This window comes from Dendropsophus ebraccatus, chromosome 13, assembly GCF_027789765.1.
Source record: "Dendropsophus ebraccatus isolate aDenEbr1 chromosome 13, aDenEbr1.pat, whole genome shotgun sequence".
Lineage (NCBI taxonomy): Eukaryota > Metazoa > Chordata > Amphibia > Anura > Hylidae > Dendropsophus > Dendropsophus ebraccatus.
Window position 1 is genome coordinate 13,293 of NC_091466.1, and position 144,179 is coordinate 157,471.

The 144,179-nt window shown below is 48.6% G+C and overlaps 2 protein-coding genes across 4 annotated transcripts; one reads left to right on the forward strand and one right to left on the reverse strand.

The window, feature by feature from the left end:
- The first annotated feature begins 23,926 nt into the window (after positions 1–23,926).
- LOC138771032 (C-X-C chemokine receptor type 6-like) lies at positions 23,927–63,233 on the forward strand. Its single transcript, XM_069950450.1, has 2 exons — positions 23,927–23,979; positions 61,926–63,233. The coding sequence occupies exon 2, from the start codon at positions 61,926–61,928 to the stop codon at positions 62,922–62,924; it is 999 nt and encodes a 332-aa protein (XP_069806551.1). The 5' UTR covers positions 23,927–23,979; the 3' UTR covers positions 62,925–63,233.
- Positions 63,234–65,631: 2,398 nt separating this feature from the next.
- On the reverse strand, positions 65,632–116,871 carry LOC138770395 (gametocyte-specific factor 1-like). 3 transcript variants are annotated; one of them, XM_069949497.1, is made up of 10 exons: positions 116,815–116,871; positions 110,051–110,136; positions 109,589–109,712; positions 109,280–109,377; positions 108,959–109,085; positions 88,008–88,088; positions 87,823–87,880; positions 69,497–69,585; positions 69,254–69,278; positions 65,632–66,047 (listed from the first exon to the last, which is right to left on the reverse strand). In XM_069949497.1, the coding sequence occupies exons 2-9, from the start codon at positions 110,126–110,128 to the stop codon at positions 69,265–69,267; spliced, it is 669 nt and encodes a 222-aa protein (XP_069805598.1). In that variant the 5' UTR covers positions 110,129–110,136; positions 116,815–116,871; the 3' UTR covers positions 65,632–66,047; positions 69,254–69,264. The 3 variants fall into 3 exon arrangements, with proteins under 3 accessions (XP_069805598.1, XP_069805597.1, XP_069805596.1); XM_069949496.1 differs by lacking the exon at positions 116,815–116,871 and adding an exon at positions 116,720–116,805; XM_069949495.1 differs by lacking the exon at positions 116,815–116,871 and adding an exon at positions 116,566–116,631.
- Between the last annotated feature and the right edge of the window lie 27,308 nt (positions 116,872–144,179).

Genomic DNA, 144,179 nt, shown 5'->3' on the forward strand with positions numbered 1-144,179 from the left:
AGACGTCTAATTCTGGGGTGCCAAACCTCACCGTTGCTTGAAGAAATATCTTCTGCGACAGCTCCCACTCGCCCGGGTGGAGAGAATGCCTGCCTAGTAGGTCTGCCGTGGAGTTGAGGGTACCTCTAATATGAACCGCTGATAATCCTGAAAGATGAAGTTCTGCCCAGGAGAATATGGCTCGAGTTTCTTCTAGAAGAAGGAGACTCCTGGTGGCCCCCTGTTTGTTCAGATAGAACACTGCGGACAGGTTGTCGGTCTGAACTAGGACATTGCGGTTGTGAAGAAGACGGCTGAAATGAAATAACGCTAGTTCCTTCAGTATGGTGGAGTCCTCAGCTGGAAATAAGGACTTTTTCGCCAGCTTGATAACAGCTTGATCCACCTTAGGGGGTGCGTCCCATGAGGACGTATGGGCTTCATCCAGTCTATACATGGACTTGAATCGGGACCCCACATCCAAGCGTTTCTCCGGCTTATTCCAGTCTTTTTTGTGCCATTCATCTAGAAGAGGGTGGGAAGGAAACACTCTACCCTCCGATGGAGGGAAATAGTACAGAGCATCACGTGGTGCTTTATCCTTGATGGATTTATCCGATTCAAGTGTACCTTTAACAGATTTTATCAATCTGGACACATCGTCGTTGTGGAAAAGATAATAGTCTTTAGATTCCTCATCCGAGTCTGAAGAGGAGTCATCATTTTTATTAGAGTGTGTAGGGGAGGCAGCAGCCCTCACAGACTTTATTTTCAGACAATGAAGGATTAGGTGCAACAGGGTCAGGTGTAGCAGCCGCGCATAGTATGCAGATGTCAGTGAGTGCATCATCAGGTAATAGATCATTACATTTATTGCACACTCTATGTCTACTTTTAGTAGAACACTTCCTTACAGGCGAGGACATGCTGAAGACAATCTGAAACAAACAGATGCAAATGACCCTGAAGCCTTTATTATGCATAACAGTAAAGAAAAAAAGGGCTCTGAGAGCCATTACTTACTCAGTACTCTGGGGGAGACGGCTGCCTGGCACAGGGCCGCTTTAACCAGAGGGCACATGGTGCACGTGCACCGGGCCCACTGGTTAAAGTCACATGACAGGGGCCCCCCTGAGCAGGACCCTATTTGCCACTTATCTCATCCGCTGCCTGCCGCTTATGGCCGCATCAGTGGATGAGTGAGTGAGTGTGTGTGTGTGTGTGGGGGAGGGGAGTCTTACTGTGGCGCTGCATCTGTCTGTTATGTGGCGCTGCATCTGTCTGTTATGGGGCGCTGCATCTGTCTGTTATGGGGCGCTGCATCTGTCTGTCATGTGGCGCTGCATCTGTCTGTCATGTGGCGCTGCATCTGTCTGTTATGGGGCGCTGCATCTGTCTGTTATGGGGCGCTGCATCTGTCTGTCATGTGGCGCTGCATCTGTCTGTTATGTGGCGCTGCATCTGTCTGTTATGGGGCGCTGCATCTGTCTGTTATGGGGCGCTGCATCTGTCTGTCATGGGGCGCTGCATCTGTCTGTTATGGGGCGCTGCATCTGTCTGTCATGGGGCGCTGCATCTGTCTGTCATGGGGCGCTGCATCTGTCTGTTATGGGGCGCTGCATCTGTCTGTCATGGGGCGCTGCATCTGTCTGTTATGGGGCGCTGCTCTCCCTATTCGGATCACTTAATTCGGTGTGGTAACTCGGAGGCGGCACAGACAAACCGCAGCCTCCTTCTTCCCATTAGTGAAGCAGCAGAGCTCAAGCTGCTTTCCTACTCCACCAATGAGGGAAGGAGCTGTGAGTCAGGACCGCCCACAATTCGGCCAGAGAAGAGATGTCCCCTCCTCCTGCGTCACAGCCCAGCATAGGTGAGAAGACCTGTGGGGAAGGGGGTTGATTTGCCAAAACTCTAAGTACTTTTACCAGGGGGCATCCGCCTCTCCCCCTCTCCCCCTCTCCCTGTGCCATACAGCTGCAGCCACAGGCCCCGGTGTGCTGTGCTCTTCTTGCTGATTGATACCCATTGCCGCCATCTGCTTACCTGCTTGTTGTCTCCCCCCACCTCCCAGCAAGTGCTGCTGTGGTACAAGCTCCAGGTCAGAAGAACATTAGCACTAATACGGCTGGATTCTCTTTCTGCCACCTCTGGGCACTTGGTAACAGGCTGCTATGTGATTGGATGGATCACTTTCGCTTTGCCCATGTGCTTTGCCAGCTAGCCCCAGCACCCCTCTCCTGTTATCATCCAGCTTTCCCTGATCACAGATAAGCTAAGTGATACCATGTCTGCTTCACCTTCCCCCTATCTTTACATGGGTATACCATTCAGGAGCCTGGAAAAGATTTTAAAGTTTTAATGTCAATGGCTTTAGCTACCTGTCAGCTGGCAGCCTGTATCACTCAGCTTTCCCAGGTGCCTGAGTGACCAATCTGGGGCAGCCACCACTGCTCCTTTATTACTGATAATCCAGTCCTGTCAGGTCCTCATTTGTGTGACTGGACATGAAATTTACCACTCCTCTGTATAACTTATAGATAAATATGGTTACCATTTCAGCCCCAGCTTTCTCAGGCTTCTGATCAGAACCAGGAGAGTTTAACTAAGCATTATGAGGGATAAGGTGATGAAGTGGGACCCATGCTTTTATAGTTCGTTACCATTGCACCTTCTCATCCTTTATAGGTTATCATCTTCCTTGTCCTCCCCCCCCCCTCCCCCCCATGCCAGTAGAGGTGATCAGCTATAAAGCATGGGTAAAAGGGATGCTGGTCACAGCTTTTATGTGTGCTGTGTATACACTGCTGGTATATATGTATGTGTGCTGTGTATACACTGCTGGTATATATGTATGTGTGCTGTGTATACACTGCTGGTATATATGTATGTACGCTGTGTATACACTGCTGGTATATATGTATGTGGGCTGTGTATACACTGCTGGTATATATGTATGTGTGCTGTGTATACACTGCTGGTATATATGTATGTGGGCTGTGTATACACTGCTGGTATATATGTATGTGTGATGTGTATACACTGCTGGTATATATGTATGTGTGCTGTGTATACACTGCTGGTATATATGTATGTGTGCTGTGTATACACTGCTGGTATATATGTATGTGTGCTGTGTATACACTGCTGGTATATATGTATGTGTGCTGTGTATACACTGCTGGTATATATGTATGTGGGCTGTGTATACACTGCTGGTATATATGTATGTGTGCTGTGTATACACTGCTGGTATATATGTATGTGGGCTGTGTATACACTGCTGGTATATATGTATGTGTGCTGTGTATACACTGCTGGTATATATGTATGTGGGCTGTGTATACACTGCTGGTATATATGTATGTGGGCTGTGTATACACTGCTGGTATATATGTATGTGTGCTGTGTATACACTGCTGGTATATATGTATGTGTGCTGTGTATACACTGCTGGTATATATGTATGTACACTGTGTATGCCCTCCCTGGATCCCAACCACTCACTCTTTAAAGATTGTAGATGCAGTGCAGATAAACCACAGGTTAACTTAACCACTTAAATACTTTACTGAACAGTTCTTAAAGAGACAGTAAAGAGCACCCATAAAGTGCAGAAACATCTAGGTTACATCTAGGCACTTTGAATGCACTTATGTTAAACAAAAAAATTGCAATGTAGAAACATAGCGTAACACTCACCCCTCCATGCTTCTGGGGTTCTGGGGACTTCAGCATTCAAAGTGCCTAGATGTAACTGCACTCTGTTATAGGGTTGTAGTGATAGGGGTCATGATGTGGCGGTATTATGTAATGGTATCATTGCTGAAATCTTTCTGTTTTGTTGAGGCAGTTTTGGGGCAATAAGTAATCACTGTATGGTGAAAATAGTGTTATAAGAGAACTACCGTATGTACTCGGGCTCTTAATACAGTGTGGGGGCACTTTCTGGATAATATACTGTTTGTGGAGCACCGATTCTGAAAACTATGGGTTCGGGGGTGGGGTGAGCGGTGTGGAGTGCCAAAAGGAGGGGGGCCCACTGTTAAGGCCTTTGCACCGGGCCCACCAGTGTATTAAAACGGCCCTGGCCTGGCAGTGTGCAACCTGATCAGGCAAACACTTCCTTAAAAAGGAAAAACTCCTCCCCCGTATGAGGATTGACACCTCATCCGGATTGGCCTGGAAAGGCAAGCCTCTGATATGCCAGGAATAAATATAAACATTATCCCGGCCAATCCTTACAACCTCTATATATATTGCAAAACAGTATAGCAGATGGTTGAAAGGGAATTGAGAGTACTTATCTGTGTATGAGCGGTTGCAGTCCCTGACTTCCGGGACGCCGCTCCACGTGTCTTGACAGTGGGAGTCTACTTCAGCGCGGCAGGAAGCTCCCGGCGAGCTGGAACGCAGGGTGGACCGCAAATGGTGCTGAACCTCCGGCCGCCGACGTCCTCGTACATCAGCGGCGGGAAGCACCGCAGCGACTTTTGGCGTCAAGACTATGAAATAACCAATGAAAAAAACAGCAAGGCGTAGACCTGCCTCCCATTTCGGCAGTACCGAAATCATAATAACACCTTAGAGTGCATTCATATGATTAAGACAACGGGCCATACATTATCATAGCATGATAACCCGTAGTACGTATGTCCTGTTCCGAAAATCTAAGAATGGAGTAGGTAGACAGGAAACATACATCAGGATCGCAAAAGAGGTGGGAGAACCATAACACTATAGCCCTGGGTCCAACTCAAGATCCCATCCAGGGCATGACAGATCAAGGCAAACTGCAGCATTGCAGCCTGGTCTCCAAGTCTGAAACATGCGTTGTGCCAGCAATACACGTTGGTGTGATTAATCCAGCCTCTTATAGCATGTGACCTTTTTTGATTGGTTACTGCTGAGCATGTCTCTTCTGCCTTGCACTCGGGATCCAGACTTAACCCACTGTGTGCCGCCGTAGGAATAACTGGAACTCACCATTACAGGGTCTATGCAGGAAACTCACCATTACAGGGTCTATGCAGGAAACTCACCATTACAGGGTCTAAGCGGGAAACTCACCATTACAGGGTCTATGCAGGAAACTCACCATTACAGGGTCTATGCGGGAAACTCACCATTACAGGGTCTATGCGGGAAACTCACCATTACAGGGTCTATGCGGGAAACTCACCATTACAGGGTCTATGCGGGAAACTCACCATTACAGGGTCTTTGCGGGAAACTCACCATTACAGGGTCTATGCGGGAAACTCACCATTACAGGGTCTATGCGGGATAATCACCATTACAGGGTCTATGCGGGAAACTCACCATTACAGGGTCTATGCGGGAAACTCACCATTACAGGGTCTATGCGGGAAACTCACCATTACAGGGTCTACGCAGGAAATTCACCATTACAGGGTCTACGCAGGAAACTTACCATTACATGGTCTATGGGGGAAACTCACCATTACAGGGTCTATGGGGAAACTCACCATTACAGGGTCTATGCAGGAAACTCACCATTACAGGGTCTATGCAGGAAACTCACCATTACAGGGTCTATGCGGGAAACTCACCATTACAGGGTCTATGCGGGAAACTCACCATTACAGGGTCTATGCGGGATATTCACCATTACAGGGTCCATGCGGGAAACTCACCATTACAGGGTCTATGCGGGAAACTCACCATTACAGGGTCTATGCGGGAAACTCACCATTACAGGGTCTATGGGGGAAACTCACCATTACAGGGTCTATGCGGGAAACTCACCATTACAGGGTCTATGCAGGAAACTTACCATTACATGGTCTATGGGGGAAACTCACCATTACAGGGTCTATGGGGAAAACTCACCATTACAGGGTCTATGCGGGAAACTCACCATTACAGGGTCTATGCAGGAAACTCACCATTACAGGGTCTATGCAGGAAAAAAGTCAGAAATGCAGTGAAGGAGCAGCAGTAGTCATTGGAGGCCAGTGGAGGTCCAGCAATAGTCATTTGAGGCCCGTACAAGAGCAGCAGTAGTCAACATGGAGGCCAGGCAGGAGCAGCAGTAGCCAACATGGAGGACAGGCAGGATCAGCAGTAGCCAACATGGAGGACAGGCAGGATTAGCAGTAGCCAACATGGAGGACAGGCAGGATCAGCAGTAGCCAACATGGAGGCCAGGCAGGATCAACAGTAGCCAACATGGAGGCCAGGCAGGAGCAACAGTAGTCAACATGGAGGGAAGGCAGGATCAGCAATAGCCAACATGGAGGCCAGGCAGAATCAGCAGTAGCCAACGTGGAGGCCAGGCAGGATCAGCAGTAGCCAACATGGAGGACAGGCAGGAGCAACAGTGGTCAACATGGAGGGAAGGCAGGATCAGCAGTAGCCAACATGGAGGCCAGGCAGGATCAACAGTAGCCAACATGGAGGACAGGCAGGAGCAGCAGTAGCCAACATGAAGGACAGGCAGGAGCAGCAGTAGCCAACATGGAGGGCAGGCAGGATAAGCAGTAGCCAATATGGAGGCCAGGCAGGAGCAACAGTATTTAACATGGAGGGCAGGCAGGATCAGCAGTAGCCAACATGGAGGACAGGCAGGAGCAGCAGTAGCCAATATGGACGCCAGGCAGGAGCAACAGTAGTCAACATGGAGGGCAGGCAGGATTAGAAGTAGCCAACATGGAGGCCAGGACGGAGCAGCAGTAGCCAACAGGGAGGCCAGGCAGGAGCAACAGTAGCCAACATGGAGGCCAGGCAGGAGCAGCAGTAGCCAACATGGAGACCAGGCAGGAGCAGCAGTAGTCAACAAGGAGGCAAGGGCAGGCACACCAGTAGTCAACCTAGATGCCAGTCAAGGCCCAGCAGTAGCCAACATTAAGGCAAGGGTAAGCACACCAGTAGTCAACCTAGATGCCAGTCAAGGCCCAGCAGTAGCCAACATTAAGACAAGGGCAGGCACAGCAGTAGTCAACTTAGATGCCAGTCAAGGCCCAGCAGTAGCCAACATTGAGGCAAGGGCAGGCACAGCAGTAGTCAACCTAGATGCCAGTTAAGGCCCAGCAGTAGCTAACATTGAGGCAATGGCAGGCACAGCAGTAGTCAACCTAGATGCCAGTCAAGGCCCAGCAGTAGCCAACATTGAGGCAAGGGCAGGCACAGCAGTAGTCAACCTAGATGCCAGTCAAGGCCCAGCAGTAGCCAACATTGAGGCAAGGGCAGGCACAGCAGTAGTCAACCTAGATGCCAGTCAAGGCCCAGCAGTAGCCAACATTGAGGCAAGGGCAGGCACAGCAGTAGTCAACCTAGATGCCAGTCAAGGCCCAGCAGTAGCCAACATTGAGGCAAGGCTAGGCACAGCAGTAGTCAACCTAGATGCCAGTCAAGGCCCAGCATTAGCCAACATTGAGGCAAGGGCAGGCACAGCAGTAGTCAACCTAGATGCCAGTCAAGGCCCAGCAGTAGCCAACATTGAGGCAAGGGCAGGCACAGCAGTAGTCAACCTAGATGGCAGTTAAGGCCCAGCAGTAGCCAACATTGAGGCAAGGGCAGGCACAGCAGTAGTCAACCTAGATGCCAGTTAAGGCCCAGCAGTAGCCAACATTGAGGCAAGGGCAGGAACAGCAGTAGTCAACCTAGATGCCAGTTAAGGCCCAGCAGTAGCCAGCATTGAGGCAAGGGCAGGCACAGCAGTAGTCAACCTAGATACTAGTCAAGGCCCAGCAGTAGCCAACATGGAGCCAAGGGCAGGAGCAACAGTAGCCAACATGAAGGCCAGGCAGGAGCAGCAGTAGCCAACAAGGAGGCCAGTACAGGAGAAGCAGTAGCCAACATGGAGGCCAGGCAGGAGCAACAGTAGCCAACAGGGAGGCCAGGGCAGGAGCAGCAGTAGCCAACATGGAGGCCAGGCCGAAGCAACAGTAGCCAACAGGGAGGCCAGGGCAGGAGCAGAAGTAGCCAACATGGAGGCCAGGCAGGAGCAACAGTAGCCAACAGGAAGGCAGGAGCCAACATAGAGGCCAGGGCAGGAGCTGCAGTAGTCATCATGGAGGCCAGACAGGAGCAACAATAGCCAACATGGAGGAGCAACAGTAGCCAACAGTAGCAACAGTAGCCAACATGGAGGCCAGGCAGGAGCAGCAGTAACCAACAAGGAGGCCAGTACAGGAGCAGCAGTAGCCAACATGGAGGCCAGGCAGGAGCAACAGTAGCCAACAGGGAGGCCAGGGCAGGAGCAGCAGTAGCCAACATGGAGGCCAGGCCGAAGCAACAGTAGCCAACAGGGAGGCCAGGGCAGGAGCAGAAGTAGCCAACATGGAGGCCAGGCAGGAGCAACAGTAGCCAACAGGGAGGCAGGAGCGGCAGGAGCCAACATAGAGGCCAGGGCAGGAGCTGCAGTAGTCAATATGGAGGCCAGTGAAGGCCCAGCAGTAGCCTATATGGAGGCCAGGGCAGGAGCAGCAGTAGCCAACATGGAGGCCAGGCAGGAGCAACAATAGCCAACATGAAGGCCAGGCAGGAGCAACAGTAGCCAACAGGGAGGCCAGGGCAGGAGCGGCAGGAGCCAACATGTAGGCCAGGGCAGGAGCAGAAGTAGTCAACATGGAGGCCAGTGAAGGCTCAGCAGTAGCCTATATGGAGGCCAGGGTAGGAGCGGCAGTAGCCAACATGGAGGCCAGGGCAGGAGTAGCAGTTGTAATGGGGTGACATGAGCCGCGGAAGCAGAATAATGAGGTCAGGAAGGTATGGACAGGCGAGAGGTAGCAGGACGGCAGCTGCAGCAGCAGCAGCAGGAATGGTGGAATGACCAGTACGGTCTAGTTCACATATAGGCCATAATAGAAGCAGAAAAGGTCCTACATCTTGGTGACAACACGGCTAAATCCTACTCTGTGGTATCAGGAGCAGGTGTCACAAAGTCCTTATCTATCCATGTGGCGTTCATTTTGATGAAAGTCAGACGTTCCACACTATGACAGGACAATCTGGTTCTCCTGGGACTGACAATATGCTGGCCGGACAGGAGAGTATGTCCAAAGCAAATTCAGCGAGTTGTGGCCAGACATCTAATTTTCCCACCCAGTAGTCCAGGGGTTCGTGGACGTTAGGTGGCAACGTAGAGTCAAATAAAACACCTGGACTTGCTGTTTGAGGTGTGCCGCCATGTCCTGCTGCTGTGCGGGTGCCCCTGTTACCCCGGCCTGTGGCTGCATGAAAGCGTGTATCATGGACATCAGGCTCAGACTGGCGCCGCTGCTCATGCCACCCAAGCTGCTAGAGGAGGATATGGAGGAGGCAGCGCTTCTGGTGTGGCCCTGGTGGGAATGGTGTGAATGAGAGCGTCGTGTTCCAAAGGCTGCCACTAACTGTGCACCCAGCTCCTCTCTATAATAATTCATTTTTTCCTCCCGTTGGGAAGGATGAATAAATTCACACGGCTTGTTGCGATACTGTGGGTCCAGTAGTGTGGCCAGCCAGAACTCATCCCGTTGACGAATCCTTTGCAAGCGCAGGTCAGCCCGAAAGCATATCAAGATGCGCTTAGCCATTTCCACAAGGGAGTGGGAAGGAGTCCCCACCTCCGTCTCCACAGCATACTGCCAATGGGTACTGCCTCCATCCTCCTCATCCTCCTCATAGCCCTGCATATCCTTCTCTGGCCCCCCTCTGGTCTGGCAGGAAGGCTCATCTCCTTCTCCACCCGTCTCCCCTAAGAGTTCCTGTGCGTTCAGGTCCTCCTCCTCCTCCTCAACTTCCTCTCCCTCCTCTTCCGCCAAGCCTTCCTCCAGCGACCCAGGCTGTGACAGTGGCAAAACCTCTTCCCCCTCGCCACTGAGTCGCATCAGCATCAGCTCCAGTACATGAAGCATGGGTATGATGGCGCTCAGTCCTGTGTATTGCCCACTGACCAGAAAGGTGGCCTCCTCAAAGGGTCGTAGCAAGCGGCAGGTGTCATGCATGAGCTGCCACTGGCCGAGCTCCAGGTTACACAGGGGAGTCGCCGTGTCCGTCTGCATCAAGAGGAAATCAGTCAAGGCTTTCCTCTGCTCATAGATCCGGTCCAGCATGTGGAAGGTGGAGTTCCACCGTGTGGCTACATCGCAAATGACACGATGGTTGGGAAGACCATTCCTCCGCTGCAGGCTGAAATGGTTACACAGCTTTCGAGCCATTGACAGCACAGTCTGTAAATGGGATGAAGACTTTAGAAAGTGTGTAACGATTAGGTTTAAAACATGTGCCATAAACGGGGCGTGCCTCATACATTCTCGACACAGCACGGAGAGAATGTTGCTCCCATTGTCACTCACCACCGTCCCAACTTTAAGATGGCGTGGAGAGGATTTCTGTCTCGAGCAGGCGGTGCAGCTCTTCCCCTGTGTGTCTCCTTTCACCCAGGCAGGCTAGATGCAGCACAGCGTGACACCTCCGTGCTACACCCAAGCGGTACAAGGGAGGAACACTGGCGGTTGAGGAGGTTTTGGACCTACTGGAGGAGAACCGCGACACAGGAACCCTGCTGTGACAACGGGGTGGTGTCATCGCCCTTCCCTGGCCAAGTTGCTGGGGGTCCGCCGGCCATATTACATTTACCCACTGAGCAGTAGAGGACATATACTGCCCTTGCCCGTAATTACAACTCCAGATGTCTGTGGTTAAATGTACATGTCTGCTCACTGAATGGCTCAGCGAGTCAGCAACCTTTTCGCGAACATAGCTATACATTGCCGGGATAGCTGTGTTGGAAAAGTAGTGTCGACTCGGTACCTTCCACCGTGGCTCCGCACACAACATCAGTTCACGGAAAGGTGCCGAGTTGACAATTTTAAACAACAGAGCCTGGAGCACCAGCAACTTGGCCAGGTGGGCGTTCAGCTTGACTGCTGCGGGATTGCTGGGTACATATGTCTTCCTCCGGTATAGGGACTCCATGATGCCAGGCTGCCTACTGCTAGCAACACAGGGGCCACCAGCTGAAGAAGGGAGTGAAGCCACACTCCCTTCCACAGAGGAGGTCTGACTGTGTGAAAGGCCCCCTGACTACTGCTGCTTCCTGCTACTGTTGACCGCGGCTCTGCCTGGGCCTGCTGTGACCCACTATCACCCTGTTTCTCCCAGGCGGAAAGGTGGTGGCGCTTCATATGGGCAGCCATGGCGCTGGTGCCAGGATGGCAACTCTTGCCTCTTTTAATGCGCCTGTCGCACAGGCGACAGATGACCACATAGGTATCCTCCTGCACTTTTAAAAAAACTGCCACACAGGCGAGGTGTAGAGTCTCGTACCGACAGGCTGCGAGGATGGGCGGGCGCTGCCGATACTAGGACCTGCAGTGGAGGAGGTTTCCCTAGTGGTCATCTGCTTGTCCCGACTACGCTTCCGACTTGTTAGTTGACTACTGCTGCCTTTCTGTTTTTTAGTTGTGGCGGGCCTGCTGGCAGACGGATTCCCGGTTGACAAATTCTTCGAATAAGCCAAATCCTGCCGTGGATCCCATGTAACATCCGATGTAGCATCATTCTGTTCCAGAATCATGCTATCATCCTCATCAGGCTCCTGCCCAGCCCTCTCTCGTCTGCTGCCTACTGCTCTCCTGCCAGGCCTAACATGGGCCTGCTCTAATATCGCCTCCGACACAGCTATTCACCTTCACTTGATTGTCCCCTGTCTCTTCCCCCACGTGCTCATCCTCATCAAAGAGCAGTTGGCTGCTCATAAACGCCAACAGTTCCCTTGCAGGCGGCGGGTCAAAAGTTAGCGGGATGTTGCTGAGGATGTCCGATGGAGGACGTGGGGGAATTGCTGCGTGCCCGTGCCAAGTCAGGGTCGTGTCTGAGGTACTCACAGATACCTGGCTGGCTGTCTCACTACTCATCCTTTTGGACGTCGAAGCGTGAGCCAGCCACTCCAGGACTGTGGAATTAGATGTGTGGACACGACCCTGGTGTGACAAAGGAAGCTCAGGCCTGCCACTGGACCCTCTTCCTGCGCTACTTCCTCTTCTGCCCCTTGAGCCAGACTCTCTGCCCTGGATCGCTACCTCCGAGCCCTTCCTGCTGATCTGCAATGCTTGGTGGGACAAGGTGACCCTAAGAGTGCCGACAAACTTGTCAACCTTGTGGAGAGGTTCCAGGCGACTGAGGACTACCTCCGTGATGTTCCTGCAGCACCTTCACCTCCCCGGAGTGCCAGATCTGTGCCGTCAGCTGGTAAGAGACTTCCATCTATTGGGGGAGTGTGGAGGAGTGCTAATAGAGGGAAGAGCGCTTAGGGGCAAAAGACTGGTGATGGTCCCAGGTGGCTAAATGGCCCTAAAAAGAACTCCCTGCCAAGGAGACCAGGCCCTATCCAGTGCTGGAGATGCCATGAGGCGGGACATATCTCTGCCCATTGCCCTCTTACCAGTGAGCCCATGGAGTGTGATGCTAGCCAGCGTCAGTCGCTATTTGCGGAACCGTCCTGTGTTGCAGTCCCTGGACTAGAGACTGAACCGCAAGTCTGCAACATTACTGTCAATGACTTCCCTGTTAAGGCGTTGCTGGACTCAGGAAGCCTTGTCACCTTGGTGCATGCCAGCCTGGTGACTGGGGACTATGGGAAAACATATGAGTGTGGTGTGCATACATGGTGATACAAAAGTTTACGCTATAATACTGGCTAATGTCGGGACTGGACTAGGCGCTGTACAATATGAAGTGGGTGTGGTTAAAAACCTCATGCATAATGTGAAATTAGGGCGGGATTTTCCATTGTTCTGGGCTCTATCTGGAAAAAGAAAATCCCCTGAAAGGAGTGAGGAGACCCCTAGGTCTATAGCATTACCCACGGTCAATGATAAAAATGTACAGGATGAATATGATGCTTTTCCTTTGCAGGTCCTGGCTGGTGAGGAAGAGGCTCCTCCCACTGCGCAGAATGTTCCAGACTTAGAGGTGTCTAGGGATCATTTTCCTTTGCAGGTCCTGGCGGGTGAGGAAGAGGCTCCTCCCACTGCGCAGAATGTTCCAGACTTAGAGGTGTCTAGGGATCATTTTCCTTTGCAGGTCCTGGCGGGTGAGGAAGAGGCTCCTCCCACTGCGCAGAATGTTCCAGACTTAGAGGTGTCTAGGGATAATTTTGGTACTGCACAGGTGCAGGACCCCACTCTCAGAAATGCGAGAGAGCAGGTTGCGGTTATGAATGGGGTACCTCAGGTATCAGATGCTGAGAAAAGATTTTCACATTTTTCTGTGACTAACAATCTCTTCTATAGAGTCACTAAGATTAATGATGAGGTTGTGGAACAGCTTCTGGTACCTAAGCCGTACCGGCGTCAGGTACTGGACATGGCCCATAATCATGTTCTTGGGGGCTACTTGGGGACTGACAAAACGCAGGAGAGAGTCCTCCAGAGGTTTTATTGGCCTGCGATTTATGATGACATTAAAAAATACTGTGAGTCGTGCCCCACATGTCAGCTTAGCGCCCCAGTGTCGCATTTTCGCAGTCCTTTGGTCTCGCTCCCCATCATAGAGGTACCTTTTGACCGCATTGCAATGGACTTAGTGGGTCCCATTGTAAAGTCAGCTAGGGGACACCAGTACATTTTGGTTGTAGTAGAAACACTGCATCTAAAACAATTGCACGTGAATTGTTTTATATGTTTTCCAGGGTGGGGATCCCCAAAGAAATTATGACCGACCAAGGTACCCTGTTTATGTCAAAGGTAATGAAGGATCTATGCAAACTGTTTAAAATCTCACACATACGTACCTCTGTATATCATCCCCAAACAGATGGATTAGTGGAAAGGTTTATTAAAACCCTAAAACATATGTTAAAGAAAGTGGTGGAAAAAGATGGTCGTGATTGGGATCACTTACTACCTTACCTGATGTTTAGAGGTGAGCCTTCCAACAATAGGGTAGCAGGCAGGCCATTGAGTTGAGCCCTCCAAAAATTATATTTGAGGCCCTAGAGGTGTCTCCCCCCCCCCAAAAAAAATGTCCTTAGTAGAGCCTTCAATTGCTGCCTTTTCAAAATTAGATGGAGACTCTTAAGGCAATCCCCCGAAAAAAAATCGCTCTAGTAGGCCCTACAGGTGCAATAGTACAGTGGTTGAGGAGGAAGAGTAGGAGGTAATGTGACAGGGTCAGACACAAGGCACTTCCCTTCACTTTCGTCTGCTTTGCTCTGGTGGAGGAGAAGTTTGGAAGAGTGGGTCAGTCCAGTGGCTGTTCATTTTTATCAGCGTCAGGCGGTCATCACTCTCCATGGATAGGCGGCTGCACTTATCCGTTATAATTCCCCCGGCTGTGCTGAACACCCTCTCTGATAACACACTGGCGGGAGGGCAGGCCAGCATCTCCAAAGCATACAGAGAGAGCTAAAGCCAGCTTGGACACCCAATAAGTGTATGGCGCTGAGGGATCGGGGAGGACAGGGTTACAGTCTGCCATGTACTCTCGCAACATCCGCCAATACTTTTTCCTCCTGCTGGTAGTAGGCACCTCAGTGGTGGATGTTTAGGGCTTGGGTGCCATTAAATTGTCCCACACTTTGAACAGTGTTCCCTTTTTCTTCGTTGACCCCACGGATGGTGCGACATTCCCGCAGGAACTCTCCTCTCTTCCGCCAGCGATGGTGGGCGGGAAGATCTCCATTATCAACTGCAGGAGTTCCACCTTGTATTGTTTCATCCGCTGGGTCCTCTTCTCCGAGAGAATTAGAGAGGAAGGAAACCTGGTCTCTATACCGGGGGGTCCAGTAGTGCAAATATCCAGTATCGGCTACTGTCCATTATATGGACAACGCATTTATTCCTTACAAAGCAGCCCAACATGAAGTCTGCCATGTGTGCCAGACTCTGAACAAGCAACAATGGGCTGTCCCCACCAGAAGAATGACTATCCTATTCCTCCTCTTCCTCTTCAGCCTCCTCCTCTCCCCATCCATGCTTAACCGACGGTACACACCCAACGTGAGAGCTACCCTCAAAAGTATATGCACCCTCCTCCTCTTCCACATCCTCCTCCAAGTCGTTGTCCTTTTCTTCCTCCTGACATTGCCGATTAGAAGCTGACAACAGTGTGCTCTGTGTTCCACTCCAAAACATCTCCTGCTATACAGTCCTCCTCCCCACACAACTACCTCTGCTTTGTGGAGAGCAGGGATTGTTTAATGGCGCATAGGAGAGGGATGGTTACGCTCACTATAGCATCATGGCAGCTGACCCTCTGGGTGGATTCCTCATATATGCGCAAAACTTCAAATATCTCTGCCATCTATGCCCACTCATGGCTGGCAAAGTGAGGTAGCTGAGTGGTAGGTAGGCACGCAGGGATTTTGGAGCTGGTACTCCATCAGAGCTCTCTGTTGCTCATACACCCTGGACAACATGTAATAGTGGTGATGTTGCACATTAGCCATTGTGAAAGTGGGCACACAAGCGCCACACTTTCAACAGTAGCTGGGGAAGGTTGGGGTAACTTTTCAGGAAAGGTACCACCAAATAAAAAACGTGGTTCAGGCATGGAACGTGTTTGAGTTCGGCCATTATCGCACACAACCATACGTGGTACCAGCTGCAACGGCAAGAGCCAAATGTATGCCTGATGCAAGATGGCATCTCTTACCTCTGGGGCGCTGTGATTCTTATCGCCCAAGCTAATAAGCGTGAACACGGCCTGATGATGTCTCCCCACGCCAGTGCTGCAGCGCTTCCATCCAGCGGCTGAGGAAGATGTTAAGGCAGAAGAGGAGCAGATGGGGTTGAGAGAATTGCCGGCACGGCAATTTTGTGTGTGGGGGTGGAGGTAGTCACTCCCAGTTTGAGACCCGGTCGCAGGTTTTACCACATTGACCCAGTGTGTCACGAGGGAGATATAGCTCACTGAGTATCTGAGGGCCCACTCGATGTTACCAGACACGTGCTAGTGCAAGGCCGGGACCACACGCCGGAAAAATAGTGGCGGCTAGGGACCGAATATCGTGGCACGGCAGCCGCCTTCAGGTCGCGGAAGGACGGGGTCTCTACAAGCCTAAATGGCAACATCTCAAGGGCCAGCATTTTTGAAATGTGGCTGTTTAGGGCTCGGTCTTGTGGGTGGCTCGCTGTGTACTTTCGCTTGCGCTCTAAGACCTGCACGATACACAATTGTTGGGAGGAGGCAAACAAAAATGCAGGCAAAGGGGCAGACACAGGCAAAGGGGAAGCCGAGGTGGAAGGCCAAGACGTGACTGAATGTGCAGGTGTCCTGCCTGGTCATCCGGACTGCAGAGGCAGTAGACAAACGAGGGAAAGAGGCAGCAGCGAAGACGCCTGACGCAGCTTGTCCCGCGTTTACTCTCTCCAACGCAGCCCAGTGCTTGCCTTCCAAATGACGCCGCATTCCCGAGGTGGTGAAGTTGCTTTTTTTCAGAGCCCCGACTGATTTTTGAATGGCACAGTGAGCACACCGCGGTCCGTTTATCATTGGCGCATACATTAAAAAATATCCAAACCAAAGAAATTCGGCCCCTCGAGGTGGGAGCTTTGCGCAGGGGGCTGATGTGGGCCTCCCCTCTACTGCCTCTCGCCTGCCTTCTCTGTATTAAGTGTCCCCTGCCTCTGGACACCCCTCTTCCTCGGGATGCAGTTCGGGGGGCTGCTCGGGCCTCTGCAACTCCACTACTTTCGCCGCTGGACGACTCCCCAGGCCAGGTGGGGTCGGTCACAAAGTTGTAGGCTGCCTCCTCTTCAACTTCATCACTGTGATTTTAATCCTTCTCAATGGACAGACCCATAGTCTCCCTGATGGCAATTGTGTCTCGTCATCATCATCATCATCATCATTATCTCTGCTGATTTCACTACATCTCTACATATACAATCCTCAGGTTGCTCCTGGGATTCTTACAGTTCCGATGCTAGAAAAGGACCAGAATTCAGCTAATGGAAGTGGGCAAAGGTGAGATGCATGTCTTTGGAACGTTGGGCAGGTTGGGAGGAAAGAGGGTCACAGCAAGGTTTCTGCAATCCAGACTCTTGGCTGCCGTCGAGACTGGACTGTGTGGACGAATGGGTGGTGGTGGACATATGGGTGGAAGCATTATCGGCTATCCATTCGACCACCTGTTCCTGCTGATCTGGCCTTAACAGTGGTGTTCAGTCATGGTCAAAAGTTTTGAGAATGACACAAATCTTCTATTTTCCCATGATCCTCTGCCCTCTGGTTTTTCTGTGTGTTTGTCAGATGTTTTTATCACATACAGAAATATAATTGCAATCATATTCTGAGTAACAGAAGTTTATACTGACAGTTAGAATGAGTTAATGCAGCAAGTCAATATTTGAAGTGTTGACCCTTGTTCTTCAGGACCTCTGCAATTCTCCCCGGCTGCTCCCAATCAACTTCTGGACCAAATCCTGACTGATAGCCGTCCATTCTTGCACAATCAATGGGATTAAGATCTAGGGAGTTTCCAGGCCATGGACCCAAAATCTATGTTTTGTTCCCTGAGCCATTTAGTTATCACCTTTGCTTTATGGCAAGGTGCTCCATCATGTTGGAAAAGGCATTGTTGATGGCCAAACTGCTCTTAGACTGTTGGGAGAAGTTGCTCTTGGAGGACATTCTGGTCCCATTCTTTATTCATGGCCGTGTTTTTAGGCTGTGAGACTATGAGAGAGACGATTCCCTTGGCTGAGAAGCAACCTCACAAATGAATGGTTTCAGGATGCCGGTTACAGGTGGCATGAGACAAGACTGGTGGTAGCCCTCACCTTGTCTTCTCCGAATAAGCTGTTTTTCAGATGTCCCAAACAATCGGAAAGGGGATTCATCAGAGACAATGACTTTCCCCCAGTCCTCAGCAGTCCACTCCCTGGACCTTTCCCCCAGTCCTCAGCAGTCCGCTCCTTGGACCTTTCCCCCAGTCCTCAGCAGTCCGCTCCCTGGACCTTTCCCCCAGTCCTCAGCAGTCCCCTCCCTGCACCTTTTGCAGAATATCAGTCTGTCACTGATGTTTTTCTGGAGAGAAGTGGCTTCTTTGCTGCCCTCCTTGAGACCAGGCCTTGCTCCCAGAGTCTCCGCAGTCTCACAGTGCACAGTGCAGACGCCCTCACACCTGCCTGCTGCCATTCCTGAGCAAGCTCTGCACTGCTGGTAGCCCCATCCCGCAGCTGAAACAATTTTAAGAGACAGTCCTGGCGCTTGCTGGTCTTTCTTGGGCGCCCTGGAGCCTTTTTGGCAACAATGGAACCTCTCTCCTTGAAGTTCTTGATGATGCGATAGATTGGTGACTGAGGTGCAATCTTTCTAGCTGCGATACTCTTCCCTGTTTGGCCATTTTTGTGCAGTGCAATGATGACTGCACATGTTTCTTTAGAGATAACCATTGTAACAGAATAGAAATAATGATGCCAAGCACCAGCCTCCTTTAAAAGTGTCCAGTGGTGTCATTCTTACTTAATCATGACAGATTGATCTCCAGCCCTGTCCTCATCAACACCCACACCTGTGTTAATGGAGCAATCACTGAAACCATGTTAGCTGGTCCTTATAAGGCCGGGCTGCAATGATGTTGGAATGTGTTTTGGGGAATAAAGTTCATTTTCTAGGCAAATATTGACTTTGCAAGTAATTGCTGTTAAGCTGATTACTTTTTATAACAATCTGGAGTATATGCAAATTGCCATTTTAAAAACTGAAGCAGTAGACTTTGTAAAAATTAATATTTGTATAATTCTCAAAACTTTTGGCCATGACTGTACTCCGCCCTCCGCCTAGCTGGTTAAGGAACTGAGGGATGTTGTAAGAACGTAAACCTGCTTGCCCTATAGCAGCAGCCATTGATTGCCCGGGTGCTTGCACGCGGCTTGTGCCTACACACGGCCCCTTCCCTTTGCGCTACCCTTGTTCATAGTTTTTTCAGATGCCCATATGTGCCCTCAGTGGGCAATAGTAACACTATGAGTAACATTCCCGTATCACGACTCCAGTATATTATACATCCACGTATCACGACTCCAGTATATTATACATCCATGTATCACAAATCCAGTATATTACACATCCCCATATCACGACTCCAGTATATTATACATCCACGTATCACGTCTCCAGTATATTACACATCCCCATATCACTCCAGTATATTACACATCCCTGTATCACGACTCCAGTATATTACACATCCCTGTATCACGACTCCAGTATATTACACATCCCTGTATCACGACTCCAGTATATTACTGTCACAGCCGCGGCGGCGTCCCGCGTTCCGGGCCGCCGCCGCGACCGCTTCCTGCCCCATGCAGCAGCCGGTGTCCATAGTCGGGGACCCGGCGCTGCTATCACCTCGGCCCCGGGGGGCGCCTCACCTCTCCACGCTCCTGTCTCCCGCTGTGCCGGCCGGCGCGCGCGTCCCCGCCTCCTAGGGCGCGCGCGCGCCGGCTGTCTCAGATTTAAAGGGGCAGTGCGCTCCTAATTGGTAGTTGCACCTAATCACTCCCCTATAAATCCCAGCATGCCCTGTCCCCTGTGTTGGAGCCTCTACATGCTTCCCATAGCGTTTGGCCCAGCTCCCTGTTGTTCCTGTGTCCTGTCCGTTACCTGGTCCCAAGTCCCTGTTCCTGAGTCCTGTCCGTTACCTGGTCCCAAGTCCCTGTTCCTGAGTCCTGTCCGTTACCTGGTCCCAAGTCCCTGTTCCTGGTTCCTGTTCCCCTGTCACTCCACCTGTTCCCGTGTCCAGCCTGTCACGTGCTCTCTCATCTGCAGACTATTGCCTGTGCCATCTCCTGCCACGCCTCGCCTGCCGACACCAGCAACCAAGCCAGGGGTAGCGACCTGGGGGTCGCCTGCCGCAGCAAGTCCATCCCGCCTTGCGGCGGGCTCTGGTGAAAACCAGCGGCCCCTTAGACTCCGCTCCCTGGTGAGGTTTGTGCCATCGCTGGTGCCGGTCCAGTGGATCCACTACTCCAGGCGTTACAGTAGGCTCCAACCATGGATCCCGGCGAGGTGCCTGATCTCCGTGATGTCGCCAGAGTGGTCACTCAGCAGGCGCAACAAATCCAGAAGCAGTCACAGCAGATCCAGCAACTCACTGCCGCCTTACAGCAGCAGACTACTGCCCAGCGCACACCACCTCCTGACGCTTCTTCTTCACTCCGACTGGCCCTCCCAAGCAAGTACTCTGGGGACTCTAAGTTGTGCAGAGGATTCTTGACTCAGTGCACCATGCACATTGAACTTTTGAGTAGTCAGTTTTCCACCGAGCGCTCTAAAGTGGCTTTCATCATCAGCCTATTAGAAGGTAGAGCCCTGGCCTGGGCCACGCCACTGTGGGACCGTGATGATCCAGTTGCTGCCAATCTCCGGGCCTTCCTATTCGAGTTTCGCTCCGTCTTTGAGGAACCTGCCCGTGCTTCTTCAGCCGAGACTGCTCTCCTCAACCTCTCTCAAGGCAGCTCCTCTGTTGGTGACTACGCCATCCAGTTCCGCACCCTGGCAGCCGAATTGGACTGGAACGAGGCCGCCCTATTGGCCACCTTCAAGAAGGGCCTGTCTAGTCGTGTGAGAGACGTGCTCGCTGCCCGAGACCTGCCTACCTCCCTGAACGAACTCATTCTACTGGCCACCCGAGTTGATACTCGTTTTTCGGAGAGGGAGGAGGAGGTTCGGCATGAACATTTACTAACCCGTTCCCGTCGCCATCCCCAGCTGGCGCCGGTTTTCCAGAATCCTGACCTTTCGATGTCCCAACCCTCTCCTGAGATTCCTATGCAGGTGGAACGGGCTCACCTGACGCCTGATGAAAGAATCCGGCGCCTGGAGCAGAATCTCTGTCTCTATTGCGGTGGTTCCGATCACTTCCGGCTGGGATGTCCCCTACGTCCCCAAACATCCGGAAAATGCTCGCACCTAGGTCCGGTGGGACAGGTGTCCCTAGGTGTGAATGCCACCATTCCAAGTCTGTCTATGCCAGTTTCCATCCGGACTCTCTCAGGACGAAATCATCAGACTACTGCCTTCCTCGATTCTGGGTCAGCAGGCAGTTTTATTGCGGCAACATTGGTCCAAAGATGGCGGCTACCCGTGACCCGACTAGCCAGGCCCCTGACTATCTCCTCGGTCACAGGCGAAATTCTTACCGACCGTGTGTACTACCAGACCGCACCTTTAGTCCTCCAGGTGGGTCCTTTACATCAAGAAGAGATATCCTTCTACGTCCTGCCCCATTCTTCCCCCGCGGTCCTCCTGGGACTCCCGTGGCTGCAAGAACATGCCCCTCAACTGGACTGGAGAACCGGGGAGATTCTCAGTTGGGGTCAGGACTGTTCCAACCAGTGTCTCAGGTCACCTCAGACCAAGTGTACTATGTCGTTTCCTGTCCCAGCCAAGCCTCTATCCGACCTACCGGCAGAAGACCAAGACTCGGCGGATGCCTTCTCTGCCGAGGTGTACCCTCTCTCCGTACCCAAGACTAAGGTCGGGTCCTCTCACCACCGGGAGAACTTACAGAAGGTCCTCGTCCACAGACCCACAGTCCCTTGCCATGTTTTACCGCCTGATCGCCTAGCACCAGTCGTCACCTCCTCGCTTCGGAGAGTACCCCCCGGAAAGACTCATGTTCACCCTGCGCTTCGAAGAGGTATTTTGAAGTGGGGTCATTCCTCGTTGGAGGCCGGGCACCCTGGAGTCCGTAAGACCGGCCAACGGATCTCTCGCCACTACTGGTGGTCCAGTCTGTTCCAAGATGTCAAAGACTTTGTGGCTTCCTGTGCCATCTGCAGGCAAGAAAGAGGGGGAGGCCAAAGGGGGGGGGGTACTGTCACGGCCGCGGCGGCGTCCCGCGTTCCGGGCCGCCGCCGCGACCGCCTCCTGCCCCATGCAGCAGCCGGTGTCCATAGTCAGGGACCCGGCGCTGCTGTTACTTCGGCCCCGGGGGCGCCTCACCTCTCCACGTTCCTGTCTGTCGCTGTGCCGGCCGGCGCGCGCGTCCCCGCCTCCTAGGGCGCGCGCGCGCCGGCTGTCTCAGATTTATAGGGGCAGTGCGCTCCTAATTGGTTACTCGCACCAATCACTCCCCTATAAATCCCAGCATGCCCTGTCCCCTGTGTTGGAGCCTCTACATGCTTCCCATAGCGTTTGGCCCAGCTCCCTGTTGTTCCTGTGTCCTGTCCGTTACCTGGTCCCAAGTCCCTGTTCCTGAGTCCTGTCCGTTACCTGGTCCCAAGTCCCTGTTCCTGAGTCCTGTCCGTTACCTGGTCCCAAGTCCCTGTTCCTGGTTCCTGTTCCCCTGTCACTCCACCTGTTCCCGTGTCCAGCCTGTCACGTGCTCTCTCATCTGCAGACTATTGCCTGTGCCATCTCCTGCCACGCCTCGCCTGCCGACACCAGCAACCAAGCCAGGGGTAGCGACCTGGGGGTCGCCTGCCGCAGCAAGTCCATCCCGCCTTGCGGCGGGCTCTGGTGAAAACCAGCGGCCCCTTAGACTCCGCTCCCTGGTGAGGTTTGTGCCATCGCTGGTGCCGGTCCAGTGGATCCACTACTCCAGGCGTTACAATTACACATTCCCTTATCACGACTCCAATATATTACACATCCCCGTATCACGACTCCAGTATATTACACATCCACCTATCACTCCAGTATATTACACTCCCCGTATCACGACTCCAGTATATTGCACATCCCCGTATCATGACTCCAGTATATTACACTCCCCGTATCACGACTCCAGTATATTACACATCCCAGTATCACGACTCCAGTATATTACACATCTCCGTATCACGACTCCAGTATATTACACATCCCCGTATTACGACTCCAGTATATTACACATCCCCGTATTACGACTCCAGTATATTACACATCCCAGTATCACAACTCCAGTATATTACACATCCACTTATCACAACTCCAGTATATTACACATCCCAGTATCACAACTCCAGTATATTACACATCCCAGTACACCTGATAACAATAGTGCAACTCTTGACACAGAACGTTGGTGCTGACAGTGGGGTAGAACTAGTGCTTGTAGAAGTAGTAGGTGCTTTGCAGAGAGAGAAGAGGAGAGAAGTTGTCAGAGGAGCCCTGCCCAAAGTAGTGAATGTACATACTCTGCCGGAATAGCTATAGATACAGAGGAGTTAGAAGATACTGGTTTCCCAGTCAGCTTGCGCTGCGCAGTAGGATATGTAGACCTTTGCATGGTGGCTTTGTCCTGCTGGGGTCAGTTCCTCTTGCTTCATGTAACTGCCCTTCACTTTTTAGAGATGTTCCTGGTGTGGGCAAGCGTTTTCCTAGGTGGCTTCTCTCCTCTAAGTAGAACTTAGCACTGCATACTGATCTTAGCGACATTGAAAAAGACCCCGGCTAGTGTTGAAACATCCGTCAGTTGTACTTCACCAGTGAGGTGCTTAATTTTGCATATACCTGGCCTTGCCCTTTTGCACGGTTAATAAACTTTTGAACACTTTACATATGGACAAGAATGCTTCGAATTCTTCTGTTATATCCACCCAGAAATACATCAGACTGATGCAGCTTTTTTATGTTGATTATTTGGTAATAAGATGTGAAAGGAACCTGATGAATCTGCTACAATTCTTCCAAATCTGCCCCAAAAATCTTGAACAGCAATGGAAAAAGACTCATTGCAGGATATGGCAGGTGGACACATGTGTGAGGGGCACTACCAGTTATTAGGTGCGTGGGGCAATTACTTTCTCACATGGCTTACTATAGGCGAGGAATGGAATGATCATATAAAAGCTGCATAGTGAGGGGCATATACTTTCTCCCAGCAGTGTGGCAGCATTGTATGTGTTCAGTAGGTGTACTGTATGTGGTAGATACAGGTCTATGACACAGAACGTCATCTATGTAACGTGTCTGGTTATTTCTGTGTAGGAAGTGATTGCTCAGCAGGGGGTTTACATACATAGGCTCATAGAAGACTAAACACATATCCTGACTGCAAAGTGACAAAACCACAGTGCAAACTCCTGACAGCACAGAGCACAAACCTTCTGCAGCAAGGTAAGAGGCCGGTAACTCTGGGTCAGGTTTACAATTTAACACCTGTTGGAAGCGGAGCCCAGACTATGTGAGTGCAAGCTGCAGTCCTCACTCTTATGGTTCCCTCAGTCTATGTGCAGCAGAAGGGAACGACTCACCCCCAGAGACTATTGTCCAGACAATGACCATATAGCGGGGATAACATCGGTGAGTCTGGTCTCTGCCCTTTCATCTAGTGCCCTGCTTGGGTACCACACATGGAGGGTGAGAAGAAAACATCTTTATGGAGGGGTTCTCCTTTAGGCTGCCTTAGTGCACTGTTCCAGTGGTTGGCTCTTTCTTTTGACAATATGAATAAGTGTAGGCGACTGTGGTACAGGTATGGAATAGTAACAGCAACAAAAAATCCTCCACTACACAACTGGGTCCAACAGGCGCAGGTCCAGGTAAAAACAAAATGAAGTACTAAAAATTTATTTAAAAAAAAACAACACAGCACGTTTCAAGATCGCACCCATCCTTTTCTCTGGTTAAGACACTTGAAAAAGGAATTGGTGCAATCCTGAAACGGTTCATGTCGTTTTTTAATACATTTTTAGTACTTCATTTTGTCTTGCTTTTTTATCTGGACCTGCGTCCATTGGACCAAGTTGTGGAGTGGAGGATTCTGTTGCTGTTATTATCCCGTTGTGGTTGCCTGGGAGTGTCTGTGGTTCATAGACCTGCTGTGCTCGAGTGTTGTGCCTTGTACTTTCATAACACCATCAGGTGGAATCTCCATGTTCTCTTTCCTGATGGCCTTCTGCCTAATTTCTACACTATGGAGCACTATACTTTTTTGTATTGCTAGGTATGGTATAGGGCAGTGGTCTGGGGATGTATATATCGTATTGTACCTTAGTGGGGGTTGTGTATCTTGTAGTATTGTACTGTGTGTACATTACATCATGGTACTGTGTATATATGTTGTATAATATATGTTGTATTGCCAAGGAGCAGGAGAAGTATGTCTGTATGTTAAAAAGATGGGGTGAGCAAAAGGGGAGGAAGAGTATTACTGTATGTTATAAGGACAGGGTAAGCAGTAGTGGTGTAGCTACCATAGAGGCAGGGTAGGCAGTTACTATGGGGCCCGTGCAGGAGGGGGGCCTGGGGGAGAATGTAAGAGTGTGTGTCCTTCTGCTTAACCCCATATGTACTGCAGTGTGTAAATGTCCCAATGTTTACTTACATGCTGCAACACAAAAAAGGATTAACCCTTTGAGGACCAGGCCCAAAATGACCCAGTGGACCGCGCAAATTTTGATCTTAGTGTTTTCGTTTTCCCCTCCTCCCCTTCTAAGAGCTCCAGCACTCTCAGTTTTCTATCTACAAGCCATGTAAGTGCTTGTTTGTTACAGGAATAGTTGTACTGTGTAATGGCGTCATTCATTTTACCATAACATGTATGATGGAACCCCAAATATATCATGTATGATGGAACCCCAAATATATCATGTATGATGGAACCCCAAATATATTATTTATGAAGATATAAATAGGTGAAATCGTAAAATAGAATGCAATATGGTAACGTTTGGGGGGTTCCTGTGTCTACGTAATACACTATATGGTAACAGCGACATGATACTATTATTCTATAGGTCTGAACACAACCATATGCAGGTTACACAGATTCTCTAATGTTATATATTTTTTTTATGAAATCCTTTTTTTTGGCAATTAAATATTAATAAAATGGGCCTATTGTGACGCTTATAACGGTTTTATTTTTTCACCTACGGGGCTGTATGGGGTGTCATTTTTTCCGCCATGATCTCTAGTTTTTATTAATACCATATTTGTGAAGATCGGACATTTTGATCACTTTTTATTGATTTTTTAAAATATATAATGTAACATAAAATTGGTAATCTGCGCACTTTTCCCCCTCTTTTCGTGTACACCGTTCGCCGTTCGCAATGATGCTTGTTATATTTTAATAGATCGGACAATTACGCACGCTACGGTATATTATATGTTTATCTATTTATTTATTTTTATATGTTTTATTTATATAATGGGAAATGGGGGGTGATTTCAACTTTTATTGGGGGAGGAGTTTTGGGGTAGTGTGTTAGTGTTTTGAACTTTTTTTTTTTACACATTTGAAGTCCCTTTGGGAGACTTTTACATACAGTACTTGGATTTTTACACTGACCATTGCTATGCCATAGGCCTAGCATTGATCAGTGTTATCGGTGATCTGCTCATTGAGCCGGCCTGTGCAGGCTTAGTGCAGCAGATCAACGATCGGACCGCACGGAGGCAGGTAAGAGACCTCCGGCGGTCCGTTTCAACGATCGGGACCCCCGCAGTCACACTGCTGGGGTCCCGATCGGTAAGTGACAGGGGACTCCCCCTGTCACTTGCACTTAAACGCCGCGGTCGCGGTCACGCCGCGGCGTTTAAGGGGTTAATGACACGTGGCAGCGCGATCGCTACAGCGTGTCATTACCGGTGAGGTCCCGGCTGCTCACTGCAGCCGGCCCCCACCTCCTATGAAGCGCGCTCCGCTCCGGAGCGCGCTTCATAGCCGGAGACAGGGCCGCCGATAGGGCAGTACAAGTGGTACTGCTGTATGGGGCCTGGACCCTAAGAGACATGGGGGGGGGGGCCGCCCCCCCTCCGCTTCTCAGGATGCACAGATCGCTTTGATGTTCCGCCCGCACAGTGAGCACAGTGAGCGGGCGGAACATTAAAGCGATGAGAATACAGGAGCAGGACCTGTCAGCGTCCTCCTTCTGTATTCTCTCCCATAGGCTGCCGGCACTTCATACCAGCAGCCTATGGGAGGCCGGGACGTGACCTCTCCGGCAGGCGTGATCATGTGATGTCCTCACGCCTGCCGAAAGTCCCGTCCCTGCGGCTCGCAAGATGGAGCCCTAAGAGGAGGAAGAGCTGCTGCCTGCACAGCGCGGATTAGGTGAGTAGGATGTTTGTTTTTTTAGGGGCACCTCTGGGGGCATTATTAGTTCATGGGGGCACCTCTGGGGGCATTATTAGTTCATGGGGGGCACCTCTGGGGGTATTATTAGTATATGGGGGCACCTCTGGGGGCATTATTAGTGTATGGGGGCACCTCTGGGGGTATTATTAGTGTATGGGGGGCACCTCTGGGGGCATTATTAGTGTATGGGGGCACCTCTGGGGGCATTATTAGTGTATGGGGGCACCTCTGGGGGCATTATTAGTGTATGGGGGCACCTCTGGGGGCATTATTAGTTAATGGGGGGCACCTCTGGGGGCATTATTAGTATATTGGGGCACCTCTGGGGGCATTATTAACTCATGGGGGCATCTCTGGGGGCATTATTAGTGTATGGGGGCATTATTAGTGTATGGGGGCACCTCTGGGGGCATTATTAGTTCATGGGGGCACAGCGGGGGATCCTACATACAGGGGGCACAGCAGGGGATCCTACATACAGGGGGGCACAGCAGGGGATCCTACATACAGGGGGCACAGCAGGGGATCCTACATACAGGGGGCACAGCAGGGGATCCTACATACAGGGGGCACAGCAGGGGATCCTACATACAGGGGGCACAGCAGGGGATCCTACATACAGGGGGCACCCCACACAGCGCAGTTACTATGGGAGCCTACAGGGGGGAGAAAGGGAAGGAAGCTGCTAGAAATGTGCGGAGCCTAAATTGTTTGTCTCGCAGGTTCTGAAAAGATGAAACATATCTGGAAGGAATCATCCTGGAGGTCTGGGCCGGATGGAGAGGAAAAGGGAAAGTGACGCCTCAGATCAAAGAAGACGTCACCTGTCAGTCCCTGTATGACACTTTTCTTATTTTGTAGAACATCATTTAGTAGGGGCGCCCCGAGGTGACAGCTACTACATTATCTGTACTCAGAGATATCACTGTGTTATCTGTGCTGTTACATAGGACTGCAGGTGACTACTACATTATCTGTACTCAGAGATATCACTGTGTTATCTGTGGTGTTACATAGGACTGCAGGTGACAGCTACTACATTATCTGTATTTAGAGATATCACTGTGTTATCTGTGCTGTTACATAGGACTGCAGGTGACATCTACATTATCTGTACTCAGAGGGATATCACTGTGTTATCTGTGCTGTTACATAGGACTGCAGGTGACTACTACATTATCTGTACTCAGAGGGATATCACTGTGTTATCTGTGCTGTTACATAGGACTGCAGGTGACTACTACATTATCTGTACTCAGAGGGATATCACTGTGTTATCTGTGGTGTTACATAGGACTGCAGGTGACTACTACATTTTCTGTACTCAGAGATATCACTGTGTTATCTGTGCTGTTACATAGGACTGCAGGTGAAATCTACTACATTATCTGTACTCAGAGATATCACTGTGTTATCTGTGGTGTTACATAGGACTGCAGGTGACAGCTACTACATTATCTGTACTCAGAGATATCACTGTGTTATCTGTGGTGTTACATAGGACTGCAGGTGACATCTACATTATCTGTACTCAGAGGGATATCACTGTGTTATCTGTGCTGTTACATAGGACTGCAGGTGACTACTACATTATCTGTACTCAGAGGGATATCACTGTGTTATCTGTGCTGTTACATAGGACTGCAGGTGAAATCTACTACATTATCTGTACTCAGAGATACCACTGTGTTATGTGGTGTTACATAGGACTGCAGGTGATATCAGGTGATTTCTCCAGGTTGCAGAAGTTCAAACTTCATCGTGCCCTGGTGTGCTGGTGTCTGTATACATGTGTGCTGGTGTCTGTATACATGTGTGCTGGTGTCTGTGTGTGAGATCAATTCTAGAGAACTGGCTCATATTCCCCATTTTCCCCAGTGGCTTAAAATGTAACCTCTGTTATACAGTTATAGAATTGTAGAACCTAAATGTGAACAAGGTGCAATTCAAATAGACACTTACTTGTATAGCTGCCTCTTGTGCTCTGTATGCAGTGCGTTATATTCACCCTTGCAACGTACAATTTATAGCGCGTCTACAATCCCAGTGGGGCTCATTATGATGGAGACTAAAACTTATACAAGAGTGGGGTAGGGGTTCCCCTGTATTCAGAATGCTGTTGAGTACTAGGCAATGCCCCGTCTGGGGTTATTGAATTTCGAGGGTCTATGCAGAGCAGGATAAAGACACCTTTGCTGCACAAACAGGATCTCCTAGAAAGCGTTCTCACCGCCATGTATTCGCTATCAATGGCTATGGTGAGCTAAACTAGTCTGCCTGGGGGGGGGTGATTTGTATATGCTCACTAACATGGAACAGCCTCATTATATTAGCCTTATCAACATATTCTATGTTAGTGAGCATACCGGGGGGGGGGGGGGGGGGGGATATTGGTGAACATATACAAATCACACAGCCCCCCAGACCCTCGAAATTCAATAACCCCAAACGGGGCATTGCCTGGTACTCAACAGCATTCTGAATACAGGGGAACCCCTACCCCACTCTTGTATAAGTTTTAGTCTCCATCATAATGAGCCCCGCTGGGCTTGTAGACACGCTATAAATTGTACGTTGCAGGGGTGAATATAATGCACTGCATACAGAGCACAAGAGGCAGCTATACAAGTAAGTGTCTGTATGGGGACATTTACATTGCACCTTGTTCACACTTAGTTTCTACAATTTTATAACTGTATAACAGAGGTTACATTTTAAGCCACTGGGAAAAATGGGGAAGATGAGCCAGTTCTCTAGAATTGATCGGAACCAAATTATACCTCCCAGCAAGGCGTGGGTCGAACACACTATTTTTTTTTTTTTTTTTTATTAATGTGGGGGCCCAGACACTTTGGTTGTATGGGGCCCTGAAATTTCTGATGGCGGCCCTGGCCGGAGAAACACCCAGGACGTAGGGTTACGTCATGGGTCGTCTGGGGACAGACTTCCATGACGTAACCCTACGTCCAGGGTCGTCTAGGGGTTAAAAAGCAGAAGACAGAGATCTTTCCTTATAACAAAAAAAGTGTGATGAGGGCACTCACCGTTAAAATTCGTAAATCTTTATTAAATCCTCGTTAAAATGTCCATGCAATATGCAGCAGGAGTTTGGGACGCCAGGCTCTGTTGACTGTTAACACATGACAGCTGTTTCGCACGTATGGACGTGCTTCTATGGATGCATCCGTACGCATCCGTAGAAGCACGTCCATACGTGCGAAACAGCTGTCATGTGTTAACAGTCATCAGAGCCTGGCGTCCCAAACTCCTTCTGTATATTGCATGGACATTTTAACAAGGATTCAATAAAGATTTACGAATTTTAACGGTTAGTGCCCTCATCACACTTTTTTTTGTTATATTGTACATTCTTTTGTTTCACGGGTGAGCACCTCCGTACTGCTACAATGTTTCCATTGATCATAACTGGATAGAGCAAGACTGCTGTATCTCATTGAACTTAGTATTAGAGATCTCTCCTTCACTGCACTGATAACCTCTGACCTCTGTTCTCCAGCTGCCCAATCAAGTAGGAAAGGAAAATGTGCAGAGCTCCGTGCAGAGGTCAGGAGTAGTGATGAGCGAGTACTAAAATGCTCGGGTGCTCGTTACTCGAGACGAATATCTCCCGATACTCGAGTGCTCGTTTCGAGTAACGAACCCCATTGAAGTCAATGGGAGACTCGAGCATTTTTGCAGGAGACTCAAGTTCGGTAGAGAGAAGGTCATGTGAAAGCCTGTCAACCTCAGAAATTGATGGAAACATAATGGAAATGGACAGGAAACAGCAGGGGCAGCATGTATGGAGGCCTCTGAGGCTGCCTAATGGCACCATTATGCCTAATTAGGATATCATGAACCAGCCAAAAATTCAGCCTGACACAGCATGGCGGTGAGGACAGAGTGAAGAAGGTAGAAGCGGTAGCCAGTAAGCCTTCTAAAAATTATACCAGACCTAGCATGGCAGTGAGCACACAGAGAACAATTAAAAGTGAATGAGGAAGCAAGTGAGCCTCCCAAAAATTAGGCCAGACACAGCATGGCATTGAGCACAGAGAACTCCCGGGAGCAGCAGTAGCCAACATGGAGGCCAGGCAGGAGCAACAGTAACCAACATGGAGGCCAGGCAGGAGCAACAGTAAACAACATGGAGGCCAGGCAGGAGCAACAGTAAACAACATGGAGGCCAGGCAGGATAAGCAGTAGCCAACATGGAGGCAAGGGCAGGCACAGCAGTAGTCAACATGGATGCCAGTGAAGGCCCAGCAGTAGTCAACATTGATGCCAGTTAAGGCCTAGCAGTAGCCAACATGGAGGCAAGGGCAGGCACACCAGTAGTCAACATGGATGCCAGTGAAGGCACAGCAGTAGTCAACATGGATGCCAGTTAAGGCCCAGCAGTAGCCAACATGGAGGCAAGGGCAGGCACACCAGTAGTCAACATGGATGCCAGTTAAGGCCCAGCAGTAGCCAACATGAAGGCAAGGGCAGGCACAGCAGTAGTTAAAATGGATGCCAGTGAAGGCCCAGCAGTAGTTAACATGGATGCCAGTTAAGGCCCAGCAGTAGCCAACATGGAGGCAAGGACAGGCACAGCAGTAGTCAACATGGATGCCAGTTAAGGCCCGGCAGTAGTCAACATGGAGGCAAGGGCAGACACAGCAGTAGTCAACATGGATGCCAGTGAAGGCCCAGCAGTAGTCAACATGGATGCCAGTTAAGGCCCAGCAGTAGCCAACATGGAGGCAAGGGCAGGCACACCAGTAAAGGCCCAGCAGTAGCCAACATGGAGGCAAGGGCAGGCACACCAGTAGTCAACATGGATGCCAGTAAAGGCCCAGCAGTAGTCAACATGGATGCCAGTTAAGGCCCAGCAGTAGTCAACATGGAGGCAAGGGCAGGCACAGCTGTAGTCAATAATAAATGCCAGTGAAGCAATTAGACTTAGTGGTGTGGCTCTGGCATCCTGGTTTTAATTCCTTGAGGATCTGGCAATTGTCTCATGCAAAGGGTTCATCACTTGAGGTCCTGCCGTACTAAATTATGTGCTGCCCAACAACTAGAATTGTTATTTGTTTCTTTAGTTTGAGCAGGGTCTGATTTTTTTCCCTTTTTCCTCTTTTGTTTTGTTATCATTTTATGCCAGCAGACAGACACAGGTCTGTATACAGACACACAGGTCTGTATACAGACACACACAGGTCTGTATACAGACACACACTTAAGAACAGAATACTATTTAGCTATAGGAGCACAAGATTTGCACAAGGGTGAGAATTCTCCGGTTTTAAAATTTATTATGGAGCACAGTCACTGGAGATATGATAATGTTATGGTTGGAGTTTGGAGGAATCAAAATTTTAACACAGGTTAATAAATATTGTAATATTTGAAAGCACTTGAAAAAGATTTGTAACTGTACAGGAAATTTTGAATTTTCATCATTATGGGGTAATGTTGTATTTAGTGAATTTCTAAAAATTCCAGAATCGCCCTTCTCTCCCCCTCCTATTGCTACTCAGATCTCCAGCGATACGGCAGTAACCCTGGAGGAGCCGTTCGCGTTGCACGAACTCAATTGTGCTATTGCACAACTCCCGGGAGGGAAGAGCCCGGGCCCAGACGGCCTGACAGCCCAATTCTACAAAGTGCTTCAGGAATCCCTAGGCCCCACCATGCTCTCGGCCTTCAACTCCATATCCGACACCGTCCCCTTTCCGCAACACACTACTATGGCCCATGTCGCCCTTATTCCTAAACCGGGGAAGGACCCGCAGACCTGCGGGAGCTACAGGCCCATCTCCCTCCTCAATGTGGACCTGAAACTTTATGCCAAACTAATTGCCAACAGGCTGAACCCACACCTGCCGGATCTCATCCATGCGGACCAAGTGGGTTTTGTACCAAGGAGGGAGGCCCGCGATAATACTCTCAAGACATTAGACATAATTCATTACGCTCAATCTAACAATGTACCCCTGATGGTTCTCTCTTTAGACGCCGAGAAGGCTTTTGATAGAGTCTCGTGGTCCTCCCTGGTACAAACCCTACAACGTGTGGGCATAGGCCCGTCCTTCCTCTCGAAAATTCTAGCCCTTTATAACACTCCCTCCGCTCAGTTGAAAATCAATGGCACGTTGTCGGCACCCTTTTCTATTTCCAATGGAACGAGACAGGGGTGCCCCCTGTCCCCCCTCCTTTATGTCCTGATCATGGAAAATCTAATGTCCACCATCCGCTCTGACCCAGACATACAGGGGATCACCATTGGATCCCACGAGTATAAATGCTCCGCTTTCGCGGACGACCTCTTGCTCTATATCACAAACCCACTCTTGTCCCTCCCTTCCCTTATGTCTCGACTAGACCGGTTTGGTGTATGGTCAAATTTTAAAATTAACCTTGCTAAATCTGAAGCCCTCAATGTCTCCTTGGACAGCGCCACGGTGCGCTCTCTTCAGGAAAATTTTCCATTTGCTTGGCCCCCCGCAGGCATATCATACCTGGTCATACGCATCCCCCCCACATGGTCCCAACTCTTTGATGCTAATTTCCTGCCTCTGTTAGGCCGTTTCCGAACGGACCTGACAGCCTGGACCAAGAAAGATTTCTCTTGGTTTGGGAGAATTAATGTGCTGAAAATGACCCTTCTCCCTCGACTGCTCTATCTCTTGCAGACCATCCCAGTCCTTTTGGAAACAAGTGCAGCATTGCTTTTCTTCCTTCGTCTGGTCCCCTGGCCGTCCCAGAATCAGACGCGAGGTTCTTTCTCGTCCTAAGGATGCGGGGGGGGGGGGGGGGGGGCCTTGGGGGGGGGGGTTGGTCTGCCAGATTGTCGCCTTTATTATCTATCTTGTGTCCACGTGAGGATCTTGGACATGTTTCATCATTCTACTTCCAAGCTGTGGGTACGGTTGGCACAGGCCCAGTGCCCTCGGCCTTTGTCCACGCTCCCATGGACATGGTCCCCTACATTGGCAGACCGCACACCTCTGTCCTACACAACTCGCCATACTCTTGCATCTTTACCGGCCACCGGGTCTCCTTGTGCTCTGTTGGATAGTCGCGGTCCTATGACCCCCGTCACAGATAACCCTGACTTTCAACCAGGTATATCCCAGACCTTCTTAGGCACGCCCAGGGACACCCCTGTCCGCTTCTATCACGTGGTCAAACGGGGAGCACTGTTACCCTTATCCGACATTCTCCCCTCCGCACCCCCCTTGTCCAGACACCTGTTTGAGTATATTCAACTGCAGCATTTCTACACGACCACCTCACGTACTCACGCTCTCCATAATACGTTGTCGGACTTTGAAAAGTTGTGTGTGGCGCCTTCCTGTCCCCCACATGCCATCTCTCTCTCTTATCAACTGTTGCTCTCCTCTAGACTGGACCATCTGCCCTCCTTCTGCTCGGCATGGGAGACAGAATTGGGAAAAACTTTTACGCCTCAACAATGGTCAAAGGCTTTTTATCTATCTCACAAAGCTACTATGGCATGTAAGACACAGGAGACCAGTTATAAGATTTTGTCCCGTTGGTACCGGGTTCCAGCTGCCCTTCATCGCTGGTACCCCTTGGTCCCTGACATTTGTTGGCGTTGTGGGGGCGTGGGAGGCACCATGACACACATTTGGTGGGGATGCCCCAAATTGCGGTCATTTTGGCCCACGGTCTTGCGCCTCATTAAGGAAATTACCGGCATCACTATCCCTAATACCCCTGAAGCGACACTGCTTTTCATGTTCCCCACAGCCCAGTCGCGCTTCAAAAAATCTCTGGCACGCCATCTGCTCCAAGCTGCCAAGTCAGTCCTCCCTCGGAAATGGAAATCCGTCGACCCTCCGACTATTGACGAATGGTTTGCGGAAATAGCCCAGACACATCACATGGAGGACCTCATTGCTGTTACCCCGGCAGCAGTGAAGAGGTACACGGCCACTTGGGGCCAATGGCTCCTATTCCTAGATTCTGATTCTTATAGAACCGCCACGGCCTGAAACCGTCCTTCTGTCCCTAGTTGCCCGAAGGGTGCCCCCCCTTCTTTTGCCGCCAGGGACAGCCTCTCTTTTATGATCCTCTTGTTGTCTTGTCCCCTCCTGTCCGGTGTGTTTTGTTTGTCGTCTTCTTGCTTCTGTCTCCCCTATCTCTGCAGTACAGCTTGCATATGATAGTACATTGTTTTTGTAATGACTTATGCTGAGATCAACCGGAATACTGATCCCGTTTTTTTCTAGTCATGTTATGGATGTTGACATTCCTACTGTTCTTTGTTACAGTTCACGATTACGATTGCATTCTGTGCATTTACATCATTCCTTGTATTTACCCCTACCCCCCAGAGGGACTTGCCGTCCCGAGTTCCCATTTGTATTGTATACTTTCTTTTCTTGTCTTTGAAAATAAAAACTTTAAATAATAAAAATTCCAGAATCACAGTTTTGGATTAGTCGGGGAGTTAAGTGTGCGAGTCAATTGGTAGTGGGGCAAGATATAATTAGTTTTGATGAATGTAAAAGATTTTATAAGGTGGGAGATCCACAGTATTTTTGGTACTTACAACTTCTGGATGCTTTTAAAAGCTCAGGAGGCTTGCCTCAATGGCACGTCGAATCACACCCTTTTTTTGTTTATTTTGAAAAGCTGCCTAGGGGGAGGAAAGTTCTGTCTGGTATTTATAGGTTTCTGGTTCGGGAGAGGAGCAATCCGTATCTCTCAAAAATGAGGCAAAAATGGGCCCTCAGGATAGGAGATATAACTGATGTCCAGTTGGAGACAATGAAGGATAATTTAAAATCATTATCTTTTAGTGCCTCTCACCAGTTGATTTTGTTAAGGTTACAAACCCACTTGCCGGATCTGCAGCGAGTCTCCTTGCTGCGTTTTTGCAGGGAGACTCGCTGCAGATCCCGGCCCTATACTTTCAATAGCAGAGATTTTGTCTGCAGCCCGCCCCATTAACCCCCCGGCCGCCGGACATTATACATTACCCGGTCCCCGTTCCTGCTTGCTTCGGGGTTTCCGGTGTCTTCACGGCCCGCACCGGCCAATCATTGCGCTGCGGCGGGGCAGCGTGCGGCCGGGGGCTGCGGGCGATCGTGCGGCCGGGGGCTGCGGGGCTGGGGGCGATCGTGCGGCCGGGGGCTGCGGGGCTGGGGGCGATCGGGGCTGCAGGGGGGCGGGCAGGATATACATTACCTGATCCCGGCTCCTGCTTGCTTTAGCGGCTCCCGGCACGTTCCGCCCGGCCAATCAGTGCGCTGCCCCGCCGCAGCGCACTGATTGGCCGGGCGGGCCGTGAAGACACCGGGAGCCCCAAAGCAAGCAGGAACGGGGACCGGGTAATGTATAATGTCCGGCGGCCGGGGGGTTAATGGGGCGGGCTGCAGACAAAATAGCAGCAGGGATGTACATCCCTGCTGCGAGTTTCTCTGCTATTGAAAGTATAGGGCCGGGATCTGCAGCGAGTCTCCCTGCAAAAACGCAGCAAGGAGACTCGCTGCAGATCCGGCAAGTGGGTTTGTAACCTAAAGATTCTTTAAAGAGTATATTTGTCTCCTCAGAGATTGGCGCAGATTAATTGTAGGGATAACTCTCGGTGCCCAAAATGTCAGCAGGAGCAAGCTGATTTCTTTCATTTAATTTGGAGCTGCCCATCTGTCCGGTCTTTTTGGAGGAAAATAATAGACTATATAGTTATAACTCTTGGAATATCTGTGGCGGATGATACATTCCTGATATTGATGGGGGCATACCCCAATGATTCTGCGGACGGCAGAATAATAAACAAACTCACTGCGCTAGCCAAAGTAATTATCTCTCGGTACTGGATGGGAACTGTCCCGCCCTCATTTCAAGAGTGGGTATTCTTAGTAGAGCGGGTTTATAAATATGAAAGATCCTTTGCAAATAGACAATCGAGTAGAGCGTTAGTGCGTTTTTGCAGGACTTAGATTAAATGGGAAAGTAGGAAAATTTTGTAAGGCGGCCTGGTGTTTGGTACTTAAGTATATTTTCTACCATGTTCTGCCCCTTCACAGCCTGTATCTCCTTACAGTGCAAGGATCTGCAGGCCCCTGTGGCAGGGAATGGGCAGACAAAACCAATAATCCACTCTTAAGGAGAAAGAGATTGCCGCAACCTTTGGACAATTTTTAGAGTTGTGTATCACTGAGCTTCATCTTTCCAGAATGAGCAAAACCCTGTGCAGTCTTTGTTACGATTTTGTACTAAATTTGTAATAAATGTGCTCAGACTCAGGGAAGGGTCCAGAAAAGAGTTCCTGGGAGCATGGTGGTGGTGGTGGATCTGTATCCCTTCTTTCCCTGGAGGGGCCAGGCTGTGGGGAAGGAGGCTGAGCTAATGGAGCAAGGGTTCCACTCCCTTGGGTAGCGTAGGTGGACTTCTGGGTGGTGGATAAGTTACTGGACACATTATCCGCTATCCACATGATCACCTGTTCACACTGCTGCGGTTTCAATATCAGTCTACCATGAGACTCCGTGAGTCTGTGGGATACAATCCAGTAGTGGTTGCACCTATACACACTCCGTGACACCACCTTTACTCTGTGCAAGCAGTTGTGAACTTAGACAGGCCTTGCATATGAAATACAGAAATCAGGAAAAATACTTGTGGTCCCACTAGTTTTGGGGGACTGTGGGATACAATCCAGTAGTGGCTGCACCTATACACACTCTGTGATACCCCCTTACAATGAGCAGTGAAGTAGACCAGTGTACCACTGGGGGTGTTGCAGTTATATATACCCTTTGCAAAAGTCAGTACTTTTTGTATTCTTATTATGGTAAAAGTATTACTAAAAGTTAGACACTAGATGTCACTGTATTACGTATGTATATATGGAAGCTGCACAGCTGAAGGATCGCAAAGGGTTATTGTGTTTATGTGTCACCAGAATCTTTAGACCAGTAGGATTCCTTCTTTCTTCTTCCCAGTCATCTCCCTCCTTTTTTCTTCTATTGCACTCTTTCACCCAATCGCAGTGCACCATACACGCTGGGGAGGAAGTGAGTCATACAGGAGACAGAAAGAGCAGAGCAGTCTTAGTCAGTACCCCGCATGGGAAGGACGCAAGACACTACACTGCTACCAACTTCCTCACTAGTAACACTCCAAAGCACTATGCACTGTTAAACTCCTCTTAGTAGAGGAGTAGCCAGAGACAACCTCAACCCACGCCGGGGACAAGGAGAAGTCACAGTGCAGGGCAGTATCCATAACAGAGCCACAGAGCCAGCAAGGTGCCACAGAGCCGTGGGTGTCAGCAAGGGAACCCTTAGCACTCCGCTCATCACAGGTAACAAGGTCTGGGGCTTGTGTCACCCATTAGGAAGGTTCAGCCGAGTCTAGTGGGCATAAGGTGGTGTGAAGACTGAAGTCAAAGGTCAATACACGGGCACAGGTGTTCTTCTTCTTCTTCTCCTTTTTATTCTACAAGCATTCTACTTCATTTCCCAACATCCCGGCAGGGCACACTACTACATGGGTTGAGACTCTCGAGGCATCCTCCTCTCTGCTACTCTATTTCTTGTATCTCTCAGCACAACTCAGCCAACATGACTATATTCTACACTGCACTTATCCTACAGATCTGGTCGCTCTCTTATTAAGTGTTTATTGAAACTTTGTCAAGTGTATCTCAGAGTCTTTCTGTATTACCTGCTGCACATTTACAAGTAGTAAACCAACTCAACTTTATTCCAAGAGTCTGTGATTGTTCACCACCGACACCGCAACCTTAGGACATTCTCCCCTTTCTGTGGGTGGCGGGTCCTACTATCCAGGAGGGTCCCTATCCCACTCTGGCCATCCGTGACTACATCATCCGTGACTACATAACCACAAGGGACCCAGTAGCAACCAGGCAGGGGAACCACAGGGGAAAAGGGTACAGCCAACCTCCTAAAATAAAAGCAGGCATGCTAGCACACCTGTGTGCCCACCAGGCACTGGCGTCACTTGACAACATCTCCAGGTCTGGCTGTATCTCGGCCATCCACCATAGAAGTGGTGTCACACTACAACACCTAGCAAATGACCAGCCACTCCTCCGATATAACATCACACCACATTTGTATGTTAGAAGGACATGGTGAAAAGGAGAGGAGGAGCAGATGTCTGTATGTTAGAAGAATTAGGTAAACAGAAGGGGTGGAGGTCTTTTTTTTATATGTTGCAGCCTTGCAGTGCTGGAGTCCTGGGTTCAAATCCCACCAAGGGCAACATCTGCAAAGAGTTTGTATGTTCTCTCCGTGTTTGCGTGGGTTTCCCCCAGGTACTCTGGTTTCCTCCCAAACCCAAAAAAACATACAGATAGGTGAAGCGCTGCAGAATCTGTGTGCGCTGTACAAATAAAATAAAAAAATAAAATTTAAAAAAATATGTTAGAGGGACAGGGTGAGAATGAGGGGAGGAGGACTATTTTGTATGAAGAAGAACAGGGTGAGCAGGGAGGGAGGAAGAGTATGTGCATATGTTAGAAGGATGGGGTGAGCAGAAGGAGTATGACTGCATAGTAAGTAGGACAGGATGAGCAGGAAGGGACGAGGAGTATGTAAGAGGTATACAGATATGTAGAAGGGAAAGATAAGGGCACTCACCCAGTTGTGGTGTATAATCTTCAAGATTTATTTCCTATCTTAGTGCGATAAAACATCCGATCGCGCACTCAGTCGGAGCAGACGCCAAACCGAGGAATCCGAGGAAGTGCGCATGCGCGCGAAATGGCCATCATGACATAGCAGTGTTGGTTTGGCATCTGCTCCGACTGAGTGCGCGATCGGATGTTTTATCGCACTAAGATATGAAATAAAGCTTGAAGATTATACACCACAACTGGGTGAGTGCCCTTATCTTTCCCTTCTACATATCCATTATATTATGTGTATCTATGTGTATTATAAGGAGCACCCCCAGGTGTATCGGCCATAGCCTCCAGCCATCCAGGTTGATTTCCCGTGCAACCATATAGAAGTAGTGCCGGTGAACCTCTACACACGCCTAAGAGGTATACAGACATACTCCTCCTCCTCCCATCCTTCTAACATACAGACATACTCCTCTTCTCTTGCTCCTCCTGCCCCTTTGAAAAAAAATAAAGCCCTAAATATCGAGGCCCAGTCATGCGAGAAGTTTAACATATTCATTATCAATAATAGGATTTATTGAGTTATTGTGGGTGCAATCACTCTCACAACTGGTTTGTAAAACATGGATCTCCTTATCCATTGCCTTTACCCTTGCTATCTGTCTTCTGGTAATGCTGGACCAAATGTTTCCAACGTTATTTCCCAGCAGTATGTCAGCAGGCAGCTTGTCCATCACCCCCACTGCATGCTTCATGGATCCTTCCACCCCAGTCAGCTAGCTGTCTATCAACCTGCACGAGAGCCACATGGGGTTCTACAAGGGTGATGAAGGCCCTGGAGTCCATGAAGCCTTTAGCTGGCCATCTAAACACTTGTACTGTAACCACGATTTCTCCTTTTTTCAGCATCAGACTAATTAAAGGACAAATCCGGACAAATTTCTTAGCCATCTGGCAAACTACTTGTAGATGGCTTGGGGAACCACATCTATAGCAGTTTCGCAAACCAGGAGGCACCATTCTAGGTGACCTGAGAGGAAGCTATAGGAGTTGGGAAGACACTTCCTTTACCTGCTCTAGTGTTATACTGGTACATGCAGGGCTCCACTGAGCTATAGATCTGTTTTCCACATAGCGGCTTCTTCCAAAGCCTAGGGTTCTCGATATATCATGCACTCCTTAACTCCTTTAGGACATCTTTTCATAAACTTCTCTTTCAGGAAAAGCTGACAAAGTCCCTCAAAAGTCTACTTGTTGCTAAATTCCAAATAAGAGTGTTGTGTCCTAGCAGATTCTGGAAGTTCTGCCTATAATTCTCAGGTTAGAAGGTGTAATGGGATAACAAAGCCTGACAACTTCATCACAGTTCAGGCGCTGTTCTTCTGAAAAAGACTAAAATCTAAAATTCTTGGCAGTGGGGACGAATAAACAATAAAAACAAAATTTAAATTTGAAGGCAGATAATTTAATTTTAATTTGAAATTCAGACACTCCAGTTGTTCGGTGCAGACACATAACATCATCCGCTGCCTTTAAAATGTGTGGACATATTTATCTAAAATTGGAATTGATGTGGCAGTACTGTCAATTAGCAGACATATTAGTATACATGAAACGACACAAATAAGCAAAAATATGCAAACATAACAATTTAGCCAAGACTGTTCCAAGTTTGCAATCACTAGACACACAATGGTTACCAGCTGTATTATTTTATTTGTAATACACATGACAAGACATATGTCAGTGGCCCCCAACTGTTTTCCATTAGCCCCGCTGTGTAACAACGTCATGCAGCATAGCCTTTTTTTTTGTCAATACTCTTGAAAATATAAATTACTAACCGGTAATTTCTTTTCTTTGAGCCCATGACGGCACCCCTGGAGAGGTCCACCTCCTACTCCCATTAGACAGGAAACAGGACACAGGAAATCCCTAGATCTTTAAAAAAAGCAAACTCCCTCCTTTCACCAGAATTTAGCAAGGACCTAGGAGCGAAGCTCAAAAGACAAGAAGCAGAAAAAAAAACCAATTTTCGCCAGTTTTTTTTTTTGTGTGTGTTTTTGTATTTTTTTTATATTGTACACTATATACAAATATATATTGTCTATTTTAATCTATAATATATATATATATATATATATATATATATATATATATATATTTATATATAATTATTATCTTTCTTTTTTTGTACGATATAGGGTGGGATTTAGGCGGGGTGCCGTCATGGGCTCAAAGAAAAGAAATTACCGGTTAGTAATTAATATTTTCTCGCCCTATGACGGCACCCCTTGAGAGTAGACTAGGAATATCAGCGCCTAGGGAGGGACTACAGCTTGTAATACACTATGTCCAAAAGTCAAGTCTTCTGTAGAGGACAACTGAAGTCTGTAGTGTCAGAAAAAAAGTATGTGGGGTGCTCCATCTCGCTGCTCTACAGATCTGGTCAATAGGAACAGCTGCTCTTTCTGCCCAAGAGGTTGCTACTGCCCTAGTAGAGTGTGCCCCGAACCCTGCTGGTGCTGTCATGTCTCTTGCTTTATAGCATTCCCCAATAGCCTGCTTGACCCACCTGGCTATGGTCTGTGTAGAGGCCGTCTTACCCTTATTCTTTCCCTGAAAGGAGATTAATAGGTTATTGCTTAAACGCCACCTCTCCGTAACCTTTAAATATTTTAAGATAGCTCTTCTCACGTCAAGACTATGAAATGGCATCTCACGGTCATTGGAAGCATTATTGCAGAAGGATAGTAACACTACTACTTGAGACCAGTGAAAATCGGAGACTACCTTAGTTAAAAAGGCCGGGTCAGGTGATAAGACAATTCTATCGTCCAACACAGTCATGTATGGAGTCTGAATGGAGAAAGGCCTAATCTCACTTACTCTCCTGGCAGAAGTTATGGCGAGGAGGAAGGCTACCTTCCAAGAGAGAAACTTAATGTTACAGTCTTCAATGGGCTCAAAGGGGTTAGAGGTAAGACCATTTAGAACTAGATTGAGATCCCATGGAGGGACTTTAGATTTAATAGTGGGACATAATCTAGTGGCTGCTTTTACAAATCTCTTGATCCATTGGTGGTTGGCTAGTTTGTAATCATAGAGAGCACTCAGAGCAGAAATTTGAACTTTAATAGTACTTGGTCTGAGATGTTTGTCCAGCCCTGCCTGCAGAAATTGTAAAATTAAAGGAATGTCCGGAGGAGCCATGATGTTAACTGGTTTATTTACAAATCTGCAGAAAGCTTTCCAAGTTCTTAAATATATCAGGGAAGTAACTTTCTTCCTGCTGGCCAACAAAGTGGAGACTACTTCTGCTGCAATACCCCTGTCTATCAATAACTGCCTCTCAAATGCCATGCTGTCATGTGAAGGCCCTGCACTTGAGGATGGTAGACTGGGCCCTGGCTGAGGAGATCTACTCTGGTAGTATCCAAGGGTCTGAAAAAGACATCTTCCTGAGGAAAGTAAACCAGACCCTTCTTGGCCAAAAGGGGACTATGAGTATGATATGTGCTTTGTCCTGTCGGATCTTTCTGACCACTCTCGGTAGGAGTCTGATGGGAGGAAAAGCATAGAGAAGACCCTGGTTCCAAGGTTGGGCTAAGGCATACAGGGCTAGCGGATTGTCCTTGGGGCACAGTGAGTAGAACTTGTGAACTTTCCTGTTTGCACGAGAGGCAAAGAGATCTATAGTCGGTGTTCCCCACAATCTGCAAATCTGAAGAAAGACCTCCTGAGATAGTTCCGATTCCCTTTGATTCAGAGAGTGTCTGCTGAGGTAATCGGCTTTTACATTGTCCACTCCCTTCAGGTGGAGGGCTGATAGTGAAAGGCAATGAGGTTCCACTAATCTGAAGAGAAAATGGGCTATTCTCATGAGCGGCAGAGATCTCGTGCCCCCTTGATGGTTGATATATGCCACTGCTGCTCTGTTGTCTGTTAAGACTTTCACGTTTCTGCCTTTTATTAAGGGCAGAGCCCGGGATAAGGAGAAGACTATCGCTCTCATTTCCCTTACATTTTGGGGATCTCTGGCTTCCTCTGGAGTCCAAAGTCCTTGGAAGACCTGCGAAACTGTATGGGCTCCCCATCCTCGAGGGCTGGCGTCTGTTGTTATGGTTAAGACGTCCTCTGGACTCCAAGGAAGGCCTATGCAAAGATGATGGTCTTCTGTCCACCAAGATAGAAATCTGATTGTCTGTGGAGGCAGAGTAAAAGGAGAATCAAGTGACCCTGGAACACCATCCCAATCTCTAAGGATCTGAGCCTGTAAAACCCTGGAGTGGTATTGTGCCCAAGGAACAGCTGGAATACAGGATGAAAAGAGACCCAAAACTGACATAGCCTTCCTGAATGTGGATAGGGGGGTGTCTATGAGTTCCTGAGTTCTAACCCTGACCATAGTGATCTTATTATCAGGAAGAAAAGATCTCTTAACTCTAGAGTCTAGGCGGATCCCTAAAAACTGGCAGGACTGACTAGGGATTTTGTTAGACTTGTCTTCGTTGATCTCCCACCCAAGTTTAGATTTTTTAGATATTTTTTACTGTAGCGATCTGGCATTGGAGGGAGAGTGTAGAATTGCTGACAATAAGAAAGTCATCCAAGTAAGGGATGATGATGATGATGTCTTTCTCTCTAATGTGAGCCATCACCTCTGCCATCACTTTGGTGAATACTCTTGGTGCTTGTGAAATGCCAAAAAGGTAAAGCCTGGTACTGAAAGTGAAGAATGGAATTATCAATCTTGACAGCAACCCTCAATTGTCATTGTGTGGGTTTTTTGGTATTATCCGTGCCCTTATAGAGATACCCCTTCGATTTCTTAGGGGGCCTCCAATCTTTCTTCGCTGTAGTAGTAGTAGCCCCTCGCTGAGTATTCCTACCTTTCCCCTTGAAAGGCCGGGCGGTCTGCTGAGGGATTAGAGGGAACCCTTTCTTCCTATCTGAGGCCTTTTCAAGTACGGAGTCAAGGGCTGGACCAAAAACTAAATTGCCCTCGCAAGGAACACCACACAGTTTGGCTTTGGAGGTAACATCGCCCCTCCACTCCTTAAGCCACAACCACCTATGGGCCGAATTAGACAAGGCTGCTGAGCGAGCAGCGAGTCTAAGCGCATCTGCTGAGGCATCAGACACAAAAGAAACAGCATTTTGTAAAGTCCCAAAGGGTTTAAGGAGTTCATCAGTGGATGCGCCCTTGGAAATAAGGTCTTTAAGTTCAGTCATCCAAACCCCCAGTGATCTAGACACAGAAGTAGCCGCCACCAGAGGTTTAAACATAGCCGTGGAGGCTTCCCAGTCCTTCTTTTAATAGATATCTGCCCGTCTGTCCATAGGATCTTTGAGGGAAGCACAATCTTCAAATGGTAATGCATTGTGTTTAGATATCTTAGCCACCGATGGGTCTATCTTTGGAGCATAGCCCCAAGAAACAGTGTCCTCACTGTCAAAGGGGTACTTCCTTTTATACTGCAACAAAAACAAAATGTATGCATAAATACAGTTGGTCAGTAGGTTTCCCCTAAAAACAACTCACAGCTCAAAGAATTTTCGATCCGGATTGGACCATTCATTTTCTATCAGAGTCTTAATGTTTTGATGTATAGGGAAGACTAGAGGTTTCTTAGGTGCTAGACCCTCAAACATCATATCCTGTATGGACTTGGTCCCAGGTACCTCTTCAATTCCCATTGTCTCTCTGACCACCTTGACTAAAGAAATAATCACATAATCAGTTGTGGCTGTTTTAGCAGCCTCCCCTTCCGAGCAATCTGCACCAGACGGTACTAGTTCTCCTGGTTCCTCCAGACCCGAAATCTGACCATCCTCTTCATCCTCAGCAATAGATGAAGGTGGGAGAGAAAAAGGTCTACTAGGACCTGGCTCCTCCGCGATAATAACAGGGGCGACTGTAGGAGAGGGAGCCGGGGCTACAGCCTGAGTCTCAGCAGGAATCGGAGTAGGGGTTGGGTCAGGTGCGGATGATGTCATAGAAGGCAGAGAGGCCTAAAAAATTTTAAACATGAAAAATCTACTAAAAATGTGAACATAAGAATCAGTCTCAGAAAAATAAAAAAGAGGGTAAAGCAAAAGAACCATACCTTAATTTCCTTTTTTATCATGTTCCTCATGCCACGCATAAAAGATGGTCCCTGATCCTCCAGGACCCTATTCATACAACCACTGCATAGTAGCTTGTTATATGAACTACTAAATCTCTTTTTACAGACTGGACAGTCCCTACTTTTAGACCGTCCCTTCCTAGCAGAAGCCTCCTACAAAAGAACAGCAGAACAGGAACTAGTTAAAAAAAATGCAAACAGCAAAAATAGTTAAGTGGGGAGAACCCCTCTTACCCCCTCCGTACCACAGGAGCATGAGATTCAGCTGGAGTAACCTCCAGGGACTCAGCACTTTCGGTCTCCATTCCTTGAGATAGCTGTGGAGATCTCGATCTGCAGCAGCCAGAAGACGTAGTGAAATCCACTGGAAGGATCAACCTGAGCTCTTCAGACTGAGCACTCACCATTCTGAGGCATACAGCCTCCTTTTGAATCTGGCGAAAAAATCATGTGACCGTCTGGCCACACCCCCTCCGCCGCGCGCTGATCCGGCGTCACCCTCCCGGCGCTCCTCTGAGAAAGCCAAAGCCTCCGGAAGTTGCCAGACACGGCCAGCAGAGCCTCTCGCCCTCGGCACTCACTGGAACGCCCCCTCCTCGCACAGCACACGCGAACGCAGCGTCCGCATTATAGGGGTTCCGGCATGCCGGGGAGAGCCAGGGGAGCCGTCGGGGACCCATCTTCTGGAGGTGCAGGGGGCCCGACCAGACTAGGCAGCTGCTCCAAGAGTGGAGCCTGACGCCGCCCGGGAAGACGGTAAGTAACTATGACCGGTAACCCCCAGTCACCCTTCTTCTTGATCCAGGGAAGGAAGGAGGAAAAAAATAACCACCTTCCAGCTCCTGCTCCCATAGGGACAGGAAACAGAAACTGGTAAAAGGAGGGCATTTGCTTCTTTTAAAGATCCAGGGATTTCCTGTATCCTGTTTCCTGTCCAATGGGAGTAGGAGGTGGACCTCTCCAGGGGTGCCGTCATAGGGCGAGGAGAGAAAATACTTTGTCCTCCAACATTTCACAATAAGTGCATTTGTGGTTCAATGCAGAGAACCTAACTATGCCACTGGCCTCTGACAATTGTGGCTCAATTTAAAGAAGAACCCTTTCTTTGGCCTATACAGTGGACCCAAACAATCTCACCGGCTCCTGACTATTAACAATGAGCACAATTCAATGTAAACAACCTGTGGATGTCTTCACCTGCTCCTCCAGTCTCACTGACATTTTTACAGCTATCAGCTCCTCAGCACAGATGATCCCACTGTTTTACAACACTTGTTCAGGCCTTTCTATCCCTGCCTACTATCAGCAACCTTTCGCTAGCGTGAACAGAGGTCTGAGTCTGTGGACGTTTTCACTCCCTCCTGTCTCAATGACTTTCTTACAGCCACCAGCTCCTCAGCAGACGATCCCATTGTTGTGCCCTAAATATGGCAGTTACTAAAGTTTTTTGGCCTAACTAGCTCTCTTTGCCTGAAACACCAACCTCTCCCTACACTAACCAGCAGCAGAATGGCGGCAAGGCACGTGACCTGCATTGATATACACCAGGGTCACATATCCTAATAGGATTGCCAGGGCAATAGTGACACATACAAGCTCGCTAATTGGCTGGTGAGCTGTCAGTGCAAAACTTTACTGATCAGTGCAAAATCCAACAATCCTCTAGTCTCTTATATCACAGGTGGATACAGTTTATATGCCTGAGTGTAAGGGCCATATTACACCTTAACATTTGCTTACAGAGCCTATATGTATCTGTATATATGTCGTTAGCGATGTCCGTGCAGCCCTTGCTGTACATAAGAAGTAATAAAGTGTATTGTGGGCACCACCTGGTCCGGTCACTTGCTAGGTAGTGAGGTGTGACGCCACTCCGGTGGTGGTTGGCCGATACAGCCGGACCTTAGGATGTTACTTTGTGACGCCAGTGTTGGTTGGGCACACAGGTGTGATGGCATGTCTGCTTTTAGTTTATAAGGCCGGTTGTACCTTGTTCCCCTGTGGACAGTGTCCTGCCGGACTGCTACGGGGTCCCTTGGGTTAGTGTAGTCACAGATGGCCGGAGTGGTGTAGTGACCCTCCCGGACTATCGGATCTCCCACCCACAGAAAGGGGAAATGTCCCAAGGTTGCGGTGTGTACTGTGTTGGTGTGAGGCGAAGTCTCTTTTGTCATAAATAAGCCTGTTTTTACTGAAGAAGTACGTGTGTGCAGCAGGTTATAGAGTTGAATTTTCTCTTGAGAAAGCACTTGATAATACTTTTGGACGAACACTGGACAATGCAGCAACTAGATCTGTGATAGGAATGTAGTGAGAAGTACAGTCGTGCTGACTGAGTAGCGTGTTGAGAGATACAAAGGATCAGAGTAGCAGAGATGAGGATGTCAAGTCTCAACCCAATTAGTACTGTGCTCTGCCGGGATGTTGGAGGATGAGGTAGAAGAATACTTAGAAGAAGAGAATACTTGTGCCCGTGTATTGACCTTTGAGTCTTCACACCCCCTAATGCCCACCAGTGTCGGATGACCCGTCCTATGAGGGTGACACAAGGCCCCAGATCTTGTTACCTGAAATGAGCGGTATGCTGAGGACAACCGTGCTGCGAGATAGAGTTCCTAGGCCTTAGAAACTTTGCTCTATCTGGATCAGTTCCTAGCTTACTGCTGTCTTTGGATACTGTCCTGCTCTGTGACTCTCCTAGTGCATGGCGTGGGTTGAGGTTGTCTCTGATTTGTCCTCTCCTGTAGGAGCTTTAACAGGGCAGTTTCTAGGGCATCTTGGCAACAGGGCGAATGTTGATAAAAGTTCCCCCCCCCCAGGGGAAGGAAGGGGGGCTGTTATCATAATTCGGGTTACTAGGAAGAAGCAGTGTGAGTATTACGGCATAGAGCTGTCTTGCACCCCTACCAGATAATGCTCTACTGAATACAAAAACATCATTCAGTGACTCACAGGTGACGTCTTCTTTGATCTGAGGCATCACTTTTCTTTTCCTCTCCATCCGGCTCAGGCCTCCAAGACGGTTTCTTGCAGCTACAATTCATCTCTTCAGAACCTGCAAGACAAACATCTTATCCAGCATCTTCCTTCCCTTTTCCCACCTATAAGCTCCCAAACTGTAATAATTGTGCTGTTTGGTGCACTTAAGTCAGTAGGTGTGTAAATTGCCCCCTGTATGTAGGATCCCCTGCTGTACCACCATATAGTAATAATGCCCCCTGCTGTACCTCCATATAGTAATAATGCCCCCTGCTGTACCTCCATATAGTAGTAATGCCCCCTGCTGTACCTCCATATAGTAGTAATGCCCTCTGCTGTACCTCCATATAGTAATAATGCCCCCTGCTGTACTTCCTTATAGAAATAATGTACCCTGCTATGTCCTCATATACTTATAAAGTCCCCTTTCATTGCCCCACATGTAGTAACAAAGTCCCCCTGCATTGCCCCCATATATTTATAATGTCCCCTCCACTGTCCCCCATATACATATAATAATGTGCCTCCAGCACTGTTCCCCATATAGTAATAATAATGTCCCCTGCACTGTCCCCCATATAGTGATAATAATGTCCCCTGCATTGTCCCGATATATGTATAATAATGTCCCCTGCACTGTCCCCCATATAGTGATAATAATGTCCCCTGCATTGTCCCGATATATGTATAATAATGTCCCCTGCACTGTCCCAAATGTAGTTATAAAGTCCCTCTGCATTGCCCCCATATATTTATAATGTCCCCAGCATTGTCCCACATACAGTACAGCTCCCTTTGTACCCCCACATAGTATAACCCCCTCACACTGTATAGTCCCACATAGTATAACCCCCTTTGTAGCCCCCACACTGTATAGTCCCACATAGTATAACCCCCCTTTGTAGCCCCCACACTGTATAGTCCTACATAGTATAGCCCCCTTTGTAGCCCCCACACAGTATAACCCCCCCTTTGTAGCCCCCACACTGTATAGTCCCACATAGTATAACCCCCCTTTGTAGCCCCCACACTGTATAGTCCCACATAGTATAACCCCCTTTGTAGCCCCCACACTGTATAGTCCCACATAGTATAGCCCCCTTTGTAGCCCCCACACTGTATAGTCCCACATAGTATAACCCCCCTTTGTAGCCCCCACACTGTATAGTCCCACATAGTATAACCCCCTTTGTAGCCCCCACACTGTATAGTCCTACATAGTATAGCCCCCTTTGTAGCCCCCACACTGTATAGTCCCACATAGTATACCCCCCCTTTGTAGCCCCCACACTGTATAGTCCTACATAGTATAGCCCCCTTTGTAGCCCCCACACTGTATAGTCCCACATAGTATAACCCCCCTTTGTAGCCCCCACACTGTATAGTCCCACATAGTATAACCCCCCTTTGTAGCCCCCACACTGTATAGTCCCATATAGTATAACCCCCCTTTGTAGCCCCCACACTGTATAGTCCCACATAGTATAACCCCCTTTGTAGCCCCCACACTGTATAGTCCTACATAGTATAACCCCCTTTGTAGCCCCCACACTGTATAGTCCCACATAGTATAGCCCCCTTTGTAGCCCCCACACTGTATAGTCCCACATAGTATAACCCCCCTTTGTAGCCCCCACACTGTATAGTCCCACATAGTATAACCCCCCTTTGTAGCCCCCACACTGTATAGTCCTACATAGTATAGCCCCCTTTGTAGCCCCCACATTGTATAGTCCCACATAGTATAACCCCCCTTTGTAGCTCACACACTGTATAGTCCTACATAGTATAACCCCCCTTTGTAGCCCCCACACTGTATAGTCCCACATAGTATAATCCCCCTTTGTAGCCCCCACACTGTATAGTCCTACATAGTATAACCCCCCTTTGTAGCCCCCACACTGTATAGTCCCACATAGTATAATCCCCCTTTGTAGCCCCCACACTGTATAGTCCTACATAGTATAACCCCCTTTGTAGCCCCCACACTGTATAGCCCTACATAGTATAACCCCCCTTTGTAGCCCCCACACTGTATAGTCCCACATAGTATAATCCCCCTTTGTAGCCCCCACATTGTATAGTCCTACATAGTATAACCCCCTTTGTAGCCCCCACACTGTATAGTCCTACATAGTATAACCCCCCCTTTGTAGCCCCCACATTGTATAGCCCTACATAGTATAACCCCCCTTTGTAGCCCCCACATTGTATAGCCCTACATAGTATACCCTCCCCTCCCCCTGTGTAGTAGCTTCAATGTGAAAAAAACAAACAAACACAAAGCAAAGCAAACTCACCTATCACAACGCTCCCCCGCAATCTCTCATCCTGGTGCAGGCTTCCTGTCATCAGAAGTCCCCTGTTCCAGCCCCGTGGTGTCCGCACTCTTTCCTTGGCTCTGGACATGATGTCACATCTGAGCCAAGCAGGAGAGGAGTGAGGGCGCTGCGAGGCTGAGACAGTGAACCTCCGATGCAGGAAGCCTCTGTATTTACATCACCGAAGCTTCGGCGGCGCGGCCCGTCATTGTCGGGGGGCGGGTGCTGCAGGTGATAGGCGGAACAGCCAATCACTGACCGAGACGGGACAGTGTGGCAGTCAGTCATTGGCTGAGCGGCCTGTCACTTCAGAGATAGGTACAGAAGCTTCAGAGATGGTTCTGGTCAATGGGGAACAGGCAGTAGGATATTAGGGTGCAGTTATCAGTCATCGGCCATGCATCACTATTACATATATCAATGCAGGATCAGCCAGATTTTAAACACGTGGAAAGACAACGATCAGCTAAAGATTCGCTTCTCAGCTGATCGTTGTCTTTACTACATAGAGCAATATATGCCTGAATTGGCCTAATTTGGCAGATAATTGCTCTGTGTAATAGGCCCTAAAGGAGAAGTCCGGTGAATTTTTTTTATTTTTTATTTTAAAGTATTGTATTGCCCCCCAAAAGTTAAACAAATCACCAATATACACTTATTACGGGAAATGCTCATAAAGTGCTTTTTCCCTGCACATACTACTGCATCAAGGCTTCACTTCCTGGATAAAATGGTGATGTCATGACCCGACTCCCAGAGCTGTGCGGCTGTGGCTGCTGGAGAGGATGATGGCAGGGGGACACCGAGGGACACAGGGCCCTTGGGTTACACTGAGCATCCCTCTGCCATCATCCTCTCCAGCAGCCATAGCCCGCACAGCTCTGGGAGTAAGGTCGTGACATCACCATGTTATCCAGGAAGTGACATCACTATGTTATCCTTGATGCAGTAGTAAGTGCAGGGAAAAAGCACTTTATAAGCATTTCCTGCAATAAGTATATATTGGGGATTTGTATAACTTTTGTGGGGCAATACAATACTTTAAATAAAATTTTTTGTTGGACTTCTCCTTTAACAGTATCTGGTCACTGCCCCTTTAAGAGCATTGAGGATAGTAGGTTAACATAATTTGGTTGTTATGGGTTATGGATTTACTTACAGGGATCGCAGTCCAATTAGACTAGGGATAGGGAAACTTCGGCCCTCCAGCTGTTGCAAAACTACAATTCCCATCATGCCTGGACAGCCAAAGCTTTCACTTTGGCTGTCCAGGCATAATGAGAGTTGTAGTTTTGCAACAGCTGGAGGGCCAAAGGTTCCCAATCCCTGAATTAGACTAATCTCTACTGATGAGGAGTATACAAGATTTGTCACACCTTACCTGGAGGACTCTGCAGATCAGTCACACAGTACCCATGTTCACATTGTTCCTCTGTAATGAACAGGGCCGATGTCAGCACAGGGCTTACCAGGGCAAGTACTGGGGCCCACAGCACTTCTAGGAGCCCAGAGAGGGAGAGAGGTCCGGTGTTCTAATGTTCAGCCTGCTCACTGTTTTGCAGGGTGAGTGCTGAACATCAGAAGACACAGGAGATTGAGTAGGACCTGCACAGAGAGAAAAAGGGTGAAGGACCTGATCACAAGACCGTAAGGTCCTCAACCTTACAGTGTGGAGAGTAGCCCGACAGAAAGGAAGAGGGAGAAGACTGAGCTAAATCAGTCAGTCAGTGTCTGTGTCAGTCAGCCAATGTCTGTCAGCCAGTCAGTGTGTGTGTGTGTGTGTGTGTTAGCAGTGTCTCAAGTGATTGTGCACAGTGCTTGGATGATGGGTGCATAGTGGATGAATGAGGGGCCCACTAAGGCTCTGTCGTGCGAGGGACCACAAACACCTGGAGCTTTGCCTGATAATGTGTGTGTGGGTTAGGGTTTCTACAAAAAAATGTTTAAATGACAGTTATACTTTAAAGGAAAAGTCTGGTGATTTCTAAAATCCGGCAGGGGGAAAAATTGATTTCAAGTACGTCACAACTCGGCTGATAGAACGATAACTAACCCCCCTCCCCCGAATCTGGCATCTAGCCTGCTGATAGGTCCCTATAGCACACAGGGCACTGAGGATGATGATACTGATAGGTGATTCTGTCTTTTTCTTCAGTTAATGTGTTGCATTAGCATCAGTAGCACCCGTGTCTTTCATACTTATCTAACAAGCGTGGTGCCTTCCCATTTTGTTACACACCACTGTAGAGACGTTTTTGGTCAGTGGGTTCACCATAACCAGCGGGATGTCTCTTAGCTCTACACACAGTTTTTGCTTGTTACGACCATTATTTAGCTATGAAAATGGTTCCTGTCATGTGACAGCAGCAGAGGTGAAGTATAGCTGATCTGACGCTCATCACAGATCTTGGGTAGGCGGCTTTGTATCAAAGACAAGCGGCTTATATCATGTGGTTACTCCTCACAGTCAGCTCAGCACCAGCACATCCTTTATTCTTCAGACCACAATCACCTTCTAAGATAATAGGGTTTGTGGGTGGCAGGTTTTCATAGCTGAGGGTGCGTTCACACCTACAGGATCTGCAGCAGATCTGATGGTGCAGATTTGATGCTGTGTTCAGTTATTTAAATGAAATCTGCTGCAGATCTGCTGCTGATCCGCAGTAGAAAATCAGCTGCAGATCCTGTAGGTGTGAACGCACCATTAAGGTTGTGTTACATATATATATAGTACAGGAATTAAACCTGCAACCGCTTACTTACTAAATATACTCCCCCCATTGTATACACAATAGATATTTGAAATGTAAAATGTTTTTTTTGTTTTTTTTTTTAAATGTTCTTAGCAAACTGCAGCGGTGCCTTGGATTAGGAGCATAATTCGTCCTGGGACCGCTCTTGTAATCCAAATCCACTCTTACACTGACCAAATCACTGATCTGCACACAATTGGTCCCACACCCCAAATATAATGATTTATTCTGAACAACATGTAGAAAAGATGAAACAATGAGACGCAGCTGGATATGTGATATATAAGTTACTGTACAGTATAGCAGCATGTGGTATATAATGTATAGTAACTGTATAACCCTGATAACACAGCAGCTGGATATGTGATATATAAGTTACTGTACAGTATAGCAGCATGTGGTATATAATGTATAGTAACTGTATAACCCTGATAACACAGCAGCAGCTGGATATGTGATATATAAGTTACTGTACAGTATAGCAGTATGTGGTATATAATGTATAGTAACTGTATAACCCTGATAACACAGCAGCTGGATATGTGATATATAAGTTACTGTACAATATAGCAGCATGTGGTATATAATGTATAGTAACTGTATAACCCTGATAACACGGCAGCTGGATATGTGATATATAAGTTACTGTACAGTATAGCAGCATGTGGTATATAATGTATAGTAACTGTATAACCCTGATAACACAGCAGCAGCTGGATATGTGATATATAAGTTACTGTACAGTATAGCAGCATGTGGTATATAATGTATAGTAACTGTATAACCCTGATAACACAGCAGCTGGATATGTGATATATAAGTTACTGTACAATATAGCAGCATGTGGCGTATAATGTATAGTAACTGTATAACCCTGATAACACAGCATCAGCTGGATATGTGATATATAAGTTACTGTACAGTATAGCAGCATGTGGTATATAATGTATAGTAACCGTATAACCCTGATAACACAGCAGCAGCTGGATATGTGATATATAAGTTACTGTACAGTATAGCAATCAGCATGTGGTATATAATGTATAGTAACTGTATAACCCTGATAACACAGCAGCAGCTGGATATGTGATATATAAGTTACTGTACAGTATAGCAATCAGCATGTGGTATATAATGTATAGTAACTGTATAACCCTAATAACACATCAGCTGGATATGTGATATATGTTACTGTACAGTATAGCAGCATGTGGTGTATAATGTATAGTAACTGTATAACCCTGATAACACAGCAGCTGGATATGTGATATATAAGTTACTGTACAGTATAGCAGCATGTGGTGTATAATGTATAGTAACTGTAGAACCCTGATAACACAGCAGCTGGATATGTGATATATAAGTTACTGTACAGTATAGCAATCAGCATGTGGTATATAATGTATAGTAACTGTATAACCCTGATAACACAGCAGCAGCTGGATATGTGATATATAAGTTACTGTACAGTATAGCAGCATGTGGTATATAATGTATAGTAACTGTATAACCCTGATAACACATCAGCTGAATCTGTGATATATAAGATACTGTACAGTATAGCAATCAGCATGTATATAATGTATAGTAACTGTATAACCCTGATAACACAGCAGCTGGATATGTGATATATAAGTTACTGTACAGTATAGCAGCATGTGGTGTATAATGTATAGTAACTGTATAACCCTGATAACACAGCAGCTGAATATGTGATATATAAGTTACTGTACAGTATAGCAGCATGTGGTATATAATGTATAGTAACTGTATAACCCTGATAACACAGCAGCAGCTGGATATGTGATATATAAGTTACTGTACAGTATAGCAGCATGTGGTGTATAATGTATAGTAACTGTATAACCCTGATAACACTGCGGCAGTTTGTAGATAGAGGATGGAGCTGCAGATTCTCATAATGCAGTAGTGTAGTACAACAGGCTAGAATAGAGAGGCAGGGCTGCTGTCAGAGGTCTGTGTGGTCACATGACCGCAATGGGGAAGGGTGTGTCCAGCATGGATCAATCAGGAAGTGAGTATCACAGAGCTGTGCAGGAGGACAGTGACAGAAACTTTTCTACACAGCAACGTGAATGGCTGAATGTAAGTGCAAGCACAATATAGCAGCAGTGTGTATAGCTGAGTGTGAGTGCAGGCACATTATAGCAGCAGTGTGTATAGCCGAGTGTGAGTGCAGGCAGATTATAGCAGCAGTGTAAGTGCAGGTACATTAGAAGGAACGGAGAGAATGGGAAACACAAGGGCTGACAGAGACTGCAAAGAGCATGAAGGAATGAGCAGGGCAGATGTGGGCACATACATGCAGCATCTCTGTCCGGGGAGAGAGGGGTTACAGCTATGGAGAGATTACCTCCACAGTCCTGTCCCCTGATGCAAGCCCCAGCCTGAAGTGGATCTGCTATGATCTGTAAAGTGAGGGAGACTTCCTGGGTCAGGGCGGGTTCACACTACGGAATTCTCGCGGACAATGTCCGCGGAATTCCGTCAGCTGTCCGCCCGCACGGGCACGCGCTTTTCCGCCGGCTCCATAGACACCATTCTATGGGCTGGCGTATTCCGCGATCCGCTAAAAGAAGTGTCATGTCACTTCTTTCAGCGTATAGCAGAATACGCCGGCCCATAGAATGGTGTCTATGGGGCCGGCGGAAAGGCGCCCAGATGTGCGGGCGGACAGCTGACGGAATTCCGCGGACATTGTCCGCGAGAATTCCGTAGTGTGAACCCGCCCTCAGAGTATAGTGCTGTAGACTCCTCTATGCAGACCATGCCCCTTCCCCACTCGCCCTCCCACCCTCTACAGGGAGCTCTTACACCAAAGCAATGCTCTTACACCAAGTTACAATTTTGAAAAACTGTGAGCTCTTCTTGCAAAACGCTCTTAATCCAAGTTCTTCTTAAACCAAGTGATCAAATAGAGTGTACCACCTCATCACGTTAAACGAGAAGTGCGGCCAAAGGGGGAAAAAATCATTACTGGGAGGAGACAGGAGAAAAAAAAAAAAAAAAGGCGTATGGTTACCAGCCCATTTACCCGCGCTGCATCACCAGGCTCACGACTCGGCTGACATGTCAGATTTCAGAGAGGGTGGGATTTACTCTGCTCAGCCAATCAGTAACTGCAGCGGTGTTCCGCCCCAGTCACTAACTGGCTAAATGGGGCATCAGTGGAGTAATGAAATCTGCCAGCTAGGGTCCAGGAGCAGGATGTGGAGCTGTGCAGGCACCAGGACAGGTAAATATACTTTGCTTATTATGTTCCCCCACCCTCAGCCCAAATTTTTTTTGCCCCCGTCAGACTTCTCCTTTAAGGTGACCTAAGGGATAGACCTACATTGACACCTGCCTCTCTCTGGCCAGTACAGGTTGCTGTAGCACTTTTCTATTTTTTCTGTATTTTAGCCATGGCAGCGTGCACCTGAATAGTGTGAATAGTGCTATTGCTGTGCCGCCATTGTTTGGTTTTTTATTGGGATTGCACATATAGTACAAGGTTTACACATAGTACAGACATTACACACATATAATGCAGGGATTATATATTACAGGGGATTACATTGTGCATTATATATCTGTAACCTCTGTACTATGTGTTATCCCTCCACTGTATATGTAATCCTTGTATTATATATGTAATCTCCTGTACTATATATAAAGTCTGTGCATTATATGTGTAATCTCTGTACTGACTTTATATATAGTACAGGAGATTACATATATAATACAAGGATTACATATACAGTGGATAACACATAGTACAGAGATTACAAGGATTACATATATGATACAGGAATCAGACATAGTGCAGAGATTACATGTACAATACAAGGATTACACATATAGAGGAGAGATTACTCCATAGTATATAGTACAGGTAGGGATGGGCAATTAACATAGTTGACAACATTTAAATTTTTTTTCCAGGGACACTTTAGCGTTGACAAGGGGTGTGGCTTATTGTGGGTGTGGTTTGAGGGGTGTGGCCTGTCGCAGGTGTTTTTTTTTTCCCAGAATTTTCCATTTAGAACAACACAAAAGGAGCATGACACACCCCAGTGTCAGGTCCCCAGTATATTACACACCCCTCCTCAGAGCAGTTTTCAGGCTGTGACCCAGAGATAGCTTTCTACTGACTTAATATACTGGTAGTTCATGCCCAAATGATGCAGCTGCAGCTTCATTCTCCTGTCCCTCCATCATCATGCTACTACCCCCTTCATCATCATACTACTACCCCCATCATCCTCCTGCCCCTCCATCATCATGCTACTACCTGCTTCATCATCATACTACTACCCCCATCATCCTCCTGCCCCTCCATCATCATACTACTACCCCCATCATCATACTACTACCCCCTTCATCCTCCTGTCCCTCCATTATCATACTACTATTCCCTTTATCCTCCTGTCCCTTCATCATCATACTACTACCCCCATCATCCTCCTGTCCCTCCATCATCATACTACTGGCTGAGGCGAAAAGGGACATGATAGCGCCCCCCTGGAAATACACCCCACACATCTGTATACCGCACATACGACTATAGACCAGCAATATATATATCACACACAATTTCTACCTGCAGTGTATATACTGCATACTTCCCTATATACTGTACCAGCAGGATATATGCCACACATAGAACTATGTCCCAGCAGTGTATATATTCCACACATAACCATCCATGTCAGAAGAGTATATTATGTGCCCTCTAATTGTAATTTACCAATTCACACTGAACACAAGAAATGCTTTATTCAGCTTACAGGGGCTGTCTACAACTAGATTTTCACAGTAATAAGTCTTATAGTCTGCAGACGGTTAACGTGACTGTACCACCAGGCCCAGGCTGGAGGCGGGCCGACCCACCCTTACTGGGAGGCAACCCCAGCCCCTCTATGATAGGGTTCCATTGATTCTAATGGAGTCACGTCATAGAGGGGCTGGGGTTTCTTCCCACTAAGGGTGGGTCGGCCCGCCTCCAGCCTGGGCCTGGTGGTACAGTCACTTTAAACTTACTTCAACCTTATGGTTTCTGGGAAGGAACATGCTCTGTTTTATGGTGCACGTGGGGGGAGGATTCGCTCATTGCTCTGGTGACCTGTCTGACCTCCCTGTCATTATCTTCTATCCCTACAACTAATTAACACAGGAAACTTCAGAACTCACCAGAGTCAGAGCAGGAGACCGGCGATTCAGCATACTTACTGCTGGGGGCGGGGCTTAGAGTTCTGCTTTGGCAGCTCCAGCTAGGAAAGGGTCAGGGCGGCCACCCCACCAAACACCATGCTGCTACCACAGTACACACTGCACAGTCTGGGAGCAGATTACAGAAGACTCTGCCGCCGAGTACACTGTGAGCTATAAGCACTAATAAGTGTGTGGTGGGGGGGGGGGCTACAGGAGGTGCGGGGCTTGCCGCGGAGGGGGCGGGGACATACCCGGGACATGGTTTTGCCGGGACAGTCTGCTCAAATTCGGGACAGTCCTGGCAAAACAGTCACTGTTGGCACCTATATAATAATCAAATTAATTTGACTAATTCACCTCTCGGAGGCTGACAATTAAATTTTTTGCAAAAATCACAAATCTGATTTTTGCCTCCTGTGCATAACAGGATTTGGCAGGGGACGCAGTAGCCGGCAACCCTGCTCTTTAATTGTTTCTTTGCTGCAGCACGCAAAAGGTTAACAGCAAAAAAAATATTTGCTCCACTGGTCGAGCTACTGCTCTGATGATCCCCGACCACCACACCTACTCAGGAAAATAGAAAAAATGGGCAGGACTCTGGTGTGGAAGTCGGGGATCATCAGAGCAGGAGTCGGTGTGAGTCGGTTAACCTTTTGTGTGCTGCAGCAAGTGATTCAGCGCTTAATTACTGTGCATCAGTTACAGGTTGCAGCAAAGAGAGAGTTAAAGGGGGGGGGGGGCACTCAACTGCTGGGGGCTGTGTGTACCCATGCTTTTCACTCTAAGGGATCCCAATGAGCCCTTATAGTTGGAAACAGAGTGTCAGCAGAAAAAGACCACTTGGTCCATCTAGTCGGCCCCTTTAGTATTTCCCTTCTTATTGTACTAGGAGATTATAATAACATTATATATATATATATATATATATATATATATATATATATATATATATATATATACACACACACACACACACACGGCAGGTTACATTCACTTACTGTAGATCTACCAATCACATCTGCTGGAAGTTTCCTCCAAGCATCTACTACTCTTTTAGTAAAGTAATATTTTCTCATGTTGCTTCTGATCTTTCCCCCAGTAACCTCTGTGTGTCCTCTTGTTTTTGAGGTGAGTCTTTTCCGAAAAACACTTTCCACTTGAACCATTTTTTAGTCCTCTAACATATTTAGAGGTTTCCATTATGTCCCTCCCTCTCCCTTCTTTCCGCTACAGCAGGGATGGGGAACCTTCGGCCCTCCAGCTGTTGCAAAACTACAATTCTCATCATCCTTGGACAGCCGAAGCCAAAGCAGTTCTAGACTATACAGACTCAAATACAGTGCCCTGATGGAGAGAGAAGCTATTGGCTACTTACCCTGCCAGTCACATGCTACAGGCAGCATTCTGTCTCAGGCCACATGAGGCCGCTCCCACCAGTAGTTCTCTGGCTTGTAGAACTTAAGCCCCTGTTCCACGGGGCGACTATGAAGAGCAAACGAGCGCTATTAGCGTTTGTTTGCTCCTTGTCTCCCGCTCGCTGCCGCCGCTATAACACACGGCAGCAGCGAGCAGGTGAGTGCGGGAGGGGCCGCGGGGAGGCTGCCCGGGTGATTGCTAGATCATCCGATCAGCCCATAGAGGATAGTGGCGGTCTGCTGCCGCCACTCCTATTCCACGGAGCAACGGCAGCAGATCGCTGCTATAACAGTCGTTTGTTTTCCAACATGCTTAAAAAGACAAACGACGTAACGATCAGCCGACATGAACGATTTTGGCTGATCGTTGCCTTCTATTCCACGGGACGATTGTCAGGGAGGGGGGCTAACCACAGGGGAATTATGTACAGGGGGTATTAACTACAGAGATGGGGGCTTACCTACAGGGGGATTGACTACAGGGGTGCTTACTATAGGGACATTGTCTACAGGCTCAAAGGCCATGGGAGGCTGCCTGCAGTAGAAAAATGTCTTTATTTAGCCAAATAAATCTAAATGTTATTTTTTAGCCATATTTGTCTGCCCTAGGTACAGGGATTACACATATAGAACAGGGGGTTATACATATAGTGGAGTGGGCAAGCTAAAGGGATAGGACATGCACAGCTCTCAATAACAAAAGGGTGCACAGTGCCAGTACATAAAAAAGCTAGACATAAGAAATATAGGAGACATGTAATAGAATAGCAAAACTAACACACCAAGTATTGAAAATATAAAAGTACTTTATTTCATCAGGTACACAATACAAGTAGAAAAAGTCCCAATTAAAACCCTTAAAAATCCCAAAACTCCAGAGAAAGCATATGGTCTAATGCAATCCAAGACAAAGCAACCACATAAACAGTATGTAGTATCCTTGTCACATAAAAAGATATAAAGAGATATAAATGTGAATACAAAGCAGGCCACCAAATAAGCAAAAATACAGAAAATACAAAATGGCAAGATATGCAAATAAATAATAAGAAAACAGAAAAATAATATCTATGAAAGAAGATGACCAAGGCTGTATATCGCCAAATAAAGATGACAGGGATAAACCGGGGTGCCGTCCAGAGAGCCCCACACGGTCTGTCCGTACACTCGGACTTCCTCACCTGAGATTTTTAAGTGGTTTAATTGGGACTTTTTCTACTTGTATTGTGTACCTTATGTAATTAAGTACTTTTATATTTTCAATACTTGGTGTTCCAGTTTTGCCATTGTAGTAGATAATTCCTATACATATAGTGGAGGGCTTACATGTTTGTGGTATTATTTCCTGGTGCAGTGTCAGGAGGTATTCTAGGTTTACCCTGATTGGCTCTCAGCCTTCCGGTGTACATCAAGCAGGGAGACCCACCTCTCGGAACTCTTTGCAGGCATCCCCTAGTCATAGGATTGACCAAACTTTTTTTTCCAGAATATTACAGCTCATACTTTTATCATTAACAAAAGATTACTTTTCCTCTTTTCCATTATACTGTAGATGGGCACTGAAGATGACCTATATGACAACCTAGAGGAGGGAGAAAACAACACTGACACGCTCCTCCACCACTTTCTTCCGGTACCATACTCCATAACTTGTGTCCTTGGACTCATGGGAAACGTGCTGATTCTAGCTGTGTTTGTGAGATACGAGAAAATAAAGACCATGACGGATACCTTCTTGGTAAATCTGGCCATTGCAGATATCCTGTTCCTGCTCACCCTCCCATTCCTGGCATATGAGGCGGCACATAGCTGGGTCTTTGGTGAGATCATGTGCAAGATCATAAGGGGTGCCTATAGAATCAATCTCTATACATCCATGCTAATTCTCACCTCCATCACATTTGACAGATTTATATCTATTACAAATGCTACAAAGGCAAACAAATACCGGGTGACAAAACAGAAGTGGAGGTGCGGGGTGTGCATCTGCCTCTGGGCCCTGGCATTGCTCCTGGCCATTCCCCAGTTTCTATACAGCACAACCAAAGGAGAGAACAAATGTTTCGAGGTCTTTGAGCTTTCCATCATGCAGCTTGTGGTTGTTTCCCTCCAAATGATTGTGGGCTTTCTCCTGCCATTGGTCTCCATGATCTTCTGTTATAGTTTTATTTTAAGGACTTTGGTTAATGCCAGAGGTGTGCAAAAGAAAAAGTCCATGAAGATAATAGTGGCCATAGTGGTTATGTTCATAGCCACCCAGCTGCCCTATAACTCCCTTGTCCTGGCACTCGCCCTTAACAATGGATTACATCAAAAGAAGTCATTTTTTCAAATCTGCATTATAATGGAGGCCGTAGCTTACTTCCACGCTTGCCTCAACCCAGTCCTGTATTTCTTTGTTGGTACAAAATTTAGAAAGTATTTCTGGAAAATGCTCAACGCTTTAGGTCTAAAGAAGGTGGCAGAGGAAACCAGCGATAATCTGCGGGGGACTGACGGAGAATCCAAGAATATCTCAGCTACAACAAACCTAAACGTTACAAGTGTATAAAGGGTGTGCGGTGGGCTGTGTATAATATATATCTATACATAGGAAAGGCTTCTCTTAGATGAGCAGTAAATGCTGCAGCCACAATATCCTGTTAGTTACGCTTTAGGCAGCCATTGCTTCTTTATACTGAGAATGGTGCGGCTGATGGAGCCACCACATCAGACACCATACAAAAGACTGCCAGCAGAAAAAGACCACCTGTTTCATCTAGTCCGCCCTCAGACAAGGATCAGGACTACAGCGTGGGCACAACTGCACTAGAAGTGGGGGTCATTCTCTGGCTACATTCTACTATAATAGATGAGACTTATGCTTCAATAAATGTGAATACATATACAAGAGTCGCCATCTTCTTTTGCATCTGGTCCACGTGACCACAACAGCGTCCTACTACCACAACTACTACCACAACTCATCCTTCACTACGACATATCCCCAGCACGGGGGGGAAGACAGTCAGGAGCAGGACAGCAGCGTACAGGAGAGAGGGTGCACAGGGAGGCAGTCAGCAGCGTACAGGAGAGAGGGTGCACAGGGAGGCAGTCAGCAGCGTACAGGAGAGAGGGTGCACAGGGAGGCAGTCAGCAGCGTACAGGAGAGAGGGTGCACAGGGAGGCAGTCAGCAGCAGACAGGAGAGAGGGTGCACAGGGAGGCAGTCAGCAGCGTACAAGAGAGAGGGTGCACAGGGAGGCAGTCAGCAGCGTACAAGAGAGAGGGTGCACAGGGAGGCAGTCAGCAGCGTACAGGAGAGAGGGTGCACAGGGAGGCAGTCAGCAGCGTACAGGAGAGAGGGTGCACAGGGAGGCAGCAGCAGCAGACAGGAGAGAGGGTGCACAGGGAGGCAGTCAGCAGCAGACAGGAGAGAGGGTGCACAGGGAGGCAGTCAGCAGCAGACAGGAGAGAGGGTGCACAGGGAGGCAGTCAGCAGCGTACAAGAGAGAGGGTGCACAGGGAGGCAGTCAGCAGCGTACAGGAGAGAGGGTGCACAGGGAGGCAGTCAGCAGCGTACAGGAGAGAGGGTGCACAGGGAGGCAGCAGCAGCAGACAGGAGAGAGGGTGCACAGGGAGGCAGTCAGCAGCAGACAGGAGAGAGGGTGCACAGGGAGGCAGTCAGCAGCAGACAGGAGAGAGGGTGCACAGGGAGGCAGTCAGCAGCAGACAGGAGAGAGGGTGCACAGGGAGGCAGTCAGCAGACAGGAGAGAGGGTGCACAGGGAGGCAGTCAGCAGCGTACAGGAGAGAGGGTGCACAGGGAGGCAGTCAGCAGCGTACAGGAGAGAGGGTGCACAGGGAGGCAGTCAGCAGCGTACAGGAGAGAGGGTGCACAGGGAGGCAGCAGCAGCAGACAGGAGAGAGGGTGCACAGGGAGGCAGTCAGCAGCAGACAGGAGAGAGGGTGCACAGGGAGGCAGTCAGCAGCAGACAGGAGAGAGGGTGCACAGGGAGGCAGTCAGCAGCGTACAGGAGAGAGGGTGCACAGGGAGGCAGCAGCAGCAGACAGGAGAGAGGGTGCACAGGGAGGCAGTCAGCAGCAGACAGGAGAGAGGGTGCACAGGGAGGCAGTCAGCAGCAGACAGGAGAGAGGGTGCACAGGGAGGCAGTCAGCAGCAGACAGGAGAGAGGGTGCACAGGGAGGCAGTCAGCAGCGTACAAGAGAGGGTGCACAGGGAGGCAGTCAGCAGCGTACAGGAGAGAGGGTGCACAGGGAGGCAGTCAGCAGCGTACAGGAGAGAGGGTGCACAGGGAGGCAGTCAGCAGCAGACAGGAGAGAGGGTGCACAGGGAGGCAGTCAGCAGACAGGAGAGAGGGTGCACAGGGAGGCAGTCAGCAGACAGGAGAGAGGGTGCACAGGGAGGCAGTCAGCAGACAGGAGAGAGGGTGCACAGGGAGGCAGTCAGCAGCGTACAGGAGAGAGGGTGCACAGGGAGGCAGTCAGCAGCAGACAGGAGAGAGGGTGCACAGGGAGGCAGTCAGCAGCAGACAGGAGAGAGGGTGCACAGGGAGGCAGTCAGCAGCATACAGGAGAGAGGGTGCACAGGGAGGCAGCAGCAGACAGGAGAGAGGGTGCACAGGGAGGCAGTCAGCAGCAGACAGGAGAGAGGGTGCACAGGGAGGCAGTCAGCAGCAGACAGGAGAGAGGGTGCACAGGGAGGCAGCAGCAGACAGGAGAGAGGGTGCACAGGGAGGCAGCAGCAGACAGGAGAGAGGGTGCACAGGGAGGCAGTCAGCAGCAGACAGGAGAGAGGGTGCACAGGGAGGCAGTCAGCAGCAGACAGGAGAGAGGGTGCACAGGGAGGCAGTCAGCAGCATACAGGAGTAAACCCATAGAGGTATGCAGCAGGGCAGTGACCTAATGAAGTATGCAGATGTGCAGCGACTTATAGAAGTGCATGGCTGGGCAGTGAACCAATGGCACAGCTTCTGCTCGTCATGGATACCTGGTTGCATTTCTCAGACTGTAGGCCCCGCCACATCTAGTAGCTAGTTACACCATTGCTTCCTAGTTTTTACACTTACCCTGGAGTTCAGAGAGGAGTGGTGACTGTGAATGTGTTGGGGAAGTTGCTATATTGCTGTAGCATAACGCGTCACTGCCAGGTGTTATGTACTACCTGAAATTACATGTAAGACGGGGCGCTTCACATGCACTTAGATAAGAAGCAGCAAGATGGTTATACAGAGGAAAAAAACTTTTATTACAAACCAATTCACTGCGGCCATTTACCTGTTGGCCTTTAGCAGACAGAACTAAGGATAGGGCTACAAAATATCATGTCTGCCCCTCCCCGTCACATGACTATTACAGCTGCGACTTATCTGCCCCTCGCAGTCAGATGATGTTGCAGGTGACTGGCACTGCGATATATTGTATAAAGGATGGATATTTAGTGAATGTCACTTTTCACTAACTTTAGGTGTGACCGTGTAGCATGACCATAGCTGTCTCGTCACCCTGACGTATGATCACAACACCAGATCTGACACTCAAATCAGGCTGCTCCATTTGTACATCACTTGGATTCTCTCTAAACACAAAAACCGCAACAGATCTAGAAGAACTAATGTCAATATTACCACAAACTACGAGAAGATCAGGGATCGGTTTCCTTATGGATCCAAAGATCTGAAACAAAAAGAAAGTTCAGAGTAAATCTAGGCTGGAGATTAGTGATCTGATCAAGTAAGGGCCCTTTTACACAGGAAGATTATCTGACAGATTATCTGCCAAAGATTTGAAGCCAAAACCAGGAACAGACTATAAACAGAGATCAGGTCATACATGAAAGCCTGAGATTTCTTCTCTTTTCAAATCCAGTCCTGGCTTTGGCTTCAAATCTTTGGCAGATAATCTGTCAGATAATCTGTGTGTGTAAAAGGACCCTAACTGTGCAAACGGCTGTGCAGGTGAGCATTGTGCTCATTACTGGAATATGATAGCCACCTGGCTGTTTGTCCTGCCCCTCCAGTCACACCCACCTATCCCGAGCCCCTCCAGTCACACCCACCTATCCCGAGCCCCTCCAGTCACACCCACCTATCCCGAGCCCCTCCAGTCACACCCACCTATCCCGAGCCCCTCCAGTCACACCCACCTATCCCGAGCCCCTCCAGTCACACCCACCTATCCCGAGCCCCTCCAGTCACACCCACCTATCCCGAGCCCCTCCAGTCACACCCACCTATCCCGAGCCCCTCCAGTCACACCCACCTATCCCGAGCCCCTCCAGTCACACCCACCTATCCCGAGCCCCTCCAGTCACACCCACCTATCCCGAGCCCCTCCAGTCACACCCACCTATCCCGAGCCCCTCCAGTCACACCCACCTATCCCGAGCCCCTCCAGTCACACCCACCTATCCCGAGCCCCTCCAGTCACACCCACCTATCCCGAGCCCCTCCAGTCACACCCACCTATCCCGAGCCCCTCCAGTCACACCCACCTATCCCGAGCCCCTCCAGTCACACCCACCTATCCCGAGCCCCTCCAGTCACACCCACCTATCCCGAGCTCCTCCAGTCACACCCACCTATCCCGAGCTCCTCCAGTCACACCCACCTATCCCGAGCCCCTCCAGTCACACCCACCTATCCCGAGCTCCTCCAGTCACACCCACCTATCCCGAGCTCCTCCAGTCACACCCACCTATCCCGAGCCCCTGCAGTCACACCCACCTATCCCGAGCTCCTCCAGTCACACCCACCTATCCCGAGCTCCTCCAGTAACACCCACCTATCCCGAGCTCCTCCAGTCACACCCACCTATCCCGAACTCCTCCAGTCACACAGTGATTCCTCCAAACACCAGTAATTCCGCCCCCAGATACCAGTCCTAACCACCAGTCATTCCTCCCCTGCCAGATACCAATCCTAACCAGCAGACATTCCTGCCCCCAGATATCTGATCATAGCGATCGCTTGTGTCGGCTATTTTACAGTGTACCACTTTGTCACAACTGATAGGGGCATTTAACCACTCCTGAGCCACTCCATATGCAGCCGGGCAGCTAGAGAAAAAAGACAGCGCTCCATGTGCAGGACCAGATGCAATGGGATGTATAGAATTTCAGTACTGGAGTGAAACCGGCTCCCCTCTCCCCTGGCTAAGTTGTGCAAAATCGAGGCCCAACTCTCCATGCGTATACTCAAGAAGGGAACCAGTAAGCAGCCTTATTGCAAACCCACGCCAGGGCCGTAATAAGATGCAGACCTCCTATCCCACATACAGCAGGTATAACAGGCGCAGCTACTCATAACAAATAAAGTATAAAACTACTTTATTAAAATAATAAAAACATGTATAAAAGGCTCAGCATTACGCGTTTCTATACCGGACTGGTCTCTTCATCAGATGCTTGGTTAGTACAGTGGGAAGTAGCCATATTTAAATCCATCAAGAGGAAGTGACATCACAAGTAGGAGGATACAGAGTGTATATAAAACATGTATCCTCCTATTTGTGGTGTCACTTCCTCTTGTTGGATTTAAATATGGCTACTTCCCACTGTACTAACCAAGCATCTGATGAAGAGACCAGTCCGGTATAGAAACGCGTAATGCTGAGCCTTTTATACATGTTTTTATTATTTTAATAAAGTAGTTTTATACTTCATCTGTTAGGAGTAGCTGCGCCTGTTATACCTGCAGGAATTTGGAGAGGAGGTCTGCATCTCACATGCAGCAGGGGACTGCTGCATATGGAGTCGCCGCCACTGCTAATGACTGCGGCTCACGATCCCGTGGGCGGCAGTCATTTAACAATTCCCAATCCCCCCCGAGGACCCACCATTGCAGCGGGGTCCCCCGCACCAGCCAGTTCCCCACCCTCTGGGACCCGCCAGTGCACCCTCCAGATCCCCCACCTCCAGGACCTATCTGTGCAGTGAGGTCCCTCGCACAAGCCAATGTCCGGAATCCTGTTGCGTCCCATCCCCGGTGTACCGCTGTCGTGTACCAGCCCACCGGTACAGTGGCAAAACAACTTCCAGCATACCTTCTTGTGGGGAGTTGTTGAGCACAATGAGGTATGCTGGCCTCCTGACACAGCAACTCCCTGCATGCCTCCGTGTCCACTACAACTCCCAGCATACCTTCTTGTGCACTACAACTCGCAGCAGCATACCTCCTTGAGAACTACAACCCCCAGCATACCTCTTTGTGCACAAGAAGGTATGCTGCTGGGTGTTGTTGTGTCATAAGGCTGCTGCACAACTGCAACTCCCAGCATACCTCCTTGTGCATTACAACTCCCAGCATACCTTCTTGTAGGGAGTTGTAGTGCACAGGAAATTATGCTGGGAGTTATAGTGCACAGGGAGGTAAGCTGCGAGGTAGAGGGGAATTAAAAAGTGTAAAAAAAAAAAAAAAAAAAGGTTCTAATAATCCCCCCTTTTCTCCTTTTTTTTTAAAAAAAGGAACACATGTATTTGGCATCCATTGCACGCGTAATTGTCCGAACTATAAAATGTAACAAAGTGATAAAGTCACAAATAAAAATGCTGGGTGGGGGGAAATTGTATTTGTATATGTTTTTTTCTTCTTCAAACTTTATTTAGTATCGAATTGGTATTGAGTATCGGAATAAGAAAGAAAGGTATCCAACTCAAAATTCTGGTATTGTGACATCCCTACTCTAAATCAGGCCAATATCACCCCCCATGTAATAGGGCCAGTGATCAGCTGATGAATGAGCAGCAGGGGGGGGGGGGGCAATATAGAGCCGTTCGGAACAGATGTGACAGATTTTAGCACTTTACACTATGTGATGTTGTGGACACTAATCAGGAGCTCTGAAGTTATGGAGGTACACACTGTATGAAAGAAAATACTTACCCCACACTAAATCAAGCCTGGTTATCTGTAAAAAGGAGCATAAGGCAATATTAGAGGGCAAAACTATCCTGGACTGTGTCTACAAAGATTGCTATGAGAAGTGTCATAAAAGTCAAGCGATGTCACAGGACAGAAGAGTCACATGAAGGTTCACGTAAGTGGCTATGGATGGGCAGCTGTAGGGTAGGGAATGGGCACTATGGTGGCAGACGTGTAAAGCTTCATATCAATGTGGCTGCTTACTCAGTTTCCATGGCAGAACATAGGGCATAGACTTAGGAGCACGGAGATGAGAACCAAGACTACTGGCAAAGTCCATCAGAGAAACAGGGCTGCAAAAGAAAAAAAATATTGTGATTATACATGGAGACATAGGTTACAGCTCATCTACACAATAACACGGCAAGGTATATACACAGACAAGTCTACAGTGATTAGGTACACAAACTGGTGTCATCTCATAAAACATAAAAGCAAATGTTTACTATATATGTGCAAATCATAGAATATTTACACACACACACACACACACACATTATATATATATATATATATATTATATATATATATATATATATATATATATATATATATATATATATATATATATACACACATACATATATATATACACACACACACACACACACATATACTCGCCGGCCACTTTATTAGGTACACCATGCTAGTAAAGGGTTGGACCCCCTTTTGCCTTCAGAACTGCCTCTATTCTTGGTGGCATAGATACAACAAGGTGCTGGAAGCTTCCTCAGAGATTTTGGTCCATAGTGACATGATGACATCACACAGTTGCCGCAGATTTGTCGGCTGCACATCCATGATGCCAATCTCCCGTTCCACCACATCCCAAAGATGCTCTATTGGATTGAGATCTGGTGACTGTGGAGGCCATTGGAGTACAGTGACCTCATTGTCATGTTCAAGAAACCAGTCTGAGATGATTCTAGCTGTATGACATGGCGCATTATCCTGCTGAAAGTCGCCATCAGATGTTGGGTCCATTGTGGTCATAAAGGGATGGACATGGTCAGCAACAATACTCAGGTAGGCTGTGGCGTTGCAACCATGCTCAATTGGTACCAAGGGGCCCAAAGAGTGCCAAGAAAATATTCCCCACACCATGACTCCACCACCACCAGCCTGAACCGTTGATACAAGGCAGGATGGATCCATGCTTTCATGTTGTTGACGCCAAATTCTGACCCTACCATCCGAATGTCGCAGCAGAAATCGAGACTCATCAGACCAGGCAACGTTTTTATAATCTTCTACTGTCCAATTTTGATGAGCTTGTGCAAATTGTAGCCTCAGTTTCCTGTTCTTAGCTGAGCGGAGTGGCCCCCGGTGTGGTCTTCTGCTGCTGTAGCCCATCTGCCTCAGAGTTGGCCGTACTGTGCGTTCAGAGATGCTCTTCGGCCTACCTTGGGTGTAACGGTTGGCTATTGGAGTCACTGTTGCCTTTCTATCAGCTGGAACCAGTCTGCCCATTCTCCTCTGACCTCTGGCATCAACAAGGCATTTCCGCCCACAGAACGGCCGCTCACTGGATGGGTTTTCTTTTTCGGACCATTCTCTGTAAACCCTAGAGATGGTTGTGCGTGAAAATCCCAGTAGATCAGCAGTTTCTGAAATACTCAGACCAGCCCTTCTGGCACCAAAAACCATGCCACGTTCAAAGACACTCACATCACCTTTCTTCCCCATACTGATGCTCGGTTTGAACTGCAGGAGATTGTCTTGACCATGTCTACATGCCTAAATGCACTGAGTTGCCGCCATGTGATTGGCTGATTAGAAATGAAGTGGTAACGTGCAGTTGGACAGGTGTACCTAATAAAGTGGCCAGTGAGTGTATTATATATATATATATATATATATATATATATATATATATATATATATATATATAAATATATATATATATATACACACACACACACACACACACACACACACACAATATAAAACAGTAGTATATTAGTAGTATTTCCCAGGGGATATAATTATACTCCGTGCATCAGGTATCACAGGCGGTCTTTGTATGGGATATCCCGAAACATGGCCTGTCTGTGGGCCATAACGACTGGAATTGAGAAGTACGGATATAAAACATTTGCTTTTATCGGTGGTATCAAATGTCTGAGCAATAATCGTGAAGGCAACTCCAAGGCCTTTCATAAGTCTTACACCCACAACTGCATGAAATTGTAGCTGTACAGCAATCGTCTTTTCTTAGGGCCCTATTCCACCGGACAATTATCGTTCAGATTATCGTTAAATCGTTTGAATCTAAACGATAATCGTTCGGTTGAAATGCAGTTAACGATTAACGACCGAACGAGAAATTGTTGATCGCTTATAAGACCTGGACCTACTGATTGATGATGGACGGCAGACCCCGCAGGTACCCCTAACATTCACCTGCTGTAGTGCAGTGCCGGCCCATGTAACTGGCGACCAGCACTGAGCACCCAAAACCCCTGATAATTTACAGCAGCCTGAGGGGACCCCCACTCTGGAGCGTGGTGGGGATGCAGAGCACTCAACCCTGATTGGCTACACGCTACCAAGCCAGTCAGGGTTCAGTGCTCTGCTGCTAATGAGAAAGAGAGCGGACGCTGGCCGGGTATAGTGACGTCACCGGACCGGAAGGAGAAGAGGATCCGCTGCAAGCTGGAAGATCACGTGACCGGACCAGAGATCTCCTTGGGGGGGGGGTCAATAAAGGACAGGTAAGTATATTAGGAAAGGTTAACCCTTTCGTTTGCTAAATTATTGATTTTCCCTGGAATACCCCTTTAAGATGAATAATACAAAGAGTACCAGTTTACATGGGACAAATATTACCACCTCTCACTGATTAACCCCTTAGTGACCGCCATGCTGCCTTTTTTTTTTACGGCGGATGCATCCTGCGGTGCCAGAGCGGGGCATCAGCTGTCAGTGAGACAGCTGACACCCTCTTCCCCCCTGAAAATACCCGGAGCGGAGGTAGTTTAATCCGTTAAATGCTGCTGTTAAATCAAGACAGCGGCATCTAAAGGGTTCCGGTGGGCGCCGTGGGTATACTCACATGATCGGCTGTCCCCTGATTGTCTCCATGGTAATCCTACCATGGAGATGCCATCTTGCCAACAGGCATGACTGTGGCGATTGCTTGTCAGCATGATGCATAATACGATACACTGCACTACAGTATTGGTGCAGTGTATTGTATCAGTGATCAAAGATCACTTTACAGTGTTACACTAGTGTAAAAAAAAAAAAAAAAAAGTGCACCAACACACAAAAAAACCCTCCCCCCAGCATAATAAAAATGCATTACATTCCCTACACACAATAATACATTACATAAAACAGATCAAAAACACAAATCCTTTACATATTTGGTATCGCCACATCTTTAACAAGCCAATCTATAAAACTATATCTATAATTATATCGCACGACGGGGGGGCGTGGCGAACCGCCGATGGAGATGGCAGCCTGAGTGAGGAGCTCCGGGCATACACAGCTACATAAGAGGCCATACACCCGTTCTGAGGCAGCTGACCGGTTCCTATACATGGAGCAGAGGTACCGGGGGACCCCGAGACCACCCTTCACCCACGCCAGACCTGCTACCCGCCTGCACCCGTCCGCCCCATACCTCACTCGCGGCGCGGCCGCATCAGAGTCCCGGCGGCCTGACACGAGGCGGACGCTCCTTCAGCTCCCCTGCAGCCCGCGGTCAGACCTGGCTGGAGCCAGGGACCGGATCCCTCCTAGCCCGCCGCGGAGTCCATCGGAGGTGAGGAGAGGGGATCCGCCTGGCCCGACAGCCGAGACGGAGGGTGAGCTCCCACGTGGCGCGCGGCCATCTTGTTTTCCGGCCGGCGGAGTGCGGCCTGTAGCTGGGCCCCTTCATCTCTCCCCTACTAGCTCTGACAACGAGCTGGGAGCTCTGGACACAGGCCTGGGAACTATAGAAGGGGATAGCTGTCATCAAGCCTCTCTATCCCCCATACAACAGGCCCGACAGCGCGCTGACCCCATCAGCTTAAAGGGGCAGCAGCGCATATCACAATATATGATGGCCGCCGTACAGAAAACACAGCGGGGGGAGAAGAATAAGAAGGGGGGCCAGACTCAGTCCACTAAGAATAATGGTGCCCCGTCCCGCTCTGATACCTCGCCTAGATCAGATTGGCGCACAGCAGACTCGGACTCTGAAACTTCTATCATAGGCACTATGTCCCAGCAAGGGGTCCAGGACCTGCTGTCTCAGCTCCCCACCAAACAGGACTTTAAGTCCCTGATTAATGAAGTGAAAGAGACTTTCAGGGTAGAGCTTGCAGAGGTGAGAAAGGACCTACACCATATTTCTCAGAGGGTTGACTCATTGGAAAACGACCATGATTCTACCAGAGTCTATATTGACAAATTGAGATCCACTGTTTGCACCCAGGCCCATACTCTGGATGATATGCAACGCCACATTGAAGACCTGGATAATAGAGGGCGGCGCAATAACATACGAATAAGAGGCCTCCCCGAAGCGACGCATGATGATGACCTTGTCAGTACACTAGAAGGACTCTTTAATTCCATTCTGGGTGAACCACCCACCAACAAGATTAAGTTCGACAGGGCACACAGGGCTCTCAGGCCCAAACCGACATCGGGTGCGCCCCGAGATGTTATCTGTTGCCTACATGACTATACGGTTAAAGAGGCCATCATGACTAAAGCTCGCTCTCTCCGGGACCTGGATTTCTACGGTGCATCCCTTCAACTCTTTCCTGATTTATCCTGGATAACTCTGCAGAAACGCCGCTTTCTGCGCCCTTTGCTTGCAATTCTGCGGGACTGCGACGCCTCATACAGATGGAACTTTCCTTTTGCACTCTCTGCTCGCAGGAATGGGCGTTCCGCTGTCCTGCGAACCCTGTCAGACCTCCCCAAGTTCTGTGACACCCTGGACATCCCGATTCCCAAAATATCGGAATGGACTATCGCTCCCCCTCCTCCATCACCGCCACCAGTGTGGCAAACCCAGCGACAGAAGAGAAAGCGCTCAGGATCCACTGAACCGACTCCCACTCCTGTGCAGGACATAGATCTCCCTCATGAGTAGAGACGTGGCTGTGAGCCTCGTGTCCTCCCTACCTCACAACAGTCTAGCCCCTTATGGGCTATTGTAACATGGCCTACTTTTACGATAATTGATATTACCATAGCTGTGTTGCTCAGTTCTTTGTATGTTCTTTGCTTGGTCTGCTGTTGACCCACTTGGTGCTTCCTACCTCCCCCCCGATAGGGGCATAATGTTTCAACCTTTGGGTTGTTTATTTCTATATGTTATACTCTTATGGTTAATCTATTTACCCCTTTGTCCTGATATGAAGTGTCAGGATGGTGAGCCATGGGCTCCTACAAATGTCCGTCTATGGTGTCTTTGTCTTGTCTGTCTGCGTTTTCTCTCCCCTCCCTTCCTTTCCCCTTCTCTCCCTATCTCCAGGGGTCCTTCGGCTATTAACCTACATCCACATAATGGTGAGGGGAGCCCGTCCCTGTCCGCGAGCTGTCTGAACTGGGTGAGTTGTTATTTAGCTGGTCCGTGTTCACTACTCCCTCCCAATGGCTAGAATAGTGACTCTAAATGTAAAGGGCCTTAACTCCAATGTCAAACGCCGTTTGACCTTAAGGGAATTACGCAATCTAAAAGCAGACGTGGCTTTCCTACAGGAAACGCATTTTGATAACACCGCGACCTTCTCTTTTTCCCACCACTCCTATCCCATAGCTATCACTGCCTCCAGGGGCACTAAAACTGCAGGGGTAGCTATCCTTTTCTCTCGCTCCTTCCCCTTCCAGGTTTCTTCTTCATTCTCAGACCCGGGCGGGCGGTATGTCATAGTGGAAGGCACGCTGCATGGTAAACCTCTAATTTTTTGTAATATCTATGCCCCAAATAGGACCCAGATTCCCTTCCTCCGTAGGGTGTTCAATAAGTTGGCAAAATACCCCCCGGCTCCCAGAGTTATAGGGGGAGACTTTAATTTAACTTTCTCAGATCTGCTAGACAGACACTCTGTAGATAACCGAGCTGTCCCTGCAGACCAGACCAGACTTTCCACTGAATTCCGCAAACTTATCCGAAAACATAACCTATACGACCTCTGGAGGCTAGACCATCCTACGGAGAGGGAATATACGTTTTACTCCCATCCACATCGCCTACATTCTAGAATTGATTATTTCTTTGGTAATATTCCCACTGTCAGGCTCCTACAAAAGGCACATATAGACCCTATCTCCTGGTCGGATCACGGGCCAGTGGTGATCTGTCTAAAAAGCTTAATGACACCAACACGCCATTGTCATTGGCGCCTAAATGAAACCCTGCTGAAGTACCCGTTGTCCCGTGATTCGATCAAGGCCAGTATTACCTCTTACTTCCTGGACAATGGGGGCTCTGTAAACTCTGAAGCCATCCTGTGGGAGGCCCATAAGGCAGTAGTCAGAGGGCATTGTATCGCTCTGAGCTCTCGTCATAAACGAGACTCCCAGATGGCCTTTCTGGCAGCTAAGCGGGAAATTCAGGCTTTGGAGCGCTCCCTAGCTGACCGCCCATCTCTGGTGAGGCTGCGGCGACTGGTGGCTGCGAGATCACGTCTGAAAGAGCTATCATTAATGAAGGTAGAGATGCTGCTCCTCTATTCCAAGCAGCGCTTTTATGAAAAAGGCAATAAAGCCCATACTCTCCTAGCTCGCAAACTAAATGACCAAACAGCCTCCCAGTCCCCCCAGGTCCTCAGGGATTCCTCGGGCGCTCTGCGATATCATCCTGCGGATATCTCTTCCCTATTCCTCCAATTCTACTCTAAGCTATACTCGCTACCGTCTACCCTTCCCTCCGACCCTGAGGCCCGTTCCTGCCGGATTAATGAATTTCTGTCAGAATGTCAGCTCCCCTCTTTGCCAAACAATGCTATAGATGAGTTAAACGCACCTATTAGCATGGAAGAGCTGTCAGAAACACTTAAATCTCTTCCGTCGGGCCGGGCACCGGGACCGGATGGTTTTACCTATCTCTATTATAAAACCTTCTCTGCAGACCTGTCCCCCAGACTGTTATCACTTTTTAACTCTTTTCTTCAAGGGGAAGCTATACCTTCCTCCTTGTCCCACTCATTTGTCACCCTCATCCCTAAGCCAGGTAAGGACCACACAGATTGTGCCAACTACAGGCCGATCTCCCTCTTGAACTCAGACTTTAAAATCTTCACCAAAATATTGGCCACTAGACTAGGTTATTGGCTACCCTCCCTCGTGAATGCAGATCAGGTTGGGTTTGTGTCCGGCAGACAGGGTGTGGACAATACCAGACGGGCCATTGACATTATCGATGCAGTCAACCAGCAGTCAGAGAGGGCAGTGCTTCTTAGTCTGGATGCAGAAAAGGCCTTTGATCGCCTTGGCTGGCCGTTTATGTTTGAGACCCTAAAACGCTTTGGTCTTAGGGGACCCTTTCTGACTGCAATTGAGGCATTATATTCGACCCCTACTGCAGCTATTAAATTCCCCCATATGTTGTCTAGAACCTTTCCAATTCTGAATGGCACCCGACAGGGCTGCCCGCTGTCGCCCTTATTATTTGTTCTATGCATCGAGCCCCTGGCGGCGGCGGTTCGCAATTGCCCCGATATACGTGGGGTGTCGGTTAGAGGTAAGGAATTCAAAATTATGCTTTTTGCCGATGATGTCCTCCTCACCCTGTCTGACCCCGTCACGACCCTCCCTGTCTTACGCGACCTCCTCACTAGATTTGGAGTCCTATCAGGCTATAAAGTTAACACCACTAAATCAGAAGCCATGCCCTTAAATCTGCCTGCCCACCAGGTCACACATCTGCGCTCTGTATTTAAATTTAAATGGACTACATCTTCCCTTAAATATTTAGGCATTCAACTGACACCCTCGTACACTACCCTGTACTCGGCTAACTTCCCCGCTCTATTTAGGGACATCAGAACTCTCCTCTCTAAATGGACCTCCCACTTTATATCTCTCCTGGGTAGGGTCGCCTCGGTGAAAATGACCATATTGCCCAAATTGCTTTACTACTTTGAAACTCTTCCTGTAAGAGTACCTCTCTCAGAACTCAAGGCCCTTCAGAGGGATATTTTTAAATTTATCTGGTCATCAAAACGGCACCGCATACCTAAGTCGGTAATGATGAGTAGTAAGACGCAAGGCGGGCTGGCAGTTCCGAACATACTCCATTATTACTGGGCGACCCACCTGCGACAGATTCTTGCCTGGTCAAAGTACTTGGCCTACAAGAGATGGGTGGAAATTGAGAAGATCTGGCTGGCCCCATTTCACCCCAACTCATTTTTGTGGCACTCCTCCCCCCCCCCTCCGCACATCTCAACCTACTGGGGCCTATCCGCTTTACCCTGCATATCTGGTCTTCCTGCTATTCTAAATTTGGGCTCATCTCTAAAGCCTCTCCTCTGCACTCCTTTCTTCTTTTCCCTAACTTTCAGCCGAGTTTACAGTCCCATCCTGTTAAACTGTGGGGTTCGAAAAAACTTTTCCAATTCGCTGACATCGTAGACCCACTCACTCGCACTCTCCTTCCATTTGACAGGCTCGTGGACAGGGCGGAGCTACCGTCTTCAGAGGGGTTTATGTATTTGCAGATACGACATTTTATGGTGTCCCGCCTGGGAACCCTCACGGTGACCAAACCCTCAGCGTTTGAACAACTGGTGAGGTGTAATACCTCCACTGCTGGATTAATTTCAGATATTTATAGTATCCTCAATTCCCCTGTGGGTGATTCCCAGGTTGGTCATGCGTATATGTCCCGTTGGGAGACGTGGTTGGGCAGGCAGCTTCCACCAGAATGCTGGAATGTGATTTGGGAAAGGGCAGCAAAATCCTCTATATGTACCACCTATAAAGAATCGCAATATAAACTGATGATGTTCTGGTACCACACGCCAGAACTGCTCAATAGGCTGAATGCTTCTATCTCCCCGACGTGCTGGAGATGCCTTGGTGCAATTGGTTCACTTTTCCATATTTTCTGGGAATGTCCTCTTATTGGGCAGTTCTGGAGGGATGTCTGTGGTATGGCCACTACAATCTTCCACACAGAGATCCCCAGAGACCCTGCTATATGTTTGCTCAATCTCTTCCCCAAAACTTTACGGAAGAAACAATCCAAATTATTACTAACCATTTTGACTGCTGCTAAATCGCTGATTGCGAGGGGATGGAAACAGGTCTCGCCCCCCTCTATGAACTGTTTTATTGCTAGAATGCAGGAACTGCGCTCCCTAGAAAAACTGACTGCCTCTCTAAACAATAAGATGGAAATGTTTGACTCAGTATGGACCATGTGGGACTCTTACCTCACCTCTCTTACGACCGCCGATGGAATACCCTAACAGTCTACTTCACCCCTTTTCCCCTCCTTCCTATGTATCTCCTGTCTTGTGATTTGTTGTTATGTGTTATCAGTGTACCTTATTTTCGAGCGGATAACCTTGTTGGATCCGCCCGTTCTTGGCTAATACTGTTTTGTAATCCTCCAGCCGTGTTTCGGCCCTGGTATTTTTACGATGGTTGCAGAAACTACATATATTCCAACTGTTACAGCCTATTGTTGCAATTGCTCTATGTCTGCATTACCTCTCTGGGCTGAGGTAAAAGCCTTACCATGTGTGTGCTTTTGTGTTTCATGGAAAAATGTCAAAATCTTTAATAAAAATTACAGTTTAAAAAAAAAAAATTATATCGCACGACACACACTTTAGAAAATATGTTATGAAAGAGATCAAAAAGTCATATACAGTGGTACCTTGGTTTAAGAGTAACTTGGTTTAAGAGCGTTTTGGTTTAAGAGCTCACATTTTTTCAAAATTGTGACTTGGTTTAAGAGCATTGCTTTGGTTTAAGAGCTCCCTGTACTGGGTGGGAGGGCAAGTGGGGGAGGGGCATGGTCTGCATAGCGGGGTCTACAGCACTGTTCTCTGACCCAGGAAGTCTCCTTCACCTTCCAAATCATAGCAGATCCACTTCAGGCTGGGGCTTACATCAGGGGACAGGACTGTGGGGGTAATAACTCCATAGCTGTAACCCCTCTCTCCCCGGACAGAGAGCGCTGCATGTATGTGCCCACATCTGCCCTGCTCATTCCTTCATGCTCCCTGCAGTCTCTGTCAGTCCTGATTGGTCCTTGCTGAACACACACCCCTTCCCCATTGCTGTCATGTGACCACACAGACCTCTGACAGCAGCCCTGCTTCTCTGTTCTAGCCTATTGTACTACGCTACTGCATTATACGGATCTGCAGTTTCATCCTGTATCTACAAACTGCGGCTGTTTTTTCAGGTTTATGCACTTACTATACATTATACACCACATGCTGATTGCTATACTGTACAGTAACTTATAATATCACAGATTCAGCTGTTTCTCGTTGTTTGTTTCATTTGTTTTACATATTATTTAGAATATAAAATCATTACTTTTGGGTTGTGGAAACAATTGTCTGCATTTCAATGATTTCCTATGGGAAAATTTGCTTTGGTTTTAAGAGTGGATTTGGATTACAAGCATGGTCTCGAAACAAATTATGCTCGTAATCCAAGGCACCATTGTATATGTAAAACTTGGTACCAATAGAAACAGCAGATCTTCCCGGAGGCAGCTGAGGGGTTGGGGCAGAGTGTGGGGTCTATTCCGGCCAGTCCCCTCACTGGCGATTGCCGTTATTAACAGTATAACAGCGGCCACCAGTAACGGGCATTGATGGTGCAGCTGAACACTTTCATCTCTTCTCACCGTTGGACAGGAAACCTGTGAAGATAAAAGCTTGACACACCTCTCCACACCTCAGTTCTGAACAAGTATTCCAGCGGAAATAATAACTAAAGTCAGTAAAATAAAATTAATTTGCCAATTATAAAGGTAACTTTAGGGAGGGTATACATGAGGGGTGCTGTCATGGGCTTATGAAAACAAGATTACCGGTTAGTAATCCTGCTTTTACCCTGACGCCCAATGACAGCACCCCTGGAGGATTAAGCTAGTAATTCTAATTAGGGGGGGGCTACAGCCGACAACACTTTGCGGCCGAAAGACAAGTCTGAGATAGGATTTAACTGGAGTCTATAATGTCTCAAAAAGGTATGAACCGAGGACCAAGTTGCAGCTTTACATATTTGGTCTAAGGTGGCATCTGCTCTTTCTGCCCAAGATGTGGCGACTGCTCTGGTAGAATGGGCTGTAAAATAGGCAGGAGGACTTACTTTCTGAGCTTCATATGCCATAATGATAGCCTGTCTTATCCATCTACTAACAGTGGGTTTAGAAGCTGCTTTACCTTTGTTAGCGCCCAGAAACTGTACTAAAAGGTTCTCGGCCTGACGGAAGCTACTAGTAACTTCCAGGTACTTGAGGAGGCATCGCCTTACGTCTAAGGTATGAAAAGACTGTTCCCTGCTATTTGTGGCGTTAGTACCAAAGGAAGGAAGCACTATCTCCTGATTTTTGTGAAAATCTGAGACTACCTTGGGAAGAAAAGATGGAAGTGTCTTCATGATGACTGTCATCTAGTACCTGGGTATAGGGAGGAAAGGCTGATAGGGCTTGTAACTCTCCTACTCTGCGGGCCGTGGTGATCGCTAAAAGAAAGGAGAGTTTGAGAGACAGGAACTTAATGGGCAGATCATCTAAGGGTTCAAAAGGTGGGCCTGTCAGAGCATCTAGTACTAGATTAAGATCCCAAGGGGGTACCGTAACCCTCTTTGTAGGATTCAGCCTAACTGCACCTGTGACAAATCTTTTGATCAGTGAGTTTTCGGCAAGTCTACAGTTTAGAAAGGAGCTGAGAGCTGATATTTGAACTTTCAGGGTGCTTGGTTTGAGATTTTTTTCTAACCCTGCTTGTAAGAAACTTAAAATAATGGGGATATTTGGAACTCCTAGGGGATCTTGTCTACCGTCTGCAAACCTAAGGAAAGCTCTCCACACTCTATGATAGATAGTAGAAGTAACATCCTTCCTACTGGCCAATAAGGTATTGATAACATCATCTGATCAGCCCCTACCTCGCAGTATTATCCTTTCAGCATCCAGGCTGTTAAGTGTAGGTGAGGTGAGCCTGGATGATGGACTGGGCCCTGGAGGAGAAGATCTTCCCTGTCTGGGAGGATCCAGGGAGGACACTGGGATAGCTGTCTCAGTCTGGTGAACCAGGGTCTCCTGGGCCAAAACGGAGCAAGTAGAATTATATTCGCCTTGTCTTCCATCACCTTCTTTAAGACTTTTGGAATGAGATTGAGTGGGGGAAAGGCGTAACCTTTGATGTGTTTCCAACTCTGGGCAAAGGCATCTACTGCTGTTGGAGAGTCCTTGGGATTTAGGGAGAAGAATCTGCGGAGTTTTCTGTTCTCCCTGGTTGCAAATAGATCCACAGTCGGCGAACCGAACCTTTCTACTATCATGTTGAAGGTTTCTATGTTGAGCCCCCACTCTGACTGGCTGAGATGGACTCTGCTGTTTGATTCTGGGTCCCTTTCAGGTGGACTGCAGATAGGGAGGAAAGGTTCTTTTCTGCAAAGCTGAAAATTTGAGTTGACAGATGAAGTAGAGCTTGACATCTGGTGCCCCCCTGCTTGTTGATATACGCTACCGCAGTTGTATTGTCCGAGTATATCAAGACATCTTTTGATGATATCACATGGGCCAGGTTCTCCAGGGCAAACTGGACTGCCCGAAGTTCCTTGTAATTCGAGGACATGTGGGTTATATTTTGAGGCCAGGAACCCTGGAGTAGCTGATGACCTGAGTGAGCCCCCCACCCCCAGGGGCTGGCGTCTGTTGTAATTCTTATAACTTCTACTGGGGTCCATCTCACCCCTTTTGAAAGGTTTACAGAGTCCGTCCACCAAAGTAGGCTGATTCTCGCTCCGGAATTCAGATGGAAGGATAGGTTTAGGGAAGACTGCTGCTTGTCCCAGAGTTGAAGTATATTGTTTTGTAGAGCTCTGGAATGAAATTGTGCCGACTGGACTGAGGGAATACATGATGTCATTAGTCCTAGGATGGACATTGCCAGTCTGAATGAGGGACTGTGTTCCAAGAACAGGTCTCGGACTCGACCTATTAAGGCTTCTTGTTTTTGGATAGGAAGAAAGGAAGTTTGTAGCTTTGAGTCCAGGAGGACTCCGAGGAAGATGCATTTTTGAGATGGTATGAGGTTGGATTTCAGATGATTTATATTCCATCCCAGGGAAGTGATTAGTGAGGATGCCTCTTGAATCTGTTGCAGAAGTAGAGGGGATGACTCTGAGACTAGTAAAAAGTCGTCTAAATAAGGAATTAAAAGGATGTCCTTCGTTCTGATGTAAGCTGCCATTTCCGAGACGATCTTGGTAAAGACTCTTGGAGCCTGAGAGATCCCGAAAGGGAGTGCTCTGTATTGAAGATGAGTCCATTTGCCCTGTAAGCATACCGCTACCCTGAGGTACTTCTGATGACTGGGATGTATGGGGACCTGGTAGTAGGCGTCCTCTAAATCGATTGACGCCATGTAACAATCTGGGAAGAGGAGGTTCACTGTTGATTTTAGAGTCTCCATACGGAATCTCTTGTACATTAAGTGTTTGTTCAGATCCTTCAAATTGATAAATGACTCTGAAGGACCCATTTGGTTTTTTCACCAAAAAAAGAGGGGAGTAGATTCCCTGCGTTATCTCTGAAGGAGGGACTGGGACTAGTACCTTTTTCTTTAGCAGCAACTGAACCTCTGACTCTATCACCAACTGTTTCAAGGGGTCTGAAAGGATCCGGGTGGGAAGATATCTGACTCCGGGACAACTCCTGAATTCCAGGAGCAATCCCCAGGATATTGTGCTCAGGACCCACGGGCTGGAGGAAATGCTTCTCCAGACGTGAGCAAAGAGAGTCAGACGTCCCCCCACCGGGACCCCGTCATTGGGGAGGGGGTTTGGGTTTGTTATCCTTATTGGTATTAAAGAATCCTTTTCCCTTTGTGGGGACACGAAACTTCCTACTGTCTTGATATGAGGTGCAAAAGGGTCTCTTAGACTGCCTACCCCCCCTAGAGGAGGAGGAGTCCTGTCTGAACTGTGAAGGGAATTTCTTTTTTCCGTCAGCCGCCTTTTCTAGTAAGGAATCTAGGATCGGACCAAATAAAAATTTTCCGTCACAAGGGATGGAACAAAGTTTACTTTTCGCAGCCATTTCACCCTTCCATGGTTTAATCCACAAAGCTCTTCTAGCCGAATTTGATAAAGCAGCTGCTCTAGCAGACATCTTAATAGAGTCTAAGGAGGCGTCTGCTTAGAAATCCACTGCTTTTGAAAGAATTGGGAAGTCTTCTACCAATTTTTCGCATGAGGGATCCTTGGATAAGGCAGATTTAAGATCCGATAACCAAACTCTAAGGGAGCGGGCCACACAAGTGCTGGCTATACTGGTTCTTAGGGAACCTGTTGCTGCCTCCCAAGTCTTTTTATTATAAAAGTCAGCTCTTTTATCCATGGGGTCGGGTAGTGTCCCTAGATCTTCAAAGGGTAAGGTATTGCGCTTAGCTATCTTGGCTACTGCAGCGTCAACGGCCGGGGGTCTATCCCAGGAACTGCACTCTCCTTCCTCGAAAGGATACTTCCTTTTAAAATATCTGGGAGTGAAAAACTTCCTGTCTGGATTCTCCCATTCTTTGTTAATGATGGATTTAATACTACTATGTAGTGAGAATGTACGAGATTTCTTAGGAGCCAATCCTTCATATAAGGCGTCCTCAGGTGACGGAGTGATTTTGGCATCCTCCATATTCATAGAGGCTCTAATAGCCTTAATAAGCTGGTCAGTATCCTCAACTGGAAACAGGGATTTAGTTTTAGTTCCGGAGTCGGAATCATCCTCACCTGAGGAATCAGGTTAATCTCGCCCTCCTCTAATAAGACTTCTCTATGAGGAGGGGAAGGTTCACCAGACAAATCTGATGCCAAAGGCATAACCGAGGGTAAGAGTGCTGAAGAGGAGGAAGCTGAAGGCAATGAAGTAGTCATGCTCCTCATTGAGAGTTGAATTTCATTTCTCACGATTTTTTTAATGCTCTCTGCTAGAGCTGATGACTCCTGGGCAACCAGATTATTAATACATGAGGGGCACAGGGTTCTGACATAATCATCCCTCAGGGGAGTTTTACATTCTGCACATTCTTTATGATGTGCTTTGGATGTGGCTTTCCCAGTAGATCTAGTACTTGATCTGGAGCCCTATAATAAACCATACGAATCTAGCATTAACATCATATAAAAGGATTCGGTCTCACCAAGCAGAAGGACGAGTCTCATAAGTACCGGAGTAGAGTCTCTGGATGATCTGCGATCATGGTGGTCACGGCGTCCATTTTCTCCTTTTTCTGACGAATCCGACATCATAGCAGAAGGAGATTGTCAGCAATGGAGATAAACGGCTGACTGGCTGGCTGGTGAGCGGTCTCAGAATGCCTCCTGGACGCTAGAGGCTTGTGGACACTGTTCCCTCCTTCCCCCTCTGGCTTTGAATGATCCCGGGCCGAAACCCGGAAGTGACGTCAGCGCGTCACGCACGCGTACGTGCGTCACGCCCCGCACCCCGTACGTCGGCGCGCCTGCGCATGTGCAGACGCGCGCCGAAGCCGGAGAGGAAGAGACATGGCTCCCCTGCTCCACCACTTCCCCAGCACACTGCGCCACACCACTTACCCAGAGAGCCCGGTATACCGCGGAGTCTCCGGGGGTGGCGGGCGAGGAACGTGCCGGAGCTGCAGCAGAGGGGAAATGAAGGGGGCCCGACATCACCAGACTTAGGGAGGCTGTCCTGAGACAGGCTTATTCCCTCAGGGAGCCCCACTAGGCAAAGGCCGTCCGGGGGACCTGCAGCCGGCACGGAGAGGTATGAAAAAGAATCTTCATCCCGGATGGGACGCTTCACAGGCCTCCTATCCGCAGGACAGGAAACCTGAACTGAGATGTGGAGAGGTGTGTCAAGCTTTTATCTTCACAGGTTTCCTGTCCTGCGGTGGGAGGTCCTCTCCAGGGGTGCTGTCATTGGGCGTCAGGGTAAAAATGTAATAAAAAGTGATAAAAAAAGTCACATATACGCAAACAAGGTACTGAAAGAAAGAACAGATTGTGGTGCAAAAAATGACACCTCACACAGACCAAACAATAAAATCGTTATAAGGATGGGAATAGAGCAATTTTAACCCCTTACGGTCAAAGCCAATTTTCGTTTTTGTGCTTTTGCTTTTTCAACTTTATGTTTAAAAGGCCATAGCAGTTGCATTTTTTCCCCTAGAGACCAATATGAGCCCTTATTTTTTGCGACATCAATTGTACTTTGCAATGACAGACTTTGTTTTCCCATAAAATATGCTGCGAAAGCGGAAAAAAATCATTTGCGCTGTCAAATTGAAATAAAAAGGATTTTGATTTTCATGTTTACGCCGTTCGCCCTGGGGTAAAACTGATTATATATGTTCCTCAAGTCGTTACGATTACAACGATATGTAACATGTATAACTTTTATTTTATTTGATGGCTTTTAAAAAATTCAAACAATTGTTAAATATATGTTCCTTAAAATCGCTCTATTCCCAGGCTTATGGCGCTTTTATCCTTTCGTCTATGGGGCTGTGTGAGGTGTAATTTTTTGCGCCATGATGTGTTCTTTCTATCGGTACCTTTATTGCGCATATGCGACTTTTTGAACGTTTTTTATTAAATTTTTTCTGGATTTGATGCAACCAAAAATGCACAATTTTGCACTTTGGAATTTTTTTGCGCTTACACAGTTCACCATGCGAGATCAGGAATGTGATTAATTAATAGTTCGGGCGATTACGCAAGCGGCGATAGCAAATATGTTTATTTATAAAATGGGAAAAGGGGGATGATTTGGACTTTTATTAGGGAAGGGTTTTTTTTTTAATTAATAAAAAAACAATTTTTACTTTTTCTTTTTTTTTTTTACTGTAACTGGAAGTCCCCCTGAGGGACTTGTATATACACAGCACTGATCACCCTGAGGGACTTGTATATACACAGCACTGATCTCTCATAGAGATCAATGCTGTGTATATACACAGCAATGATCAGTGAGATCGGTGATAGATTGCTTTGGCCTGCTGCAGGCCAGTGCAATGTATTGCCGAGCCGGGATCAGCGTCATTGCGACACTGAGTCCCGACCCGGCCAGAAGCACGGATCTCCTGCCCCCCCCCCCCCCCCGGCGATCGCATTGCGTGGGGGCGATCCGTCCCACTAGACACCAGGTACACCAGGAGCAGAGCATCTTAATGCAGCTGTCAGGTTTGACAGCTGCATTTAGATGCTTAATTAGCCGGCGCAGCACCGGGACCCATGCCGGCTAATAGAGGCAGTCCCCGACTGTACATATCAGCCGGGAGCGGCGCCGTTCAGAGCGGGGTCCTGGCGGGACCCCTCTCTGAACTCCCCCCGCGTCACCATGATGTTATTAGATACGTCATGGGACGCTAAGAGGTTAAATACGTTGTTTTTTTTAAAGGTTTTAATTTTTTAAAAGCAACCAAATAAAATGAAAGTCACGCAAGTTACATATTGTAATCGTACTGACTTAAGGAACATAGAGAACATGTCAATTTTACCATAGGGCGAACAGCGTAAACACGAAACTCCTCAAAATAAAAGGAGTTGCACCTTTTTTTCCAAGTTCACTGCACATATATTTTTATAAAAAGAAGAAAAATTAAGTCTTTATTTGCAAAGTATAATTGGTTTCGCAAAAAATAAGGGCTCATGTGGGGAAAATATGCAAACGCAGTGGCCTTTTAAACACGAGGAGGGAAAAAAGAAAGCACAAAAATGAAAACTGTCTCAGTCCTTAAAGGGTTAAAGCAACATTGCAATATTGCTAGAGCGTTTTCCGTCACCCAGAGCCACCAACGCCTGCTGGGTGACGTCACGGATACCCAGCGTACCCGACAACAGGGGGGGGGGGGGGCTGCAGCTGTCTGAGGTAAGTAGGCAGGAACAGTGGGAGGGGCCAATTTCAAGGTTTACTGTCTGTGTCCTCCCCGTCCCGTCCCTGACCATACTCTACCTGCAGTATTGTAACAGTACAGCTATGTATAGGAAAGCTTATTCAGCAAATTAATATATGTAAATAGCCATGTGTAAGGGCTATGCACATACATTAGATCATTCTTAAAGTGAAAACATTTTTTGAAGAGCGCTGCGGTAACCTAATTGAATATACTGTGGACACCAGAGGTTGTAGGTGTGATAGCTGGCACCAAATTCTACCTCATCTGGAGTGCTGCATGAACATTTGAACACACACACACACAAACTATGATGTAACATGACTGGAGATAGAACTTTATAACTTTTCCATAAACTTCATCTGCAAGCCATAAAAATTACACACACACTCTCTCTCTCTCTCTCTCTCTCAGATGGATACCCATTCCCATTGCTTTACTACTTACCAGGATCCATGACTGAATGCTGCACCCCCAACACTAGACATCTTTTCTTGCTCCATCTCTACAAGTAAGAAAATAATCAAATACATGAACAATGAAATCAAGAACAGATGATCTGTATACTGTACTACATGCACAAGTGCTATACTACAGGGGAGGAGGACCCCTGCCCATATATTGTGTTATACCTTTATCCCAGTCCTCCTCACAGGGGGGGGCACTGCATCTACTAAGATCCAGACTCTTCTGATACATAGGCTTTTCGTTACCTGGAAATAAAAGGAGGAGAATATATTTGAGACATGTAATCTAGTCTCTATAACATCAACGCTAAATACAGTATATAAAGCATGTGAACACCACTACTATGAGGTCTGTAAGAGAGACTAATCAGCCAATCACATGGCAGCAACTCAGTGCATTTAGGCATGTAGACATGGTCAAGACAATCTCCTGCAGTTCAAACCGAGCATCAGTATGGGGAAGAAAGGTGATTTGAGGCCTTTGAACGTGGCATGGTTGTTGGTGCCAGAAGGGCTGGTCTGAGTATTTCATAAACTGCTGATCTACTGGGATTTTCACGCACAACCATCTCTAGGGTTTACAGAGAATGGTCCGAAAAAGAAAAAACATCCAGTGAGCGGCAGTTCTGTGGGCGGAAATGCCTTGTTGATGCCAGAGGTCAGAGGAGAATGGGCAAACTGGTTCCAGCTGATAGAAAGGCAACAGTGACTCAAATAGCCAACCGTTACAGCCAAGGTAGGCAGAAGAGCATCTCTGAGCGCACAGTACGGCCAACTCTGAGGCAGATGGGCTACAGCAGCAGAAGACCACACCGGGGGCCACTCCGCTCAGCTAAGAACAGGAAACTGAGGCTACAATTTGCACAAGCTCATCGAAATTGGACAGTAGAAGATTGGAAAAACATTGCCTGGTCTGATGAGTCTCGATTTCTGCTGCGACATTCGGATGGTAGGGTCAGAATTTGGCATCAACAACATGAAAGCATGGATCCATCCTGCCTTGTATCAACAGTTCAGGCTGGTGGTGGTGGTGTCATGGTGTGGGGAATATTTTCTTGGCACTCTTTGGGCCCCTTGGTACCAATTGATGGTTGCAACGCCACAGCCTACCTGAGTATTGTTGCTGACCATGTCCATCCCGTTATGACCACAATGGACCCAACATCTGATGGCTACTTTCAGCAGGATAATGCGCCATGTCATAAAGCTAGAATCATCTCAGACTGGTTTCTTGAACATGACAATGAGGTCACTGTACTCCAATGGCCTCCACAGTCACCAGATCTCAATCCAATAGAGCATCTTTGGGATGTGGTGGAACGGGAGATTGGCATCATGGATGTGCAGCCGACAAATCTGCGGCAACTGTGTGATGCCATCATGTCAATATGGACCAAAATCTCTGAGGAATGCTTCCAGCACCTTGTTGTATCTATGCCACCAAGAATTGGGGCAGTTCTGAAGGCAAAAGGGGGTCCAACCCGTTACTAGCATGGTGTACCTAATAAAGTGGCCGGTGAGTGTATATATATTGTGGCAGCTACAGATTTCCTCCAACCATCTCATGTCCTCAACTTTTTCAACACACCTGGCTACAGAAGAAGGGTCCACAGATCTGGCATCACAGTACCACTATATGCAGGAGATAGAACCTTACCACACCGCCAGCAATACCATGGTCAAATAGGAAAGCAGTGGTTCTATACCAACTGGAGAACAATTTAAAGAAGGATTCCTGAATGCAAACACAAGGTGAGAAGCCATGAGAGAGGGTCATCAGAAATTTGGATTGTTCAGCTGTGAAGGAAATCTGTAGCTCCCGCGCCAAGAGGCATGGCGGTTTAGAGTCCTGTGAAGGGGTGATGATACCTGCTGCATGTATCCTAGATAGGCCTCGTAGGGTTTTTAGGGAATAGAGAAAGCATTTCTAACCAGTTAGTGTCTTGCAGCCGACCTGTTGATGGGGCGTAGGAATGGCAGAGGTTTAGGACTTGTTGGGATTGGAAGTGTCCTGAAGGAAGGAGACCCGCTATATCCAGGGGCTTGTGCTTATTAAGAGGACAATGAAACACCTAAAAAAATCTAGGACCACTTCTGATATATCACTCCTATCTGTCTCTACAATATCCAAAATTAATATGGCAATAATAAAATATAATCACAAATATCCAGTAAAGAAAGGAAAACCAGAGCACTCCTTCAAAGCAGCAATGTTAGTCCTTATTCAGCAACCGGCAGTACAACTGATGTGAAGACTGAACAGGGAACAGCCGTTTCACACGTTACAGCGTGCTTTCTCACAGCCCTAGCGTCAGTACGTATCCTTCCCCCTTATATCCAACTCACACATGTGAATACGTTTAGTTAAAAATATAATTAACAAATATACATTTGTCACAGAGTAGGAATATAATAAAACATTCTCACACAATGCAATATACAAAATTATTTTGTTACCAACAGGTACCATGTATTGAGGATCGATCATTTAGCCCTAACGGGCCTAGTGCATCTAATCTCAGAGTTAATTCTGTTTCTTTTTACAACTATTGTACTTGTCTGCCGCCGCCTGTTGGAGAACCTCTTAAGCGTACCAAGCCCATAAAACACATTTCTGAACTATCATTATGTATGGTGCGCATATGTTCCATTAATTTTGGCAACCTTTCCCAGTACGTAATGAACGCACATGCTCAGAAAACCTAATGTGCATAGGGCGCTCTTTTTTCCCGATATAATACATACCGCAGCTGCAAATAACTGCGTAGACTACAAATGTCGTCTTACATGTAATCAGATCATTAACTCTCCATCTTACACCTCCTAACTATTTTCCGAACATTTACTACAGCTTCCACATTTGAAATTGCCATGTAAATCAGTAGACTTACCCAACCATGTAGTGTTTCCTCTATTTTCACTTTGTAACCTTCTTCTGACTAGTTCATCACGTAGGTTCCTGCTGCGGCGAAAAGCTATGATAGGACGTGTCTCAGTTAGCTCTTTCAATGTAAGTCCCAATGTTTACAAATAGCAGACTTGATAATATTATCCATAGGACTGTGGCCAAATGTAAATACAAATCTTTTAGCTTTACTATTTGACTGCATTTTTTTACAATTACCCCCCATCAACTGTCTGCAACCTGCCGGATTTTGTACCCCGCCACAATGCCTTCCAGTTCGCTGACCAATGGTATTGTCAGCGGGCTGGAACGGCGATAGGAACCCCAGTAGCCCCAACTTTTGCAAATTTATTTTTGGCGGAGCTGGAGGATGATGTTATTTTTTTGGGGAAATAATTTTTTTTGCCCAAAATGATGCTATATCTTAGGTATATAGACGATATATTGATTGTCTGGTACGGCTCAGAAAACAAACTCCAGCAGTTTGTGACTTATATGAATTTCAACCACTAAAATATGAGATTTACATCACAGTTCTGTAAGGACAAATTAGATTTTCTTGATGTCCACTCGCAGGTGGTAAATGGTGAACTGCAAACGAGTGGGTATCGGAAGTCAACTGCAACTAACATGTTGCTTAATTATGCAAGCGATCACCCAGCCCATGTGAAACGTGCGGTACCGTACGGCCAGTTCGTGTGGTTAAAACACATTAATAGCAACAGTGATAAATTTGAGCACCTAGCAAAAGAGCCGAGTGATCGGTTGCATAGACGTGGCTACCCAGAAAACATAAATTACTAACCGGGTAATTTATTTTCTTTGACCCCATGGCGGCACCTAACCCTGGAGAGGACCACCTCCTACTCCCATTGGACAGGAAACAGGACCACTGGACCTTAAAAAAATCGCCTCCTTTTACCAGCACCAGTTTCTTAGCAAGGTTCCTAGGAGCAAAGGTTAATAAACACAACATAGAACAATACTGTGTGTGTGTGTGTGTGTGTGTGTGTATAAATTACAAAGTTTTTTTCTTTTTTAAACTTAATAGAATATCTCTTTCTTTTTAAATTAAAGAAAATATATCGTATCAGGGTGGGTATTAGGCGGGGTGCCGTCATGGGCTCAAAGAAAAGAAATTACCCGGTTAGTAATTTATGTTTTCTCTTACCGCCCTATGACGGCACCCCTGGAGAGTAGACTAGGAATCTTTTTCCCCGCCTGGGGGGGGGGGGGGGGGGGGGGGGGGGGGGGGACTACTGCCTGAAGAACCCTACGTCCAAATGTAAGAACTTCTGTAGAGGACAGTTGTAGTCTGTAGTGTTTGAAGAAAGTGTGTGGGGTGCTCCATGTAGCTGTTTTGCAAATCTGTTCTAAGGGGTCAGAAGCCCTCTCTGTCCATGAAGTGGTCACTGCCCTAGTTGAATGTGCCCCAAAGCCCACCGGAACCTCCTTTCCACTACACTTATAGCATTCTCCAAAGAGAAACTTCCCCTCGCAGGGGATGCCACATAACTTAGCTTTAGAAGTTGTATCCCCCTTCCAGTCCTTCAGCCACAAAGTACGTCTAGCGGAGTTGGAAAGGGCGGCTAAGCGGGCAGTTAGTTTTAATGCATCCGCAGATGCCTCAGCCATAAAAGATATGGCATTGTCCATTGTGGAGAAGGCCTAGGTGAAATCCTGACTAGGGTTAGTTTCTCTGACCTTGTCCTTTAATTCCGTCATCCACACCTTTAAGGACCTGGCAACAGAAGTTGTAGCAATTAGGGGTTTGAAAGCAGATGTTGTAGCTTCCCAATTCTTCCTCAGGTACACCTCTGCCCTCTTATCCAGCGGATCTTTTATAACAGCTGAATCTTCAAATAGAAGTGCATTCCTTTTGGTTATTTTGGCCACGGGTGGGTCAATCTTAGGTGCACCTTGCCATGTCTCACAGTCTTCTTGACTGAAGGGGTAATTCCTTTTATACTAGAAGAGAAAAAAGGAAAAGAACAACATAGATATAGAACATATATTAGTAATATGACCAGACAGGTAGAAATCTATCACCCACTTACAGCCTGAGAAATTAAAAATTTCCTGTCTGGATTCGACCATTCACGGCTGATCCGGGCTTTTATGTTTTGGTGAACTGGAAATTCCAGCCGTTTCTTAGGCGCCAGTTCCTCAAACATCATATCCTGTCTGGTTTTCGGTTGAGGAACATCATCTATCTCCATTTAAGCGGACTGCTTTTATTGAAGAGTCTATGTACTCCGCTGGAAAGGGGGGGAATCTTCCTCGAAAGCTTCCTCCGCCTCATAAGTCAGTTCACTTTGGTCTTCCTAAGACACAAGTTCCTGATCCTCAATTGGGGGAGGAAGAGCAACAGACTGGCTAGGCCCTGCGACTTCCAAAGGTTTGGTGTCAGCAAGGGGTGCTGGGGAGACCTCAGCAGTAGCTGTCGTATCAGAAGGAGGTGGGCGGGAAGGAAGGGAGGCCTGTAGAAAAAAACACCCCACTAGGACAGAGCTAGAGGTAAAGGAGAGGGAGGGATAGAACAATACATACCCTAATTTCATGCCTAACCATTTCCCTCATATTCCTCATAAAAGAGGGTCCCTGGTCTTCCAAAACACGGTTCATGCAGCCCCCACAAAGAACTTTATTATAGGAGCTGCTAAGTCTCTTTTTGCAGATAGGACATTCCTTAATTTTAGAACGTTCCTTCCTAGTGGATTCCTCCTAAAAACAAATAATGAACTAAAATGAGCAAATGTGATGAAAGTATGTATATGGGGAGATCCCCTCTTACCCCACCATACCGCTGGATTATCTGCAGAAGAGGCTTGGGTAGCATCAGCGCCTTGGGACTCCATCTGCCCAGGATAGTAGGTAGTATGGTCCCACCGCCGGTAATCACAGTAACAGAATGGCAGCAAAAAAGCAGCAACCAGAGACTGTCACAGAAGTGCAAGGCACTGTGAGTCTCCATTGCTGCTGGTTTAAATTTGGCGCCGAAAACACGCCTCAGGACTGGCTGGCTGCGCCCCCCCCCCCCGCCACTGATGCGGCACACCCTCCCGCAGTCAGACTCCTGACAGGCCTCCAGGCCTGGAGGCTGTCGATCAAGGCCCACAAGACCACCACTTCCGGCAACGCACGGAGGACGCCGCGTCATGACGTCATAGGTCCCGCCCGCCAGCGCGCGTGCCCAGCAGGCAGCACCTACCCAGGAGATGGCGGAGGGGCCAGGAGGACGCGCGGTGACCCGTTCCTCTGGAGGTGCCGGAGCTGGAGCCAGTCTTGGGCAGAGAAGCTGCCTGGGAGTCGGTGAGTCCCATCTGCACCAGTGATCCCCAGCCCTGTGAAGATCCGTCTCTCCTCCAGGACTCCTCCACATCCTGCTCCCACAGGACAGGAAGCAGTAACTGGTGCTGGTGAGAGAAGGCGATTCTTTTAAGGTCCAGTGGTCCTGTTTCCTGTCCAATGGGAGTAGGAGGTGGTCCTCTCCAGGGGTGCCGTCATAGTGCGATAAGAGAAAATGAGATCAAATGGGCCCTTGAAAAAGCTAGAAGATTAGATCGCAGTCAGTTGATGGGGGTATTTGTAAAAAAAATGCAGTCAGATAGTAAAGCTAAAAGATTTGTATTTACATTTAGCCACAGTCCTATGGATAATATTATTAAGTCTGCTATTTGTAAACATTGGGACTTGTTAAGAGGCGAACCTACATTGAAAGATCTAACTGAGACACGTCCGATCGAAGCGGCAGGAACCTACGTGATGAAGTGAAAATAGAGGAAACACTACATGGTTGGGTAAGTCTACTGATTTACATGGCAATTTCAAATGTGGAAGCTGTAGTAAATGTGGAAGCTGTAGTAAATGTTCGGAAAATAGTTAGGAGGTGTAAGATGGAGAGTTAATGATCTGATTACATGTAAGACGACATTTGTAGTCTACGCGGTTATTTGCAGCTGCGGTATGTATCATATCGGGAAAACAGAGCGCCCTATGCACATTAGGTTTTCTGAGCATGTGCGTTCATTACGTACTGGGAAAGGTTGCCAAAATTAATGGAACATATGCGCACCATACATAATGATAGTTCAGAAATGTGTTTTATGGGCTTGGTACGCTTAAGAGGTTCTCCAACAGGCGGCGACAGACAAGTGCAATAGTTGTAAAAAGAAACAGAATTAACTCTGAGATTAGATGCACTAGGCCCGTTAGGGCTAAATGATCGCTCCTTAACCCCTTGCCGCAAAATGACGTTTGGGGAACATCATGTAAAGTAGGTAGTTAATGCAACATGACGTTCCCCAAACGTCATGTTGTTCCTGCCTCCCCCCGCAGCCTGTAAGTGAGATCGGGCAGCGGGAGGAGGCAGTATCACACCACATCCTCCCGCTGCCTCTGCCCGGAGGGGAACTGCGCAGGGATAGAAATGAAAGAATGATCAAAGCCCCATGCTCTCCGCCACCGGAGGTAGCGGAGAGCATGGGGCAGTGATCGGGGACCCCCCCGTGTGGTCCCGGAGCAGGCGATCGGCGGTATATACTATATACCGCCGATCGCCTGTTCCCAGTGCTGCCGGCACTTTTTATCCCGTCACCATAAATCATTGGTGACAGGGGATAAAAAGTGTTAGTGTCGCCCCCACCCCCCCAATCACCCCCATCCCCAGTCACCACCCCCCTTCCCATTATACGTTACCTGATCCTGGAGCTCCTTCCTCTTCGGTGTCCTGGCTGCTTCTGATGTGCGCATGCGCGCCAGAACATCCAGCTCTGAAAATTTAAAGTGACAGAGACCAATTTGGTCTCTGTCACTAAACTATGATTACTGTGATAGGTCTCTGTCACAGAGGTCTCGGTCACTAAACTATGATTACTGTGATAGAAAATATCACAGTAATCATAGTATTACAGTGAAAATGAATGGATAAAGTACAAAAAGTGAAAAACAGACAAAAAAATAAAACACACACTTTTTTATTATAGTAATAATTGCAGTTTACTCCCAAATTACCCCTAACCCCCCCCCAGATTACCCGTAACCACCGCACGTTGCCCATAACCGCCCCAGGTTGGCCGAAATCACGCCAGATAGCACGTAACCACCGCACGTTGCCCGTAACCACCGCACGTTGCCGTAATCATGCCAGATTGCCCGTAACAACCACACGTTGCCCCTAACCACTCCAGGTTGCATGTAATCACAACAGATTACCCGTAACCACCCCAGGTTGCCCGTAATCACGCCAGATTACACTTAACCACCGCACGTTGGCCGTAACCACCGCACGTTGCCCGTAACCACCGCACGTTGCCCGTAACCACCGCACATTGCCCGTAATCACGCCAGATTGCACGTAACCAACGCACGTTGCCCCTAACCGCCCCAGGTTGCCTGTAATGACACCAGATTACACGTAACCCCCGCACGTTGCCACTGACGGCCGCACGTTGCCTCTAACCACCCCAGGTTGCATGTAATCACAACAGATTACCCGTAACCACCCCAGGTTGCCCGTAATCACGCCAGATTACACTTAACCGCCGCACGTTGCCCGTAACCGCCGCACGTTGCCCGTAACCGCCGCACGTTGCCCGTAATCACACCAGATTACCCGTAACCACTGCACGTTGCCACTGACGGCCGCACGTTGCCACTGACGGCCGCACGTTGCCACTGACCGCCGCACTGCTTCTAACCACCCCAAATTGCCAAAGACCCCCTCCAGATTGCCGTAACCAACCCAAATTACATATAAGCACTTCAGTTTATCCGTAACCAACCCAGATTGTCCGTAACCACCCCACGTTGGCCGTAACCACAGCAGGTTACCTGTAACCACCCCAGATTGTCTGTAACCACCGCAGATTACCCGTAACCACGCCATATTACCTGTAATCTAATTTTTTTATTGTATTTTAGTAACAGTGCTATTCTAATAACTGTTTCTAGCTGCGGTTTTGCTCCAGCAAATTGGCGCTCCCTTCATTTTCACCCTCCATTTTCTCTCCTGTTCCTCGTGAAATTGAGAAATTTCAAACTAAACAAACATTTTATTGGAAAAATTTGAGTTTTTCTTTTTTACTCTCTACTTTTAAATACTTTCCTCTAATACCTGTGGGGTCAAAATGGTCACCACACCCCAAGATGAATTCTTTGAGGGGTGTACTTTCCTAAATGGGGTGACTTTTGCTGGGGTTCTATTCTGCTGACACTACAGGGGCACTGCAAACGCACCTGTCGCTCAGAAACTTCTTAGGAAAAATCTGCACTGAAAATGCTAATTGGCGCTCCTTTCCTTCTGAGCCCCGCTGTGTGCCCATACAGTGGTTTATGCCCACATATAGGGTACCGTTCTACTCAGGAGAACCTGCGTTACAGATTTGGGCATGCAGCTTCTCCCCTGTTCCTAGTGAAATTGAGAAATTTCAAACTAAACGAACATATTATTGGAAAAATTCTAGTTTTTCAATTTTACCGTCTTATTTTGAATACTTTCCTCTAATACCTGTGGGGTCAAATGGTCACCACACCCCAAGATGAATTCTTTGAGGGGTGTACTTTCCAAAATGGGGTGACTTTTGGGGGGGGTTTCTCTTCTGCGGACACTACAGGGGCGCTGCAAACGCTCCTGGCGTTTAGAAACTTCTTCACCAAAATCTGCATTGAAAAAGCTAATTGGCGCTCCTTCCCTTCTGAGCCCTCCTGTGTGCCCATACAGTGGTTTACGCCCACATCTGGGGTACCGTTGTATTCAGGAGAACCTGCGTTACAAATTTTGGCATGCTTTTTTTCTCATGTTCCTTTTGAAAATGAGAAACTTTAATCTAAACGTTTATATTATTTGAAAATTTAAATTTTCGGTTTTTTTTACGGCCTAATTGTGAATACTTTCCTCCAGCCCCTGTAGGGTTAAAATGCTCATTATACCCCTAGATTAATTCTTTAAAGGACAACTCCCGCGGGACCCCCAAAAAAAAAAAAAAAACACAGACACACACAGACACCATACTCACCATCTCTCCGGTGACGATCGCCACTCTTTTCGCCCGCCGTCCGCCTCTCCGTCGCCGCCGTCCGCCATCCAGCGATGTCTCCAACTTCCGGGTCCAGGGGATGGAAAAGGCTGCCAGTGCGCTTGCGCACCGGCAGCCTTTTCATTGGCTGGAGCGCATCACATGGCTTCCAGCAAGCTCAGCCAATCAGGGCTGAGAAAGCTGGAAGCCATGTGATGCGCTCCAGCCAATGAAAAGGCTGCTGGTGCGCATGTGCACCAGCAGCCTCTTCATCCCCATTCACTTTGCATGAAGACGCCGAGGAGGAAGAAGACCCGGACCGCCCCTCGGCTCTGACGTCGTCGTCACCAGATGCCGCCCCGGAGAAGAGGACCGTGACGATCGTAATAGGTAATGTATACATTCCTTAACTTCCGGGGTGGGGGGGTCGGGGGTCCGAAAGTGGGGGAAGGGGGCCAGGCCGGGTATTTAACCACATTACAAAGTTATATAACTTTGTAATGTGTGTTAAATGAGCAAAAAAATTTTTTTGTGGGAGTTGTCCTTTAAGGTGTCTAGTTTCCAAAATGGGGTCACTTATGGGGGTTTCCAGTATACAAGCCTTCTAAATCCATTTAAAAAAAGAACTGGTCCCTAAAAAAAAATCTGTTTTGGAAATTTTCACAAAATGTGATAATTTGCTAATAAATTTCTAAGCCCCATAACACCCTAAAAAAGTAAAATATGTTTCCAAAATTATAGCAGAATAAAGAGGACATATTGGTAATGTGATTTAGCAACTAATTTATGTCCTATTACTTCCTTTTTTAGAAGCAGAGAATTTCAGAAGTTCATAAAATGCAAAATTTTCTAATTTTTCATGATATTTTGATGTTTTTCACAAAAAATACACAAAGTAGTGACCAAATTTTGCTACTAATATAAAGTGCCATATGTGACGAAAAAACAATCTCAGAATCGCTAGCATACGTTACAGCATCACTGAGCTATGAGCGCATAAAGTGAGACAGGTCAGATTTTGAAAAATGAGCCTGGTCATTAAGGCCAAAACAGGCTGCGGAGGCAAGGGGTTAATACATGGTACCTGTTGGTAACAAAATAATAATTTTTGTATATTGCATTGTGTGAGAATGTTTTATTATATTCCTACTCTGTGACAAATGTATATTTGTTAATTATGTTTTTAACTAAACGTATTCACATGTGTGAGTTGTATATAAGGGGGAAGGATACGTACTGACGCTAGGGCTGTGACGTGTGAAACGGCTGTTCCCTGTTCAGTCTTCACATCAGTTGTACTGCCGGTTGCTGAATAAAGACTAACATTGCTGCTTTGAAGGAGTGCTCTGGTTTTCCTTTCTTCACTGGATGTTTGTGATACTATTGCCTTTAGTGTCATTGAGCACCTTTTGTCAGCTGGGATCCTGAGTGGCAGCAGAAGGTTTACGCGGCGAGGAAGTGGTGCGGGGGACTCTTTTCCATTTGCAATAATAAAATGTAACACTCATAATTTATCAAAATTAATCAAGTTTATTTGAATTCATCACAGAAAAAACAACAACATTTTAAAACCAAGACCTGGGAGGTGGGGGACCACATAACTGGGACAAGATATCTTAAAGTGCTAGTGCATCCATATAAATAAATATGTAAACAATGTATTATAAGTCATACAGCATAAAGTGCATTAGTATAAACTCTCGATTTTGGTGTAGGTCTTATTAAAAGGACAACTCCGGCCAAAACATATTTAAAGGGAACCAATCACGTAAAAAATGGCTATTCGGCTAAGGAAGTGTGCTGATAAATCATTCAGCACACTTCCCGTACATGTCCCTATATCCCCCGTCCCTGCAAAGAAAAACTTATAAACTCACTTTTAAACATTGGCGTGCTGTATGTTAATCTGCCCTAAGTAGTCATCTGGGTGGTGGGCTGCGGGCAGGTAGTCACGGTCCTCGGGCGGTTCAGCGATGTAATCACGCCCCTCTGGGCGGGAGGGGCGCGATTCAAACTCCAGTGAACCTGTGACGTCCTCCAGGGGCGTGCTGTAGCGTCCGGCGGCGCGCTGACATTCTCATCACGCCGCCTACAGCAGAATGGGACTTTCTGTACTGCGCATGTGCCGCGTAATGACAACGTCGGTGCGCTGCCGGACGCTACAGCACGCCCTTGGAGGACGTCACAGGTTCACTGGAGTTTGAATCGTGCCCCTTCCGCCCAGAGGGGCGTGATTACATCGCTGAACCGCCCGAGGACCGTGACTACCTGCCCGCAGCCCACCACCCAGATGACTACTTAGGGCAGATTAACATACAGCACGCCAATGTTTAAAAGGGAGTTTATAAGTTTTTCTTTGCAGGGACGGGGGATATAGGGACATGTACGGGAAGTGTGCTGAATGATTTATCAGCACACTTCCTTAGCTGAATAGTCATTTTTTACGTGATTGGTTCCCTTTAATATGTTATTACACAAGGAAAGTTAGACAAATTCCTAATGTACACTAATTATGGGAAATGCACATATACTGCTATTTCCCTTAATTTAGTAGATCAAGCAGGGTTCAGATTGCCTAAAAAACTGTGACGTCACGAATCAGGTGTAATTCCTATGGGTGTCCAGCAGGGGGAGCACTATATGTAGAAGTCTATGTAACTGTATTGTATATGCAACTGTATGTAATGTATCACAGGGACACAGGGCATCTCCCTCTCTCCCTGTGCTGCCGATGACCAGGCTCACACCGGGAGAGAGTGAGACAGATGGCCCCAAGCAGGGAGGGAGAGAGGTGCCCGTACATCTAACTACCTCCCTTCCTGCTCACTGTGTGGGACACACACACACACACACACAGTACTACTCCCCCATCATCTGCTCATAGTATGAGCAGATGATGGGGGAGTAGTAGCAGAGCAATCCCCATCACCATAACCACCCCACATACATCCCTCCATCCCCCACCTGTTCCATTATAATTAATGTACATTAGGAATTTGTCTAACTTTCCATAACACATTAAAAAATACTTTTGGCTGGACTTCTTTAACCCCTTCAAGACCACGGGCGTACATTTACGCCCCAGCTGCCTGGGTCTTAAGGCAGGAGGACGTAAATGTAAGCCCTGCCGCAGTCCCTGGCTCACAAGCTAAGCTCGCTCCATAGCGGGTGAGGAACGGCTGCTATCGGCAGCCAGGCACTCACCCTCAATGCCTGACTGCAGGGGGTATACTTCTACCTCTGTGCTGTCCGATCTTCCGCCACAGGCCCCAGGAAGGCTCTATCAGAAGATCACAGATAACAATCATCCCTGCTATGCTATGGCATAGCAGTGATCAGTAAATGTAATCCAATGTATTAATGTTAAAGTCAGACTGAACTATAGAATAAAAAGAAAAAAGAAGTACATAACGTACTCACCCCATAAATGATATTTTGGGGGTTTCGTCATTCATTTTATGGCAGATTGAAAGATGCCATTACAAAGTACACCTGTTACGAGGAGGAGAAAACGAAAAACGCAAGAGTGACAATTGGCCCGGTCTTTAAAGTGACTCTGTACCCACAATCTGACCCCCCCAAACCACTTGTACTTTCAGATAGCTGCTTTTAATCCAAGATCTGTCCTGGGGTCCGTTCGGCAGGTGATGCAGTTATTGTCCTAAAAAACAACTTTTAAACTTGCAGCCCCGTGCCCTACGGGCGTGGCTTACTATGTGTATGCATTAGGCTGGCACCACCTCTCTGTCCCTCCTCCCCACCCTCTTCATCATTAGGAATGCCACTGGAACATTTTCTCCTGTCTGAACATTGCACAGCTGCCTTAACGATCCAGCCCATGTGCCGGGCTTACACAGCTGACGAATAGGAGGCAATCTGCCTGGAGCATTCCTAATGATGAAGGGGGCGGGGATGAGGGACAAAGAGGGTGTGCCAGCCTAATGCATACACAATGTAAGCCACAGCCATAGGGCACAGGGCTGCAAGTTTAAAAGTTGTTTTTTAGGACAATAACTGCATCACCTGCCGAAGGGACCCCAGGACAGATCTTGGATTAAAAGCAGCTATCTGAAGGTACAAGCGGTTTGGGGGGGGTCAGATTGTGGGTACAGAGTCGCTTTAAGGTCATTTCAGGCCCAGTCCTTAAGGGGGTTAAATAGACCTCTGAGGCGGCATCGTGATAGACGGCCCCACAGGGGCAGGGAGAGGGCAGGTAATAGGTGGAGAGGGGTGATGAGATGGAGAAGGCACCGTCCCGACTACAGATCTCTTTAAAAAAATTAAAGAGTGGCCAAGAAGAGAGGGCCATCTGGGTATGGAAGAGGCCCTTAGTAAAAGAGGATTAGCTTTAACCCCTTAACGACCAGGGCCATACATTTACACCCCCACTGCCTGTGCCTTAAATGTCATAAATGTACGCCCTGCCGGTGTCCCGGGCTATGGAGCGGGCTCACTAGCTGAGCTCGCTCCATAGCGGGTGAGGACCGGCTGCTATCTGCAGCCAGGCCCTCACCCTCAATGGTGGGCCGCTGTGACCGCCCACCATTAACCCCTTAAAAGAGTGTCTGCGGGGGTCCCAATCGCATGGCCTGACTGCCAGAGGTCTCTTACCTTCCTCCGGGCAGTCAGGTCTTCACTCTCCTGATAAAATTAATTAACATATAAATATACCATAGCGTGCGTAATCGTCCGATTAAAATAAAAACACTATTCCACTCGGTGAACAGCGTGAACAAAAAGCTATAAAAAAACGATTGCTTTTTTTAATGACATGTATAAAATTTTTTTTTATAAAAAACGATCAATACTTTTGATCTAGGAAAAATTGTTAATAAAAACTAGAGATCATGACAGGAACAATGACTCCCCATACGACCCTGTAGGTGAAAAAAAATAAAAATGCGCTATAGGAGTTACAGTAGGGTCATTTTAAATATGCCTATTTGCAAAAAAAGTTTTACTGCTAATAAAAAATGGTTAACGTTAGAAAACCTAGTAAACATGCATATCGCTGTGTTTAGACTGACCTATAGAAAGAAAAAATGCCAGTTTTACCGTAAATTGCACTACGTAAACATGGAAGCCCCCCAAAATTAGCGAAATCACATTTTTTGAGCCAAGTTCACCACATAAATGGTATTTGTGGGGTTACGTCATTCATTTTATGGCAGATTGAAACGCAAAAGTGACAACTGGCCCAGTCCTTAACCCCTAGACTACATAGGACATACCGGTACATCCTGTGTTACGAAGCGCGCTCTATAGCAGGTGGGGGCCGGCTGCAATCAGCAGCTGGGCCCTCACCGTTAATGGCAGGCTGCAGCGCGATCCCCTAAACGATGCGATTGCGGCGTTTAAGTGTAAGTGACAGGGACAGTCCCCTGTCACTTACCGATCGGGAAAACCGCAGTGTGACTGTGGGGGTCCCGATCGCTGTATCGTTCCGCCGGAGGTCATGTCCGGGGACAAAGTCCGCTTGTTCTGCTCCAATGAGCGATGCCAAAAAGGCAATCAGTCTGGTCGCCAAAATCTTGGCCCACCATTAACATCAGTTTTGAGGAGAGACATAGGGCGACACAGCTGACGTGTGACATAGCTGTGTGTGGCTGCCACACAGTTCGGGATTCGGGATAATCGTGATATGGGCCTCTAAGGCATGGCTGGGAAGTGGATTGCCTGACAAAAGGGAGTTACAGAGAGCCAAAAAATGTAGAATGATAACATCCTTTAATTTTTTATAATATAGGATGGGAAACCCATCTGGGCCTGGTGCTTTCCCAGAGGGGATCAAGTTGAGAACCTTCTCTACCTCCTCTGAGGCAATAGGGGCCATAAGGGAGATCTATGGGAGTGGGGAGAGCAAGGGAGCTTAGGAAAGAGTGTATCAGTGACAGGTGATCAGTTTGGTTGATATGTTATAAAGGGAGTGATAAAAGGCAGGGAACTCCTAGGCCATGTCCTCTGTTTGGGTGAGGAGAGAGCAGTTAGAAGAACGAATGCCGCCAATATGAGATTGAGTGGCTCTCTCATCAGAAAGGAGGTAAGACGTGAACACTTATCCCCATGCATATAGGAAGGCTATAGGAAGGCTCTGGCAGTTTGTGCGTTTAGCAAGTCCTTCAGCTGACTACGTAAACCAGTTAAATCATTCAGGGTTTGAGCTACTCTGGACTTTTTATGTAGGGATTCCAAAGCAGAGATTTGCATAAAGAGGGAATTCAGCAGTTTCGTTCTCGTTTTCTACTGAGCCGAAGCTAAGGCAATCACTTCTACCCTCATCACTACTATGAGTTTCCCACATTATAGGGGTGAAAATATCAGGGGAATCGTTTTCCTCAAAAAAATTATTTAAGGGTATATTCACACGAACGGGCTCGCAGCGAGATTCTCGCTGCGAGCCCGGCAGTTCCCATACACTACATACTTGCTGCGGTCTAAACAACCGCAGCGAGTATGTAATTCTGCCGCCCTTAACCCCTTCTGCTCCCGCCCGGCTCCCCCGCTGTAAGCATACATTACCTGTCCTTGCTGCACGGGTCCGGCGTCCTGCTCTCCCGTCCGGCCAATCAGTGGCTGCAGCTGGGCAACACACTAATTGGCCGGAGGGGAGAGCAGGACGTCGGACCCGTGCAGCGAGGACAGGTAAAGTATGCTTACAGCGGGGGAGCCGGCCGGGAGCAGAAGGGGTTAAGGGCGGCAGAATTACATACTCGCTGCGGTCGTTTAGACCGCAGCAAGTATGTAGTGTATGGGAACTGCCAGGACCTGCCGGGCTCGCAGTGAGAATCTCGGTGCGAGCCCGTTCGTGTGAATATACCCTAAACCTTAACTGAAAGGTCACACAGCTAGGTTTGGTTCAGCGACCACTACATGGGCCAATGTGGTGTAGGGAAAGGGACAGAGAGCGTGACACAGGGGCATGGTCATAAATTGTAATGTTACCTACCTCAGCAGATGTCACCTTCTGGCAGACCCTTTGAGACACAAGCAAATAATCAATCCTATGGTACGAGTCCCGGGGAATAGAATAAAAGCAAAAGTCCCTTCCAGTTGAAAACCTCTCTTGCGCAATAGTGCCTTTAAGAAAGAGGTATCTGCCTTCAGGGTCGATCTGCTGGGTTTCCTAAAGTAAAAGAATAGACGCCTGCTGAGCCTTCATAAGCCTAAGAACTTGTTAGCGCTTTTGCGGCACGTTTATACCTTTCACATTATAGGATATACAGTTAAGATTAGCCATTGATGTAGAGAACATGACATATAGTCCTAAGAGAAGAGAACACTGCTAAACCCCCGACAGGGACGGGACAGGTAGAGAAAAGACAAAAGGGGAAAGGGAGGTCGGGAAAGAGAAGGAAAACAGCAAACCTATTTACAAGGGGCAGGAAGGCCAGGTGGTAGAGGGCCAAAGAATACTGAGACATACAATAGAAAAGTAAGTCTCCAAGAGTGGAGGGAGAGATGACAAAACCATAAGCCTAGTACTACTGTAGACAACAGGGCATGTAAAAGCAAAGTAGAAAGACAGGTGTGAGGAACCGGAACCCGTAGAAGGCCCGGCCAACTATCATAAACTAAAGAGTAAAATGAGAAAACAGACACAGTAATAGGTAAGTATAGACATCAGGGTATACAGTAACAAGACCTACTGGTCCAGGTAAAGATTAACCGCAGAGCATCCCATAGGAGTTGATCCATCACTTCTGACATGGGGACTTGGGTTTGGCTTTAACTGACCATGACCCAGGGTCTGGCAAAGATGGCAGGCCAGTGATGGCACTGAGAGCCATGAGGGAACGGTGACAGGCTCCATGTCCATGTAATTTGTCCCAAATCACATCTAGGTACGCTTGAGTGCGAACCGTAAGCATCTTGCCATTTTTCATAATCCCCAGCCAAAATGGGTAAAGCCAGTGAAAGGGAATATTCTTGGACCGGAGAGCTTCCAGTAATGGTTTGACAAATATGCACTTGCCGGGTGTGGACGAGGCAAATGTCCTGAAAGATTTGGTAATCAAAGGCCTCCAGGGACAGGGGAGACTTTTCTCTAGCAGCCTTCAGGATAGCAGCAGCATCCGGGTGGGCAAGAAGGCAGTAAATAACAGTGAGTGGCTCACCTTGGGTGGCTTGGTACGTAGGGCTCTGTGGATACGCTTCACCCGGATTGAGTCGGCCCTTTCAGGGCCAAGCAGATAAGAGAAAATTGGAGGCGTCTAACTTCGGCAAAGCGTCATGGGCATACGTTTCAGGAATGCCACTTAAGCGAATGTTCCTTCTCCTGTTGCGATTGTTCTGGTCTTCAATGGCCAGGATGGCATCATTGAGGCGGGCACCATAAGCATCTAGGCATTTCACCACGGCGGAGCTGTGGCGTATGATATCAGACTGCTGGCTTTCCATCTGTTTTACTCGAAAAACAATATGCTGTACATGAGTACGTAAGTCCGACAGTTCTCTAATTATAGGGGCCACCAACCTTTTCATGAAGCCCCCCTTCCTCTTTTCTATAGATGCTCTTTTACAGTGTGAACAGGGTCACACATTGGAGGTACATTGGAACAGGCAGCAATGTTAGTGGTGGGATGGAGTCTTTTACAATTACATTCAGAATTTACATCATCCCTAATCATGTAATCTGGAGTAGGATTCTCCCTTTGTGAATACAGTAGAGAAGAATGCATTTAGTAGAGTAACCTTTTCCTCACAATGCACCCTCAGTCCCCTCATTTCACCGCCAGTCCTCCAAGGTCCATGATACCATGGTGGCAAACACCCACTGATTTGTAACCTCTGTAAAAGCTATCCCTTGACCCTACCTCCTTATCCAGCTACCGCCCCATCTCCTTTCTCCCCTTTGCCCCACAACTTCTGGAACAACATTTCTACCATGAACTATCCTCCCACGTTCATCCAACTCACTTTTTGACTCCCTGCAATCCGGCTTTCCGGCCCCACCACTCCACAGAAACTTCCTTAAAGGGGTAGTGCGGCGGTAAACATTTATTCACAAAACAACACACATTACAAGGTTATACAACTTTGTAATGTGTGTTATGTATGTGAATGGCCCCCTTCCCCATGTTCCCCCCACCCACACTAGACCCGGAAGTGTGGTGCATTATACTTACCGCATTCGTGCCGACCCCCGTCCGCCATCGTGACAATGACGCAGTCTTCGGTAGGCCGGCCAAACCGCTCCAGCCGTCCCTCATGCTGGCCCCCCTCTGCCGCGTCATCAGCTGCTCAGCCGCGATTGGCTGAGCATAACTGTGCAGCTGATGACGCGGCAGAGGGGGGCCGGCATGAGGGGCGGCTGGAGCGGTTTGGCCGGCCTCCCGAAGACTGCGTCATGTCACAAGGGGAAGGCGGCCATTCACATACATAACACACATTACAAAGTTACGGCGCCGTTCTATGCACCGGAACCAGCCGGTGCTCAAACACTGGAGGTGGGCCAGGCTGCCCCCAGTGGGAGGGAATTCCCTCCCCTGTATGACGCGGCTCCATTCATTCTAGGCGAGCCGTGACGGCGTCGTTCGATCAGTGTGTCAGATTAAAGAGGATGTACCTGGTGGTACATCCTTTTTAACCAAAGTGGCCAATGACCTGCTAACTGCAAAGCCTCACCCCAATACTCTGTGCTCTGTTATCTTCTGCCTTCGACACAGTTGACCATTCTCTCCTCCTACAAATTCTTTCATCCCTTGGCATCACTTGCTCATCCCTCTCCTGGATCTCCTCTTACCGCTCCAACTGCACTTTTAGTGTCTCTCACTCCAACACCACCTCCTCGCTCCCACACCACCTCCTCTCCTCGTCCCCTCACTGTTGGTGCTCCCCAAGGCTCTGTACTCGGGCCTCTTTATCTATACCTCTGGCTTGGGACATTTCATAGAATCCCATGGCTTCAGGTACCATCTCTACGCAGATGACACTCTCTTTACGCAGATCTACCGCTCTGGTCCGGATGTCACCTCTTTGCTATCCAGGATTCCAGAGTGTCTATCGGCTATATTCTCCTTCTCCTCCCGCTTTCTAAAACTCAACATTGACAAAACAGAACTAATCATCTTTCCCCCATCTCGCTCCACCCCGCTGTCGAATCGGTCAATCACTATCAATGGCTGCACTCTGTCCCCTGCCTTGGGGTCACCTTTGACTCTGCCCTGTAAACCTCATATTCAGGCCCTGACCCCCTCCTGCTGCTTTCACCTCAAAAACCAATCCCAGAATCCGCTCTTTTCTCACCCCTGACTCCACAAATCTGCTGGTCCATGCTCTCATGATCTCTCGCTTGGACTACTGTAACATCCTCCTCTCTGGCCTCCATCTAACTCCCTTGCTCCCCTCCAGTCTATCCTTAACGCTGCTGCCCGACTAATCCACCTTTGCTCTCGCTTCACCTCTGCCAATCCCTTCACTGGCTCACCCATTGTCCAACGTATTCACTTTTTAATTGTCGACCATGACGTACGCGGTCATCCACAACCTGTCCCCTCTGTACATCTCTGACCAGATATCCCGCTACCGTCCCTCACACAACCTTCGATCCTCCAGTGAGGACCTTTTGCGCTCCCGCTTGTTCGTACCTCGCACAACCGCCTCCAAGACTTTGCCCGAGCCTCCCCCATACTCTGGAACTCGCTACCCCAACACATCTGGCTCTCGCCCACCATCAAGTCCCTCAAAAGTAACCTGAAAACCCATGTCTTCAAACTAGGCTACAACCTACAATAACTCTGCATCACACTTGACTGGCTGCACTTCCTGTCTCTCTTCCCGTACCTTATAGATTGTGAGCCCTCGCGAGCATGTACCAGTCAGCCATTTGCCTTGATGTAATGTGTTTTTGATCTTGTATTGTTCCTGTTTGTTACCCCCTATCTCTTGTATAGCACTTTGGAACTAAGGTCACTCTATAAATTAATAATAACCTCACAGCCGCAATATAGTGCCATCCATTCCCACAACAAATGCCAGGACCTGACTTCTCACCAGCAGCCAATCAAACGAGCACATGGTTTTCATCATCCCTCGGGCTTGAGCTTCCACCTCTCCTCATTCCCACCAGATTACAGGGTTCAAAAACACCAGGGTGGAACTTGTTCACCCCCCTACATGCTCCTCCTGGCCCCAATTGAGAGTCTCATCACCATCATTACTATGTACTGTATAGAAGAGGTGTGATCTTTTCTTACCCTTATCAGGATGTATGCTGCATCTGTCTTCACATCCGGAGATGTGGGCGCTGAGATCTTCTCTTGGTAAAATATGTCGGGCATTAAAGGGACAGGTGACCAGCTTTGCTGCCAGTTCAGCGTGATTCTATAACCAAGAGATGGGGAGACATAATCGGGGAGGAAACAGCAGTCACTGGGAACCTCTTCTCTGTACAGCATTCTGGAATCAATACTTTAATAAAATAATTATGTGACCCCCACCAATGTCTATGGGAATATTTCTATAAATACTGGTGGCTAAACCTTCGGATTATTATCCTTGTCTCTATACAAACTGACCTTCCTGCACTTTAGTAGGTGATATGGAAAGCGAGAAGCTCTTATGTGGTGATTGGGATCGTACGGGCACTGCAGCAGTCCATCTGGATCCAACGGGTCTACAGGGGGGGGGGGGGGGGGAAAGAAACCTGTATGATATACACAAAAACGTCAGCAACACCAGCACAACGTCATTGTTGTGGCAAGGGAATGGCAGTCATGTTACACACAATCTCGCTGTACAACTGTAAACAGGTATAGTACTGCAACAATGATCTAGTTATCTTCATAGAGCCCTGGCCGCCATGCTCTTTTACACCACAGACTCACCAGATTTCTGTACCTCCGGCTCCAGCCACCTCTGGCTTTCCTCCTCTTCACTCTTTAGCTGGAGCCATTTTGCCTTCTGTTTGCTCGGTGGAGGAGCCACCTGTTTTCCTGTCACACATTTGCTCTAAATAGAATATAGAAGCACTGATATAATCCAGAGTTGTACTCCAAAATCCTTCAGAGAACTAGGATCTCCCTTCGAGGGGCTGGGGCAAATACCTCACCAGTGACAGCTCCTACAGCACAACCTCCCCCCCCCCCCCCCCCCCCCCAACCATGTGGTGGGAAGTCACCTCCTGAGAATATACCCCCACTGTGTAAAGGAAAACAGAGAGGTCTGAATATGGGAGCACAGCCACATCGAGTATACACGCATATAGGGGAAAACGCTGTCTGCTGAGGGAAGTTGCTGGGTGGCTGGGCTGTACCCTGAAAAAGACGGCATAAGCAGATGAGTATTACCTGACAAGTGAGGAGGTGCATATTCAGGCCCGCCCGATGGACCTCGTGATCAGTATCGAACACACAGGTGTACGCCATATTATACTCTGAAAAATAAATATAGAACAGCTCAAACCACTACACTACAACCCCCTCCGAGACACCTATCCCAGCATAACCAGAGCCACCATTACACCACAGCAACATGTGACCAGAGCCGCCATTACCACACAGACCACATCCCAACATGTGACCAGAGCCGCCATTACACCATCCCAACATGTGACCAGAGCCGCCATTACACCATCCCAACATGTGACCAGAGCCGCCATTACACCACCCCAACATGTGACCAGAGCCGCAATTACACCACCCCAACATGTGACCAGAGCCGCCATTACCACAGACCACATCCCAACTACACTACAACCCCCTCCGAGACACCTATCCCAGCATAACCAGAGCCACCATTACACCACATCCCAACATGTGACCAGAGCCGCCATTACACCACATCCCAACATGTGACCAGAGCCACCATTAAACCACCCCAACATGTGACCAGAGCCACCATTACACCCCCCCAACATGTGACCAGAGCCGCCATTACCACACAGACCACATCCCAACATGTGACCAGAGCCGCCATTACACCACCCCAACATGTGACCAGAGCCGCCATTACACCACCCCAACATGTGACCAGAGACGCCATTACACCACCCACCCCATCATGTGACCAGAGCCGCCATTACACCACCCCAACATGTGACCAGAGCCGCAATTACACCACACCATGTTACCAGACCCACCATTACACCCCCCCAACATGTGACCAGAGCCGCCATTACCACACAGACCACATCCCAACATGTGACCAGAGCCGCCATTACACCACCCCAACATGTGACCAGAGCCGCAATTACACCACCCCAACATGTGACCAGAGCCGCCATTACCACACAGACCACATCCCAACATGTGACCAGAGCCGCCATTACACCACCCCAACATGTGACCAGAGCCGCAATTACACAACACCATGTGACCAGAGCCGCCATTACACCACCCCAACATGTGACCAGAGCCGCCATTACACCATCCCAACATGTGACCAGAGCCACCATTACACCACCCCAACATGTGACCAGAGCCGCCATTACCACAGACCACATCCCAACTACACTACAACCCCCTCCGAGACACCTATCCCAGCATAACCAGAGCCACCATTACACCACATCCCAACATGTGACCAGAGCCGCCATTACACCACATCCCAACATGTGACCAGAGCCACCATTAAACCACCCCAACATGTTACCAGACCCACCATTACACCCCCCCCCAACATGTGACCAGAGCCGCCATTACACCCCCCCCAACATGTGACCAGAGCCGCCATTACCACACAGACCACATCCGAACATGTGACCAGAGCCGCCATTACACCACCCCAACATGTGACCAGAGCCGCCATTACACCACCCCAACATGTGACCAGAGCCGCCATTACACCACCCCAACATGTGACCAGAGCCGCAATTACACCACACCATGTTACCAGACCCACCATTACACCCCCCCCAACATGTGACCAGAGCCGCCATTACCACACAGACCACATCCCAACATGTGACCAGAGCCGCCATTACACCACCCCAACATGTGACCAGAGCCGCCATTACACCACCCCAACATGTGACCAGAGCCAGCATTACACCACCCCATGTGACCAGAGCCGCCATTACACCACCCCAACATGTGACCAGAGCCGCCATTACACCACCCCAACATGTGACCAGAGCCGCCATTACACCACCCCAACATGTGACCAGAGCCGCCATTACACCACCCACCCCAACATGTGACCAGACCCACCATTACACCACCCCAACATATGACCAGAGCCGCCATTACCACACAGACCACATCCCAACATATGACCAGAGCCGCCATTACACCACACCAACACGTGACCAGAGCCGCCATTACACCACCCACCCCAACATGTGACCAGAGCCGCCATTACACCACCCCAACATGTGACCAGAGCCGCCATTACACCACCCCAACATGTGACCAGAGCCGCCATTACACCACCCCAACATGTGACCAGAGCCGCCATTACACCACCCCAACATGTGACCAGAGCCGCCATTACACCACCCCAACATGTGACCAGAGCCGCCATTACACCACCCCAACATGTGACCAGAGCCGCCATTACACCACCCCAACATGTGACCAGAGTCGCCATTACACCACCCCAACATGTGACCAGAGCCGCCATTACACCACCCACCCCAACATATTACCAGAGCCGCCATTACACCACCCACCCCAACATGTGACCAGAGCCGCCATTACACCACCCACCCCAACATGTGACCAGAGCCGCCATTACACCACCCACCCCAACATGTGACCAGAGCCGCCATTACACCACCCACCCCAACATGTGACCAGAGCCGCCATTACACCACCCCAACATGTGACCAGAGCCGCCATTACCACAGACCACATCCCAACTACACTACAACCCCCTCCGAGACACCTATCCCAGCATAACCAGAGCCACCATTACACCACATCCCAACATGTGACCAGAGCCACCATTACACCCCCCAACATGTGACCAGAGCCACCATTACACCACCCACCCCAACATGTGACCAGAGCCACCATTACACCACATCCCAACATGTGACCAGAGCCACCATTACACCACATCCCAACATGTGACCAGAGCCACCATTACACCACATCCCAACATGTGACCAGAGCCACCATTACACCCCCCCCCCAACATGTGACCAGAGCCACCATTACACCACCCCAACATGTGACCAGAGCCGCCATTACACCACCCACCCCAACATGTGACCAGACCCGCCATTACACCACCCACCCCAACATGTGACCAGAGCCGCCATTACACCACCCCAACATGTGACCAGAGCCGCCATTACACCACCCCAACATGTGACCAGAGCCGCCATTACACCACCCCAACATGTGACCAGAGCCGCCATTACACCACCCCAACATGTGACCAGAGTCGCCATTAAACCCCCCAACATGTGACCAGAGCCGCCATTACACCACCCACCCCAACATATTACCAGAGCCGCCATTACACCACCCACCCCAACATGTGACCAGAGCCGCCATTACACCACCCACCCCAACATGTGACCAGAGCCGCCATTACACCACCCACCCCAACATGTGACCAGAGCCATTACACCACCCACCCCAACATGTGACCAGAGCCGCCATTACACCACCCCAACATGTGACCAGAGCCGCCATTACCACAGACCACATCCCAACTACACTACAACCCCCTCCGAGACACCTATCCCAGCATAACCAGAGCCACCATTACACCACATCCCAACATGTGACCAGAGCCGCCATTACACCACCCCAACATGTGACCAGAGCCGCCATTACACCACCCCAACATGTGACCAGAGCCGCCATTACACCACCCCAACATGTGACCAGAGCCGCCATTACACCACCCCAACATGTGACCAGAGTCGCCATTAAACCCCCCAACATGTGACCAGAGCCGCCATTACACCACCCACCCCAACATATTACCAGAGCCGCCATTACACCACCCACCCCAACATGTGACCAGAGCCGCCATTACACCACCCACCCCAACATGTGACCAGAGCCGCCATTACACCACCCACCCCAACATGTGACCAGAGCCGCCATTACACCACCCCAACATGTGACCAGAGCCGCCATTACCACAGACCACATCCCAACTACACTACAACCCCCTCCGAGACACCTATCCCAGCATAACCAGAGCCACCATTACACCACATCCCAACATGTGACCAGAGCCACCATTACACCACCCACCCCAACATGTGACCAGAGCCACCATTACACCACATCCCAACATGTGACCAGAGCCACCATTACACCACATCCCAACATGTGACCAGAGCCACCATTACACCCCCCCCAACATGTGACCAGAGCCACCATTACACCACCCCAACATGTGACCAGAGCCGCCATTACACCACCCACCCCAACATGTGACCAGACCCGCCATTACACCACCCACCCCAACATGTGACCAGACCCGCCATTACACCACCCACCCCAACATGTGACCAGAGCCGCCATTACACCACCCCAACATGTGACCAGAGCCGCCATTACACCACCCCAACATGTGACCAGAGCAGCCATTACCACAGACCACATCCCAACTACACTACAACCCCCTCAGAGACACCTATCCCAGCATAACCAGAGCCACCATTACACCACATCCCAACATGTGACCAGAGCCACCATTACACCCCCCAACATGTGACCAGAGCCACCATTACACCCCCCCAACATGTGACCAGAGCCACCATTACACCACCCCAACATGTGACCAGAGCAGCCATTACCACAGACCACATCCCAACTACACTACAACCCCCTCAGAGACACCTATCCCAGCATAACCAGAGCCACCATTACACCACATCCCAACATGTGACCAGAGCCACCATTACACCCCCCAACATGTGACCAGAGCCACCATTACACCCCCCCAACATGTGACCAGAGCCACCATTACACCACCCACCCCAACATGTGACCAGAGCCACCATTACACCACCCACCCCAACATGTGACCAGAGCCACCATTACACCACATCCCAACATGTGACCAGAGCCACCATTACACCACCCACCCCAACATGTGACCAGAGCCACCATTACACCACCCACCCCAACATGTGACCAGAGCCACCATTACACCACCCACCCCAACATGTGACCAGAGCCACCATTACACCACCCACCCCAACATGTGACCAGAGCCACCATTACACCACCCACCCAAACATGTGACCAGAGCCACCATTACACCACCCACCCAAACATGTGACCAGAGCCGCCATTACACCACCCCAACATGTGACCAGAGCCGCCATTACACCACCCCAACATGTGACCAGAGCAGCCATTACCACAGACCACATCCCAACTACACTACAACCCCCTCAGAGACACCTATCCCAGCATAACCAGAGCCACCATTACACCACATCCCAACATGTGCATCCCAACATGTGACCAGAGCCACCATTACACCCCCCCAACATGTGACCAGAGCCACCATTACACCACCCCAACATGTGACCAGAGCAGCCATTACCACAGACCACATCCCAACTACACTACAACCCCCTCAGAGACACCTATCCCAGCATAACCAGAGCCACCATTACACCACATCCCAACATGTGACCAGAGCCACCATTACACCCCCCAACATGTGACCAGAGCCACCATTACACCCCCCCCAACATGTGACCAGAGCCACCATTACACCACCCACCCCAACATGTGACCAGAGCCACCATTACACCACATCCCAACATGTGACCAGAGCCACCATTACACCACCCACCCCAACATGTGACCAGAGCCACCATTACACCACCCACCCCAACATGTGACCAGAGCCACCATTACACCACCCACCCCAACATGTGACCAGAGCCACCATTACACCACCCACCCCAACATGTGACCAGAGCCACCATTACACCACCCACCCCAACATGTGACCAGAGCCACCATTACACCACCCACCCAAACATGTGACCAGAGCCACCATTACACCACCCACCCAAACATGTGACCAGAGCCACCATTACACCACCCACCCCAACATGTGACCAGAGCCACCATTACACCACCCCAACATGTGACCAGAGCCGCCATTACACCACCCCAACATGTGACCAGAGCCAGCATTACACCACCCTAACATGTGACCAGAGCCGCCATTACACCACCCCAACATGTGACCAGAGCCGCCATTACACCACCCCAACATGTGACCAGAGCCGCCATTACACCCCCCAACATGTGACCAGAGCCCCCATTACACCACCCCAACATGTGACCAGAGCCACCATTACACCACCCCAACATGTGACCAGAGCCGCCATTACACCACCCCAACATGTGACCAGAGCCGCCATTACACCACCCCAACATGTGACCAGAGCCGCCATTACACCACCCCAACATGTGACCAGAGCCCCCATTACACCACATCCCAACATGTGACCAGAGCCACCATTACACCACCCCAACATGTGACCAGAGCCCCCATTACACCCCCCCAACATGTGACCAGAGCCCCCATTACACCCCCCCAACATGTGACCAGAGCCCCCATTACACCCCCCCAACATGTGACCAGAGCCCCCATTACACCACATCCCAACATGTGACCAGAGCCGCCATTACACCACCCCAACATGTGACCAGAGCCACCATTACACCCCCCCAACATGTGACCAGAGTCGCCATTACACCACCCCAACATGTGACCAGAGCCCCCATTACACCACCCCAACATGTGACCAGAGCCCCCATTACACCACCCCAACATGTGACCAGAGCCGCCATTACACCACCCCAACATGTGACCAGAGCCGCCATTACACCACCCCAACATGTGACCAGAGCCGCCATCACTGCACCTCTACACAGCGTCCACTTTCCCAAGATACTAAAGCCACGCAGCATACGCTCCGCCCCTGCCGCAAGCCCCGCCCACCGCGCACGGACCGCTAGGGACAGTGATGGCACCGGAAGGCCTGCTGTCATATCTCGTATACTTTGGGCAATAAGTACATCTGTTAGTGCTGTGCCCCGAGGCAGGGTGGCACCAATAATAATAGGACCCATGTACTATGTGCCCGGAGGACTGGAGTGTGTGCAGCACCCACAGGGGAAAGAACTTTAATGGAGTATCCAGGAGGAGGTGTGAAGGACCTTTGATGACGTCATGCCATGTGACCAGTCTCGTGTGGGAGGAGCCATCTTCCTCTGCTATGTTTTCTAAGAGGCAGCTGCTCTCCTGGGCTTTTTGTGCAGTGTATACAATCAGCAGGAGGTAAGCCACATGGAGGGCAGTGGTCTGCAGGGTCAGGGCTGTGTGGGTGTGATGGTCTGCAGGGTCAGGGCTGTGTGGGTGTGATGGTCTGCAGGGTCAGGGCTGTGTGGGTGTGATGGTCTGCAGGGTCAGGGCTGTGTGGGTGTGATGGTCTGCAGGGTCAGGGTTGTGTGGGTGTGAAGGTCTGCAGGGTCAGGGGTGTGTGGGTGTGATGGTCTGCAGGGTCAGGGCTGTGTGGGTGTGAAGGTCTGCAGGGTCAGGGCTGTGTGGGTGTGATGGTCTGCAGGGTCAGGGCTGTGTGGGTGTGATGGTCTGCAGGGTCAGGGCTGTGGGTGCGATGATCTGCAGGGTCAGGGCTGTGTGGGTGCGATGATCTGCAGGGTCAGGGCTGTGTGGGTGCGATGGTCTGCAGGGTCAGGGCTGTGTGGGTGCGATGGTCTGCAGGGTCAGGGCTGTGTGGGTGCGATGGTCTGCAGGGTCAGGGCTGTGTGGGTGCGATGGTCTGCAGGGTCAGGGCTGTGTGGGTGCGATGGTCTGCAGGGTCAGGGCTGTGTGGGTGCGATGGTCTGCAGGGTCAGGGCTGTGTGGGTGCGATGGTCTGCAGGGTCAGGGCTGTGTGGGTGCGATGGTCTGCAGAGTCAGGGCTGTGTGGGTGTGATGGTCTGCAAGGTCAGGGCTGTGTGGGTGTGATGCTCTGCAGGGTCAGGGCTGTGTGGGTGCGATGCTCTGCAGGGTCAGGGGTGTGTGGGTGCGATGCTCTGCAGGGTCAGGGGTGTGTGGGTGCACTGTTATGCGATGGTCTGCAGGGTCAGGGGTGTGTGGATGCGATGTTCTGCAGGGTCAGGGCTGTGTGGGTGCACTGTTATGCGATGGTCTGCAGGGTCAGGGGTGTGGGTGCGCTGCTATGCAATGGTCTACAGGGTCAGGGGTGTGTGGGTGCGATGTTCTGCAGGGTCAGGGCTGTGTGGGTGCACTGTTATGCGATGGTCTGCAGGGTCAGGGGTGTGGGTGCGCTGCTATGCAATGGTCTACAGGGTCAGGGGTGGGTGCGATGTTCTGCAGGGTCAGGGCTGTGTGGGGGCGCTGTAATGCGATGGTCTGCAGGGTCAGGGGTGTGTAGGGGCACTGTTATGTTATGTTCTGCAGGGTTAGGGGTGTGTGGGTGCGATGTTCTGCAGAGTCAGGGGTGTGTAGGTGCACTGTTATGCCATGGCCTGCAGGGTCAGGGGTCTGTGGGTGCATAGATATGAGATGTTCTGCAGGGTCAGGGGTGTGGGTACACTGTTATGCGATGGTCTGCAGGGTCAGGGGTGTGTGGGTGCATTGTTATGCGATGGTCTGCAGGGTCAGGGGTGTGTGGGTACACTGTTATGCGATGGTCTGCAGGGTCAGGGGTGTGTGGGTGCACTGTTATGCCATGGCCTGCAGGGTCAGGGGTCTGTGGGTGCATAGATATGAGATGTTCTGCAGGGTCAGGGGTGTGGGTACACTGTTATGCGATGGTCTGCAGGGTCAGGGGTGTGGGTGCACTGTTATGCGATGGTCTGCAGGGTCAGGGGTGTGGGTGCACTGTTATGCCATGGCCTGCAGGGTCAGGGGTCTGTGGGTGCACTGTTATGCGAAGGTCTGCAGGGTCAGGGGTGTGTGGGTGCACTGTTATGCGATGGTCTGCAGGGTCAGGGCTGTGTGGGTGCATAGATATGAGATGTTCTGCAGGGTCAGGGGTGTGGGTGCACTGTTATGTGATGGTCTGCAGGGTTAGGGGTGTGTGGGTGTGATGTTCTGCAGAGTCAGGGGTGTGTAGGTGCACTGTTATGCGATGGTCTGCAGGGTCAGGGGTGTGTGGGTGCATAGATATGAGATGTTCTGCAGGGTCAGGGGTGTGGGTGCACTGTTATGTGATGGTCTGCAGGGTCAGGGGTGTGTGTTGATGCTTGACAGTAGCTGCCAGAGGTTGGTCTGAGGTCACGTGGGGCTGCACAATCCTTCTAGTAATTATTGGGGTCTCATGTTTGTTATTCCTCCCCATAGGTGTAATTTCTGGAGCAGAGGGCGAGGAGAAGGGCGTACCATCTGTAAAGAGAGGGGGAGTCTGGTGACAGTCTGGAGCAGAGAAGAAGGGCGTACCATCTGTACAGAGAGAGAGGGAGTCTGGAGCAGAGGCCGAGGAGAAGGGCGTACCATCTGTACAGAGAGAGGGGGGGAGTCTGGTGACAGTCTGGAGCAGAGGCCGAGGAGAAGGGCGTACCATCTGTACAGAGAGAGGGGGGGAGTCTGGTGACAGTCTGGAGCAGAGGCCGAGGAGAAGGGCGTACCATCTGTAAAGAGAGGGGGAGTCTGGTGAGAGTCTGGAGCAGAGGAGAAGGGCGTACCATCTGTACAGAGAGAGGGGGAGTCTGGAGCAGAGGCCGAGGAGAAGGGCGTACCATCTGTACAGAGAGAGGGGGGGAGTCTGGTGACAGTCTGGAGCAGAGGCCGAGGAGAAGGGCGTACCATCTGTACAGAGAGAGGGGGAGTCTTGTGACTGTCTGGAGCAGAGGAGAAGGGCGTACCATCTGTACAGAGAGAGGGGGAGTCTGGTGACAGTCTGGAGCAGAGGAGAAGGGCGTACCATCTGTACAGAGAGAGGGGGAGTCTGGTGACAGTCTGGAGCAGAGGAGAAGGGCGTACCATCTGTACAGAAAGAGGGGGAGTCTGGAGCAGAGGAGAAGGGCGTACCATCTGTACAGAAAGAGGGGGAGTCTGGAGCAGAGGAGAAGGGCGTACCATCTGTACAGAGAGAGGGGGAGTCTGGAGCAGAGGAGAAGGGCGTACCATCTGTACAGAGAGAGGGGGAGTCTGGTGACAGTCTGGAGCAGAGGAGAAGGGCGTATCATCTGTACAGAAAGAGGGGGAGTCTGGAGCAGAGGAGAAGGGCGTATCATCTGTACAGAGAGAGGGGGAGTCTGGTGACAGTCTGGAGCAGAGGAGAAGGGCGTATCATCTGTACAGAAAGAGGGGGAGTCTGGAGCAGAGGAGAAGGGCGTACCATCTGTACAGAAAGAGGGGGAGTCTGGAGCAGAGGAGAAGGGCGTACCATCTGTACAGAGAGAGGGGGAGTCTGGAGCAGAGGAGAAGGGCGTACCATCTGTACAGAGAGAGGGGGATACTGGTGACAGTCTGGAGCAGAGGAGAAGGGCGTACCATCTGTACAGAGAGAGGGGGAGTCTGGTGACAGTCTGGAGCAGAGAAGAAGGGTGTACTATCTGTACAGAGAGAGGGGGAGTCTGGTGACAGTCTGGAGCAGAGGAGAAGGGCGTACCATCTGTACAGAGAGAGGGGGGGAGTCTGGTGACAGTCTGGAGCAGAGGCCGAGGAGAAGGGCGTACCATCTGTACAGAGAGAGGGGGAGTCTTGTGACTGTCTGGAGCAGAGGAGAAGGGCGTACCATCTGTACAGAGAGAGGGGGAGTCTGGTGACAGTCTGGAGCAGAGGAGAAGGGCGTACCATCTGTACAGAGAGAGGGGGAGTCTAGTGACAGTCTGGAGCAGAGGAGAAGGGCGTACCATCTGTACAGAGAGAGAGAGGGAGTCTGGTGACAGTCTGGAGCAGAGGAGAAGGGCGTTTCATCTGTACAGAGAGAGGGGGAGTCTGGTGACAGTCTGGAGCAGAGGAGAAGGGCGTATCATCTGTACAGAAAGAGGGGGAGTCTGGAGCAGAGGAGAAGGGCGTACCATCTGTACAGAGAGAGGGGGAGTCTGGAGCAGAGGAGAAGGGCGTACCATCTGTACAGAGAGAGGGGGAGACTGGTGACAGTCTGGAGCAGAGGAGAAGGGCGTACCATCTGTACAGAGAGAGGGGGAGTCTGGTGACAGTCTGGAGCAGAGAAGAAGGGTGTACCATCTGTACAGAGAGAGGGGGAGTCTGGTGACAGTCTGGAGCAGAGGAGAAGGGCGTAACATCTGTACAGAGAGAGGGGGAGTCTGGTGACAGTCTGGAGCAGAGGAGAAGGGTGTACCATCTGTACAGAGAGAGGGGGAGTCTAGTGACGGTCTGGAGCAGAGGAGAAGGGCGTACCATCTGTACAGAGAGAGAGAGGGAGTCTGGTGACAGTCTGGAGCAGAGGAGAAGGGCGTATCATCTGTACAGAGAGAGGGGGAGTCTGGTGACAGTCTGGAGCAGAGGAGAAGGGCGTACCATCTGTACAGAGAGAGGGGGAGTCTGGTGACAGTCTGGAGCAGAGGAGAAGGGCGTATCATCTGTACAGAAAGAGGGGGAGTCTGGAGCAGAGGAGAAGGGCGTACCATCTGTACAGAGAGAGGGGGAGTCTGGTGACAGTCTGGAGCAGAGGAGAAGGGCGTATCATCTGTACAGAAAGAGGGGGAGTCTGGAGCAGAGGAGAAGGGCGTACCATCTGTACAGAGAGAGGGGGAGTCTGGAGCAGAGGAGAAGGGCGTACCATCTGTACAGAGAGAGGGGGATACTGGTGACAGTCTGGAGCAGAGGAGAAGGGCGTACCATCTGTACAGAGAGAGGGGGAGTCTGGTGACAGTCTGGAGCAGAGAAGAAGGGTGTACCATCTGTACAGAGAGAGGGGGAGTCTGGTGACAGTCTGGAGCAGAGGAGAAGGGCGTACCATCTGTACAGAGAGAGGGGGAGTCTGGTGACAGTCTGAAGCAGAGGAGAAGGGCGTACCATCTGTACAGAGAGAGGGGGAGTCTGGAGCAGAGGCCGAGGAGAAGGGCGTACCATCTGTACAGAGAGAGGGGGAGTCTGGTGACAGTCTGGAGCAGAGAAGGGTGTACCATCTGTACAGAGAGAGGGGAAGTCTGGTGACAGTCTGGAGCAGAGGCCGAGGAGAAGGGCGTACCATCTGCACAGAGAGAGGGGAAGTCTGGTGACAGTCTGCAGCAGAGGAGAAGGGCGTACCATCTGTACAGAGAGAGGGGGAGTCTGGTGACAGTCTGGAGCAGAGGAGAAGGGCGTACCATCTGTACAGAGAGAGGGGGAGTCTGGTGACAGTCTGAAGCAGAGGAGAAGGGCGTACCATCTGTACAGAGAGAGGGGAAGTCTGGTGACAGTCTGGAGCAGAGGCCAAGGAGAAGGGCGTACCATCTGTACAGAGAGAGGGGGAGTCTGGTCACAGTCTGGAGCAGAGGAGAAGGGTGTACCATCTGTACAGAGAGAGGGGGAGTCTGGTGACAGTCTGGAGCAGAGGAGAAGGGCGTACCATCTGTACAGAGAGAGGGGGAGTCTGGTGACGGTCTGGAGCAGAGGAGAAGGGCGTACCATCTGTACAGAGAGAGAGAGGGAGTCTGGTGACAGTCTGGAGCAGAGGAGAAGGGCGTACCATCTGTACAGAGAGAGGGGGAGTCTGGTAACAGTCTGGAGCAGAGGCCGAGGAGAAGGGCGTACCATCTGTACAGAGAGAGGGGAAGTCTGGTGACAGTCTGGAGCAGAGGAGAAGGGCGTACCATCTGTACAGAGAGAGGGAGAGTCTGGTGACAGTCTGGAGCAGAGAAGAAGGGCGTACCATCTGTACAGAGAGAGGGGGAGTCTGGTGACAGTCTGGAGCAGAGGCCAAGGAGAAGGGCGTACCATCTGTACAGAGAGAGGGGGATACTGGTGACAGTCTGGAGCAGAGGAGAAGGGCGTACCATCTGTACAGAGAGAGGGGGAGTCTAGTGACAGTCTGGAGCAGAGGAGAAGGGCGTACCATCTGTACAGAGAGAGGAGGAGTCTGGTGACAGTCTGGAGCAGAGGAGAAGGGCGTACCATCTGTACAGAGAGAGGGGGAGTCTGGTGACAGTCTGGAGCAGAGGCTGAGGAGAAGGGTGTACCATCTGTACAGAGAGAGGCGGAGTCTGGTGACAGTCTGGAGCAGAGCAGGGCGTACCATCTGTACAGAGACTGGGAGTCTGGTGACAGTCTGGAGCAGAGGAGAAGGGCGTACCATCTGTACAGAGAGAGGGGGAGTCTGGTGACAGTCTGGAGCAGAGCAGGGCGTACCATCTGTACAGAGACTGGGAGTCTGGTGACAGTCTGGAGCAGAGGAGAAGGGCGTACCATCTGTACAGAGAAAAGGGGAGTCTGGTGACAGTCTGGAGCAGAGGATAAGGGTGTACCATCTGTACAGAGAGAGGGGGAGTCTGGTGACAGTCTGGAGCAGAGGCTGAGGAGAAGGGTGTACCATCTGTACAGAGAGAGAGGGAGTCTGGTGACAGTCTGGAGCAGAGGAGAAGGGTGTACCATCTGTACAGAGAGAGGGGGAGTCTGGTGACAGTCTGGAGCAGAGGAGAAGGGCGTACCATCTGTACAGAGAGAGGCGGAGTCTGGTGACAGTCTGGAGCAGAGAAGGGCGTACCATCTGTACAGAGAGAGGGGGAGTCTGGTGACAGTCTGGAGCAGAGGAGAAGGGCGTACCATCTGTACAGAGAGAGGGGGAGTCTGGTGACGGTCTGGAGCAGAGGAGAAGGGCGTACCATCTGTACAGAGAGAGGGAGTCTGGTGACAGTCTGGAGCAGAGACCTAGGAAAAGGACGTACCATCTGTACAGAGAGAGAGGGAGTTTGGTGACAGTCTGGAGCAGAGGAGAAGGGCGTACCATCTGTACAGAGAGAGGCGGAGTCTGGTGACAGTCTGGAGCAGAGGAGAAGGGCGTACCATCTGTACAGAGAGAGGGAGTCTGGTGACAGTCTGGAGCAGAGGAGAAGGGCGTACCATCTGTACAGAGAGAGGGGGAGTCTGGAGCAGAGACCGAGGAGAAGGGCGTACCATCTGTACAGAGAGAGGGGGAGTCTGGTGACAGTCTGGAGCAGAGGAGAAGGGTGTACCATCTGTACAGAGAGAGGGGAAGTCTGGTGACAGTCTGGAGCAGAGGCCAAGGAGAAGGGCGTACCATCTGTACAGAGAGAGGGGGAGTCTGGTGACAGTCTGGAGCAGAGGAGAAGGGCGTACCATCTGTACAGAGAGAGGGGGAGTCTAGTGACGGTCTGGAGCAGAGGAGAAGGGCGTACCATCTGTACAGAGAGAGAGAGGGAGTCTGGTGACAGTCTGGAGCAGAGGAGAAGGGCGTACCATCTGTACAGAGAGAGGGGGAGTCTGGTGACAGTCTGGAGCAGAGGCCGAGGAGAAGGGCGTACCATCTGTACAGAGAGAGGGGAAGTCTGGTGACAGTCTGCAGCAGAGGAGAAGGGCATACCATCTGTACAGAGAGAGGGGGAGTCTGGTGACAGTCTGGAGCAGAGGAGAAGGGCGTACCATCTGTACAGAGAGAGGGGGAGTCTGGTGACAGTCTGAAGCAGAGGAGAAGGGCGTACCATCTGTACAGAGAGAGGGGAAGTCTGGTGACAGTCTGAAGCAGAGGAGAAGGGCGTACCATCTGTACAGAGAGAGGGGAAGTCTGGTGACAGTCTGGAGCAGAGGCCAAGGAGAAGGGCGTACCATCTGTACAGAGGGAGGGGGAGTCTGGTCACAGTCTGGAGCAGAGGAGAAGGGTGTACCATCTGTACAGAGAGAGGGGGAGTCTGGTGACAGTCTGGAGCAGAGGAGAAGGGCGTACCATCTGTACAGAGAGAGGGGGAGTCTGGTGACGGTCTGGAGCAGAGGAGAAGGGCGTACCATCTGTACAGAGAGAGAGAGGGAGTCTGGTGACAGTCTGGAGCAGAGGAGAAGGGCGTACCATCTGTACAGAGAGAGGGGGAGTCTGGTAACAGTCTGGAGCAGAGGCCGAGGAGAAGGGCGTACCATCTGTACAGAGAGAGGGGAAGTCTGGTGACAGTCTGGAGCAGAGGAGAAGGGCGTACCATCTGTACAGAGAGAGGAAGAGTCTGGTGACAGTTTGGAGCAGAGAAGAAGGGCGTACCATCTGTACAGAGAGAGGGGGAGTCTGGTGACAGTCTGGAGCAGAGGCCAAGGAGAAGGGCGTACCATCTGTACAGAGAGAGGGGGAGTCTGGTGACAGTCTGAAGCAGAGGAGAAGGGCGTACCATCTGTACAGAGAGAGGGGGAGTCTGGAGCAGAGGCCGAGGAGAAGGGCGTACCATCTGTACAGAGAGAGGGGGAGTCTAGTGACGGTCTGGAGCAGAGGAGAAGGGCGTACCATCTGTACAGAGAGAGAGAGGGAGTCTGGTGACAGTCTGGAGCAGAGGAGAAGGGCGTACCATCTGTACAGAGAGAGGGGGAGTCTGGTGACAGTCTGGAGCAGAGGCCGAGGAGAAGGGCGTACCATCTGTACAGAGAGAGGGGGAGTCTGGTGACAGTCTGGAGCAGAGGCCGAGGAGAAGGGCGTACCATCTGTACAGAGAGAGGGGAAGTCTGGTGACAGTCTGCAGCAGAGGAGAAGGGCGTACCATCTGTACAGAGAGAGGGGGAGTCTGGTGACAGTCTGGAGCAGAGGAGAAGGGCGTACCATCTGTACAGAGAGAGGGGGAGTCTGGTGACAGTCTGAAGCAGAGGAGAAGGGCGTACCATCTGTACAGAGAGAGGGGAAGTCTGGTGACAGTCTGGAGCAGAGGCCAAGGAGAAGGGCGTACCATCTGTACAGAGAGAGGGGGAGTCTGGTGACAGTCTGGAGCAGAGGAGAAGGGCGTACCATCTGTACAGAGAGAGGGGGAGTCTGGTGACGGTCTGGAGCAGAGGAGAAGGGCGTACCATCTGTACAGAGAGAGAGAGGGAGTCTGGTGACAGTCTGGAGCAGAGGAGAAGGGCGTACCATCTGTACAGAGAGAGGGGGAGTCTGGTGACAGTCTGGAGCAGAGGAGAAGGGCGTACCATCTGTACAGAGAGAGGGAGAGTCTGGTGACAGTCTGGAGCAGAGAAGAAGGGCGTACCATCTGTACAGAGAGAGGGGGAGTCTGGTAACAGTCTGGAGCAGAGGCCGAGGAGAAGGGCGTACCATCTGTACAGAGAGAGGGGGAGTCTGGTGACAGTCTGGAGCAGAGGCCAAGGAGAAGGGCGTACCATCTGTACAGAGAGAGGGGGAGTCTGGTGACAGTCTGAAGCAGAGGAGAAGGGCGTACCATCTGTACAGAGAGAGGGGGAGTCTGGAGCAGAGGCCGAGGAGAAGGGCGTACCATCTGTACAGAGAGAGGGGGAGTCTGGTGACAGTCTGGAGCAGAGGAGAAGGGCGTACCATCTGTACACAGAGAGGGGGAGTCTGGTGACAGTCTGGAGCAGAGGAGAAGGGCGTTCCATCTGTACAAAGAGAGGGGGAGTCTGGTGACAGTCTGGAGCAGAGGAGAAGGGCGTACCATCTGTACAGAGAGAGGGGGAGTCTGGAGCAGAGGAGAAGGGCGTACCATCTGTACAGAGAGAGGGGGAGTCTGGAGCAGAGGAGAAGGGCGTATCATCTGTACAGAGAGAGGGGGAGTCTGGTGACAGTCTGGAGCAGAGAAGGGCGTACCATCTGTACAAAGAGAGGGGGAGTATCGGTGGATACAAGTGCCAGGATAGGACTGTGTTAGTAGATATTACAATCAGCCTTGGGAGCTTACTGGGTCCTCCAGTGGGACAAGTGGTGCTGCTAGTAAGTAAATGATGGGGAAAAGAAAACAGACAGGGGCGCCTCCCGATGTAATATCTCGGGGTAAACGTTATGCTTAGAGAGGATAGGTAGCACTCACCTATTAGAATTAGGAACAACTCTATTGACAGCAGGTAAAAGGGAATAGCGCAGCTCCGGGCGGGACACGCCAACCAGAATGGGGCGATAGACCATTTCTTTCTTGTGGATCACTCAGGATGCACTAGACCAAATCGTCCCAGCAGCTCATCGGGCGCAGGAATTCACAGTAGGGACATAAAATCCATATTCCGCGAATATTCCGAAATACAGGGTAATTTATTAATACTTCACAACGCATTTCGTCCAACCAGTTAGAGAGGAGGCCTTTCTCAAGGGTAAAACACTGGGCGCAGGTACATCTTTAAAAAGAACTACAGATGACATAGTAACCTAAGCACATCCGGCTAATATCGCCAAAGGTGTATATGTTGTACCATATAAATGTACATATAAACATACAGACAATAAAATACAAACAAAACAAGGCATATAGGCACTCGCTGTAAGAAGATTGAAGTCTGATCGCCACGCTACAGCAGAGGAAACGTCTCTACAGAGTTAGGAAGTGTATTGATGTGTCAGGTGACCGTGCCGGCGGACGTCAGAGGACGGATATTGCGTAGTCTCAATCAGGGATATCAAGGAACGTAAAGATATGTGGTCCAATGGTTGTATACGGAAGGGTGCTATGTTCATAGTATTAAGGCTGCATTCCCACGTTCCGTGATCCGTCCGTGGAATGCATGTACCGGAGTCCACCCGCGCGGTGCTGTTACTACAGCGCGGCGCTTATGAATACAGTCTCCCCCGCTCCCAGCATCTAATTACAGACGCTGTCCGGGCGCGGGGGGACTCCGGTACATGCATTTCACGGACGGATCACGGACGTGGAATGCATGTACCGGAGTCCACCCGCGCGGTGCTGTTACTACAGCGCGGCGCTTATGAATACAGTCTCCCCCGCTCCCAGCATCTAATTACAGATGCTGTCCGGGCGCGGGGGGACTCCGGTACATGCATTTCACGTCCGTGATTCGTCAGGATCACGGAACGTGGGAATGCAGCCTAAGGGTGCTATGTTCACAATATGATATACTACTACAAGTTAATGTATATACTTAAAGTGTATTGTACTTGTAGATGTAGTTTGGTATTTTAGGAAGGAATTTTACGTGTATAAGAATAGTAGATATATAATTATAACATATATAAATATAATAAACATATAAAGGGCTATATATCACCTAGTTTATGATTTTTTTTCTCTCTATCACAGGATTGCATTAACCCCTTAAAGACAGCCAATTTAGATTTTTGCGTTTTTGTTTTTTCCTCCTTGTGTATATACGGCCATACATAGCACTTGCATTTTTCCACCTAGAGACCCACATGAGCCCTTTTTTTTTTGCGTCACTAATTGTACTTTGCAGTGACGGCTGAATTTTTGCATAAAGTACACTGCGAAACGTGTGGTGAAATTGAAAAAAAATATGCATTTTGTTTATTTGGGGGAAATGTGTTTTTACGCCATTCGCCCGGGGGTAAAACTGACTTGTTATATATGTTCCTCAGGTCTTTACAATTACAACGATATATAACATGTATAACTTATATTGTATCTGATGGCCTGTAAAAAATTCAAACCATTGTCAACAAATATACGTCCCTTACAATCGCTCCATTCCCCGGCTTATAGCGCTTTTATCCTTTGGTCTATGGGGCTGTGTCAGGTGTCATTTTTGCGCCATGATGTGATCTTTCTATCGGTACCTTGATTGCGCATATACGACTTTTTGATCGCTTTTTATTACATCTTTTCAGGATTTGATGCGACCAAAAATGCGCAACTTTGCACTTTGGGATTTTTTTGCGCTGACGCCATTTACCGTGAGAGATCAGGAATGGGATTAATTAATAGTTCGGGCGATTACGCACGCGGCGATAGCAAACATGTTTGTTTATTTATTTACTTTTATTTATAACCTGGGAAAAGGGGGGTTATTCAGACTTTTATTAGGGGAGGGGGCTTTATACTAGAAGCCCCCCTGGGGTTAGGGTTATTCCCCCCCCTGGGGTTAGGGTTATTTTCCCCCCCCTGGGGTTAGGGTTATTTCCCCCCCCCCCTGGGGTTAGGGTTATTCCCCCCCCTGGGGTTAGGGTTATTTCCCCCCCCCTGGGGTTAGGGTTATTCCCCCCCCTGGGGTTAGGGTTATTCCCCCCCCTGGGGTTAGGGTTATTCCCCCCCCCTGGGGTTAGGGTTATTCCCCCCCCCCCTGGGGTTAGGGTTATTCCCCACCCCCCTGGGGTTAGGGTTATTCCCCCTGAGGGACTTCTAGTATAAGTACTTTGATCTCTCATACAGATCTTTGCTGTATAGATATGCTGCAGAGATCCATGAGATCGGCACTCGTTTGCTTTTGGCTGCTGCAGCCGGAAGTAAACGAGTGCCGAGCCGGGGACGGCGCCATCTTGGAGCGGTCCCCGGCCGGCTTCAGAAACGGAGAAACGGATAACGTCCCGGGGGAGCGATCTCCGCCACTAGACACCAGGGATAAGCTGAATCCGGTAATCGGATGCAACTGTCATGTTTGACAGCTGCAACTGATTACTGTATTAGCGGGCACGGCGATTGGACAGTGCCCGCTAATACCTGCGGTCCCAGGCTACAAGCGGCACCCGGGACCGCCACGGTTCAGAGCGGGTCGCCGCGCAGCCCTGCTCTGAACGCCCTTACCGGCAATAGGGCGTAGATATACGCCCTATGTCGTTAAGGGGTTAAAGAGAACCAGTTCTATCATGGCCGAAATTTAAAAAATGTTTTTTTGCTAATTAGCTGTAAAATGAACTTTTATTAATATTTGTAAATAGTCTTAATTATTTTTATAGCTGCGTTTTTCAAATATACACACTTTACTTTCCTGTCTCGCGCCGCCTCTTTTCAAAAGAGCCTGCGCGAGACAGGAAGCTCCCGTCATGCAGAGCTGCAGCAATGCCCGGCAGTGGACAAGAGGATTGGGTAAAGTATAAGATACAGACTGCGAAGGCAGTCTGTATCTTCATAAATAGACAAAATGAAGATAGAGAGTTTGTAGAATTTCACTCCATACCGTCATCTCTTATTGGGACGGTACTGGCGGAAAAGATATGTCTAGGGGGCAGCATACGCTACGCTACCCCCCAGACACGTCACTGGATGATGAGGATGAATGGAGGAAAGAAGGGTCCCCCATTCATCCTCACTGGCTGTTTCGGTGTCGGAGGCAATAATAACGTATGCGTCTGATACCGAAAACACGCCAGGGGGGCCACTTTTATATGGAGATTGGTATATGGGGTATGTAAATGTGTAGTGGTGTAGTGTAAAACTTTATTCCATGTAGTGTGGTGTAGTGTAGTGTTTTTTTGACAGTAAGAAAAAATATCCCTACGCCAAGAAAGGAGCTGCTGATAAATGCCGCACTTATGTGCGGTACTTATCAGAAGACAGTGGCGGTAGGATATAGGGGGGAAAAAAGGGGGCAGTAGAGCGACGCTGCCGGAGATTGCCGAGGCCCGCCAAACCCGAGGACACAAGTGTTTCCAAAGATTTCCGACGCTGGACGACCGAACCCGGAAGTGACCCGACGAAGACGCGAGGACGACGCGGACCGCAGATCGTCGCTCCGGACGCCCAGATCAGGTGAGTATGGTACACCTGCACCACACACACCTGTTCTGCACCCCTCAGCTACCTAGCTGAGGGGTGCAGAACCCGGCAAAACTGTTTATATACAGTATGATCGCCGTGATGGGCCGGCCGGTACTGGCCGGCCTATCACGGCGATCGTGGGGGTGGCATCGGCGCCATCTTTCTTGGGGACACTAATGGCGATTGGTGCTGTCTCGGACAGCACCAATCGCCATTGCTTTCCGGGTCACCGATGACCCGGAAAGCTGTTTTCAGCTACTATATGCTGATCTGTATTGATCAGCCTATAGCAGCGATCGTCGGCACGGGAGGGGTTAATCACCCCCTGTGCTGACGAGCAGAGATGGCCTGCTATACATTATAGCAGGCCATCTTCCCCGACCGCTGTGTGTGAACACACAGCGATCGGGGAAACATCGGGCGTAAGTGTACGCCCGTTTGCGTTAAAGCCCACCCTGCGGGGGCGTATACTTACGCCCGATGTTGTTAAGGGGTTAAAATAAGATTATATAAAAATAAATACATTTTGTAAAATCACGTTAATTCTATATACTCATTCAGACCATCTGGAGTAGTCTGGATCTGATAGATCCAGTATGATTCCCTTTTACATAAGAGGGACCAGCGGTCAGCACTGTTTACTGATATTTGTTCTATGGGGAAAATTGTAATATTTGCAAAACATCCACCATGTCTAGAAACACTTAGAGAAATCCTCTAGTGGCATTATGGCGATGTCCATTCATCCTTTTGTGGAGCTGTTGTTTTGTACACCCCACATACTGGAGGCCACAGGAGCAACATAGGAGGTAAATCACATAGCTTGAAGAACAGTCAAGTCTCTGTTTGATGGGGAAGAACTTACCTGTCACATTTGATTTAAAAGAATTCTTTCCATGTGCTATATTCGATCAGCACATGCACAATGATTTCTCACATGTAAAAATACTTCTGTTTGATGGGTCTCCTTTCCTGTCATTTTTGATGAATTTATTCGTTGTAGGGTTGCGAACTCTGCTAGGCGCAATCAAGTTTCGAATTGTTTTTCCTCTGCGATACGTCAGCTTGGGACCTCTGGTAGCGACTTCTGAAGGTAAGAATCTATGGTTTAAAATATGCCAATGTTTTGTTAAAATATTTTTAATGTCTTTAAAATTGTCATCATAGGTAGTAATAAAATTGTTTTTCGCCCTATGACTGCACCCCTGGAGAGGTCCACCTCCCACCCCCATTGGACAGGATACAGGAAGTCCCTGGATCTTTAAAAAGCATGCGCACCAGTTCTGTTTCCTGTCCCTATGGGAGCAGGAGCTGGAAGGTGGCTGCTCCACCTTCCCTTCCCTGGATAGAAGAAGCAGTAACTGTGTAGGGCCTCCTCCGACTTCCGGTTACATCGGGGGGAGGGAACGCTGCGGCCGTGCCTGTCAGCTTCCGGAGGCTGCGGCCTATCTCGGAAGAGTGCCGGGAGGGTGTAGGCCGCATCAGCGCGCAGCAGAGGGGGCAGGGCCAGCCGGTCACATGATCCGTGGCGCCAGATTTAAAACCAGCTCAGGGCCTCACTGTGGTGAGTGCTCAGTGCTGGACGGCTGCATCTGCAGAATCTACCCACTAATCCTCTCCTGACCTCCAGAAGCTTTGAGGCACCATGGAGAACGAAGGCGCTGACACAGCTGAGGCTGTGAGACCTGAAGCACAGGCAACTGCGGTATGAAGTGGGTAAGAGGGGAGCTCCCCACAAACAATATAGCATACATTTTTTTTCTCTCTTACACCTTTTCGTTCTTCTTTCTTAGGTAGTTACCTGTAAAAAAGCTAGATCTAAGAGCAGAGATTGCCCGGTGTGCAGAAAACGTTTGAGTAGTTCATATAACAAGACTCTTTGTGGAGGGTGTATGAATAAGGTGTTGGACGAACAAGGTCCCTCATTTATGCGTAACATGCAAGAAATGATTAGAAATGAAATCAGGGTATGTACTGATTAGCCCCCCTTTTTCTTTTGGTTTATTTTAAAGTCTATAGATGATTTAGTTAGTACCATTGTTTGTCTTTTACCTAGGCCTCTAACCCTCCCCAGCACCTGATACATGCACCTGTTATTGCTCCTCCCATTTTTTTGGAAGAACCAGGGCCAAGTAGACCTTATTATCCCCCACCTCTACCTCCGTCTACCCAAGAGGAGGAACAGGAGGAACAATTATCTGGATTAGAGGAGCCAGGGGAACTGATTTCTAATAAAGAAATTGAGGATGACATGACTGGGCCTACACCTGCTACTGATTATGTTGATGACCTGGTGAAGGCAGTCAGACAGACCAAGGATTTGGGGGAAATTCCTGAAACCAGATCTGTCCAAGATGTTATGTTTGAGGGCCTGGCTCCCAGGAAACGCCTCAATTTTCCTATACATCAGAGTATAAAAACTCTCATCAGCCATGAGTGGTCCAACCCTGATAGAAAATTCTTCGTACCAGGGGCTGTAAGTCATATGCTTCCATGCTTGTTTATTTTTATTTATTGATTTTTTTGCAGTTCAAAAGGAAGTAACCCTTTGACCAGGAGGAAACAGCTCCTCGGGGGAACGCTCCTAAAATAGATCCGCCTCTTGCTAAAATTATGAAGCGTAATGCTTTACCATTCGAGGACTGCGCAACCTTAAAGGACAACTCCGGCGGGACCCCCAAAAAAAAAAAAAAACACAGACACACACAGACACCATACTCACCATCCCTCCGGTGACGATCGCCACTCCATTCGCCCGCCGTCCGCCTCACCGTCACCTGCGTCCGCCGTCCAGCGATGTCTCCTTCTTCCGGGTCCATGAGAGAGAAAAGGCTGCCAGCGCGCTTGCGCACCGGCAGCCTTTTCATTGGCTGGAGCGCATCACATGGCTTCCAGCAAGCTCAGCCAATCAGGGCTGAGCAAGCTGGAAGCCATGTGATGCGCTCCAGCCAATGAAAAGGCTGCTGGTGCGCATGTGCACCAGCAGCCTTTTCTCTCCCATTCACTCTCAATGAAGACGCCGAGAAGGAAGAAGACCCGGACCGCCCCCAGCTCTGACATCACCCGACACCAGAGAAGAGGACCGTGACGACCGTAATAGGTAATGTATATATTCTTTAACTTCCGGGGTGGGGGGGTCGGGGGTCGGAAAGTGGGGGAAGGGGGCCAGACCGGGTATTTAACCACATTACAAAGTTATATAACTTTGTAATGTGTGTTAAATAAGCCAAAAAAATTTTTCGCCGGAGTTGTCCTTTAAAAGATCCTATGGACAGACGCGCAGAAGTCTACCTAAAAAAGAATTAGGAAGCAACTACCGCTTCCTTCAGACCCCTAGTAGCAGCAACCTCAGTTTCCAGATCTTTGGGAATCTGGATGTCTTAAGTTAAAGGAACTCATCAGTAGAGGTACCCCCGCTGAAGATCTCCTCAAGTCTTTTGACACTTTAAACTGTGCGGTGTCTTTTGTGTCTGAAGCATCGGCTGATGCTCTCAAATTATCAGCAAGATCTGCTGCTTTAGGTAACTCGGCTAGAAGATCTATCTGGCTCAAGGAGTGGAAGGGTGACGTCGCTTAAAGGGCAAAATTGTGTGGGGTCCCATGTGAGGGCAAGTCTTTATTTGGAGCAGCTCTGGATAATATCCTTGAGAAGGCCTCGGATAGAAAAAAGGGGTTCCCGCTCATCCAGCAACAACCCAACTGTTCCTTCAGAGGGAGAGTTAGGAACATACAGAGGGGAGGGGCTGCCAATAAGAGGGAATGGAGAGCCCCTAAAATATCCAAAGGGTTCTTCATGTCAACTATAGATAATTCCAAAAAACAGACCCAATGACGCCAGGGCCCTGTGGGAGGTCGCCTTCTGTATTTTGTGTCTGAATGGGGCAGTATTTCTAACAGTACTTTTGTTCTAGAAACAATAAAATATGGCTTGAAAATTTTGTTTGTGTCCTCCCCAGGGGAAAGATTCGTTACTACTGATTTGTCCTCTGATCCCGAGAAACATGCAGCTCTTATCCTAGAAGTGCAGTCTCTCCTGAGCAAGCAGGTTTTGGTTCCTGTCCCTGAATCAGAGAGGGGTAGAGGTTTCTACTCCACGCTATTCTTGGTCAGGAAGCCAAATTGGTTCTTTTAGAACCATCATCAATTTAAAACTGCTGAATACGTTTCTGACCTATGAAAGATTCAGAATGGAGTCTATCTCCTCTGCCATTTTGAGTCTTTCAGAAGGTTGTTTTATGGCTACCCTGGACCTGAGAGATGTGTACTATCACATCCCCATTTATCCAGAACATCAGAGGTTCCTCAGGGTCGCAGTTAAAATAGGGGATACAGTCTGCCACTGTCAGTATCAAGCTTTACCCTTTGGCATCTCTCAGGCTCCCAGGGCATTTACGAAAGTGATGGCAGAAGTCATGGCTCACATTAGGGAGTACAACATTATCATTATTCCCTATCTAGATGACTTCCTATTAGTCAGTGATTTAGCCTCCTCTCTTCAATACCAGATCTGCAAAGTGGAAGGAATCTTGTGTAAACTGGGGTAGGAAGTGAATGATGAGAAATCCAATAAGATCCCCTCTCAATCCTGTCAGTTTTTAGGGATCTTACTGGATTCACTATCTAAAAAATCCTTTTTCCCTATCGACATGACAGCACCACCAGAGAGAGAGGGACTCCGCCCCCAGGAACAGGAAACCTGGAGAGATAAAAGGAAAGGCCCTCCTCAGTGAAATTCCGAGACCGAAGAGAGCCTTATTAAACAGCCCAAAAGCATGCAAATGCAAGAGGTGAATCCAGCTCCAACCAGTGCGATAAAATCCAAAATTTATTCACATGTAGAAAAAATACATAAATTTAAAAATCATGGACGTCCATACATGAAAACACCGACGCGTTTCAGAGTCTAAGCTCCTTAGTCATGGCTGACTTTCACTGACTGAATGCCAATATTTATATCCATTGATAGTGATAGCACCTGGGTTTGGTACCGCCCAAAATGGGTTGTAACCAAACCTCATCACAAAGCAGACTATATGGCATGAATGGAATACATTAGCAACACATGTATATGAGGAAGAAAAAAAGAACAAACAAAACATAATTATAATCTAGGTATTAACATTCTAGTTACACTAATAAATAGAAGCAAGGTCATTTTTCATATTAAGGCCTCTGGGATTGCGGGTGTCCAGCTCCAGTATCCAAAACGCCTCTCTCAGATGAAGCTGCCTAATCCAGTCTCCACCTCTTGCAGGAGCTTGTACCTTTTCTATACCACATACCATAAGGGAGGAAATGTCTCCTGAATGGCAATTTACGAAGTGTTTGGTGAGACCGGAAAAAGATCTATTTGAGAGGAGTCTGGAGGCCGCAGAGACATCCGAGATGTGTTCAGCAAGGCGTTTTTTCAACTTCCTGGAAGTGCATCCCACGTATTGTAAGGAACACTCGGTGCACTCTGCAAGGTAAATAACATATTTAGTATGGCAGTTAATAAAGGATTTTATATTAAACTTCTTGCAGTTGGCTGTAGATCTGAACGTTTTAGATTTCGGAATAACTTTACACACAGAGCATCTACTGGATGCACAAGGGAAACAGCCTTTGATGGACAACCATGTGTCCTGATGTGTATCCGAAAGGACACTAGGGGACAGAACATTTGCTAGAGATTTGCCACGCTTAGCTACACATTTTACACCCCCAGACAATATAGATGGACAGTCCTGATCACTCATGAGAACCGGTAAATGTTTGTAAATAATATTACTAATGTTGTGAAACTGGACACTAAAGGGGATGGAAAACACGAGAGGGCCTGTGGATTCCGATGTTTCTTCACGTAATTGCTCACGTGCAGATCTATCCTGTAAATGATAGTCCCTAATGTGAGATTCTGCAATAGCCCGGGCTCTACATATGATACCTTTTTTGTAACCTCGGTTTTTTAGTCTCATATGTAAATTTTCAGTAACTGCTTGGTAGGCAGTATCTGAAGAGCACGCACGGCGAGCTCGAATGAATTCGCCAATGGGCAAATTACGTGAGACATGTGATGGATGACCACTAGATGCGTGAAGGATTCCGTTACCTGAAGATGGTTTGCGGAATAAGGATGTGGAAATACCTGTTTTGTCAGCTGTAAATAATACATCCAAGAAAGAAATGCGACTTAAATCATGTTCAATGGTAAACCGTAAATTGAAACAATTATCGTTTAAATATTTGTGGAAATCATGAATATTAGCCACGCCCCCTTGCCACACTAGGAGGAGGTCGTCTATATACCTGCCACACCAAAGGATACAATCCAGAAATGGATTATGGCAGGCATATAGACAAGTCTCCTCCCAGTGGGCCATGTACAAATTAGCGATAGATGGTGAACATTTAGATCCCATTGGGCAACCTTCAATCTGAAAGTAATAACATGACTTGAATGAAAAAAAAAGAAAAAACAATTCAAGAGGAACAACAGGTGAGCACTACATCTAATCGCCTAAGGATTCCTAATACTAACTTTTACCCTATACAATCCCGTTCGGATGGCATGGATTTGTTTCAAAGAAGAGTGGAGGCTGATTTACGGGAGTTACAGACACAAGCTAGAATTGTTGCAGACAATCTTTCTCCCAGTGAACGTAAAGGCTTACATGATCTCAGTCACAATTCACACATTGTGATCTGTGACTCGGATAAAGGAGGGTCTGTGGTTGTATTAGATCGTATGCTATATGAACGTGAAATTCTACACATGTTATCCGATATACGCACTTATAGACCTGTATCTCATAATCCCACTGGCATTGTTAGAGATAAACTTAAGAGTATATTACTGGTGGGTTTAGATATGCAGGTCTTAAATCAAAAACAACATGACTATCTCTTGGTAGAACATCCCCTCATTCCTGTGTTCCATGCATTACCCAAAGTTCACAAGGGTATTTTTCCACCCCCCTTACGTCCCATTATCTCTGGGGTGGGTTCCTTATGTGAACGGCTATGTTCATGGTTAGATAGCCTTTTGCAACCACTAGTGTCACGTATACCTGGATACATCAGAGACAGCAAGTCTCTTTTGGCTGTAGCTGACCGTATCCCATGGCATGAATCGTGTATGGATGTCATGTGACGTATCTGCGCTATACACATGCATCCCCCACCATCTAGCTTTACAATCACTGTCTTTTCATTTAAACAAGTACAGTAATTATGCAGACCCATTAAAACAATACATGCTAGTGGTTACGGAATTTTTGCTGAAACACAACTTTTTTTCATTCAAGTCATGTTATTACTTTCAGATTGAAGGTTGCCCAATGGGATCTAAATGTTCACCATCTATCGCTAATTTGTACATGGCCCACTGGGAGGAGACTTGTCTATATGCCTGCCATAATCCATTTCTGGATTGTATCCTTTGGTGTGGCAGGTATATAGACGACCTCCTCCTAGTGTGGCAAGGGGGCGTGGCTAATATTCATGATTTCCACAAATATTTAAACGATAATTGTTTCAATTTACGGTTTACCATTGAACATGATTTAAGTCGCATTTCTTTCTTGGATGTATTATTTACAGCTGACAAAACAGGTATTTCCACATCCTTATTCCGCAAACCATCTTCAGGTAACGGAATCCTTCACGCATCTAGTGGTCATCCATCACATGTCTCACGTAATTTGCCCATTGGCGAATTCATTCGAGCTCGCCGTGCGTGCTCTTCAGATACTGCCTACCAAGCAGTTACTGAAAATTTACATATGAGACTAAAAAACCGAGGTTACAAAAAAGGTATCATATGTAGAGCCCGGGCTATTGCAGAATCTCACATTAGGGACTGTCATTTACAGGATAGATCTGCACGTGAGCAATTACGTGAAGAAACATCGGAATCCACAGGCCCTCTCGTGTTTTCCATCCCCTTTAGTGTCCAGTTTCACAACATTAGTAATATTATTTACAAACATTTACCGGTTCTCATGAGTGATCAGGACTGTCCATCTATATTGTCTGGGGGTGTAAAATGTGTAGCTAAGCGTGGCAAATCTCTAGCAAATGTTCTGTCCCCTAGTGTCCTTTCGGATACACATCAGGACACATGGTTGTCCATCAAAGGCTGTTTCCCTTGTGCATCCAGTAGATGCTCTGTGTGTAAAGTTATTCCGAAATCTAAAACGTTCAGATCTACAGCCAACTGCAAGAAGTTTAATATAAAATCCTTTATTAACTGCCATACTAAATATGTTATTTACCTTGCAGAGTGCACCGAGTGTTCCTTACAATACGTGGGATGCACTTCCAGGAAGTTGAAAAAACGCCTTGCTGAACACATCTCGGATGTCTCTGCGGCCTCCAGACTCCTCTCAAATAGATCTTTTTCCGGTCTCACCAAACACTTCGTAAATTGCCATTCAGGAGACATTTCCTCCCTTATGGTATGTGGTATAGAAAAGGTACAAGCTCCTGCAAGAGGTGGAGACTGGATTAGGCAGCTTCATCTGAGAGAGGCGTTTTGGATACTGGAGCTGGACACCCGCAATCCCAGAGGCCTTAATATGAAAAATGATCTTGCTTCTATTTATTAGTGTAACTAGAATGTTAATACCTAGATTATAATTATGTTTTGTTTGTTCTTTTTTTCTTCCTCATATACATGTGTTGCTAATGTATTCCATTCATGCCATATAGTCTGCTTTGTGATGAGGTTTGGTTACAACCCATTTTGGGCGGTACCAAACCCAGGTGCTATCACTATCAATGGATATAAATATTGGCATTCAGTCAGTGAAAGTCAGCCATGACTAAGGAGCTTAGACTCTGAAACGCGTCGGTGTTTTCATGTATGGACGTCCATGTTTTTTAAATTTATGTATTTTTTCTACATGTGAATAAATTTTGGATTTTATCGCACTGGTTGGAGCTGGATTCATCTCTTGCATTTGCATGCTTTTGGGCTATTGTTCCTGGATGGGAGTCGGCCCATTTTCATCCGTGCTCCACCAAGGGTTGATATACACTGAATAAGGACATTTGGGTGAGCTGATTTTTTCTTTTGTTTGTTTTTGCCATTTATTAAACAGCCATATGTCTATACAATTTATAATAAAAGAAAACACTACGTAACACAACAGAAAAAAACACCCCTCGTGAACACCTTAGTGCAGAAAGAAGGAAAAAAGGGTGGGAATGTGATGGTGCTGTCATGTAAAAGGAGATAAAAGGAAAGGCCCTCCTCTCCCTCCTCAGTGGTTTCCTGTTCCTGCGGGAAGCCTGGAGCAAGCAAGCCAAAATTTTGCCGCGCTGTCAGGCCGAGGGGGAGCTCAGACGGACCGTAGTTCGGTCTAAGACCCTTTCCCTGCAATCGACTCACCAAGCAGGTGACGGTGAAGTCGGCCGGACCGGAATCCGCAGGCACAGTGTGCGGCAGAGATATTCTTCCGGTCTGGCAGCGGGTTGCCCCGGATGTGACGTGTCAGCGGCGACCCGGAAGCTGCGCCGCACACCGGATCCAGCGTCACACGCCGAGCGCTCTTCAGTGAGTAGTCGCGGGCGTGTTCTGACTGTGCGGTGGCAGCAGGTGGGGAGAGGGCCGGCACAGTTCGGGAGCACGAGGCACCATGAGCAGCAGCGGGAAGTACGCAGGCTCCTCGGCCAAATCCATGGTAACCGGCGGTGGCATCAACAGGCTGGGTGAGATGTTCCTTGTATGGTCTGTTACTGATGCAATGTATACTTTGTATAGGAGGAGGAGAGCGGGAAGTCTGTAAAGAAAGCCAAAAGAGAATGCAGGATTTGCAGGGGGAAGCTTCCTTCAGAGTCTGAGCAGCCCACATGTGAAGCTTGTATAGCCAAGTTGGTAGCAGCTGAAACTCCAAATATGTCCTCTTTCCTATCATCTATGAAGTGAGCAATGGTGTTGGTGTTCTGTTTTTATGCCGGTTTATGTATTTATACTGAGTAATGAGGAAATATTTTTCCTCTTTATTTTAGGGATTTAATTAAGGAAGAGCTTAAAAAATCCCTTGAGAATCTAACTCCCGCATCCTCCTCTGCTTCTACTTCTGTGGCCGAGATACCAGGTGATCCACAACCACTAGTGCTTGGGTCTCAACAGGATCCAGAGGAGGAGGTAGTAAACAGAGATGGATCTGAGGCTTCAGAGGATGAGGCCACGGGGAGATCCTTATTTGCCTTAGAAGATGTGGACAGTCTGGTAAAAGATGTTCGCTCAACCATGAAGTTAGAGGAACAAAAAGAGCAAAAATCAGTGCAGGACATTATGTTCAGCGGGTTGGACTGTAAGAAAAGGAGGGTATTCCCAGTTCATAGCAGTATATCCGCGCTCATTAAGAGGGAATGGGCTAAGCCAGATCGTAAGGGATTTATCCCAAGAGCTGTTAAAAGGAAATATCCTTTTGAGGATGCAGAAAACCCGGGTTGGGACCAACCCCCTAAAATAGACGTTGCAATAGCAAAAGTATCCAAAAAAGCTGCGCTCCCTTTTGAGGATCTAGGGACCTTGAAAGATACTATTGACAAAAAGGCTGATGGATATTTAAAAAAATCTTGGGAGGCAGCTGCAGGGTCATTTTAAACCAAGTATAGCGAGCACATGCGTTGCCAGGTCCATGATGGTCTGGCTGGACCAGTTGGAAGAAGGTATTAAAACAGGACAGTCTGTGGAAAGTTCACTAAGTTGGCTATCTCGCCTAAAGAAATCTGCTGCCTTCATGGCAGATGCCTCAGCAGACTCATTAAGATTTTCAGCCAGGTCGGCGGCTCTGTCAAACTCAGCCAGAAAGGCTATCTGGCTTAAAAACTGGTCTGGGGATGCAACATGTAAGGCGAAGCTCTGTAATATCCCTTGTGAGGGTAACTATCTATTTGGTTCAGTCCTGGAAGATCTCCTAGAAAAGGCAGGAGACAAGAAAAATGGGTTTCCCTCTACCATTCAGTCAGGACACTATAGTTCCTTTCGTCCCCCAATCAAGGGGTGGATTTTGTGGCAGAGGATCTGACGCCAGAGGAAAAGAAAGAGGTGGGGGAAGAACCCGTGGATTTATGTTTAATCAAAAATCAGAGCCAAATAAAAACCCTCCTCCCAATAGGTGTGGGGAGCAAGTGGGGGGTAGGCCTCAGTTTTTTTTTTCAGGAATGGAGTAATATTTCTAGAAGTTCCTGGGTCCTGAAGTATATTAAGGATGGTTTAGATTTTGAATTTACTTCCTTCCCCCAAATCGTTTTGTAGTCACCAGAAGCTATATGGGTGACATAGGGCAAAAGACATTGGAGAAAGAGGTCATTTCTCTAATAGCCAAGAATGTGTTGGTTCCGGTTCCGGTGGACCAAGAAGGGCAGGGGTTTTATTCCACGTTTTGTTGGTGCAAAAACGAGATCTCTCGTATAGAGTGATAATTAATTTGAAGCCCTTGAATAAGTTTTTAAAATACTATAAGTTTAAAATGGAAACAATAAGGTCCACAATAAATTTGTTAACCAAAGACTGCTTCATGGCGTCAATTGATTTAAAAGACGCTTATTTACATGTGCCTATACATAAAGACTACCAGAGATATTTAAGACTGGCAATTTTTTTTGAATGGTACACTTTGTCATCTTCAGTTTCAGGCATTGCCATTCGGCATAGCGATTGCGCCCAGAATATTTACAAAAGTCGTGGCGGAAATGGCAGCGCACATCAGAGAGGGTCCAGGTTTGTTTGTCCCCTATCTGGACGATTTTTTGTTAGTAGCTGATACGGAAAAAAATCTGCAATCTCATATATCTAGGACTTTAAACATTATAAAAAAGCTAGGGTGGATAGTTAATGTGGAGAAATCTTCTTTATCCCCAGCTCAAAAGAAGAAATTCCAAGGGGTCGTCTTAGATTCCTCTTCACAAAGATCATTTCTTATAAAAATAGAGGCTACAGTTTCGTCAATCCTAAGGAATCCCTTAACTACAATCAGGAAGGGTATGTCCCTGTTAGGGTTATTGACAGCAGCCATACCAGCTGTACCTTGGGCCCAAATACACTCTAGGCCCCTACAATTATACCTTCTGGGGTTATGGGATGGGTCCCCAAGGAGGTTACATAAGAGGGTAGCTCTTTCTCAGGATGTATTGCAGAGTCTTCTCTGGTGGTTAGACAGGGAACATACGACAGGTGGCCTTAGTTGGGTAAATCCTTGTTGCATAATTGTTACCACAGATGCCAGCCCCAGGGGTTGGGGAGCCCACCTAGGGGAGTTAGATTTTCAGGGGTCCTGGGATAGATCCTTCAGAAACAGATCCTCTAACTTTAGAAAAGTAGCAGCAATTTTAGAGACACTTAAGGTTGTGAAAGATTACATCCAGAATTCTAGTGTCCGTGTATTATCAGATAATTCTACAGCAGTGGCAATAGTTAATAGGCAAGGAACAACAAGAAGCCAGTCTCTAAGTCTTTCATACCAGATTTTTTCATTTGCAGAAACAAATCTCTTGAGTCTGTCAGCGGTCCACTTAAAGGGTTCCCTCAATGTGCGAGCCGACTATCTAAGTCGCAACCAGCTTCACCAGGGAGAGTGGCAGTTTAACCCGGCAGTGTTTCAAAGGATTACACAATTGTGGGGGGTGCCGGAAATAGATTTATTTGCCACCCGGAGGAATCGACAAGTGAGGAATTTCTTCTCATTGTCCCCGGAAGATCATCCCTTAGCGGTGGATGCTCTGTCTCAGAGCTGGAGGTGGGACCTGATGTACGCTTTTCCCCCGACAGTTCTTCTTCCAAGGGTGCTGAAAAAGATAAAGGCAGGAGAGAGCCAGAGTCATCTTGATTGCACCATTCTGGCCCCGGAGAACCTGGTTCTCTTGCCTGAGAGACTGGGCCGTGACAGATCCATGGGTACTGCCGGATCAGGCAGACCTACTACTTCAAGGGCCAGTGCAACACCCGCAGGTCAGGCAGCTGCATTTGATGGCCTGGCTCTTGAAAGGTTAATCCTCAAAGGGAAGGGTCTGTCGGATACAGTTATCACTACGCTGCAGAAGAGTAGGAAGCCTATAACATGCAAAATTTACTTTATAAGCCTTTTTTAATTTTGTGGGGCAAAGTACACTGGATTTTGATAAACCCAATCTGGCACAGATTTTGGATTTTTTACAAAGGGACTTGGAAAAAGGGCTCAAAACAGCGACATTGAAGGTTCAGGTCTCAGCCCTAGGGGCTCTGTATAACCATCCTCTAGCCAGACATCCATGGGTTATAAGGTTTTTTACTGCTATGTCTAAGCTCTGCCCTAAAATTATAAAAACGGTTCCCCCTTGGGACTTAAATATAGTTCTGAATGCACTTATGAAAGAACCGTTTGAACCAATCATTGATGCATCTGCTAAGTTAGTTACACTCAAGACAGCTTTGTTAGTGGCAGTAACATCAGCCAGAAGGGTAGGCGAAATGATTCATTTCTCTAGCACAGAACCTTACACTAAGATTTTATCTGACAGGATCGTGTTTAGACCGGATCCCTAGTTTCTGCCGAAAGTTACATCTGACTTACATAGGTCCCAGGAGGTGGTTCTACCGTCATTCTGTAATGACCCTAAAAATGATAGGGAGAGAGAGTTCAACCATCTAGATGTTAGGAGAGCAGTGCTACATTACTTAGACATAACCAGTTCATTTAGGAAGTCTAAGTCTCTCTTTATCCAGTATGCAGGGCCCAATAAAGGGAATAAAATAACTAGGGGCACCTTAGCTAGATGGATGAGACAGGCCATTTGCATGTGTTATGGGTCTGCTGGTCTTTCTCCTCCTCTCTCTCTCAGGGCTCACTCGACACAGGCGGTGGCGGCTTCTTGGGCAGAAAAAGGGGATGCTACGCTAGAGCAAATCTGTAAAGCGGCTGTTTGGTCTTCACCCCACACTTTTTTTCGGCATTATAGGTTGGATCTTTCCTCTTCTTTTGATATGGCTTTTGGG

Coding starts and splice junctions, on each gene's coding strand:
- LOC138770395 (XM_069949495.1), bottom strand. CDS start 116,611: ATGCTGCGTGGCTTTAGTATCTTGGGAAAGTGGACGCTGTGTAGAG. Junction 109,086..109,279: donor ACCTACTAAAGTGCAGGAAG/GTCAGTTTGTAT, acceptor TCTTGGTTATAG/AATCACGCTGAACTGGCAGC. Junction 69,586..87,822: donor GCATTCAGTCATGGATCCTG/GTAAGTAGTAAA, acceptor TTTCTTTTGCAG/CCCTGTTTCTCTGATGGACT.
- LOC138771032 (XM_069950450.1), top strand. CDS start 61,926: ATGGGCACTGAAGATGACCTATATGACAACCTAGAGGAGGGAGAAAAC.